Genomic DNA, 111,329 nt, shown 5'->3' with positions numbered 1-111,329 from the left:
TTTGAATGAAAAATTAACACCGAACACCAAAACCCAGTGTTAATAATGAAAAATATAATCATCCCATAACGTAGTTAATTGAGATGCTTTAAAAAGTGTCGAAAAGTATTATCTTTGTTGGTACAAACGAAATATTATAATATGTTTGATATATTGTATGATTTAAAATATTAAACTTACATTATCGTTATCATCGACAATTATAATTTTAAGTAAAACGTTTTTAATATGAATAAATAAAAAAACAAACATAAATAAATTCCATCTGATGCTTTTGTTCAATTGGCTGAAGTAATGGTTTCTATTTCTAGCAAAAGTCAACAGGTCTATTACCTAGAAGATGACAAAAGTGGAAACCTACCAAACCCCCCCAACATTTAAATTATTTAAAAATGCTAACTTAGAAAAATAAATTATAATTTATTTAATTATATAGATGTGACACCGACCTGATCAGACATCTTGGCTGTTCTTTTGGGGAACATAGTACATGCTTTTGGAATTATTAATGTAATTGTGGAGAACATAATGTGTGGGTGTTCTGTTCATGGGACCTAGTGGCACCACAAAATCAACCCCCACCTTACATATTTACAATTATATATATATATATATATATATATATATATATATATATATATATATATATATATATATATATGAGAGAATTTAGAATAAAAATTCGATTCAATTGAGAAAATTTAAATTTTACTCTTGTAAATTTACTCTTTGTTGTTTGGTTATACACGATATCAAGTTGTACACAATTTTAGTTCTTCTTTCAGAAGTGGTAGTGATGTGGCGCAAATGTGAAGATAATATAACAATTGTGTTTATTGTACCACTATTATATCAACAATATCGCTTAAAAATGACTAAAATTGAAAAATATAGAATTAAGAATGAAATTAGAAAGAATAAAAGACCAAAATAACGAAAAAAACAAACATATAAAATTAGATTGCAAATTTCTCAAAATAAATTTTGATAAAACCTTGTTTCAAAATCAAAATATCTATTTCCAACATGTTCAAGAAAAAATATATGCAAAAAATAAAATTTCGTCTAATTTGATTTTTTTTTCCGACCCGAAGATGATATTTGTTATATTTGTTTTCAAAATTGATATATTGGTGTCAAATCAATTACAAGTCATCTATGGTTATCTTTGACATTTAATTTAAAGTAAAATAGAGTTTGGATTTGAAATTAATAATTTGACATTTTAGATATAAAATAGTTGTTGAGAAGTTTTGGAACTTATTAATAAATCTTCAAGGAAAATTATTTATAGAGCATGTCTCTTGTGAGACGTTCTCACGAATCTTTATCTGTGATATCGTCTCACGAATTTTTATCTGTGAGACATGTCAACCCTTCTGATATTCACAATAAAAAGTAATACTCTTAGCATAAAAAATAATATTTTTTCATGGATGATCCAAATAAAAAATCCGTCTCACAAAATACAATCCGTGAGATCGTATCACATAAATTTTTGCTTTATTTATAATGCCAAAACCCGTTAGCCACCACGAAAGCAGTCGGATCACTTCGTTGGGTTGAAAATTCTACACCCAAAATAGTACAAAACCCTAAATATTATAAAATCAAAATCCACAAAAATCCCATCAAATCATGTCTTATTATAAGCACAATCATGGATTCAGAATTTATTTTGTATTGAATATAATTATTTTATAATTTATAAAATAGTTATTTTACCTAACTGATTTTATCTCCTAAAGTATATGGTCTTAGCAATAAATTATTTTTTAAAAAATTTCTATCATTTTTCCTAGAAATACAGACATATAAATTTAAATACATGAAAACTTCTATGATACAGAGTGAGAAATATCTTTAACTCGACTCATTAAATAATATTATTTTCATTATAAATATGGATCAGATAGACTTGTCTTACGAAAATAAATATGTGATACCGTCCTAGTCTTTGTTATCAAGTGCTTGTGTATGAATTAGTAATTGGTTGATTAATTCAACCCGAGTGGCCAAGTTTTGAGACTTGTTTGAATAATTAATTTACTCTAAAAAAATTCAAACTTGGGTAAAATAGGACAAGGTGTGTGTGTTCACATTTGACTTCAGTCAAAGTTCACAAATCAAATAATAATAATTTATAAAAAATGGAGCGAAAAAAGAGAATGTTATCTGTTCTATATAAAATTACACCCATCCTACTTCTTTTATTTATTTTGTTAATTGAATATATATATATAAAGTATCTAAGTGGAATAACAATTATTTGTACCACTATGTTATTTCTTTTTTAAAAAAAATACCCTGAAAGGAAATTTTTTTTTTGACTTTCTTCCCATCTTTTTTTAGTTCTATATTTTGACTTGTTTAAAGTAAAAATGTTGACCCCCCAGGGATAATTTTTACTGATGCACACATGTTGCAAAATTTGCATTAGACATAAACTTCGATCTTAGACATTTTAGTATGCAAAAGGATATTTTAAATTTTAAAATATTTAGAAGTCAAGTCGGGATAATTTACTATATCAATAAACTAAATAGCAAGTCTACATAGAAATCACATTTTCATCACAAAACTTGCATGTTTTTCATTTTTTCATGTCATCGATTAATTCACAATGAGTTGATCTCTTGTGAGACGATCTCAGAATCTTTATCTGTGAGACGAGTCAACCCTAACTACCGATATTCACAATAAAAAGTAATACTCTCACTAGAAGAAAAACACTAAATGACAACGGATTTTATCCGTTGTCGTATGAGTGTTGTTAATTTGTATTTTTCTTGTAGTGTCTTAGTATAAAAAATAATATTTTTTTATGGATGACCTAAATAAAAGATCTGTCTCACAAAACACGACTCGTGAGACCGTCTCACACAAATTTTGTCATTCACAATTTTACTTCTATAGCTTGTATTTTCTTTCAATTTTAGGATTTTTTCATGGGAATGCAAACCTGACAACAGGCACACATCATTTTCTGACGTCGCTTCAGCACTCTGATGAAAATGGATTTATCAAGAGCGTCGATTGACATGCCTCTCTAGGAAATATAATTTTGGCCAATTTCGGTGTTGTCGATTATTTTCCATATATTTTATTAATTACAATTACAATTAAATTTGGTACGTACAAGTGTTAAGCTATTACATTCTTTCATCCATGTGTATGTATAATAATTATATAAATTAATCATGCAAGGAACGTACATAAAGCTGACAAAAGTTGCTAGAATTGACTTGGTAACTCGAATGTTCAATATTTGTCTGAAAGAATTTAGGCGTGAAAAAATTGAACATTTTTAATATATACACACACACATATATGAATGCTACGAACGAACATGCTGTTGAATTCCTAGGACATGTCGAGAAAACGTTGTCGAGTCTGCCAGTTGGTAGGCCAAAAGTGGTCGAAGCCTGGTTCGTAGGACTTTTGTGCGAATTTATCTCTCGATATTATAATTTTTTAACTTAGGACCGAAACCCTATTGGCTGGGTAGGTGGGGCTTCATCCGTGAGGGGAAACTTTACGTGTGTGTGTGTATATGGTTTGGATAATTTTTGTTTGGCAAAAACTTGTGTGAGACGGTCTCACGGGTTGTATTTGTGAAACAGATCTTTTATTTGAGTCACCCATAAAAAAATATTACTTTTTATGCTAAGAGTATTACTTTTTATTGTGAATATGGGTAGAGTTGACTCATCTCACAGATTATGATATGTGAGACAGTCTCACATGATACTCACTCTTTTTGTTTTTGTTTGTATCAAATTATAATTTTTTTATTATTCAGATATTTATTTTGTTTTTGGTTGTATCCAAATTATAGTTTTTTATTATCCAGATATTTATTTTGTTCTGTTATCGTTCGATGGTAGTCCAGATTTTTTTCGGATTTGCATCCTCTACTATGCTGAAAACACAGCACTATGTACTGTGCATGTTTTACAGAAGATGATCACATGATCATCTCGTTTAGTCTGACAATTTTTAAAATTTATCTCATATAGTGTGATGTCCACAAGATGATCACGTGATCATTTCGTGTAAAAAATGCACAACACCAAATGATGTCTTTTCAACGCAGCAGAGGATCTAAATCCAATTTTTTCGCTTTCGATATTTTCTAATTAGAGTGATAACTTGATATCGGATATGTCGAGAATCGTCACACAACATTTTAAGATGACATGTAATCATTTTCCCGTGTCAAGAACTCCGATGAAATATGATTAAAATCGAAAAAGTACAAATTGGTGAGACTAATATAGTACATTAATCAACTAACATGACCAAAATGAAAAAAAAAAAAAAAAAAAAACCAAATTACCGAACAAATGATGTAATTTTCATTTTAAAAATTAATTAAAGCTGAAGCCGGTAAATATATGGTTTGGATATATAATTTTTGTTTTGTACGTAAGGAAATTATGGGTTTGGTTTAAAACATTGTTTAAAATATAAAGAATATCCAGTGCAATGGAAAACTATAGGTTGATGATTTGTATTTTATCTGAAATCAAGATCTCAGATTTGAGATGATAAGTTTTTCGATTCAGAATTCGATTGTAATAAAATCGCCCCCGCCTACTCAAAAACAAAAGAATATTTGTTAATTCCACATCCCAATTAAGTTCGATGAAATATTATAGAAATTTTCGCGAGACTTTATTACGTCTATGATATAGATTTTTGATCTAATTTAAATCATAAAAAATATTAATTTTTATGTCAAAAATATTTCTTTTTGCTGTAAGTATGTATCAGGTAGGGGTGTTCATCGGTCGATCGGTTCGATTTTCGGTTTTTATTTATTTTGTTTTTTCGGTTTTAAAAATATATAATCCAATTTCGAACTATTTTTTTATTCGGTTCGGTTCGGTTTTCTAGCAAAATGATTCGGTTATTTCAGTCGATTATTTCGGTTTTGATACAATTATTTAAATCAATAAAATAAATTTATTGTAAAATATAATATGTTATCTTTTTACATTACTTTTTAGTAAGACATTTAAATATAAAGTCTAAATAAATTACATAAAAAACAATCAACTAAATATTATTCAAAATAATTCATATTTATATCATCTCAAAAAATATATAATAAAAATAAAATTAATAATTTAATGAAATTTCGATTTTTTCAGTCGATTCGGTTTTGACATATATAATTCGAAACCGAACCAAATAAATTTAAGTTTTAACATTTATATCTGAATTATAAAATTCGGTTTTCGGTTTGGATTTTCGGTTTTATCCGAAGTTTGAACACTTCTAGTATCAAGTCGACTTATCTCACGAATATAAATTAATGATATCGTCTAAACAATTGCATGAGATCACTGATCATACAATTATAAGCAAAACCATCCCTACTTTATTGGTTGGACCGAGAATATTACTGCGTTAATGATTTTATAAAAAATAACTAAATTTGAAAATAGATCATAAATTAACCGACAACGATACAAAGTTCAAATCGAACTTGGGTGCATGCAGTTGTGCTCCACATGATTTCTGTTCAATCAAACAATTCAAACGTCGATAAAAGAGTGTATTCTTTTTTAAAAAAATGGAAATTAGTTTTCGGGGATTATATATTGAAAAATATAGCACAAGACCGTATACAATTTGTTTTCTGAACAAGATATTTTTATTGTGTATATTAGAAGATATATACTAGATTAATTTAATATTTTAGTAGTTTTCATTAAGAAATTTAAACTTTAAAATATTTTATTAAAATTATAATTAACTATACTGAGAAAGTGATCAAATATTAATAATAATGAAAAATTTCAAATTTGTTTTGTATGTTTGTTTCTTGACGATTTTGATCTTTTATGTTGTCAAATTTTAGTCTTAGTTATTAGATTTCTTTTTTGGGCAATTTAAGTCATTTCGAAATGACATTAATGTAACACCATTACAGTGCTAATGTGATGTTGACTAGTATAGTGTGATATTTGTATACTGATGAAGAATACCAAAAATTGTTAAAAATAAAAAAAAATACAAGATTGAGATTGATTTTTAATAAAATAGAGAATCAAAATCACTAAGAAGTAAATATACGATACCAAAAATATAATTTTTCCCAAAGATAATTGTTGAGTTAAGCATTCATGAGTGAGATTGGTACTGATATGTGTAACATCCTGGAAAGTTTATGTGCGTCAAACTGCTGACGATGTGTCACGCAAGATCATAACAGATAATATTGTCTCTGCTGGAGACGTGACCGATGGTACGGAAAATGTAAGACTAATCTTTAAGGGATATGAGATAATAACACTAGCAAATAGACACATACCTCATCAGACTCATAGACCTAACAGCCCGGCCTACTAGCAACCAATTATGTGCACTCTGCGATGACTTAAATATAAGGAAATAAAGTTGAATCTTGACTATAATGATAGTTTTGATCTAGTGGTAAGAGTTTGATCTTAACAAAAATATTCAAAGATTTAAAGTGAAAAACACAATTTTTTTTTAAAAAAAAACAAGACAAATGAAGTAAAGTGATAAAGTGAATTAATGTTTGTTTATTTACATTCCCATTATTTTTATTTTTATTTAACATAAAATAGAACGTATTTCGCAATCGTACAAAGTTTTTTGAATATTTTAATGTATTACGGAATTAATTCCAATTCTTATATGCACCAGCTAGCTGCATGCAAACACCAATTTAATTATATGTCACAGCTCATTGATCTCTAGTAGACTTTTATAAAATCAAATAAATAAATTATTCAATTATTGGAAAAGATCGATTTAATTAATTATATTATATAATAAGACATTAATCCTCGAAGACTTTTGTAACATTAAATGATTCAATTATGAAATGTAGCCAACAAATACTGCTAAACCGTCACTTCATACCGCCATAATTTCTTGATAAGTACGTGGAAAAAAAAACAAAAAACAAAACCACTCTGGATATTATAAAATCAGACCCAATATTTCAATAATTAAATCAAGCAATGCATGTGTTGATGTTTTGTTAATCCTCATGATTGGAATTCTTTGTTATAATTAAAGACACATTGTAGTCATGTGAAATCTAATTTTTGTCGCCCGATTCGTGTTGAATTCGTGTAAAAAAATTGTACTCGAATACATCTATATGATCAAGCTTGTCGATTTATTAAAAGTTATAGTAGTAATTGATAACGGTGCAACTCAATTTTTTTAAATCCTATATATAATAACTCAAACACTATGTTTCGATTGTTCTTTCCAACATGAACAATTATTACACCAAACAATATATCTTTCAATAATTGCACTTTTTGCAATCAATAAGAGTCGAACCAGTAATATTGGCTCTGATATCAAAAGTTATAGCGCATGGTAAAAATACAATTTAAGTTTTTTAAATTGCACAGTAGCTCAAACGTCATGTTTCGATTATTCTACCCAGCTGAAATAAATATTGCACCAACATGATCTTTATGATAAAAACACCAAGTTGTAGGAGGAAGAGCCCCAGATTCGGTTTTTACAAAAATATGTGGTAACTCTCTCCTTTTTTTCTTTAATATTGGTGACTGTTTTTTGAGTATTTGTAAGAAAAATTGAAATAAAAAGGGGATTTCTTTTTTTTTTTGGTAATCTCCGATTGCATTATAGTAAAAAAATTTGATAGTGGTAAGTTTACATCAGTCTTATTGAGTATGAACCACTATGATTTATATGTGTTTTTATGCTTTATAATTTTTAAAGTTCAGTGCTCCAATAATTATTTGGACAGATAAAGTGATCGGATCGGAGATATAAGATATAATTTTTCAAGAAAAATGTGGAATTATCAATCTATTAACCCATAAATCGGATTTGGATCTTCTGCTGTAGTTGAAACACAGCATCACACAGCATATGATGCTATGTACTATTTATACAAGATGTTCAGTTGATCATCTAATGGGCCTCACACAGTGCTAGATAAATGTAAAAAATTGTCAGACGACGAAACGATATTATCAGTTGATCATCTCGTTTAAAAATATCACACCGGTGCTGTTTTCAGTCACAGCAGAGGATCCAAATCCCCCATAAATCCAATCAAAATTCAAGTTCATTAAAAAATATAGATGCAATGAATTAATTTGTCGATATTATTGAATTGTGGAACCGGCGCATAATTACATACATATTTAATTAATTAAATAAATTCGTCTAAACTTATTTATAAATTTTTATTGTTCGATATACGACCAACATGCATTTGTAAGTTTCCACTGAATATTAATGGATGTCTCCCTTTCAAATTCTATATTAGATATTTGACCAAGTTCATTTCTCTGTATATATATATCTCATTTATTTTTAATAATTTTTAATAATAATAATAATAACAAGAAAATTTTAAATTCCCATAAATTGACAAATATTTATTTTTGATAATTTAAATTTCAAAATTTGATCTTTGTCCAAAAGATTGGTTTATTTTTATTATTACCTTTGCATTCTATTTTTCTCAGAGTGGTGATATGAAACTATACATATATCAGCAATATATGACATCCGATTAACACATCGTTTGAAGAATCAAAAGTGAAAAAAAAAAAAAAAAAACCCAATTACTTATTGAATTAGCACCAAATTTCGACGATTTATAAGATTTTAACCCAAAAAATAATAATTTTTAAGATGAAATTTGTAATTATGCATATCACGACTATTTTATTTTTTATTTTACGAGGCCATGCCTGCTTCTCCTCGCCCTGCCCTTTCGCGCTTGTTGGGGCCCTTGTTGTCTTGGATTATCTACACACCAACACCCATGAAAGCAAATACGGACAGGAAATAGTGTCGTCTACGTACATACGGGGGCAGGAGTCGGTTCATGTTGTGATGTTCTTGCAGTGTTCGATAAATATTCATATTTTATTTTTAATTTTGCTGAATTTTTTTTGAAGTTAAAGCCAACCTTAAGTCTCCCCATTCCATCCACTCATTTAATGTTTTTTTAATACAGAAATTTATTTAACAATAAAAGACTGTGAAACTGTGAGTTACGTCAGAAGAACTAAAGGGGTTTTGGACAGTATTCTTGGATTGCTCCTAAGTTTTAAAATAATCTGTGTTCTCAAATTTTCATGCAAGCCGAAACCCTAGGATAATATCCATTTACCTCTCATTCACATTTAAAGGTCCAACCCTTCTTTATTTTAACCTTGGTTTACAGCCTACATCTTTGCTTTAGGTCGGTTATATCATTTAAAAGATTAATTTACATATGAATATAAATATAATATAAAGTTTAATTGAATCCAAAATCTTCTTTTTTATGTTTGATAGAGAAATTTATATCCTTTTATGAATGCACCATAGATGTATTAATATTTGTATGAAGATTCGTCATTTCATATTTGTATATTACGTATAGGGGTGAGAAAAAATACCAAATTTTCGGTAGACCGAGAATATCATACAAAAAAATATCGAGTTTATAGAAATTCCGGTATGGTATCGATACTGGAATTTTTGGCATGATAATCATATGAAATTTGAAAATTTTCGGTATGTACAGAGATTTTTGATATACCGAAATTTTCGATAAGGTGTCGATATAAAAATTTTTAATGCCGCGATTTTCGGTATGATATACGGTGTGTTTTTCCAAACTATACGATACGTCGGTATACGTATGTTCAAACTAGAATTTGCATAATTTTTATTGCGTAATAGTTCAATTTGTATTATCTAATATCATGAGCCTGACTCAATAGTGATTTTTTAATCAAACGAAGGATGTTTCTGGTGATCAAATGATGGAACATTTGATAATTTTTTCTATGATTAACTTAATCAGTATTTGTCTTCGTATATGCAATACATCCAATTTAAGGGAAATTGTAAAATTAGTCCTTTAAGTTGGCCTTATTGAAATTTTGGTCAATTAGATGGTAGTCGAATTTCGAACCCTTGTTTACTATTCTTGGTTGTTCTGTAATTTTAATCATTTTTTTTAGACAGTTGATGTGATGTCGAACACGTCAGCTATACTTTCATAAAATAAATATTAATGTTTTGGATCATGCATGTTCTCCAAATTTAAGACAATGACAAGGAAAGAACAAGTTTAAAAATGCATAGAGCAAGAAATTTTCCAAAATTATGAGTACCTCTATACATTAGGATGTGATTAAAGCGTCGGCAAGAATATTGTTATTACTGTTAGGTATTAGTGGCGACCACTAGGAATAAAGGTCGAGTAAGTGGAATAGTAAGACTTTTATTTAGGGTTATTTTTTTGACAAAACAATTCTTTTTATTTTCTTTAATTTAGGTAAATCATTGGTATAATCACTAGGAAAAAGAAAAGGTTGAATAAGACGTTAGTGGTTAAATTTTGTTACTACTCGATATCTAAGTTATAGGACCGAGTGCTTACCGTTTTACTAAAAGCTATAGCTGGTGGTAATGGCGCAACTCAAATCTTTTAAACCGCACATCAGCATAAGCACCATGGTTCGATCGCTCTACCAAACAAAGACAATTATTGCACCCAACATAAGTTCTTATTTTTATGGAAGGAATCATTGTTGGAAAATTTGATGCTTAATGAATGAAAATTAAGCAAATAAATCAATGTGTTTGATTGGAAAAAATTCGAAATGAAAAACGAAACTTAATGAACGAATATTAAGTTCGGTGGTTCTAAATTAAACTCGAAACAAGTTCATCAATTGTTGAACAAACTTAAAACGAGTAGTCGGAACATGTAAGGGACAAAAATCGGGAAAAAAAAAACTCGGCGTGAACAGTAGCCGGCGCGCTCGCGCGGGTCTGCGCGCAGGAGCGCGCACCTGCGCGAGGACCAGCGCGAGTGCGCGCGCCTGCCGAGAGCAACACTCGGCAGGCGCTGCCGAGCGCGCTCGGCAGGGTGCGAGCGGGCGGGCGCCCCTGCGCGCACAGATGCGTCCCTTCGGATTTTTTCGAATTTTTTTATGTTTTTTCATTTCCTTTGGCATTGTTTGATGATTGTGGTCAGTTACAAGGGCCAAGGGACACCCCTATGAATGAAAGATCATGTCTTTTACATGAAAAACATTATATGATTGATTATTTGAAAATCAAAATAACATACATAACATATCATATTTTTGCATCTTCTTCTTCTTCTTCTTTCTTCTTCAAGAGAGAGTTCATCCATTTCTTTGTGAAAGAACTTGAATATTTGAGTGCTCATTATTCAAGTGTTGTAGTTGTATCTTGGTAGAAGATTGCCACAAACTCTAGCACATTGTGAGGACAAATTCTTCTTAAGGACAAAGTGTTCAACACTTGCCTCTCATATTTGAATACCACATACAACAATCATATCTACTCAACCCGTTTATTTATAAACATGTTCATCCCGATCCATATTCTAATCAAAATTAATGTTTTAGATTTGTTCGGCACCGATCGCATATCCTATATAATTTGTAGTTTTTTGAAAATGTAGTCTTGTGTGGATATAGAGGGGAGACAAAACTCATGCAGAGTGGAAGCTCATTCTATATGGGCGGCAAAGGAATCAAGGAAAAGCATAGCTTTCATATGTGCGCTTTTGTTCCTTTATTACAACATTAATGTACAGTTAACATACATGATGTCAGCTTTTGTTCCTTTATTACAACATTAATGTACAGTTAACATACATGTCTGACATCATGTTAACATTCCGATGAAAAACAACTAAAAGTGAAAAAAAATTCCAATTTATTGGTTTAAAAAATAATCTTTGTCGATTTAAATAACCAAATATAAAAAATATGTCAACTTATAGCACATCTTTTGTAATTTTTTCCTGATATATTGTTACGATATATAGTACAGTATGTTGGACAGTTATTCCCAATTTTTTTTAATCTACTCAAAATTGCAAATATATCTTCATTCTCCCAAAATATATCCCTACATAAATGGCGTTTGCAATAAGTTCTTCTGATTAATATAATTCTTTTTAGTCATTAATATTAAATAGACAATTTCTTTTGTTATTTTTTGTGAAAAATCATTATTTTGTCCCTTGTGTTTTTTTCTTTGCGATTTTGGTATTTTATGTTATCAAATCTCATTATTAATATTGTATTTTTTCGTTTTTTAGTAATTTTAATAAATTTTCATTGGAAAAGCTAGCTGATGTGACACTAAACACGTCAGCACCATATTGACGTCACATCAGCACAAAATTGGTACCATATAAACGACACGTTGTGGGAAAAACTAAAATCGCAAAAAAATATATAACAATTAAAAATAAAACTCGAAAAAAATAAAATAAAAGACCATAATCACAAATATACAAATATATAGGACAAAAAATAAAATTTCTCCTAATATTTTTTTTACATATATAATATTCAAAATAAAATTTCCAGAAACATTTTCTCAACAGGCCACAAATGCAATACCAAAATCAAATTTGAGAAATTTCCTTTATTTTAAAAGAGATTACGATTTCAATTTTTTTTTTAATAAAAAAACAGAGAAAGATTATAAATAAAGCTGAAATGCAACGACCAGGACAAGGATAATGTATCTAGATTCTAGATATACAGATTTAGCGTCTATTTAGAAGGAAGGATTTGAAGTTAGAATATTTTAAATACATCACACTTTTTTGGGTATTTTTGAATTTCATGAATTAATTTAGCACCACCAATCACAGAAAACGTAAAATATGTGTACATTGAAGAACTGGTGAATGAATAAATTATCTTGATATCGAGGAACAAATCTTTCTCTTAATTTGGAGAGAAAATTACTATTATGGTATTTTATGTGGACTTCATTGCGATTTTGATAATTTTTTCGTCAAATCTCAGTGTTAGTTCGGTATCTTGGAAAATTTAACTTTTTTTATGAGAGTGTTGATGCGACGTTGCGGTAGCAACAACCATTTTCGCGGGTTTGAGGTGACATCATTCGTTTCTAACATGATGCAAAGTATAGCTAACATGTTCAATATCACATCAACGTCTAAACTCATATAAAAATGCTAGTTTGATCTTATTTTGAATGAAATATACGTGGAAGTATAATAACACTTCAATGTTTGCGGCTCCTCCTCGAACACACATTATCAAATAAAGAATACACACACACACACACACACACACACACACATATATATATATATATAAACAAAATTATATATATATATATATATATATATATATAATTTTGTTTGATAAGATGCTCAATTAATCACTTAAAACGCCTAATTAATAATTTATTATGATTTCAGACATAATAAGGCAATCACATGGAAACATGGACTTCCTAGGAAACATCCAATTGTACTTTAATTTGGTCTGTTTTAACTTCTTATTGGCATTAGTTTAAATTCTAAAGCTGCACAAATTCAGACCATCAATAACACAAAACTAAAGTAAATCTAATTTCACACTTCTTTAATAGGTTAGTCTTTGTAGATCTTTTTCATTTATTTTTTTTTAAATCTAATTATTTGACTTGTTTTTATTCGGGGTCTTCTCTTTTACCACTCATTTAATATTACTAAATTAAAGCTTCTAATTATTAAATCAATAAATTTTCGCAGCATCTTTATGACAAGCTTAAGGGGATCTAACTTTTAATAGGACACGTACCCGAACGTGCACATACACAGATATACATACATGTGTGTGTATGTATAGACATATATACACACACACACACACATATATATATATATATGAGGTCAAAAGAGTCATTTCAGTCCATAACATTCCTCCATGGCCTTTAAATACCCTAGCTAGGCACCCTTGATGTGGACTAGACTTACAAGTTGATATATATCTATCTACTTGCCGTCAATTTTCTCTCGGTTTGTTTACACTTGGTTTATTCATATCAATTAATGGGCGATCAAGGCCAAGATGCTGGAGGCTCGCGGCCGAGCTACGGCGGTGAGGCCGACCAGAGAAACGAGCCGGTGCGGTCGAGGTGGACCCCGAAACCTGAACAAATCTTGTTCCTCGAATCAATCTTCAACAGTGGGATGGTGAATCCACCCAAGGACGAGACGGTGAGAATCCGGAAGATGCTGGAGAAATTCGGGTCGGTGGGAGACGCCAATGTCTTCTACTGGTTCCAGAACCGCCGCTCCCGTTCGAGGCGTCGGCAGAGACAAATCCAGGCGAGCCTCACAGCCGTAGAGCTGCCGCAGGGCCCGGAGCATGGTGGTGTCGGCGCAATTCAGTTCGATCAAATGAATGCTGTCAGTGCTGGTTTCGTTCCAGCTGGTTCCTTGTCTTTCTCGTCGAACATGAGCTCCTGTTTGGTGGGCTCGGGCTCTTCTTCGTCTTCTGGGATTGGTGAAAACACTTGTATTCCTCATAATTCTCATGATTTCTACTCGTTTTCGGGCCATTCGGGCCTGCAAGAACTGGAGCATAACCCCATTTTTTGTCACTCTGATATTGCTTCCCATTTGCATTACCAGCCTGGTGAGTAATCTTGTTTTTTCTTTCAAGATTTCAAACCCTAAATTTTGCGTCGCCCCAATATCAACGGGGTCGGTTAAATCTATCTTTAAAAAAAAATTAAAATTAAATTTCAGTCTCCAAATATTATGAAGTCATCTTCCACAAAAATTAATGGGCTATGGATCAAGAACTTTTTGTATATTTTGAAATATGATTTTTTCCCCCTCAAATCCAATTTCTAAATGAAAATGTAACCTCGCTAAGCTCAAAACTTCGCCCATAAATTTACCACTAAAATTACAAATTCTTGTGGTGATACTGGTTAATTGTAATTAGGTTTCGGGTTCAAATTATTATTATTATTATTATTATTATTATTCAGGTTCAAATTATACTAGATTCTTGTACGGGTAAATTTAGAAAAAAGTGGGGAACAAGATACAAATGAATGGTACAGTAAACCAGACAAGAATCCATTCCGATGTCTATTTTCACCCCTCGGATGTATTTTTTATTTCCAAAATATCATCGTTCACAATATTTTCAATCATTTTGGAAAATATATTTCCATCATTTTCTTTGTTTTGTTAACTAGCCAGCATAATCATTGCGCTGAATTCAACTTATCACCAATCCTCAAAATATGCATAAAATTTTAATCAAGTATACTATATTTTAAAATTAAATAATATTTATGGAATAAAATCTTACATGGTTTTTAACGCTGATGATGAAATTTATACGAAAAAAAAATCTATTAAATATGATTAGCTGATCATCTTAATTATATTTGTGGACGGCATAAAATTCAGGAGTGATAACAGTGTTCATAAATGGAGTAGCAACAGAGATGGCGAGGGGTCCTCTGGATATTAAGGCCATGTTTGGTGGAGATTTTGTGTTATTTCATTCTTCAGGAGTGCCAGTTCAAGTCAATGAGTATGGATTTCTGGTGCAGAGCTTGCAGCATGGTGAAAGCTATTTTCTGGTAATTTTTTTTAAAAAAAATTTGATATATCATTAATTTATATATTTAATATATTATTTTTTGCATTGAAATTTGAGTCCCAGAAAACGTCAGCCCAGATTTTAATTGTTCTCATGTGAATATGCACTGAATTCCATCGTCGACCTCATTAATGATTAAATTAATTAGTTTTATGGCAAAGAATATATATATTTTTTAAATAACTTTTGAGTTCTAAAATATATATGTTTATCTTCAAAAAGGTCTGCAGAAACTTTAATGAAATGCTCGTGCCACTGAATATATATATATATATATATATATATATGGTATTAAAAAAATATTTAACTTTAATATCTGATAATTCAAGTGATAAGAAGTTCCATTATTTCTTTAAAAAAAAATTGAGTTGGAGAAAACTTATATAATCAGGGGTGATATAGTAATTCTTCGATCATATCGCGATGCCCCGAGTAGTTATTCTGCGTCTCTCGCCTATTATAGTACAATATAGTATAACTATCTTTCACGAAAATGCGATAATGGTAACTTTGTCGTAGTTGGATAAAATCGTCGCCGGAATGAAAGATTGAGGTCGGAGGAGCACACATTGTTGTTGTTCCTGATGATTTTCTTGGAATTGTTTCAGGTTCCCAGACATTCATGAATCCAAGTGAAAGACACATGCTTGTGGGAGGTTCCAACGTTATAATAATTTGGGAAATAATGCCAAATTTGTTATTTTTAGAATTATAATAATTATTGTTATATTATATTTAAATTTCCCTTTTTTGTATCTTATTTTTTTGTTTTCATTTGTTTGGTTGTTCTCCGGCTTTGTGGAAATTAGTAATATATATTGCTCCAGTACAATCAAAATTAAATTTTTAGAATTTACATAATTTTGCACTTGGCATGTATTGTGATATAATCCTTGGAAAATTTTAAGCATTCCTACTGTATAAATAAAATGAATTGAATCGAATTATATAACTAATATTCTTTTGAGTCAGCGAGAAATTCGATTTCACTACAAATTGTACTTAATACTCGAATAAAATTATAATTAAAGTTAAATTCTCGGGAGCAACCAACTTTTATTATGTTGGCGAAACGTTTCTATAATTCCAAAAATATCATTTAGCCATTCAGTTTCATGACATTCCAAATTTATTTTTTCATCCTACCTTTTAAATTTTTAAAAATTGTCAACTTTCATTTTATTTTATTTTTTAAAAAAAACTATTACATTCTCTGTTTGGTGTAATAATTATCCTTGCTGGAAGAACGATCGATCCGTGGTGCTTGAGCTACTGTGTGGTTTAAAAGATTTGAATTGCGCCATTAACACCACCTATAACTTCTGTTTAAAACAGTTCTATATATATTCTCCATTTTTTCTGTGGATTATATATATTGTGTCCGCTAGTCGTACATAATTGTAAAACCATGGAAATACATAGTGCTCGAAGATTTTCAATTAAAACATGGAAATACACTAATAGAATTTTTGGTTTTTACTTTGCATATGGTTATTTCGACGATTATTAATTATGAAGTAGTATATACCAATCAACTTCGGTAAAAACACCGGTGAAGTAAAACATTATTTTTTACCTCAAAAAATTTAGAAAACACAGGCTTCGCTTATAATTTTTTGTAACATTTTACTTCGACAGAGTTGTATTGTTGAATAATATGCGAAGTAAATCAAGGAAATTCTATTATTATATACTATGTACAATATGTATATTTTTTGCATTGCATTTATATAATGTGGAACATAATAGTGGAAAAGTTTTAAAGCAAAAAAGGAAAAGTTTCAAGATTGAAATTATTGAATAAAGAAGGCCAATCAACATCTAATTATGAGGCAAAGTGATACCTATATGTTCATTCAAGCTCCAAGTGGTGGATCATGTCTTAGGCAATCGTCGAGTTTATAAGAATCGAATTTAAAAGGTGAAATTATTTTATAAATAGACATGGGAACTATAATACAAAGGAAATATGATGAATTGAACAAATAATTACAACACGAAAAAATGAAATTTAGTTTTAGTTTTTTCGAGAAAATATTTTTTTGGGTCTCTTAATTTGTTTTATTTTGAGTTTTTTGTCATGGTTTTGGTACACTAACTTTTTATTGTCGGTTATCTGGACTAGTCGCTGACGTAATATATCACAGGTCAGCAATTTTCGATATCAATCAACATTTTATGGTCTTATATCAGTATTTTTCGGTGTCATATCAGCATTTTGACCGAAATAGTCAATCAGAACCAAAATTCGAAAACTTAAATCAAAACCTAAAATTCAACATTACAGTGAAAAAAAGTTTTCATTCAACATACATTATAATGGTAACAGTAAGCTAAATAAATGAGAAAGATCCTGCAGCAGCATCATTTACCTTTATGAAATATTATATTCTAATATTTTTCTTTTTCAATTTGATCACTTTACATTTGATAAAACAAATTGATGATTCCCAAAACTTATGCATGCATGTTTCAAGGACTTTAACAATAAATACATTGCAATTCGTCGGAGCCATTATTATTCAGTATTTGTACATCATTACATGACATTATTCTGAACAATGTAATAATTTCATATTATTCCTACGAAGATTATTGGCAGATCCAGTTTGGCCATGATCAAAGGTTTAACTTTCAGTTCTTCGTCAAATGATTTTTTTTTTTCAAATTATCTTGGTTTTTAGGAAGTTTAAAACTAAAATTATTACAACTTGAACTTTATAAATTAATTACATAAATTTTTTTTTTTTACATCGCTATTTTAATTTTACTCTGCGAATGAAAGATCTGGGTTTTTGGTATATAATAGGAACAATCTATATTAGGAAAAAAATAAAATTTTGGTCTTATATATTTGTTTTTATGTTATTTTAGTCATATATATTGTCAAATCACAGTTTTAGTCTACTATATTTTTCTTCTTCCACAATTTTAAATTTTTTCTGACTTGGAATTAATGAAAGCGTTGATGTAACGCAAACTTCATGCCGATGTGTGTAATATCACATAAACATTTCAGGTAAAAAAAAGACTAGAATCACAAAATATTGAAAGATACATGACTAAACCCAAAAAATTGGCAATATAGGAAAGTAAATCACAATGAAGAAAGACATCACATAGGCAATCAGAATTATAATTTTCCATTTATATTATGGTAGGTGAACTATATTAAATATAATAGTATAAAGTAATAGAATATTTGTATTTTTACTCTCAAATTTTAATATGTATTTACATTAATCCAAAGTTTTAAAAGAGGTGTGCAATAATTCAGTTAAACTAAATTAAGAGAATTTACAGTTTTAGTAACGTAACTTATTAATTTTTCATTTTTAATCCAATATATTTTCGAAGTGCAATTTAATGTAGTAGATATGTCCTTGATTTTACTTTTAGTATTTTCACCGAAAAGTTACGAGGTAACGGACAAAAAAAGAGAGACGATTGTTAACACTTGCGATCGAACCGTGGTGCTTCAGTTGCTGTGCGGTTTAAAAGATTTGAGTTGCACTATTACCACCACTCCACCAGCTATAGCTTTTGGTTAAGCGGGTGTTTGTAACAAATATCTCCCCAACTCAAAAAAAAATATCGATATATCTATATATTCTTTTGGAATTGATTATATTCATTCCACACAATCGGAAAACTGGAACTATCAAGTATTTTTTTTAGTATTTACCAAATATGTGATGAGTGAGAGTAGGCGTTTTGTCTGCTGAAACCTGAAAAAAAGTTTAATGAAGAGTCCGGAATTCAATGGAAAGATCTTAATATTTACCTTTTGTATATCCATAGCTCACAATGATCATGTTTATTTATAAAACTTTTTAAGCCATTTTTATTAAATAGGTTAAAGATGTACAAATATAATAATCAAAAGCTATCTTTGGTACTGTGAACTAAAAATTTTAATTGTTTAACCACATATCCATGTATGATAATTGTGAGTGGGAGCACTCATTTCTACCACAATTGAAAAAGTTTTAAATTAGAATTTATAAGAAGATCATGTTATTTAGGCAGTGCTTGCAAAAGATTATGATTCTGTAAAAAAGACTAATTTTATAGATTATGAAAATGTGGTGAAAAATCAATAGTCGGTAGTGCATGAAAGCAGAAGTGGAAATTGGATAAATAAGTGATTATAACATTGATTTTCTATCAGAATCACTTTTGTAGAAGTAGAATTAACGTTCAACCAGTTTTTGGATTTCAATTAAATTAAACAAAAACTAATGCATAACCTGAGTTTAATAAACACACAAAATGATTTTTTAAATTGAAAATGAAAATAATCACTTTTTTTTAGTGATACTAACAGTTATGCTCAAATTTTTTAAATCATGTTCCGATTTATGTAAAAAAAATTGGAGTGTAAATAACATAACTCTTGTGAAAATCGTAAGTTCTGATCACTAAATTTACTGATTTATATTGTTTTATACTAGTCGATCTTCACTCGATCATGAATCTCGAGGCTTGGGGCGAATACATCACCCCCCCTCGTTTCGATGGCAACAGAACCAGATGAGCTACAAGTTATCGTACAAATTATAGTAAGTAGGATAAGAAAACCATTATATATTATAGTAGATAGAACACCCTAATTAGTTGTTGGCTTTAAAGAGATATGGAGATGATGATGCACTTGATAAATAGGAGTATCGAGTAGGCGGAAAGGCGTGTGGGGTTAAAGATCTTTGTTATAAATCCATTTGAGGGAATAGCCGAACCCCTCAAAAAATTAAGGGAATATGTTGGTTGTTGAGACTTACAAACCTTAATAAATTATTGGCACTTTTTTTCCATTTTTGTATCCAATTTTGTCCATAAGATCCATTCATTTTGAAGTTATAATTAAAACGATGAATATTATCGGAATCCCGAATCGAGTAGTTTGTCATGACCAAACTGTTTACGATACTCCTACTTGTACAAACGATGAGTTGAAACAAAAGTAGATTATAGATTTTCAAAACTTAAATTTCTCGAGTTTTTTTTTTTTTTTTTTTGAAGTGTCGAATCTTTTCTCGAATTGAGCTGAAAGATTAATTGATTTGATGAACCAAATATCTCTAATGGAAGAACAACTAAAACATAGTAATTAAGTATTATAAGATCAAGAACTTGTCGTTTCACCAAACTTTGCTTATATATGCCAATAAAGGATTACTAAACTTTTTTGAAACTTTTAACAGTAGATTTAATTTGGGCCTTAAATGGGCTACTGGAAAGGCATTAACATTATATTCGGACATCTTTCGAAGAAAACACTATCACTCTGATTTCTAAATAAAAGGGACAATATTCAGATTATTTGTGTAAGTATGTTTCAAATAAAATTATTATCAGATTTTTATGCATAGTAGAAGTAACTTTTGTGGAAAACTATATCTTCCAACCAACATGGATTTGTTGTTGGGTGTCTTATTGAAGACAACATTCTTCTTGTTCACGAATTAATTGATAATCTCATAATGTAACTTGATGTGACTAGAGATGTAAATTAATCAAACCGAGCCAAAATAGATGAGACTCGAGTTCTACTCGATTAAGATTTATATAGGCTCGAATTTGATTCAAGTTTTTATTATGAGTTTGAGTTCGGCTCGTTTCGAAATTACTAAGCTCGCGAGTAGCTCGACCTCTGTTAGTTAATAGTTCGTTTTATCATGTATAACGAGCCTAGCTCAATATATACTAGTTGAGGGAGCTCGTTTTTGAGCTCATTAAATATATAATAAAGCTCGAGTTCGAGCTGATTCAAGTTTGTTAAAGATATAATCGAACTTAAACATACAACAAAATACATCTCTTAATGATAAAGTAAGACAAAAAAGTGTACAATCATTCATAAATAATCGAACTGAAAAACTTAATAAAAAAAAATATATGATCCATATAAATGAAAATGTTCGCTCATAGAAAGGAGTTTAGCTCGTGCTCGCGGGCCACATAAATGGGCTGAGATCGAACTCGCGAACAGGCTCGCGAGCCTATAAACGTAACTCACGAGCATGTTCGGGAGCTAACGAGCTGAATATATTTCATTTCAAGCTATGCTCGATTATATTAACGAAGGACCTCAAACGAGCTTTTTACCAAGTCGAGCTTCGAAGAGCTAGCAAGCAACCCACGAAGTTAATCCATTACTCTTTTTGCTTTCCCTATGACTAAGTTTTATAGTATTTTGAGATGGGATTTCTTGCATCAATAATGGATGATTGCCTCCTAAATCCAATTATAAATAGTTTTTAAAAATCTAACTATAAATAATAGTATAAATAAACAAGAAATTGTGCAACAACCAACTAAAATAAATTTAAACCAAAAACTATAGCCCACACTTTTAACTATATTTGTGTGTGTGTATATATATATAATATATATATATACATATATATATATATATATATATATATATATACATATATATATATATATATATATATATATATATATATATATATATATATATATATATATATATATATATTATATATATATATATATATATATATATATATAATTATATTATATAGAGATAATAGATAATATATAATATATATAATATAGATATATGATATAATATGATTATATATATATAATATATATATATATATATATATATAAGATATATATATAAAGATAGATATAGATAATATATATATAATATATGATATATAATATATTATATAGATGTATATATTATATATATATATATATTATAATATTTATATAATCTATATTATTATATATTATTCTAGATATATTATATATATATATTATATATATTATATATATATATTATATTATATATATATTATATATATTTTTATATATTATATATTATATATATATATAATATTTATATATTGATATATATCTTTATTATATTATCTTCTTATATATATAGATTATTATATTATTCTTATATATCTATATATATATTATATATATATATATATAATATATAATATTAATATATATATATATATCAGTCCGAGTAAAATTAAAATTGTTGGGGATTTAGCATTACAATCAAACAATTCATTAGAACAATAGGGGTCATTTTGATAGTTCAAAGAGTTGAGGGGTAAAGTGCAAATAAAGATGCAGGAGATTCCTAGTCCTAACATGCAAAACCTAACGTAGGTTTTAAAGCTGCGTTTCTTCCACCCAACATAAATATATTTCTCTTCGCCAAAAATCTACACACGAAATCACTGGTTCAAGTAAAATAAGCGCCACATTCTGTCTCGGGGTAATTTTTTTTTATTGATACTCATATTTTTGGAACAGATTTCTTGCCACAAATCTACTGTAAATTTCACTGGAATTGGATTCCTCGTGATAATTTTGTCGCTGCGGCTAAGAACATGGAATTCTCAATCCAGAGCTACCCTTTTACGTTAATCGATCCAAAGATGGATCTTTTTCTCTCTTCTTGGCTTTCTGGATTTGTGCATTCCTTGTCTGGCGTTTTAGCTTTAGAGTTAGATTATTACTGAATGTTATTGCTTAACTGGTGCAGATTGATTGAGATTTGGGTTCTTTCCAATCTTGTTTGCAATGGGGCTATTGAAGAGTGAATTAATTATTTGCCCCATTGATCAGAAGTGTTCCCAATGGGCGAGAAAATATATGGGTTATTGTATTTGCAGCCCAAGAGATGAGTTTTCATTGGCAGTGGGTTTGATTAGTGTGATGAGTTGGTGTGTGGCTGAAGTACCTCAGATCATCACCAACCACTCGAAAAAATCTGCAAATGGAATCTCTACTGCGTTTCTTTTGACATGGATAATTGGGTAATTCTTGTTTTAAGTTTTCACTGCCACCTTTTTTTTCCTTGTATTGATCATATATCAGTGAAGTAACCTCTCATCTATCAATCACACATGTTTAATTTGTCTCTAAAGAGGCACATAATTGAACTATTTTTCAATTTGATGGAAACCGCTCTCTTGCTATGATCGAATTGATTTCCACAACCTTCTGGTGAACTGCTGGTGCAATGTGTGCAAACATTCTTTTTATTATGGTTGCGGACAGAACCGGGTTACACGTGTTGCTTCTTGTTTCTTTATCTGTATCGGGGATCGTTTCAACATAATAAACATGGTTTCTTGTGTTTAATTATAAGCAAATCTATTGACTGGTTCCCTGTCACTCTCTTCTTTTTGCAGAGATTTATTCAACCTTTTTGGCTGCATCCTAGAACCAGCAACCGTAAGTTGTTTTTCGAGTAATGCTGATGCATCAATAATTTTTAGTACATATCAAAGACGGCCCGTGCTTGCTCTGTCTTAGAAATTTTCTATGACATCCATATGCCAACACAAGATGCTGACATAAATTTCGGACTGCCTCAAACCATGTGACATTATTTTGCATGAATTAATGTTTTCTCTAGTCTGTGTTGTCAAAGACATACAGAGATGAAAATATGTTTGATTTAGAATGCTCCTCAAATTTTTTATTGAGAAAACAAAAGGCCTCTGAGTTATTGCAACCATAGTATTTAGAAACACAGAAATCGTACGGTACCAAGGCTCGGCCCTTGTGCCTCGACTCATGCAAAGGAACAGTCTTTCAACAAAGCGTGCACCTCAACAATGAAGCCCCAGCCTTGGTACACTTTTAGGGCTCAAGATACCTTTTAAGCATATCTTTAAAATAGCATAATAAATCAAAAATGAAATTCAAAACAACATAATTTACCTATGCACATGCATAAATAACTATATGTTTTATGTTGCGATCAATGCAAGTTAGTGAATTTGTTCATATACAGAGTCAACTTTTTTTCATCTCTGAGCAAACATTTTATCAAAGCATTGTTCTATAGCAACCTGTTAGCATCCTTCCTAAGTCTTTACAGCATTGAACTAGTGCTAATTTATCCTCCAGCAACTTATTTATAGGAACAAACCCTTGGCTAGTGCCTCTATATGCATGATATCAACCAAAGTTGATAATTTATTTGATATTCTGAGTATTATTGATTTGCTAGTCTTTTATGTTGAGTTGGTTTTTTCTAATGTAACATTTGCATTCTTGACTACACTTTTATTTGCAGCTTCCAACACAATATTATATGGCCGTGGTAAGACATCATTCTTATATCGAAATTTAAATTTCTACCTTTAAATCAAAGTTGATAATTGACATTTATAGTCATTTGTTGCAGTTATATATGGGGACTACCTTGACACTTGCCACACAAGCGGCATACTATGGGCTTATTTACCCACGCTTAAAATCCAACAAGAGGAGGCATGAGGTTAGAACTTATAAGACGTGTTACAGCTGAACACATTGATCCATAATTTTTTGTGCAATATAATCAAAATATAATTGTACTACAAATACCTGTCGAAATTTTTTTATCTTGCTTATGCGTAATGTTATGCGATGATGGTTTGGGATTTCGTATGCTAATCAAGAAACTGGAAAATGAAGGGAGTTGAATATGGATTGCCAATTTTGGTTTGGTAGGATAGCTTGAATATTTGTGGTTGGGACACACACAAGAGATAGGAACCGCGGGATACTTGTACAAACATGAGAAAGACACTGACAATAAATCATGTTATGCAACGAGTAAAGGAAGAAATATATTAGGATCAACTGGGCCATTGGTATAGTTAATCTTTTGATATGATATTTATATCGTTAACATATTCTTTACAAAATAATGAGATGATTGTTGAGGAGCAACAATCGTGCAAAAGTGGGATATAGCCAGAGTGGGGAAAGGGATAAGAGGTGTAAAAGAGTTGATTCCATCCTACATGTAGGGGCACTACCCCATGATAGAATCAAAAGTCAAAATTTAGCCACACATATATGAGATCCACTAATTTTTCTAAAATCACATATGTGTGTGAATCTTGTCCATCCAAACCATATTATGGGGACTGTGTCCCTACATGTAGCATCGAAGCAACCGTGTAAAAGAATTCGGAATCACAACTTAGATTCTGAACAATACCATGCCATGTGACAGCTATGTTGCAGAATAACTCAATAAAAATTTGCCCTTAAACTACGGAAATTCTTATCACTTTCTAAAAGACTTTGTTGTATTTCTGTGATTTGGTCATCGACATCATTAAATTTTAGTATCAGGGTTGTTTTTGTTGGCTACATGGATCTCTTTTTTGTCCATGATATTCTAAAGACTGTTTTGAAATTTCCTTATGCCCTTGTTAAACATATGCCAGCATACAATCTAAACATCACTCTGCTTTAGGAACAAAATCATAATCCCCAGCATGGCACGCAAGCAAATATCTTTACCAACTATCATTATTACACGTAGTTTATTCTTCATTTTATGATGCAGACATTTTACCGGCATTCGTCCAAGTAAATTTTTTTTTGTCGAGGCACTCAAGCTTCAAATAAATATTTTTTTCCTATTATTTTATAAGGATTCACAAGTAACATATGAAGAACAAAAAAGCGAGTACAATTATGGTGTTAATGCCGAAGAAGTCAACAATGTAGAGAAGTGTAGATTCGCTCCAAGCTCTCCCATTCCTTTTCCAAACAGTTCTCAAAGTAGCTTACATGAAGACAACCGATTTCTTATGTAAGGAATTCCTCTATCGAATTGGAATGCATACTTACTTTCATGGTGAATATTGCATATAATTTCTTGATCTCCATGCATGCAAATTATTTAGACATATCAGACTACAGTATGGTTTATAACTTGTTTATTTGGTTATTTTCTCTTCTCATGTGATTGCTATTTGGAACTAGCTCTTTCTTCAAATTGAGATGTAACTAACTAGGGCAACCAAACTAGATAAAATTTCCGTTCTTCAAACTTTACAAACATCTCCATCTAGTCAAAATACTTGTTGACCTGGTTCTTCACTTACTGCACATGTAAATAAAGGTCCAGATATGCTGTTTACACTTGATATTTATATCATTAACTGTCTCTAGTGCAAGCAATTATATTCACAAGGAGTAATCTTAGTAGTCAAGTTTGCATGCATCTTATAGTTGATTGCCTTTCTCTTTGAGACTTTAATAGTGCTGGATATTTTTCATGTTCGCGGATAAGTTTAGATGCTTAAGAGAGACACTAGTTGGTGTCAGAATGAATTCTATTACTATATTAAACATTAATCACATATCACACTCATAACATTCTTTTTAACATGGTGATGTGGAGTGCTGAAATCTTGTGTTTTGTACTTTTGTTTGATGTTCCTGTTCGTTGAGTTGGATGATCTTTCCCTAAAGTCTGTATATGATGGATTAACTGGCCTGGTACGAGAGTTTGAAGACGGTCGGTTTCTCAAACCGATCACTTGGTGTTTTGATTTCTTTCAGGTCAGCAAGATCTCTTTCAGTTAGTCATACACCTGCAGCAGGATCCTTCCCAGCTCAGAGAACTCCGCCTTCAGATGCTGAACAGCAAGGGCTCAAAGAGCCGTTGCTCAATGAAGTTAAGCCAATGTCATCTTCGCCTTCTCCAAAACCTAAAATCTTATTATGTGTGGTGAGAGCTTTTTACAACTTCCTTTACAGAGTCGGAACAATTAGAATCTGGTTTTTTACATTCACTTACTTCAGGTTTTCTTGGTGACGTTCTTCCTTGGAAGTTTCAACCTGAAATTATCAGGAATCCATCAAAATGATATGAAATTAAAGAGCCCAACTGGAGGAATGGTTTTTCATGTTAGAAGGCAGCTTTTAAAAGCAAAGGTTGAGATTACTTCCAATGAATCATATTCTTTAATTTGTATGTTCAAATACTAGACATTTTTCATATTCGAACTTGGACTAAATTTTTTCTAACAGCTCAAAATTTAAAACATGTCCATTTTGAACTTGACTACATGCAAGTAGGATCAAAATTCGAATTTGTCTAGATTCATTTGGTTAATTCTAACTTAATTATACTAATTTTAGGACTTTAATTTGGGCTCGAGCTTATAAAATATTAACCAAAATGTTAAGAGCTGGCAAGCTGTCAAAAATAGTTTGGGCCTAAAGTCAGCTTGAGAAAAAAGTTCACATGTTTGAGCTTCTATAGTTCGAACTTCGAAAATGTTGAATACATTTAGTATCATATTCAAGTTGACTCCATTCGATTGCATCCCAATCTAGCTTGTTATAAGTTGCCTACTTTGTATTTTTCTTTTCCAATTGCACGAGTAATAATGTGAATGATGTTCTCTCATACGTGTGACAACATTTTATCAATCATTGTAATTGCAGGAAATTAGAATTTTAACACAGGGAACTGTTGCTGCAGAGAGCCATGGAATAGGATCATATCTTGGATGGGGAATGGCAGTTGTTTACCTTGGTGGACGTCTTCCTCAAATTTGCCTAAATGTGAGCATATTTTATGAATTCCCATCATGAACGTATGGTTTCATCCGTCCACGACATTTCATTGCAAACACTAGTTAAAAGTAGAGCTGATAATGGTTTCTTTTGAATCGTGAACCGAAACTGGAACCAGAATTGTCCCAAGAAAACAGAACCAATTCCATTTTTTCAATTCTTGTTCCGAAATCAGAATGGAAACCAAGAACATATGGTTTGATTCTGGTTTCTAAAAATTAGAAAGCAAAACTGTAATTGCCTCTTTTAACTAATTAAGTTTAACTAGTTTCATAATCTTACTAGATGTACCACCGTTTTTTTAACTAATAGTAGTATAAATTGTAGTAAAAAAGCATGGAAAGTTCTAACTTAATGTCTTTCTTCATTTGTGCAGATCAGAAGAGGAAGTGCTGAGGTTAGTATTACTTTTATTTATATGTGTGAGTACCACCATATATTGCAAATGCTTAAATTTGTTTGAGTGCAGTGGAATCATACAAAATGCAATATCTGTTCTTGATCCTGACATTTTATCAAAATTTAATCTATTTATACTTATTTTCGCATCTGTTTCTCTTTATTATTATTATTATTAATTAGAAATTAGAAGTTGATGTTTTATAATTTACTATCCATACATTTTTCCCCGTTTCCATGTAATTTATAAAATATTTTTTTTATCAGCCTTTTGAAATATTAATAAATGCATTATAACTGTTTTTAATTAATTTAAAAAATGAGAAAAGTAAAAAATAAATGCTTCATAATCATATATTTTTCAATCATTACAACAGTAAAAAATTCTCAGACTATTATTTTCAACTCTTGTTTTTGGTTCAATTAAACATTTGAATGATGAGAATAAGTTCTCTTTTTTGTTTCATTTTTACAACGTTCTACTGTGCAGGGGCTTAACCCGCTAATGTTTGTCTTTGCTGTGGTTGGCAATGCTACGTATGTGGCAAGGTGAGTTACTACAGCATCATACTTCTACCATATGTGTAGTTTTAGTTCAACTATAAAGTGTTCACTTGAGCTGACGAGGGAGGGGCAGTAATCCCCCTCAATCAAATTTTTTATACATGATTTTTTTCGAAATTTCAAGTTTCGCCACCTGGTTCCAAATCCTTTGCAATTGAGTTCTGGTTTCTATATTGTTTCTTTCTCAGCATTCTTGTTAAAAGCTTGGACTGGTCGAAAGTAAGACCAAACCTACCATGGCTGGTGGATGCAGGAGGATGCATGCTTCTTGATACTTTTGTATCCTTTAATGCACAACCTCACTACTTAGATTGTTCTTTTGTGCCCCGAGTTTATATATTTATCTATAAAAATCCAGGTCTCTCCTTAATAGATAGCACAGATACTTATTCAGTTCATATACTTTCGCTATCGGTCCACTCGGGAAGAGGAAAAGTGCAGAGATTAAACTGTTATTGGGTTCCTAGGTAGCTGCTATGTGTTCAACAGTTATGGCATCCCAGATCAATTGTTTGTGATATGTTTCACTCTGAATTTTATCAGGCAGAAACTAATATTTCTTTGTTACAGAATATTTGGGAACATGCAGTATTATTTTTGGCCAATTGGCGCATAAATCTTTCTGGACTTTCATGAGGCATGATTTTGATTCTTTTCTTGTTGGCTTGGTCAATATTTATATGTAATTAAAATTTAATGCGCCAATTGGCGCATAAATCCCAGATCCGAGCTAGCATCGCTCCCAATATCATCGTCTATGTTCTTTACACCCACAATCGGACTTCCTAGGTCGAAAAGGGCTCGACCACTCACTGGATTTTTCGGTCCTAAGACCGATGACAGATCAAGAAATGCATGAAAAACTTCCAAAGATTGGCGTGGTGGTGGATCTTCTAGAGGGATAGTATTCGATTTTCTTCCAATATTCTTCATTGCACCCGTATGATTGATCTCATTCACCCGGATAGAAGGGTTTACAATAGGGAACGAGAAACACCTCAATTCGTCGATAAAAAGCCTCCCTTTCGCTGATACAAGCTGTTTGAGTGTTTCTTGTGTGGACTCGAGATTGTTTTCTTCCGAGAGCTTCTTCTGTTGGTGATTTTTTAAGAAGTCAGAAGGCAAATAGTTGTCTACATCATAGATTTCTTACCAGTTTTAATCGAATCCGGCACAGTATTTTCATACTTCAACTCAACCTCCTTAACCTGAACAGCTTTCTACCAATACAGCAGTTACTAGCTCTTTCTATCCAAAAGCCATTTCTTGGCAGCAAATATCCGTTTCTGGCGATCATTTGAAGGAAAACTCTTCAAAGAAACTCTCGTGGGATTCGCCATCAATATCCACTATTCCAACTCGCCTCCGATATTGATGTTGTAGGCGTAGAGTTGAAAGATCTTGTCCATGGAAAATTCAGGCCATATCCATCAACAAAAGAACCAGTGACGGTACTCTTTGATCATCAGTAATCAAATCGTGAGACTTCTCCTGTTTCTGCTGCTGTTTTTCGACCTCTTTCGGATAGTTGCTTCCACTGAAATACATTCGTGCATAAAAAATGCTTAGCTCGGTGTCATCAATGGAGATCAGTCTGGTCTCAATTTTGTGACATTTTTGCAATATCTTTGGGTTTCCATAAATTTCATGCGCATAAACGAACTACGGAGCACTATGCGATTTGCATCTATCCATACATTTTCAGAAATTTTAAAACCTCCTATTCATTCATAATAATGCAAATACATTGTCTTTACATTCATCGAACCAATAACATAAATGAACATGTCTCACAAAACGCAATGGAATAACATATTAAAATTGAACAACATAAATAATATAATATTTTTCACCAGCCCCATAATTGGGCTTGTTCTTCCTCTTCGATCTCTTCTTTGTTCTTGTTTGAGAGGATTTTGCGTAGATGAGTGATATGATCGTTACTCATTAAGCGGGAACTTTTCAGTCTTTAAAATAATTTTTCAACGGAAATCACAATATATATAATAGTAATAACAGTTATTTATAGATTTTTCAGAATCTAATAGATATCAAACTTATGTACTGAACATATTATGAACTTCATGACTAATTGATATCGGTCACCTATATTTTAATCCTCTAAGGGCTGAGGTAGGGATCAATAATATATACTTCTACCATTTATTCATAAATTTCAGTGTTCAAATATACAAATTTTGAGAATCAATTTTTTTAAAAAAAAATTATATGATGGTAGGTTTTAAATCAGAGCACACAAATTAAAACAAAAATCCCACTTACTGTAATATTCTTAACAAAGTTTCGGTTGCTATTTGAAAATATTTTGTCCTCGTTACTGAAATGATGCTCGAAAATAAGGCTGCAACTTATTTAGAGTGATGTGTTTTGAATTTTTAGTGACAATGATTCAAAAATTCGAGTGGCATTTATAGAACAAAAATTTGAATGTTAATATCCAATTTATTGCTATTATCGACCATTATCTTCAGTAACTTCAAGTTAATTATTCTATTACACGATTTGAATGTTTGCTTACTGTTGAAATGGTATGCTGAAACATGGTTGTTGAAAATGGCCGGTTTGCCAAAATTTCTGTTTTGAAATTGTATATCGAAATTAATAACTATGCTGAAATCGTTAATTTTGCTAAAATTTGGTGTGCTGAAATCTAGGTTTGCACGCTGTAAAATAACGCTATTGAAGTAAAACACACATAACAAATCTTACGCAGAATGCTCGTTCGAACAAATATCAGTAGGAAGGTTTGAATCACAAACCATTGACTAAACGCCCAACGTCCTCCACCGACTCCGACTCCGACTCGACACATAAGAGCACAATATCTTTTCTGGTTATGGGAATGTGTTGATAGAAATGAAGGTGAGATCGATAATATACAACCAACCAAGTTTTACTAGCTATGAACATCGATCGAGACATTCAACAATAACAACTAATTTTGCTTCCGTTATTTTTTTTAAAAATCTCAGACATGTATTTTGTTTCATGATGTAAGACGGTCTCACGTATCTTTATCTGTGAGACATGTCAACCCTACCGATATTCACAATAAAAAATAATACTCTTAACATAAAAAGTAATATTTTTTATGGATGACCCAAATAAAAGATCCGTCTCACAAAATACGACTCGTGAGACCGTCTCACACAAATTTTTGCCATAAAATTATTGAAAAACTAGGTTTTACAAAAAATTATTTTTATTTACTGAATGTCTGAGTAATAAAAGAAATTAAATAAAATTAAATTAGTAAAATAAAATATTATCTTTCTTTTGCCTTCAATTTCCATTTGTTTATTATTTTGACCTTCGTTCACCTCTTTCGTCTGACCCCTGCCCGGCTCTTGTTCTCAAGGGTTTTTCCATATCTGCAATCCCAAAAGCCCTGTACGCAATCCATATTGCGGAGAAATACAAATCCACTCGTATTCCTACATCAAATTTATCATTCTTTTTGTTTTGTGTTCATTTCAGATTTGTTTTTCTTTTGGAAAAAATATGCTATAATGGAAGTGATTCAACATTCAGGTATTCCATCTTTCCTAATTTGGTGTGAAATTCAAGTTTTTTACTTAAATATCTCGCAGTATTGTTTTGCGGTGACAGTGGCAGAGGGAGAGGGGGTCTGTCGGGGCAGCCTTTGGCCATCTGTCTTAGATTTTTCGGTGGTCTTATGTATTTTTTATGCGCAAGCAAATGAATATTAGCATATTACCCAATCCTTTTAACTTTTGGAGGTTTGATTTCAAGGACTTCGGGCTCGGTCCAATTGGTTGATATGAGCTGGTAATTGTTTGTTCTTTTTGGCCCCAAGATTTGTTTTTTAATGTTTTTTTCTCAACCGAGTTCTCTGGGTAATTGGGTTGGCCGTTAAAGGGTGAACTCGAGGTAAACATGTTCTTAGAACTATACGTGTTTGATGTATATGTTGGTATCTTTTTTTTTTATGCTGTTATTTTTTTTATGTTGGTATCTATTTTTTTTATGCTGTTATATGTTGTACATGCATGAACATGTGTAGTTATGTGAATGTATATTATGGACACTAGCATGTGAATTGTCTGAAAATTAGAGTATATTTATGAAGCCCATAAATTCTTCTCCATTTTTGGTGGGATTGAGAATCCATGCAAATTAGAGAAATTTTTGTTCTCAAGTGAGAATTCATATAATTTGAAATTTCAAGTAAAGTTGGATGCCTTAAGATTTCAACGTTTGACATTTTGTCTTTTTTAATTGAGTTTCAGTTGTTGCCATGAATAATGCCATCATATTTTATATGTGTGATGTGGAGTGCTAGAAAAGCTGAACTAGTTATCATTCTATTTTCCTGTTTGATTTCTTGTAGTAATCAAACTCAAATAAAATTTTCTTTAGTGTATGAATCACAATTTATGCAAAACATATTCATTCACTTCAAAAATACACAACTCTAATGGAGGAAGTTTTAGGTTTTTAGTATCAATTCCCATTAATTATTTTTTTAGATTCACTACTGAGGGAATACAACCTATCGACTCAAGACTATAGGTTAAAAAATGGCCGGTGGTAATAATAATTGTCCTAGTACGTGTGCACTAATTTAAATGTTCAAGTTTTTATCACAAATAATTAATTTGATAGCTTCTTTCTATAACATAAAACTATAGCATCAAATATTGTTTTAATAGGGATGCCTGGTGGTCATTTGTCTTAATCCAATTCAGTTGCTTGTGGATTTCTCTTTTATTTTTGAAAGTTACATCTTGGCCTTGATAGACTGCATATTTTTGAGGATGTTTGAAATGATAACTGATTTTATGCTGGTAATATGTTGATCATCTGTTGAGAAAACCAGTATTTGTGCATGGTAGGTGGTATGTTGTGAACGTGTAGATATGCTTTTTTTATTTTTATACTTGTAGATATTTATACTTGTGTCTTTTGAAGGTTAAAGTTATAAATTGAAATTGATTGCACGTGTTCATTTAAGACAGGGCATAACGTTTCTGGTGAAAAACACTTTTAAATAAAACGTGCTAGCAAAGTTTTGATTTACTTTCTTGAAGACTTTGGGCTTGCTTGATATTGTTTTAGGAGTTTTGTGTGAAAAGTTCTGGGGAAATATTTTGAGAAAGTAAATTTAATTTTGGTTCTTTTTTTGAGTAAATAAAATTGTTATTGTAAATGAAAACTAATGAATGATATTTAAAAAATAATTGGAAAAATATTCGACTAAAAAGAATGAAAATGAGATAGTGGTGTTTGATTTTATTTTTTATGATGTGGGACGTCTTTGGAGAAATGATTCTAAACTAGGGTTATTCTTTCTCACTTTATTTTTGCCTCCACCCCAATTCACCTGCAGAAACCTTTGTCTTAAGCAAGCCGCATCATCGCTGCTGCTATACTAATATCCCAAAATTGTATCCCAAATAGTGGTAAAAAAATATTTTTCTTTATTTCATTCTTTTGCTATTCGGTCATTAAATAATTATTTTCATTGTAGAGTGCTGTGTAGCTGAGTCCAAATAGATCCAGAAAAGCAGTCAAGTGCTAGGAATTTGATTTTAGCCCTAATTTGGTCCTTACTATCAACAAGAAGGCAAAATAGGTTACATTTTTTTATTATATTTCTGATGATTGGTTCTCTGATGCTATACTAATATCCCAAAATTGTATCCCAAATAGTGGTAAAAAAATATTTTTCTTTATTTCATTCTTTTGCTATTGGTCATTAAATAATTATTTACATTGTCGGAGTGCTGTGTCAATGAGTCCAAATAGATCCAGAAAAGCAGTCAAGTGCTAGGTGATTTAGCCCTAATTTGGTCCTTACTATCAACAAGAAGGCAAAATAGGTTACAGTTTTTTATTATTTCTGATGATTGGTTCTCTGATGTGGATTGCAGATAAGCAATTTAGATCGTGCATTCTCCCAGATTTCTGATTAGTCTGTCGTCATTAACTCCTAAATCTTCGACGTGTTTCATGTCAATAAATATTGGGCGCAATCAAATCTAAATGCAGAATCTATAACACTAATGAAATGGGCTTTCTATAACTTTTATTACTGTTTATATCCTCATATGTGCACCGATGTATATTTTTAAGAATTGAAAGATATTTATAATCACATGATTTTCTTTACGTGATTTTTACCATTTATAAGTCAAGTCTTGGTGACAGAACAAGATTATTAGCAATGTTCGGAGAATTTCCATCGCAAACTAGTAATAGAGTCCACATGTGGTGCGCTTAAAGTACACTTCTCATGAAATATTTAAGATTAGAGGCATGAGTCGATATAGCGCCCTTACCCGAGCCACTACTAAACAGACTAATAAACATGCAACATTAAACATAATACCAACAGTTAGACAGCGGAAACCAAATACTTAATCATCTTACAACCCAAATGAAAACAAAACAATAACGACAGTCTTAAACATTAATACAACCATAACAAATACATGATTCTGAACGAGAAAACTATAAACCACAGAAAACCTCCACTGGATCACCACCGAAAACCCAACTGCTCTAGACACTGCCCTGGTCGTCCGAACCGTCCAACCTAAGACCTGCCCCGTGGAATGGGGTGCCCAAGATGAAAACAAGGACGTGAGCGACAATCGCCCAATACGAGAATGTACGAGTATACAAACTGATATGATGCATGCAAAATGCAATATGCTCGGATATCAAGGATCAAGTCAAGAATCTCATGCTCAGTCTAGAGGCGCCTGAGTGTGTAGTCTCTGATCTGCCCTAGGCATGTTTTGGCTCCCACACTCATCATCAAGACGTGGACCTGCAATGTCCAGGTCATCAGAGCCCGCGGGTCCCGTCGGACACTGTAGCTCTCGATGCCCCATCGTCCACAATACAGAATAGGGCTGAGCGGCCCCAACAAACGAGGTATATCTCAAAAGATATCAGGCTCAACATGATATGTCATGCATAATATGCCAAAGCAGTAAAACATGTATCATGCAACAGATAAATATGCAGCATATAAGTGTGTATACTACGCTTGGATATCTCAGTCAGTACATCACGTACCTCACTAAAACAATCTGACAGAAAGCTCTGAACCTAAACAATACCAACATAAAGAAATCACTAACAAACCAGAACAAACATGCTACAAGTTCTCCCTAATGATCCTTAAATCACTATCTAAGGATTTAAGATTATACCTGCGTCCGTCGTCAGCCCGCTGATGTTGTCTCGATCTCAGTACACCGACCTTCCTCGAGTCGACACTAGCTCCGAAACTTCCCGACACCAAAGTGCCCTAGAAACTGGCTAGAAAAACTAAGGTACAACTAGAACTCTCTCTGAAGAATGCGGTGAAGGAAACAAAAGAATCGGCTTCCATTTATAGGCTGCATCCGCACTATTTCAGAAAATCCGAACCAATCTTATCTGCCACGTGTCAGAATCTCATTGGTCTAGTTGGATTTCTCGAGATAATGTAATCCGAAGTAGGTCGGGTTATCCATTTAAAATTCGGTGGATACCAACACCTTAAACCCGAATTATCAATTCCTTAATAATATTAAATTAACAACTCATTAATTATGTCTTAATTAATACTTCATTCAAAATAGGAATTCGGGTCATTACAGTCGAGGTGTCAAATACGAGGGTTAGATTGGATTTGATTTAAACCAGGTTGGTATGAAAACAATGATTGGCATGTCAGATACAGTGGGATCTACGTCTACCAATGTGTGCAACATTTTTTTCTCATCTTTCTCGACCCACTTATGGTATTAAGCTGCTGGGAAAAAATCAATCATGTCGTTTTATCACTTGAATTTTCCACCGATAAGAACTAACCGGTGACATGAAAATATGGACCATCTCTTTAGTCCATTGTTTTCTCTTCGGCCTTTTGTATGCAAGTTACCCTTACCTTTGACTCCCTACGCAGCTGTGTTGTTGGTCCTTGGATATGTCTTCCTTAGCCAGCGATACCGACTACCGAGCCTTTGTCTTTTGTTAGCATTCTGTGTTTGGCTTCAATTTAGGTTTTTGGGCACTTGACATGGAAGGCAACTGAAAGCTTCCTATTTTTCCTGCCATTATTTGTCCTATGCCTCTTCGAGTGATCCATTGGAATCCCACAAACTTGTCATGACTCATGCCGACCCATCAACTACCTACACCTAACTGGAGTCTTGTCGATGAAACTATCCACCTCTATTTTATGGTACCCTTGTGACATGAACTTCTTTCATTGGCACAGGACATCAAACTCATTGGTGCTGTAAAAGATAACGCCAGTTTGGCTAGCAGTCTGGGTTGTCCAATTGAATTCAGCTAGTTAGTACACTGGAAATATGGCCCATTGCTGGGAAACTTAGGAGGCGATTAATCCATTTCTGTAAATGTCAAAATAAATTGTCTGGGTGTACAAGCATTTTCAAATGCTCTTATGCATTGGTTCTATTCGCTAAAGGAAAATCCACGAGATGAAAAATATGACGTCACTATTCCTATAGAATGTAAATTTTATAGCCTTACAAAGTTGACATTGGTTCTTGGGTTAGTAAACTGTTCGGATTAATATTTTTAAGCTTGGATTTTCTGTAAATGATTATTGTCTGTGTGGAACTATATATTGCTTTAAATTTAAGTTGTTTATCTTGTGGTACATTTTCGGCTTCTTCTTCTGACTGTTTCATCAGAAGAAAGCTTTAATCTTCCTCCTAACCTCACTCCTGAATCCTTCCTCTTTATTTTATTTTCCTACGTGGTTTAAATTCATTTGCACTATTGCAGGCATTTGTAGGGGTAAGTAAATTCAGCAAACAGAAGGATGGCTGATGAAATTTTCGATGGGAAGTCATTGTCGGAGAAACTGTCTAAACTAAATAGTTCTAAACAAAGCATAGAATGTATCCTTTCTTTAGGAGGCAGTAGCCATACATTTACTTTTTAGTTTGGAAGTTGAGCGTCACATGCCATATTTGACTTTACTATTCTGCAGAGGATTGTATAATCATGCATGCTATTTTTCTTGTCGCTTGAGTGATGTGGAGTTCTTTCATTTCATGCATGCACATGAGTCTTCTTCTTCAGGGAATATTAACCCATTTTTCTACTCCTATTTTAATACATTTACCTCTGTTGGTTGGAATTTGACGTGTTGAAGGGGTTTAAAGGTGGGTGTGTGAGGGTTTATGTGTTGGGTGTATATATTCATATCAATCTTAGGTTTTGAACAGTATATGCCACAACCGATAGAAGGATTGAATCTTACAATCCCTTCTTTTCTTGAGACATGTTTCTGTTGTGTTATTTAATAATCTGTATAAAAAGTAATTGTTATATTTGGCTTATGAAATTCGAAATAGTATTACTTTTAAAAGAAACTGGATATAATAGTGCGTGAGGAAAGCGGATGAAAGTGAAATGCTTTTCTTTTTTATGTCCAACAGTGATGTGAAGTATATATACATTATTGGGTTATATTGGTAATTTTGTATAGTGGTCATACCAAAAGCACCAAGTTAGTTATTATAATAGGTAGATTATTTATAAAATAGTTATATATTTACTGATTGGACAAGTTATTTGGTGCTACGAGGATGCTAACTGATTCCATGAAGGCTTCACTAATACAGTTTTACTTATGAGGAAATCAATAGTTTTGAAAACAATCTTAGTTTCTCAAGTGACCAAGTGATAATTGCTATATCTTAGACCTTCTGATTTCTTTACATAGATCTTTTGACAGCCTCCACAGTTTCTGTTCTTTCTTGGGATGCTTTGTTTTTTGTTATACCGTGTCTTTTGTAGGTTATCATCAAAAGTTGGGTACAGTTTGAGATTGTGCACCGCAGCACCTCAGCAGTTGGAGGAAAAAAATACAAAAAAATTTCGTTCCGAAATTCAATATTAGTTGATGGAGTTACTTGTCGAATGATTAGAGGTCATGCACCTTATGCAGTTCTTGCATCTCTGGTTTTAATTCTGGAATTTACTTTCATTGTTAATAAAGATGCATGTTAGAAATACAAGGTAGTAAACATGAAAGTACATCTCTGTCAATGTTGAGTTTTTCTCCTTTGTCTGTTTTTTCGTTGTGTGGTCGATGGCTCTGGATTAGATGGAAATAGGAGGGATTTCTTGTTAGGTGGTTTTCATTTCACTTGGATTTTTGCACTGCATTGTTTTGCTTTAGTTACCCAACCCAATCAAGTTGCTGATTAACAATTTTTTTTATATGTAAGTTTCTTATATATATTTTATATGTAAGTTGCTCAAGTTTTTCTTGTGGTGTCCCTAACATAGTAGATGTTGCCAGAAAAAACACTTTTGTCTTCTTCATTTTGTATAATTTTGGTTGATATCGACAACACAGTCCCTCAGAAATGAGTGTGATTTATGGTGCATCTCTTGATTTGTATTTTGTGATTGGAGATATTTTTTTATTTATGGCATGAGATATTATAGGAGTATTTCATAATGATCGGCAGATTATTATCTTTGATGTTTAATTTTCTCAATATGCTCAGTTTTTCTTTACTTTCCCTTATAGGTCAAGTCATTGAGAAATTCCATTCATTCAATGAACTAAGTTTTCTGTATACTGTACATACTTTCTGATGATTTTTGAGGAATGCAGTACTTCCATTGCAGATACATGATGGTGTAAACTGAAAAACAATTTACTCGTTTATGCTCGTGAGATATTTCAGCGATTATAATGTGAAAGTTGAATGTGTATCTGAAGATATTTTGTCGCTTATGATCATTCTAAAAATTCAGAGTACAATGCAGTTTCTTTGACATCCAATCAGCTTTGTCTCGGTGGTGCATTTCTCACCGGAAAAAGGCCAAGCAAGTTGTTGAAACATGGGATAGGTTATTTCAATCTGTACAGCAGGATCAACGGGTATCTTTCTTGTACTTGGCTAATGACATCCTGCAAAATAGCAGGCGTAAGGGTATTGAATTTGTGAATGAATTTTGGAAGATCCTGCCATCAGCTCTCAGGGGTGTTAATGATAGTGGTGATGAAAATTGCAGAAAAGCTGCCTCTCGGCTGGTATTTCATCAACGACCTTTCTTCTTCCTGCTGAACCTTTCTTTCCTTCTGAGCATGAAAAGTAATTGCATAACCTCCTAAGTCCTACCGGAGCATGGATAGCCAACCAGTGCCCTTTTCCATTGCACGTCTTCTTGTTCTCTGCCTATGCTTGTGTATGTGTGGCTTGTGTTGGGTTGATACTATGTAATATGCTCTTTCCATTAGTTTCATGGCAATGTTTAAACTTCTCCCTCCTTTTTAATTTTTCTGAAGGAGTGGATTATTGTCTTACATTCTCTCTGTAAATACTAGAGGAGTGAGACTTGTCTTTGGATCCTCATGGATATAATTTGTTTGCTTCTTTGTTGAACTTCTTGTGCATGTTTTTGGACTCTAATTTTGTTCTTAAAATTTTCTAAAGTACAGGCATGATAGATGACGAAAAACTTAAATTATATTGTTTGCTATGGGCATTCTGAGGATGGAAGAGTATCTCTTTTATCTAGTCAGATTTGACCTGCATATTAGTGGAAGAATTTTTATCAAATTATCTCGCCAAGTTACATTTAATTTGAATTTGACTGCTGCCAAAAAATTTCGACTGTTATTTTTTTTTTTCATGTCTTCTCTGTATAGGCATCTATCTATCTGGTTGATGATAAAAGGATATTTTTCAGTTTATGTTTGATAATTTTTTCTGGGAGGCAACAGTTTACCACATTACTTGTCAAACATCAGGACTGCTGTTTTTTTTTTGCTGCTTTGAGATTACAATTCTGACCCAGTTATCTTTATCTCCTGGTGTTCCAGAACAATATTTTAATTGCACTCTTTGGTGCAGCTTTATGCCACGTGTATACGGTTTTTTTCTTATAATCACTCCCACCATTACACCACTTGGTTGGTTGACTGCAAGGGCCAAATTTCTGTAGGCTTTATGGATATTGCTTTTGGTCCTATTATTATTTCTCTTTTATTTGTTCTCACCTTCTTAATTTCTAATATTTTGTATTCTCTTTCCTCCCCAATTTTTTGGGGGATGCTCTTTATATCAGGTTGACATTTGGGAGGAAAGAAAAGTATTTGGATCTAGGGGTCAGAATCTAAAAAATGAACTGCTAGGAAAGAGTCCTCCACCCAACACTGGAAAGAATCCTTCTCTAATCAGCAGCGGCAAGAATTCGAATCCTATCAAAGTTGTGAAGAGAGATGCCCACTCTTTGAGAATTGTAAGTACAGACTTTGTTTTGGATTTTAATTGTAATTTGTTGTTAGGTTTATTCTTATTATATTTTCTTTTTTTGTTGATTCCAGAAATTGACTGTTGGAGGCATGCCGGAGAAAATCTTAACCTCATTTCATTTGATACATGATGAGGTTGCCAATGAAGATGCTGCCTTAAACAAATGCCGAAGTGCTATTTCTAGTGTACAAGAAATCGAGATCGATGCTGTGAATGCTTCTTCTCAAGGTTTGATCATAATTAGTTTTCTCTAAACTTGCTTGCTGTTGGTAATGATTATGCCTTGGTTGTGGCTTTCTATTGTGGATACTCCATGAGTGCATCAAGCGTGCTATAAACTTGCTAGGAGTGTTTTATATTCCTTTTCTGATTCTATGATGATGTATGAATGGTGTTAATATTATCCATGTTTATAGATGCTTGCTGCAGTTAGTTTATAAACTTTCTGATGTACTTTAATTTTGTCTTCAGGAGACGTTCACGGTTCTGTTGTTATAGATAACATAGAGAAACAGGAGAACATGCTTCACCAATGCGTTAGCCAGCTTGAAAAATGTGAAACAATCAGAGTTGCTTTGGTTTCCCAGCTTAGAGGAGCTCTGCAGGATCAAGTATGCTTTTGCTTTGGGAGAAATCCTTTCTCTGCAGTTTATGTTGTTTTAGTTGATTTATGTGTCCTAATGTTCGGTGCTAATCAACAACCTATTAATTTTATGCATGGATATGGAAAATGTTAAATTTTTTTAAGATGGTATCTGAATTTAGAGATGTCTAGTAGGATAGAATGAGTTGAACAATAAACTGAAATCTTCGAAAATAATTATACGATGAACTAATGTCTGTATATGTTATTGGATTGTATGACTATTGTGGCAACTTAGAAAATTCCCAATTCTCACATAAATTCCAATCTGATCTTAGGAGACTGAGAATGCATGGTATTTCATTTTGACTCCGTACTTTCATGTCCTGACACATCATAACTTTCCAGGAGTCGAAGCTGGAGCTGATTCAGACCGAATTACAAGTAGGGTCAATCTCTATCACTCTCCCTCTCTACACAGTCACACATAGTCTTTTCTTTGCTCTGGTGTAGACGTTCACAACACTGGTTTTTACCATGAATATTAATGTATGAATGTTTCTACATAAGCTGGTTTCCAAAATGATAAACCACATATAGGATGCCCATCTTTGTTGAAAAAAATATATGAGAATTTACTAATTTTTTGTATTTTTGTCCACAACATATAACAGGGGTGTACACACATAAAAAAGAGAGTTAAAACATTCTTACAAGGAAACTGAGATGAAAGTAAAAAATCTAAGCTAAATAAATATTGAAACAATCTAATCAAACCCTCTGAGGAAAACAAATCAAATTTAGCTATTGAAACAATCTAATCAAACTCTCTGAGGAAAACAAATCACTGGTATAATATTTTCACATGAATGTGAATAATTCAACATTGATTCCCGCTCCTCGAGATGGCTTAAGAGTGGTGTTTGGATGGAGAAGTTCTCCATGTCCAAGATGTTTGGATCGAGATTTCTTTTGAAAAAAAGCTTAAAAAATAAAAAAATCAGAAGCTAGAGTGATGGTGGGATGGGGAAGAGTGAAAGGTCTCGTTGGTGTAGGTAGTAATCTCGTACCCAGTAATGATATTCACAAGACAAATATGGCTGATCCCAAAGATCAGCAACCACAAGACGACGAAGGATTTACTGGGCATGATCAGAAATGTGGCTGATTTTAAGAAAGTTGCTATTGAATCAGTGAATAATAAAGCGATGGAAGTTGTACATTGTCCCAATCAAGAGGAGGAGAGGAGGATGAATGGATGGAAGTTCGAAATTGTTTATAATAGGAAAGAGGTCAAGGAACATGGTGGTACAGTTTCTTCAAAAGAGGGAGAAGCTCCAAAGAATACATCCTTCACGGAAGGATTAGAGATGCTGGATGGAGATGACGATAATTGGGAGGATCAACTAACCAAGGATCTGATGGATGATGTGTTAGATAGGATTAGGTTGATTGAAGGGTAGATGATAGCAAAGTGTAGAGTGGGGATTCTTATGGTCTTTTCACAATCAAATCCTTCTTTGAGTCATTTTTTCGCGAAAGTAGCTTTCTCGTTTTTCCATTTTTCCATGTTATATAGAAGGTTCAAGTTCCAACAAAAATCCATGTATTCTCCTGGACAACGATTCTGGGTAAGTTGCCGACCTCGGAGATGATGCAAAAGAAGTGGCCCTCAATTGCTATGTGCCCCAATTGATGTGTGTTGTGTAGGAATGAAATGGAAACACACGATCATATGCTCATTCATTGTGCATTCACGAGCGGGCTGTGGGCTAGAGCTTTGAAAGTACTGGACTGGGTTGGGTGGTGCCGAAGACGATGAATGATTTATTTGCCATGGATCTAGGACAGCTAATTGGCAAGAGGGGAAGAATTTTTTGGCAAGTGGTGGTTCATGGCATATGTTGGTCAATGTGGCTAGAGAGAAATTGAAGAATTTTTTAGAATACGGAAACAAAAGTGACGAGTACTGGGATAAAATAAAAATCAAAGTTGTTATGTAGATTGGTACTCATGAAGAATTTAAGAACGTGTCGATCTAAGATGTACTGAGGGATTGAGCTTATGTGTATCATTGATAGAGCATCAATCTTATGTAGCATTTGCTAACAGTAGACTAGTACTGATTGTAATTAACATCTATTAAGTTATTAATAAAATATCGTTTCTTATAAAAAAAATGTAACTCCCTAGTGTTGCGGCCTGTTGACACGTCTCTGTCATGGATTTTGGTTGTAGGTTGGCTTCTGTGGTAAATGAAAAAATGTAACCTAGGTATATGTATATAGATATAACCCTTAAAATAGGCCAAAACCAAATAAAATTATAAAATATTGCCTATACCTAGAATAAAAAATATTAGGTTAGATCAAGGCGTGTGCCTGGTCACTGCCTAGGGCCTGCTCCATGGCATGAGCCTGCATATGTACTTATTTGTAACATGCTTTTTGAGAAGATGGAAATCTTTATATTTGAGGAGTATAAGCACAAACACTTTGATAAGATACGCCATCACTAGTAGATAATATGATTAATATCTTAGTTCAGGTGTAGCAAGCTATCTTCTGTTATCAATGCAGAGCATGTGAATAAATGGTCGAAACACTTTTGTGACTATTTGTGAAATTTTTGAAGCAGAGTTGTCTTAAATTTTTGTTTTAACAAGTATACCCTATATACATGATTAAGATCAATAAAAGTTATGGACTAACTAGATCCTGATTGTTTTGAAACTCTAGTAGGGACTAGGGCCTCGTATATCACCATGAATGCACCGTATTCACTTGGAAAGATAGAAGAAACATTACTCACATGACTTTGGATGAATTGCTTTAGAAATTGAAAATTGGGTGACCTGAATGATTGTGCTGGAGAATGTTATCCCATCAAATGGTTTACAAATTAGCAGGTGACAAAAAGTTTGGGGGAGATCCAGTGGTATACTGTCATGGACCATTTTGTTCCTCATCTTCCCCTAACTCTAGAGTTCTTTTACGGGCTAGTAGGATCTAAGTTGTCATGTGTTGCATTGGAGCCTTTATGATTAATTTTTGTGGGAACCTAAAGATATAGAATGGTTGTACCAGAATGATGATATCTATGATGCCTACATCATCAGTTTGTACCGGAAGATATCACAAATGATGCTTTTTCTTTAAACACGTATGTACTACAAGATTCCAAAAAATTGATTTGCCTTATATGATGCCTACATCATCTGTTTAAACACGGTATATACTACAAGATTCCAACAAATTGATTTACCCGATTTGCCTGCGTTTACATCCATGATTAATTTGCATGCCACTCCTTTGTCATCAAGCTTTTTGCAGGTTATGCATTTCTTTTTCAACATATTGTATTCTAGGTTTTGATGACCGATGCACCGCCCTCTAGCTTAATCTGTTATGACACTATGGGAGTGTTTGCAATCACAAAAAAATGATTCTTAGCTATCGGCTTAAAATAAATCTGTTTTACGTGTTTCTTAAACCCACGTTTTTGTTAATTTTTACTTAATTTAATTGAACTCTAAAACTGGTAGGATGATAATTCTGCTTTGGTAAAATGTTGGTAGGATGATAATTCTGCTTTGGTAAAATGTAAGATGTTAATATTAAAATCACTTATTTGTCAAACACTACTCACTTTTGACTTTTCAGCTTTTCACTTTTGTTTTTATACATGTTCTGATTTTTCTCTGAGTTCTGATTTTTCTCCACTTCATAATCTATAAATTTAATCACTCCTAGAAAATAATAATCTGTTGCAACCATTTCCTTAGTTTCATGAAAGCAATTTGATTCAGGTTTTGGAAGCTGATCACTGCTTCTCCCAACTCTAGACTTCAAGCATTCATTTTCGTACGAGATTGTGAACTATCTAGTTTCTGTACTTCGCTTTTATATATTGGTGCATGATGTCATGATGTGTTACAATGGATGAACTCTTTATTAAACATGCAGGCTGCTCGGGTTCAGATTGAGAAAGCAGCCAACATAAAACTGCAGCTTGCATCAGCCTCCTCGGCACCACCTGTGAACCAACCAATATTTTCTCCCAGCCTGTCAATAAACAATTTCCCCACCCCTCCACCTTCCAATCCCTTTACTTCTTTTGTGAACTCCATCGACAAAGAGGAGTCGCAGAAGTTGACGGCAGATGCCGTTGCTGCAAAACTTACCGCTTCCTCATCTTCTGCCCTGATGTTTACATCTGTTCTGTCCTCTTTCGTAGCAGAAGAGGCAGCATCAAAAAGCAGCGGGTTGAAAAGGCCCAAGTTGGATACACCCTTTTCTTTTTCAGGTTTCATGAACCCGGAGGGAAATAATTCAGCCTATTTTCCTTCTACGCAGCAAGCGTCAACTAATATGCCATCTGTTCAGTCGTTAGGCGCTCAGTCTGTGTCTGAGTTGAACCCATTACAAGCTCCATTCCTTCCACCACCTCCAGCTCCACCACCACTCGCAACTCCTGCTAATGTATCCGGGAATCCATTAATCCAATCTACAATAATGGGGCAGCCATTTAACTACGGTGCCAGCAACATACTTTCTGCAGAATTGTCTTCAAATGCTGCCGCTGTGTACATCAGGCCAGGCCCTCCACCACAGCAAGCACATCCACAGCTGCAGAATCAGCAAGCACAGTCACAGCAGCAGCAGCAGCCTACAAATGGTGGATACTTCAGGACACCAGCTGTCGGGTTCTATGCTCATAGCCATCAGCCAACGACCTCACCCATACACAAGCAGTGAGTAGGTAATGGTAAGGTAAGGACTTCCCTCCACCCTTGTCATTTTTGTACATTTATAGAAGTCATTAATGGCATAGGAAGTATAATGTTTCTTTCGATATCGGGTAGTTCACAATGTTTTGTCAAGACCGGGATGTTCTTGACCAGGAAATGTGGTACTTTTGGCAAATGTAAACTACATTATCAGGAGGTGCGAGTGGTGGCGGAGTCAAAGGAACTCCTCTCTCTCCACATATTATTATTGCTTTATGGACTGAGTTTTTTTTTTTAGAAATTAATTTTGGTATTTTTAGATATTTGGACAAAATACTCCTTCACTTTTTAAATAAAATGTGATGGTAAAAACTTTAATTTAGGTATTTTTATCATGATCAACAAAGAACTTTGTTAAATTTGAAGAGGACAAAACTAGAATTTTTATCATGCATCAACTACAACAAAGTTTAAAGTCTAATTCCAAACATCTTTTACGATAGCTGGAGTTATCCAAATCTTACTTGTCTTCTTCATCTGAAGATTTCATGTACCATTTTTTGAGACGAGCTGAAGTTCAAGACTCCTGCCAATAAATCATCATGGACTTTAATAAACAAGTTAATTACCATTATTTTGATTAAAAAGTAATAATAAAATTAAAATTACCATTTCATCCCGATCAGTTTTCCATGTCATGAAGCCAAGTGCCAACGTTTGAGTTACTATTTGGTTCATCATTCCAACCCATACTCCTGAACAATTTTTGTAAACATAACAACAACCTGGCAAACAATATAAGCCTACACATTCATACTGTTTATAATATTTCTGTAACTAATCTGGAGAAAGAAAGCAGCAAATCATCCAACCGCAGGCAATTTTAGCCAGGGATGCTAAGATTATAGAGGGACGAAAGATATTTTTAGTAGAAAATCTAGACATGAAATTTAAACCATTTCATTTTATGAGTTAGAAAAACACACGAATTTCGAAACCAAACGAGTTCACTACCCTTGTGGCCAAGTTTTATCCAGCATTGAGATAGGCAATAAAACAATAAATGAAAAATAAATGTATAATTCATATTTATTAAGCTTGTTTAGGTTCGATAAAAGCTTGAATAAGCTCGTGAGCCATTAATATATTTGTTCAATAAAGCTCGAGCTCGGCTCGATTATAAACGAATCAAGCTCAAACATTCAAGAGTTCGGCTCGGCTCGACTCGATTACATCTCTATTGGTATTCGCCTCAAATCCAACGTGCTCACGAGTTTTTTGAATTGACTTGAATCATATTTGAAATTATTGTATTTGAGTTCAGAATTATTTTCGAGTTGAACTCGATGTTAAATTATTTTGTTCAATAGTTCGCGAACTTTAATAATTTATATATATTATATACATTTATTTTGAGTATTTTGAATAATAGATCGAATAACTCGCGAACATATTTGAATCTATCAAGCAAAACTCAGGCTAGAGCTTTAATTCTAACCAAATCCGAGTAATTTTTTTAAAACTTTTCGAATTTTAAATTGAACTTGAGCTCAAATATACTTATTCAAGTCTTAATTTTTTCTTAGTATTCGACTCGATTCTCTTCATTTACACCCAAATTGAGATATTGTTTTATCATATAGTTGTATTATCTTATAGATGTAATATTCATTTTTTTTATCTTTTTTGATAAATATAATTATTATTTTTATATAATCTAAATAAATAAACCCGGATCATACGTTATACTAATCTTTTATTATAAACTTAAACTATTAAAATGCATAATACTTGTTTTCAAAATATCTTTTTTCAACGTAATTTAAAAATATTTAAATAATGATACGAAATTAATAAATAAATTATATGTTTTTCAACAATTAGATGTAATATATGTAGTTTTATATATATATATATATATATATATATATATATATATATATATATATATATATATATATATATAAAACTATATTACATGAAAAAAATTTAATTAAACTAGATAAAAATTAAATTAATTTATGAAAATGTAAAATACACAATATAAATTAATATGCTTATAGAATGTATTTTATCACTACCAAATTATATATATTAATCCAAACTTTTGTTGTTTCTTTCGTTAATTTAAACAAAAAAGCATTTATGCATAAAACTTAGGATTTCGGACATGGAACACATGCAGTGATGACTGAAATTGGAGCACTATGGTAACCGGTAGGTGCAGAAAAACATGCTATAAAATGCTAAAATCAACTACTTATGAGAATAATACAATATATAGTCTCAAATGTCATATTATGCATCATTTTGGGTTATATTTTCCTTCCAGTTCCAGATGCTAACAGATAGTGTAAAAGAAGCCAAAGTCTGAGAGCACTCAAGGATAGAAGAACAAAAGGAGCATGATCAGTCAAATGTATTCAACTTTTATAGCTGAAAGGGAAAATTGAAAATCAGAACTATCATGTATCATCTGTCTATGACTATGGTTTGTACAAAAGATGGTACCTAAGCTATGCCTCCTGCCAGGCAGAGTGAGTAAAGTTTATACCGGCGGGGGAAAACGCAAGGGTATTGTGTGCTATGTCAAGAAAGCTTCATCTGCTCAGTTTTTTGCTCCTTGGCTGTCATCATTTTCATTTTTGCTGTGGATGTTCAAACCTGCCATTTGATCAAGATTTTCCAACTCAGATGATGCTTCATTGTTATATGGTAATGGATCGTCTTCATCAGACGCTTCCGAACCAATGTCTGACAACAAATCCGACTGCTGTGATTCTGATGTGATGCTTATTTGATCAGATGGTGATGCATCATCAAGACTCTTGGCATCAGATTTCTGCTTCTCTTCGTCGTTCATGCGCTTGGCATAAGCTTCGAAGTTGAAATTATCCGTGCTATCCCCACCAAAGGCCGACTCCAGTTTTTTCTTGTCGAATAGTGTTTCCATTATCTTCATACTCTGGGGTTGGTCCGAGTACACAAACTTTACTTTCTTGTATGTCTTATGCTCGAGAAATGGTTTCACCATCTGCAATTTGAATTTTAAAAAAAAATGAGTCCGTATAATGAAGTGTGTTTCACAGTTTCCCAAACAATGTAACTGACTTGATAAGATACACAGGATACAGAAAAAACTGTCGTGTGAACACAAAACACGGTGAGAATATTGGAACTTACCATCCAAAAGGATTCAAATACTTTTGGGGGATTGTAGAGAATGGCAACGCCAAGCCTTTCAGGATAACGGTCCTGCAATATACGTGCTGTTTCTCGAGTTACCTTCACTGATATGCTACTAATGTTCCACTGTTGAAAGTCTATCAGCCATACCATCTGCTCTTCGCCTCCATTAATGCTCAATATGGCATTTTCCATGCAATAAACTAAGTACTTGATTTGCTCTTCTACAGAGTTTGTATTCTAATATAGGGATATATCATGGCAAAAGAAGAAGATAAGCAGACATTTATAGAAGAAGAATAAAACCTACACCACAGTAGTTTTTAACATAATTATTTACCTCAAATCCAGGTCTCATGACAAGTACAGTCCTTCCAAAGTTATCAAGATAGTTGGCTCGGTAAAGTTTCCCTGTCTCAGCTTCACGAGCAACATCCTCCTGAACCAACAAAAATGATTCCGAATGCAAACATGAACAATAAGATTTGTGAATGGAACCTTAAATATTATTTCACTAAATGATACACAGACAAGAAAACAAGCAAAAACAAATTTCTCGCAGATAACATTAATGCAAAAATATCAGTATAACCAAACATCTTGCAGAGATTTTGATACAACATAATGTTAAGATTGGAACTTGGACCTAACTCAACCCCAAAAGCTAGCTCAAGGGGGGAGGATTGTCCAAGCCAATATATGCCACTCAAAGGTTAATTATCTAACCGATGTGGGACATTTAACACACCCCTCTCACGCCCAGGAATGAACATCTGGAGCGTGGAGTTTACAAATGACCCAATTGTGGGCAGAACGGGTGGCCTAATTATAGGCAGTCCAACACATAACGGTGAAACCCGGGCTCTGATACCATGTTAAGATTGAAACTTGGACCTAACTCAACCCCAAGAGCTAGCTTTTGGGGTTGAGTTAGGTCCAAGTTCCAATCTTAACATGTTAAACAGATAACCTGGCTCTGATACCATGTTAAGATTGGAACTTGGACCTAACTCAACCCCAAAAGCTAGCTCAAGGGGGGAGGATTGTCCAAGCCAATATATGCCACTCAAAGGTTAATTATCTAACCGATGTGGGACATTTAACACATAATATTTTTGTTTTCAATAATGTGACCTCCTCTGAAACGTTATTAATCCATATTTGGAATGGAAGCTTTCTAAGGATAATTGAACCAAAAAATAAACCGTGAACAAGTAAGCAGCAGCAGTACCCATCGGATCTTCTCAGGCTTGTACTCCATACGCCACTTCAGGGTTTCTTTCAACATCTTGCTAGCTCTCTTTGTATTCCAGTTCCTTGCTTCAAGAAACCTTAATATTGATGCATCAGAACATTGCATCGGAATTTTGCTTGCAATAGGGCCATTTAATTTCCTAATCTCGTTGATCTGCATTCAAAGTAGCAATCAATCGATCCACTCCAGGTAACTTCTGAGCATGAATGAACCTCAAAGCATTTCACAATCAAATTTTCAATAAAGACCAAATCCCAACTTTTATAAAGCTTTGTAAAATGAAAACTGTAGAAATGAACAACAGAATAAGCCTTTTCAGTTTCCAACTTCGTAAGATAGTACACAGTATCAAACACGTCGGTTGACTATGACACATAAATAAAGTTTCATTAATCTTTAGACTTTAGAGAACCCTCACCATCTTGATCCAGCCTCAATTTTTACAGATCTCATTCATATTGAATTCATTATCAAGTTCTTTACTAAGAATATCTGCATGCTTAAACTTCTCTTGAATGAAAACTAAACTCAAAAGGTGTGTATCCGTGAACTCCATTCAATCAAAGAAATAAAAGTACAATGGGATTCAAATATCATCGCACATTTTTGTCCTCTTAACCAAAAGCGTTTCAATGCAAGATATTGTTGATTTTCACGACGAGTTATTACTCAAGATAGCAACCTTTTATATCCACTAAACCATTGGTGCAAAAAAACCAAGAATCATTAGATTTCTGAAGAAAACCAGCCACGTACACTATAACATGTAAAAGAATCACTTACCTTATATTGTTCCTCTTCATGTGACAGAGTCTTTTCAGAACCACTCGCTCGCAGCTTCTTCAACGACATTTTTCTTCAACTTTCAGCAAAAATTATCTGAAGAATGCATAAATCTTTAACGTATTAAAAGATAACTAACTCAAAGCAGTGGACATTTAAAACTAACCATGCATTACAGAATTTCAGTTGGAAAAAATATATTACATAAAACATTCTTCTACACTTCTTCCAAAAACTAGGCATAATTCGAATCTCCAAACGGAAAAATCAAAATAAACTTTCAGTAACTACTGAATGTGTGCGTCTGCGAGTGATTTTACGTGAAAACCATTCCAAATATCGAATCCACCCTCGGAACCCACCAAGAACCCACATTCACACACACGGAAGCATGATCGAACGTGTTCTTCTGCGCGCTACTTCAAGCCGAAATGCATCATTTTACGATGAAACTCAAAAGAATGCATGCGATCGTAGTAAAAATCCAGAGAAGGGATATCACAATCGATCAAATATTTGAAGGAACAAAGGGAAAGATTCGTACCCAAATGCAGAAAAAACCTCAAGTAAGATGAAAATTTCTGACTGTGATCGCGAAAAATGAGAGGAAAAGGGAGAAAGGAATTTGGAAATGGAGTGTTTGCGTTACCATTAGACAGTTTTGTTGTTGCAGCAGTTAGGCTGACGTGTGGCAGCTGGCCACTCTATTTATCAAAATTGCACTTTGGTCCCAAATTTGTCTTTGATTCCGTATCTGCCTCAATTTAACTGAGACTTACAAAGAAAAGTAATGATCACCCTCATTCACCCCACAATCGAACGACACTCTCTTTTTTTTCCCAATATTTATTACAAGAAACTGAGATTCACGGCATTCAGCCTGCGGACCTCAAACTGCAGCTGTCCGATACTTTTGTGATCAGATTCATCTTTAATCCAATGACTCGGATTCAACAACACATCACTGCCATTACCATTATTTAAGATTTGGAAAAAGTCATTAATTATTTATTACAAAAGTGATCACCAATTTGAATGAGAGACCGAAATGAAAATTTGACAGGAAAAAAGTAAGATCCCAGCTCTCCTTTTTCAGATTCCCCCTTTCACGCCTACCCCTCATTCCTTTATACATTTTGATGTCGTGAGTACAGATTTACAAAACTCTTGATCGATCAGCAGAGGGAGGAAAAGAGAGTAAATTCAAAACCAAGAAAATACTGATACGCGTTGTTGCTTTTTTTTTCCCCCTCTTTCTGTTCTGCAAGATTGATCTTTGTTTCAATCTTTGGTATAGTTGGGTCTTCGCTCGTTTCCCTTTTCCGGGATTTTATATCTTTATTTGTTTTGGGTTTCTCTAGTACTGGTTAAATATATCCGGCTCCTCTTAATTCTCATCCCATGTTTATGAAAGGCAAATTCTTGACCACTATGGTTACTATTTTAGATTATATGGCTTGATCTAATGATAATTATTATTGGGGTGTCATTGATATTTTTGATATGAGAGATTTACTAGGAAATATTACTTTTTGAGAGATAGGATCGAAGATATTGGTATGGAATTATTGGAGATTGGAGTTAAAATGAGGAAAGGGGCGTTCTTTGTGATCAGAAGGTGTTTTAGATCAGTTTGTGATCATCCATTTCTTGTGGGTGTCTTGTGTTTCTTGATTTTTCTATACAGATCATCTCCTTTTATTTTTTCATTGTTGGTGTCTGCATCTCCAGTGCTTGTGTGCACTGCTGTTTTACTTGGAACACTATTAAGTTTTGGGCAATCGAATATACCTGAAATGGAAAGGGAAGAGAAAACAACTCATGGGGTTGTTTCGGTGAAAATGGGTATTTCTAGAGATGCTGCTGTTATTGATAAAAATGAGAGTTATTATGGTGAAAAGAAAAGGGACGAAGGGGAACAGGTAAGGGAGCTTGGTGACGTTCATAGAGAGGATAGCTTGGACGATACTGCACCATTGATTGATGAACGATCGACGGAAATACAAAGAGAAAATGGTGAAATATGGGAAGCAAACAGAGAGTTGGGTGTTAATGAAGAGAGACTTAGTGATGAGGAAGCTGTGGAGAATCAGTATGCTTCGATTCCAAAGATGAAGAATGATGAACATCTCCAATCGGATTATGAGAAATCAGAAGCAGAATCATTTGATTCAGAGAGGGTAAATGTAGATTCCTTGGATTCTCCTCCTCGCTCGCCTTGGAAACGAGTAGATGACCTGGATGAAGAAGAGGACGAAGAAGAGGACGAAAATGACGCATTAGAATCTGGGTCTGATAAGGCTGAGAGTTCCTCTCCAGATGCTTCTATGGCTGACATAATACCAATGCTTGATGAGCTCCACCCTCTTCTTGATGAAGACACTCCACAACCTGATCATATGTCCCATGAAGGTTCTGATGCAGGATCCGAATCGTCTCCAAAATCTAGTATGAGCAGTAATGAGTCCGATGAAGGGGCTGAAAATAATAAGGACTTGGAAGTTGCTGATGAGGATAATGAAGATGGCGAAGATGAAGATGATGTGCAAGGGGACGAGCAGATAAAATCTGCCATTATGTGGACGGAAGAGGACCAAAAGAATCTCATGGATCTTGGGAGTTCGGAGATTGAAAGGAACCAGCGTTTGGAAAATTTAATTTTGAGGAGGAGAGCAAGAAAGAACACAAGTATGGTGACTGAAAGGAATTTGATAGACTTGGAAAGTTTTGATATTGGATTCAATATTGCTCCCATTTCAACGGCAAGAAAGAACCCGTTCGACCTTCCTCGTGATTCTTATGATAATATGGGGCTACCTCCAATTCCTGGTTCAGCTCCTTCAATTTTATTAGCAAGGCGGAACCCTTTCGACATTCCTTATGACTCAAGTGAAGAGAAGCCCAATCTTATGGGTGATGGATTTCAAGAGGAATTTATCACAGTTCAATCCAGAGAACCATTCTTTCGGAGACATGAGAGCTTTAGTGCGGGACCATCGATCTTTGCACCACCCAAGCAAGAGAGGCAAAATGCCAAATTGAGGCCTTACTTTGTGCCTGAGCAGATGGCTTCAGAAGAGTCCGGCTACTCACCGTTTCAGCGGCAATCAAGTGAACTAAGTGACTCAAAAGTGAGTTCAGTACCTGAAACTGAGTCGATTGGTTCAGTTGAGGATTTGGTAGAGAGGGGACTCTCAGAAGAAGACAATCCACCAGAACCAGAGGCAATTATTGGGACAAAAGAAGCCACTAAAGAGAGCTCTTCAGGAGACCCAGAACCGATTTCCAAGAGAGAAGACATCCCTGAAGCAGATACACCTGGGGAACCGGAGTTGATCTCAACCATGGAGCATGTTTCTGAGCATGTTGGACATGGAAGCCAATCTTCAGAAGAAGACGAGCCACTAGAATTTGGCCGAATTGAGAAGAGAGATGTTGAACAAGATGAGCACAAATTTCAATCAGAGGATGCTGAAGATCATTATGAAGAAAGAGGTGTGGCTAAATCTTTGGAAGTCCAGGTTACTGGACATCATCCAAATTCTGAAACTGAACAGGTAGACAGTAGGGGTTCAAGCTCTTCATCGTTCTCAGAAGTTAGTGAAAGGGTGTTCAGTGAAACAGAAGGTGAACTGTCAATGTTGGAGGGAAGAAGTGATGGCTTTGCTGAAGATCCGGGAATTTCAACCCAGACTTCTGTGGGAAGTAATTTGAGTGTCACATTAGTTGAAGGCATGCCACTCAGGGATCCCATTTATGATTCGAGTCCACCAGCAGACAGGAAGAATTCCCCATCCTCTATGTGTTCTGATGTGCATATAGAGTCTGATCTTGGTTTACCACCTGCGTTGGTCAAGCAGATTGTGTATTTCGCTGAGAGAGAATCTGAAGGGAGCAGTGTGGAAATGGATGTTCCCAGTAACATTGAGATGTCACCTAAATCATCAAAGCCTCATTATGTAATTGAACATGGATCAGGGCAGATAGATATGGTTGAGATAAGAGAGCATGGTAATGTAATCTTTGATTCCCCCAGAGTTGAGCAAAGATCGAGTTCATCTGTTAAAGCTTCTGTGGAGGAAAATCTCAAGGATGATCACATAAAAGGCCAAATCCCATGTTCAACTTCTGATAAAAATATTCAAGGTGTGGTATATTCCGAAGATAAAGGTCAACTAGAGGAGGAAAGGCATTTGCCAGTTTCTGAAATACGTACAGTTGAAATAAGTGCACCACTTATGGAGGGTCGGTTGACAGCAGATCTTTCCACTGCTGAATCACCAGCAGTCAGGAAGAATTTCTCATCCTTAATGTCTTCTGATGTGCATATAGATTCTGATCTTTTGCCACCTGAATTGGTCAAGAAGATGGTATCTTTCACTGAGACGGAATCTGAAGGGAGCAGTCTGGAAATGAATGTTCCCGGTAACTTTGAAATATCACCCAAATCAGCTGCATCTCATTCTGTAATTGAACATGAATTAGGACAGATAGATGTAGTTGAGATAAGGAAGCAAGATGATGAAATCTTTGATTCCTGTAGAGTTGAGCAGAGACTGAGTTCATCTGTAGAAGCTTCTGTGGTGGAAAATCTTAAGGATCATCATACACAAGGTCAAGTCCCTACTTCAAGCTCTTGTGAGAATACTAATGGTGCGGTCAAAGATGAAGGTCTACTAGAGGAGGAAAAACATTTGGTGGTTCCTGAAAAACATACAGTGAAAATCCATATGCCACTTATGGAGGGTCGGTTGACAGCAAATCATTCAATCTCCGAGGAAGGAACTGCTCAATCACCAAATTCTGATGGTGATGTTTACCATGAAGCGAATGAGAAGTTGATATCTACACCTTCTGCTGAAGGAAATGTGTCTTTCTTGGATGGTAGTACAATACACGAAAGGACCTTTGAGCATGTCAACGAAGTGCAGGTAAGTGAAATTTGTATGAACATTCTTTTTTTCTTTCTTGTTTATTATAATTGAGCCTACTGATATAAAATCCAATGAACTAAAATTTGTATGATTTGCTTTTAAGGATCCTCAATAATTGCTTTACATGTTAGGTTGATTTCTATAATAAATTTTTCATTACTCGGAGTTGTTAGTTCTATGCATTCTTAAGACGGAAATCCAGTAAGCATGTTTCAGATCAAACTCCTTGTATTAGTTCATTTATGACTAAAAAGTGGATTATTGACCATGAGTTGAATCTAGAATGCAAAAGTAGATGAAATTCGCAGATATTCAATTCATGAGAAGGAAAAATTATTTAGTCGCCTTCTTGCATTATTATTTGAGTGAGGAAAATGTTTTTCAACATGTTTATATTGAGGATGGGTAGTTTTTTTTTTCTCGGAAGGATGGGCAGTTAAATGTGCTTATCTCAGGTAATTAGGATATTACGGATTGTGAGATTCATTTATTTCCAGAAGATGTAGTAGAAAGATAAATTAGGAAAAGAAACATTTCATAGTTCTGCTGCAAACATGTAATTATATTCCTTCAGACATGAATACGCTAACATGTCTTGGTGGATTACATTTTTTGTTCACTTGGTTAGACTTCCACCTTTTCTTGGTCATCAGGTGATAATATTTTGTCTATACTTTAGCTATTTCCTGATCTTGCTTTTGGTAGAATATGTTGACACCATTGTAGCTGATGATTTTGTGAGATTAAGTGTGACAAGAAATATGCGTAACGTATGTCGACTTTGCTTTTGGTGTAGAACAGCATTGTAATGTCTTGATGTTAGTTTTATTTTAGGTTTAGAAGGTACCAAACTACCAATCGTTATTCGGTTTATTTTTGGTTCCAAGAAGAAAAAATGTTTTCCTGAATTGTTGACATGGCCTTTTTTCAAAGTAATCATTTAGTATAGTCATAGGAAATGTCTTTTCTCGGCATTATGATGTTCTTTGCATGCTTACGGTTATTATTTTTCGATACATTTACATGGATATGCTCGTCTGTAAAAACTGATTATCTTTTTTGACACAATGCAGGTACCAAATACACCTGTTGGGTCATTTGAGGAAAGGCAGAGAATACAGATTCTGAATATCGATGAGCTTGATCAAAAGATTTCAGAGAATCTCAACTCTCCATTAAGTCCCGATTTCGTTTCCATACCATCCATGTCTTCTGGGGCAGCTAGTCCTCATGTTGAAATGCAGACGATAATGGAAGAGGATGATGAAATCAAGGACATTGATGAAGAATTATTGTCGGAATTAGATAGTATCGGGGACTTTACTGTTAAAAAATGGGGACCTGCCTCAGATGAATTCGAGAAACATGAAATCGTGGCTTCTGCACATCGTGATGAAACAAGCACCTCGAGAGTTGTCGAGGTTAACCCTTTTGAAACGAGTAAAATAGAAAATGCAATTCATTCTAATTCGAAGGAAGAGATTGATGTACATGAGGACCTAGATTGTATTTCAGAGCTACAAACACGGGATACTGGTGTAGCTGAAAGTCTTGATGTCTCAAATGAAGAGTTCGTTGAAAGAGATGACCATGACTCGCCTGATAAAAAAATGACCGAAGAAAATACAATATTTTCCGAGGGATATGAAGATACGAGTTTTGGGATTTCTCGAGTTGACACAGAAATCATCAAGGACGCCGATCTTCTAGCCAAGAAGGATGAATTGGCATCTCTGGAGACTGAAGCCAGAGATGGGCCTCCCGAGGCATCCCCTCACGTTGATATACATACAACGTCTGTAATGCCTGAAACTGAAGCTCGAACTACTGAAGATGTCGGTTTGATGTCTAAGAAACCAGATGACAAGGAGATCGAGAAATCTGTTGTTTCGGATCAATCTCTTTCTGAGCTGGTAACTGGAGAAACCATAGGTGGTGAGCAAGGGACACTGCAAGTTAAGATGGGCTTCACTCATGAGATGCCAGTGATTGATATCAGACTGTTTGAGGATGCTACTTTGGATCACAAGCAAGTTAATTGTGTCACCATAGACAATCGTGTCCTTCCTGAATATGAAGATCACCGTCTGCACGTGATTGGTGTGAGAGAAACACACGAAATCTCTTCAGATTCGCATGTTGCACAAGCCATTTCTCCAGAAGGTACTAGTTTACCTCAAAAGCTAGTGCTAGATGGTAACATCGAGGAACAGCTGAAGCCAAAAACAGATGATGGACCAGTAGAAGTCAAGGCAGATAACGCAAATATGTGTCTCAATAACGAGCCTACTGTAGAAGACATAAGATCTGCTGATACCAAAAAGTCAGACCATGATGTTGAAGTTTGTGAAGACATGCATTCAATTGAATCTATCAAAGGTAAGGTTAAGATTTCTAAAAGCCGAAGCTCAAGTTCAAGCTCTAGTTCTGAATCAAGTTCAAGTGATTCCGATAGGGAATGAAATTCGAGATCACCTTCATGCTTTTCATTGATCCCATTTGCAATTTCATTACTACTATATGATTTTTTTTGAAAGATTTTTGCTTTCTTCAAGAATGAGTTTTCATTGATTTTCTTGAAGGTTCGAGGTTTGGTGAGGTTTCATCTTTCTGAGTTTGCAGTTTTTGAGCTCTGGTGAGTGAAAACAGTGTGGACCTATGATCAACCACTGTGGGTTCTGTAAAATATGTTCACCTATCCTGAATTTATTCATCCATCTAGGCGAATTTGTTTCTGTGCCCCAACGTATGGGAAGAAACTGGTTCTTTTGAAAGTTTGGCATTGTATGCTGTATTTTTTTTTCTAATCTATGTTTACAAATTGAGTGCAGTTTTTATGTTTACAAACTGGATCCAGTTAGCACTTTGGTGGGGGTGACAGCGAAGAAAAAACTTGTCAACATAGGCAAATAAAATATAAAATAGCAATCCAATTAGGTAGTAGGACAGTGTTATAGATTTCAACATATTTCGTAGTTGACTACACAGGTAACTACAAGAAGCTTGCAGCGTCAAATACATCAAAACGGGCAGAAACACCAACTTTAACATAGCAGGACTATTTAAGGAGAGAAGGCACAATTTGAAAGAACAAATTAGTAATAAAGTTCCCACTTCTTTACGAGCAGTTTGTGTCATAGCTTGCAAGTCCCAACAGCTCTGGACCTTCCAGACGAGGGTTGTTCTCAAAGCTGCAATGGCAAATGACAAGTAACAAAAACCAAAGTAAGGTCACGGGAAAACAATGGAAGAGAAGGGTACCAAATGTTTCAACTGAAAAGTTGAGAGGAATTTACGAATCCAACAGAACCAGATACAAGTACGCGGAAACAAGAATGAAAATGCATATCTAAGCAATGTTACCAACGAAATATCTCACTTGTTTAAAGGAATGTGCTCAAATGGTCCAGTTGTAGGTATTGTACCACACAAGTTATTATTTGATACGTCCCTGAAATATATCAAAATACTTAGAAACCATATTTCATAATATAACATGCCATGGATGTAAGCAGCAATACAATCAGAAGAACTTACACAACTTTCAAGCTAGATATGTTAGTGAGTGCCCTTGTGATTGGACCGGTTAGCTGATTATCATTAAGACGCCTGTTGAAGTATACCAAAGTTTATTCATTGGTCATAAAGAATTAAAGTAGTTTGCATATTCATGCCGGATATGCAAGTACACACAAGGCGGGACTGGCAGAGAGGGATGAATTTAGTAGCCATCGGAACATTGATTTTTGATGCTACTGAACATCACTCAAATCAGAAATGTATAAGAAGCTCAAAAGAAGCCAACTTTATCCGTGCCACTCCCCACCACCAAATCCATCAAGAACCCTCTGGATAGAAAAAATGTCATGAGGTGAGCTCAAACTTACAGAAAGACGAGGGATTTCAAATTTCCCAATGATGGAGGTATTGTTCCTGAGATATTGTTGTTGTAAAGATCCAAACTTATTAAACTCTTCAAGTTACCAATCTCAGATGGAATTGTCCCTTGAATGTTATTTTTGTAAAGTTCCCTACAATTCAAAAAGTCTGTTAAAGGGATGCTAATGAGTATCAACATGAGAACAAAACAAAAGATCTTTTAACAACAAACGATTTTCTGAACAGAAGCAAAAATATATGCATGCTGCAAGCAAGCAAAGATCATGGACAAACATTTCATGGAAAAAATTAAGCAATGTTCACACAAGTGCATCTGCCAGTAAGCAACAGAATGAAAGAGTTGTATGATACTTACAAATACTGGAGATGTTCAAGTTTCCCAAGCTCAGGCACCAGGTGACCAGACAAATTCGAGTTGCCAAGGTCCCTATACATGTAATAACCATATTGTAATTTTCAACAGAACATAAATCATGTAAGAAAAGCCCCAAATCCAATTAAACAGGGACATCGAAAAGTGGGAACACACATCATAAGAATATGATTTTCTCCGCTATTCCATTTAGTAACACCATTTTTAACAATTTTTATCTTTCTGTCTTCCCCACTTGAGGGTCTCCATACAACTGTCTTTGTTGTATGATGACTTACTCAAATGTCATGCTCCGAACCCCATGGTGTCCAGATCGGTGAGAACTTTATGGTATTTTAATTTTTTTGGTGGTAACTCCAATTTTTTGCTATTCAACATACATATGCATGTCATGACATCAATATTTCACATAGATGGAGATTTTGAGATTATTATAGTTCATAAAAAATGGGTCTTGTACTTGCTAGCATGATAAAATGCACTTTTTTAGTAACCACACTCTGAATTTCTTCCTACTCAATGAGGATCTAGCAAAAGGATCTTGAATTGCTTGCTAGAGGTAAACATTTGTATTGTATCATTACTGCTTTTCAACGACACTGATGCAAAGACATATGTATAAATCATAGGTGCTCATAGAATGAGTTCTCTGAATAACGCACAACCTAAATTCTCTAGGTTTGCACTTGGATATAATGATTTGATTTGGATGAATGAATTCGATTGAGCTTTCAATAATGGATTTGAAATGACACTCATCTTGGGTGTATTTCAAATTCATCACAAACATTACAACTAAACAAATTAATAGATGATTGAATTTGAAATTCACCAAACATAAGTTCATCCAAGCAATGAAATGAATTTAAAATATATGGATTCAAATCACTCAATCCAAACATAACCTATGTGGTTACCACTTGTTGAATAGAGAAATTATGACTATAGTTCTCCACCATGAATTCACAGGATCCAAGATAACATTGTAGATGCTTTTGGTTGGTGGACCAAATTTTGGCAGATCTTGAGATTCGGAAACTTATGCAGTTTCAATCTACTACAGCACAAGACAAACGATCCATCTACATTAGACGTCATGAGGTATATTTAATATTCTTTTCATGTTAGGTTCTATGTGCGTTTCAAAAAGCATTATTGTCAATTTTGTTTTTGCTCTGGTTTCATGAAAATGCCTGCACACTTTAGGTCACATAACTAAAAAACACTCAATAAATACATGTAAACTACTTTATGATCAGAATGAGACACTTGCAGTAAACAAAACAATCTTTCCTAGGATAACTTTCTGAAGGCATGATCATTTGAATCCACGGCCACCATATTCACCTCTCTTCCAGAGTACACTTTAAAGGAAAACAACCATTCACCGGGACCTATTACTGCCTAAATGAATTCACAAAATCTCAAGCACGGCTAACCAATTTGCTAAAGTGGTTAGCTTTAGAACAAATAGCAGTATCCATTTCCTTTTTCCTTTTGCACTTCATTTATTCATTAATTTCTAACAACAAATTGAATCAACACCAAAGAAAAAACAAAAGTTACCAGGCAATCAAAACCACTAAGCTTCACTTTGAAATTCAGAACAAAAATCCACCTAAAAATTCCGAAAACGTTAAATAAATAAAAACTTAAAGAAACTTAACAGGTACTTACAACCGAGTGACGCGGTTATCTTGGTTGCAAGTGACGTGGAAGTAGGTACAAGGGTTCACGAGGTTCGGATCCCAGCTCTGGAGCACGTTATCAGGATCGGACAAGCTCCGGCGTAGTGCGTGCAGCGCGTCGCCCTCCGAATTCCCAAGTGCTTCCTGTACGATTACTGATGATGAAAACACCATAGTTAGGGCTACAAACAACAAAAATTCCCTCCCTTCAGCCATTGATCCCCTGATTTGAGCTCTGATCGCTCGGAAGGGATTGATTTTGCCTGTGAAGATTAGTTGCAGAGTTAGTGTGAATGATGGATGTGTGAAAGCAAATTGTTAATGGAGAGAAAGTTGGGTTTGTGTTATTTCCATAATGGAAATATATATATATATATATAATAATTTAAAAATTAACGAGAATAAATGTAAAAAAATATTTAAGAAAAAAAGTAAAAAAAAAATTAATATATAAATAAAATCAATTACAATAAATTGATTGTTAAAAACCAAATAATTTTTTTTTACAGCTGAAAAATTATGCATTTATAAAATAAATTTTAATTCATTTTGATTTGTAATTTTTTTTTTCAATCTAAACTTTGAATCCAACCAAGATTTTTTTAACTATTTTTAAAATGATCAACTAAAACTATCCAAAATAACGTATTGGTTTTGTTCACCGGAACAGTTTCTGCTCAACTATAGAGAATATTTAATAGAATTGTTCGTTTTGAATATGTTCCGAAATGCATATAAAGTTCGGGAATCAAATCAAAAGGCAAAAACTTGTGTAGAACGATCTCACGGGTCGTATTTTATGAGACAGTCTTAATTGGGTCATTCATGAAAAATTATTACTTTTTATGCTAAAAATATTATTTTTTATTGTGAGTATCGGTAGGGTTGATCCGTCTCACATATAAAGATTCGTGAGACCGTCCCTACTCAAATCAAAATAGTTTAGATAAGGAAAGTTCTCATTTTCATTATATTTTTTTTGTGCTAAGTATATTTGCAAAATTAGCTTTTATAAAAAGACTATTATTTGTCTACATCGTTATTATATATACTATATACTATTATATTAAGTGTGAAGGCCTTAGAATAACTATCTTTGAGGACACCAAAATATTTAAATCCATAATTACTTTTCTTACCATACTTAAAATATTTTCAAGTCACTCTATATTTTAAATAGAAAAAAAAAATCAAAATAAAACTTCTTTTTTAAATCGAACTTTTCTAAATCGAAAATAATTTCGTGTTAATTATTTAATATTATTTGATCAAATTAAAAATAATAATAACACATATAATGTATGTGTATATTTTAGAAGTATGAATTTATAGTAGACTACGCTATTGACTTGGACTATAAAATTCCTTTTTGGATTGGATGTTTGGAGGAATTAAACTTGCCCCGTCAAGAAGGTAGTTGCTTTCTACCAATCTTCCACGATTTTTATAGGATTTTTCCATACAAATAAAATATTATTAGATAAAATTTGAATTTTATGAAATATTTTATCATTAAATACAACAAATAAACAATTTGATTGTCAATGAAAATGTCGATCATAAACTAATATTTAATTTAATTCATACCAAAACATGTCTCGTAAACAGAGCAAATGTGTTAAAATCCAAAATAAGAACTAAAATTTCTGCAAACAAGAGTCGAGTGACACATTACACGAGATAAAGGAAGATTCCACTAGTAGTAGGGATGAGAACATCACTTGGCCATCATAATTTTCACGAATTCTTCATAATTAATTTGGCCATCGCCATCGACATCTGCCTCCCGGATCATCTCATCGACCTCCTCATCGGTCAGCTTCTCACCGAGGTTCGTCATCACATGACGGAGCTCAGCAGCAGAGATGAAACCATTCTGATCCTTGTCAAAAACACGGAACGCTTCTTTAAGCTCCTCCTCAGAATCAGTGTCCTTCATCTTCCTAGCCATGAGATTCAAGAACTCTGGGAAGTCGATGGTTCCGTTGCCGTCAGCATCCACCTCGTTTATCATGTCTTGAAGCTCAGCCTCCGTAGGATTCTGGCCCAGGGATCTCATCACGGTACCAAGCTCCTTTGTCGTGATGCAACCTATACAACAAAAACACAGACACTTGCAATGCTGAAGGCAGTAACAACATTCTTACTACCATATACTATGGAACCGATTGCACATTAAATCCACATTACCTAAATCCAGTTATTACAAGAAAGAAAATCCAGTTATGGATAATGGATATATTAAATTCCAGGATATGGTCCCAAGTGTAAATGGAGGATAGATGAAAACTCCAATAACAATGAAATAAGGCTATCATTCCAGGTACTAGTAAAAGTGGCAACAAACAAACCCGTGTCATTTCGTGTCGGATATTTGATGAACATATACCAAATACTTTTACAGGCTTATGTAAACATATCCATCAGCAAGTGAAAAAATGGTACTAGTACATTTTTGCAGAAACTAGAAGTTAAACATGCACAACCATTTAATCTTCCTACATCTCTTCATTTCTTCTATAAATATCAGATCCCAACCAAAACCTATCATTCTGAACCAAAGGCGAGGACACCCATTCTCCTATAAAGTCTAAAGCTACTTCCAAAGAGAGTAAACACGAGCTTCGAGCAATTTTAATTTCAAGTTTTTTGTTCTGTATAGAACTGTGTATACTGTAGCTAAGCATAATAGTTTTCTAAGTCACGGTATCCCAGCGGTTTGCCATTCATCCCCAAATCTTTGCTTGCGTATCGGCTGGTAAATTTGGATGCAGCAGCCATGTTTAGTTTGACCTGAGCTCAACCTATTTCAGAAGTCCACACTCACTCACAAAGTATTAGAGTTTGATGCTATGCTCAGGCTGCTTCAATAAACACCACAGAATTCCACATATAAAAGCATCAATCATACCACATGTCTAAAAGTCTCAAAAAAAAAAAAAAAGAAAGGAAAAGAATAGAGTACAAGCTTCAATTCCTTGGGGTTCGATAAAGTCGCAATATAATATATCACAGATTAATCTCAAAGTAAGAAAGTTCTCATTCGAGTATTCGGGACACTAACCGATTCCACCAATTGCATATAATATACTAGAAAACCTTCCTAAAAGCGTCGAAAAAATTGTCACTCCCGAAATTTAAGCAATTGACACAAATCTGCGGAAATATTAAAACATGGCACATCAAAATTTACAAAAAATAAATAAAACAAAAATTAATGAGATCTGAAACTGAAACAGAAACAGAACAAAAGAATAAACTCAGGACACGAACAGCTCGCAGGAAAAAAAAGAAGAGAAAAACAAGTGCTCGAATACACGAAATCACACGCGCAATAAAAAAAAATGATAGAAATAGAAAGACCGAACCATCGCCATCCTTGTCGAAAAGGCTGAAAGCCTCCTTGAACTCGGAGATCTGTTCATCCGTCAACTGATCCGCCATCTTTTCTGCACGCAATCTCTTGAATAAATTCAACAGATTTGTAGGATTGCAATCGAAGAAATGAGAGATGATGCTTCTCGAAAAGAGGACAACGGGCAGTGTGTGAAGTTATTTTTAGTAAAAAGTCAGCGTTGTTTATCAGCTAAACTTGTATGAAGGTTATTACATTTTGCCCCTCTATCTCTGAAGTTATATAATTGAGGGAAATTTTGCCATTTGAGTACGATTGAGGGGCATATAGTAATTTGTCTTAAAATAAATGTACACAGAAAGAACACGTCTCACGTAGATGACTTTTACATTGTCTTGGTCTTTAATTTGCGTGTCCAAATTACCTAATGAAACGACAAGCTTCGGACAATTAATTAAATTATTAAAATTAAAATTATTCAAATAAAGTTAAAATATTTTAAAATTGTATTTTAATTACAAATAAATATATAATATGGGTGATTTGTCTATAAAATACATATATATATATACTCACATGTTTATAGATTTTTTTAATGTTGTTAATTATTTTTTTAAGAAAATTATTTTCTTGAAAAATAATTGACTAAGATTAATTTACAAATTTCTCCTAAATTTATATTAGCATAATGCACTTGCGCTTGCACAAGATCCCATGAACAATGTAAAACAACTCTTATCTGAATTAACACCTAATTTGTCACTGATTTGATGAACTCATCTAGCAGATAAATAAATAATAAATAAAAGAAAAAGTGTAATTTGATATAGTTTTATGAATTTATATTCTTGAGATAGATCGATTAGATCTATTCTTACGGAGAAAATTAATATTTTTTATTTAAAAATTAATATTTTTTTATGAATTGGATCGGTAGAAGATATATCTCATAAAAATGACTAATGAGATAGTCTCGTGAAAATGTTCACGTGAATGAAAAGAGATAATAGAATTTACTCATCGAACAAAACTATTTTTAAAAATTTACAAGTCCATTTCATTATTATGTGGATTTTGATGGATTCTTGAGATGCAATCAATATAAAAAATAATAATAAATCCAAGTGTTCATACAATCCTTCTAAGAATTGTTAAGCAGTTTGTTAATGTTGTGTTTGAATTGACGAATTTAAAATGATGAATTTTATAAATATTTTGATTTCAAATTCTTTGATTTGACTGGATGAACATGATTGAAACATATTTCAAATAACTCTCGTATGAATTATACAATTTCGATAATAAATATCATAATCGTTCAAATTATCCATCGCAGTATCAAATTCATCTATCTAAATGACATTTTGATGAGTGCAACTCAATATTTCGATACACAGATAATACAAATTATATAATTTATATACACATTATATAATTTATATATAACGAGTACATTACTTTTTGGAATAGTAATTTAAAAAAATGGAAAAAAGAAAGTCGATACTTTGTTGGTACTTGGTATCGTGGAAGAAGCCTATGACCACATGGAATAAAAGTAAGTTAAATAATGAATGCATAGGGGAATTAGTAAAGTTTAATGTGAGTATCTACTTTTAAAAGAAATTTGTTTACAACTACATGTAGCTGGTAGGAGAAAAGGTTATTGATGTGAGGTGGATCTAGAAACGATTAGTGTATATATATATATATATATATATATATATATATATTTCGTAATATGAATCTGGTCGGGTATAACATGCTAAATCTCGGAAGACAATGCAGACATATGTGTTGTCTCGATCGTACAAGCTTAAGGATGGTCAGAGATGAAAAATCAAGCTCATTCTAATGCTTGAAGAAGTTCAATGAAACATTCTATGAAGACTTATCGTGCAAAGAAGTATTTGAATGTGAAATGACTTCGGAATGCAGTCAGGACGCACCCCAACATGTCAAACAATGCGCCTTAGCACGCAAGGGCATGGGACATCGTGCCTCTTGCGCAGGATTTGCGACATCAACACGTCCTAGCGGACAAAAATTTTCGTCATTTTTCGAAACATATGATCGATTTTCATGTGAAACATATTCGTTCTGAAATATTATAAAATATAATCTAAATATGACTATTTGATGTCCTATTTCTTCAATCTCTATCTACTCATTCACATCTTTTATTTTACTTTTCCGTCTGAATCAAAAGAACTCTGACTATTTACCATTATAAACCTTTTAAAAGATTTTAAATAATGAGTATTTAATAAATAGATAACAAACGGCTATTTTTTAATTCATTTTTTTAGCAGCAGTGATCTCTCTCAATCGGCAGCTAATCTTCTCCCAAGAAAATTCCTCACAGCACGTACGCCCTGACTATGATGCTGAAGAGACGGGAGAATTCACTCTCTTCGTCCCGCCGCCTCGCCGCAGACCCACCATTACAGGAAACTCGCCATGCGAAACCCATCGGCTGCATGTCGGGCATTTTTCAGCTCTTCTCCAAATACCAGAAATCCAGCAAACGCCTCACTTTTGGTTAGAAATTCTGACTTTCTCCAAACAATCATATGCTCCCTGTCCCCTGAGTTCTTTAATTTATTTAGAAGTTTATTTGAAATGGAAGCACATTTTCAGGCAGGAAACGAGAAAAATGCGAGCCATCTTCTCCAGCAAAAGACAAAGACAAGCCAAAAAAGGATTCTCTTTCATCGGGTAGAGAAGACAAAAACGGAAGTCAGGATTTTGGATTGTCGATCGAAATTAACGTGCCGAGAAGTCCATCGATCCCGCCTGAGATCCGGCTGTCTAACGCAGTGAAATCGCCTGAAAATCCTAGAACTCCGTCCTCATTGGTGGCAAGGTTAATGGGATTGGAGGATATGAACACTTCCGTGAAAAGGCCGGCATTGGAGGAAACCGGTACTATTTCGGAGAAGAGACATCAGCTGATACGAGCTTTGGAAAAATGTAATAACGATCTGGAAGGGTTGAGGCGGATCATCCAGGCGGTGCAAACAAATGACGTGCGTCTTGCGAAGAGAGATCTTTCAGGCAGAGAAAACGAAGACTCCTCGGGTGGCGAACTCTTGCACGGAAAAGCGCGCCGCCGTCGGGGCTTGGGCACCTACTAGTGGCTTCCCCGAAACGCAGAATACTGGTATGTCTCTCTATCTTTTTGGCGTCTCTTTTCTGATTTCCATTTCCCTTTTTATTTGCAAATTTGTGCTAAACACATAAAATAACCAGACGTGATTTCATCTGTATAATCACAAATTAAAATTGTACCAATCCAAGCTAAAAAAAATTAAATTTTATTATAAAATATTATAAGAGTGGGTCTCATTTGAGACATCTCACGGATCTTAATATGTGAGACGGATCAACCATACCATATTTACAATAAAAAGTAATACTCGTAGCATAAAAAATAATAATTTTTCATAGATGACCCAAATAAGAGATTCGTCTTACAACTACGACCCGTGAGACCGTCTCACACAAATTTTTACCATATTATAAACACATTCATTTTCTGAGTTAGAGAGTAATTAACCATAATGTGAAAATAGAAAAACTTTTTGGCATAACTAAGCTAACTGATTTGGCAAAAATTAACGAGTCCAGCAAATGCGATAATATTTTTCATTCACGAATTTATTTTCGTGATATCATCTCAAAAGACATACTCTTTTCATTTTGTTTTTTTTTATTATTAAGTTTTAAAAAATAATTAATAAATTTACTAGTCGATATGTCTAAGTAGCCCGCAAGCTACTCGATCACTCACTAACGTAACTGTGTTCGATATCGGTTCTAGTTTATTTGAACAAGAATTGAACTACAAGTTTTTTTCGAATGTAAACCATAAGTAGAATCATCTTTCAAAAATATGAATCATATATATGGTTCCTAACAATAAAAAATCAGAAACCAAGATCGATAGAAAATGCAACCTTGTGAAAAGCAACAGTAAGCCCAGCACTGGAGTGGTGTCATAAATTGTTGGAGAAGATGATTGCTTGACAAATAATTTGGAGTTCAATTCTACTAACCAACAATTTATCATGTGCGTTTGTCGCACATGATTTGCACAATACGATTTATCTGACTACCGTGACCTGCAAACTACCGCGTTAACCCGAAAGTTATGTCGTCATAAAAAAAAACAGTAGGCCTAAATTAATTTTCACCTTGGTGATGCTCATGATGATGAGTCAAAGAAGATCAAAAGTTGAAAAAGGAAAAAAGTAAAGGGGTAAAAGAAAGAAGAAGAATGCTGGTGTGGTCGCCTGCGTGACTACCAAAAGGCAAAGCATCATTGTTTATTATTGCTTTTGATGAATTATTTCAACCTTTTCTGCTTTTTGGTCCATCATCCCTATAACCACGATACTTTTTTACTTCAACCATTTTAATCAAATTCATCGGTCCATTCTAATTTTTTCTACAACTGTTTTTTGATTAATTACACAACTTTAATCAATTTTTAGTATTAAAAAATTCAAAGCATTTACACCATGTGTTTTTTTAAAAAAAATTAAGATTTAAAACCTTTTTAGAGGGATAAATATATCTGAGTTTTAAAACATAGGGGAACTGAGTTTGATTTTTTTAAAAATAAAAGATGTATTAGCTTATTAATATTTTTTAGAGGGTTTTATGTCTTATAGACTTTCCGCAGAGAGCTGATGCAATTAGCTATAAAGAGAGACAAACGAGCAATCCCCATCAATTTAATATAAAAAAATTAAGGAATCGAGCGACCTGCCCTGCATGTGTAATATTTTTACGTTCATTTTTTCGTTTTCTTCTTTTGTAAGGAATTTACTAGAAGATTTTAGGGTTGCCTTTACTTTTAGTGACATGATTATGTATTGATAAATTATATTGTGATTATTGAAGTAATATGATACATAGATAAGTGGAATAGTGACTGATAAAAATATAGCATGTTTGGTCTAATCCTCTTCAATTCGTGCAGTCTGCCCAACTCCCAAAACACCAGCATGTCTCCTACATCACCGCAAGCCTCCTACAGCATCCAAGAAACCAGGAGAGGACGATGCCGAACTAATGGCAGTGTTTTTAACAAGATCGTGTCGTCGCTCACCGCCTATCGCCACCTCGACCACCCGACTTAGCACCAGCTCGTCGCCAAAGGCTCGGACATTAGAAGAAGTGTGCAAAGACGTGGCTTGGGGTGAGCAGAGAGAAATGGGGAGAATATTGGTGGTGTTGCAAGATTACATATGCAGAGACTTGGTCGAGGAGGTTGTCAAAGAACTGAAATCTTGTCGGGTTCATTATTCGTTACCTCTGGACGGATGTAAGAGGAGGCTTAGTTTCTAGTTGAGTGGTCATGGGTTTAGTTGTTTCTTGAAATCATGTGTGTATTTAGTACATTTTGACGGGTCGTATATATATTCGAGGTCAAGGTCATTCTCTTTTTTTTGCATGTCTTTCGAGTATGTAGGAGAATCATTCGAAGATTGGCCGATTGGATGTGTCTGAATGCTGTTAAACTTTGATTAATGTCTTAGAGGTTTATTTGAATCACTTAAGAGTACCAAGGCTTTAGTTCCATACTAGCACGGGCGGAGCCATGTGTTACCCGGGCGACTTTTTTTTCCGATATCTTTTATACATAAAATTTTGTCTAATTTTCCGATAGGCCGAGTCTCTATTTGTCAATTAAATTTGCTTTCAACTATTGTTTAAAAAATTATAGTCCGAGTAGAAATAAAAATCTGACTCGTCTCGTATGTCTGAATGATGTTAAATTTTGATTAATGTCTTAGAGGTGGATTTGAATCACTTAAAGAGTACCCAAGGCTTTTTGACCCATACAGTAAAGAGAATTATAAATATCAGTAGTTTGTAGGGAGTAGTAAATAACTTTTTGACCCAATTTTGGTTTTGAATCCTCACATGTGTATCCATTTATTTATTCAGATAACTATATATATATATAATTATGATGAATTAATTTATTTATTCAGATAACTATATATATATATATAATTATGATGAATTAGCAATTTATTAATATTTTTTTAAATATTAAAGTTACACTTACAATATTCCTATATATGTATGCATAATTCAATTGGGCAGGGCGAAAATTCTCGATTCGAAATTTCACTCATGAAATATCTATTTAATTAACCAATGTTTTTTTTTTAAATATTTAATTTTAAAATTTGAAGAAAGGGACAGAAATAGAGGGTGGTGGGATGTGTGAGTGTGTTAAAATCCAACGTTGGAGAAATCGTCGGAGAGCACCCGTGCGTGCCTCCTCGGAAATAGTTACTATATATATACATACATACATATATATATATATATTAAGTTTGAAATATTTAGAATACGTACCAAAAATTTGTTGAATAAATTAAATACATATCGATTTAAAAAGTCGTATATTTTATAAATAGGTAGAAAATATAACTTTATAATAAAATTCACATTTCTGTAATTTATTTTATATATTTTGCGAGAAATTTTTAAGACTGGAGGCAATTAAATTGGGATGATAATAATAATAATAATAATAATAATAATAATAATAATAATAATAATAATAATAATAATAATAATAATAATAATAATAATAATAATCAATCTCTTTGATTTCGATGCGAGATCAAGAGTCCCGCCAGCTTGAAGACCGCATGTATAGCATGCATGCACGCAGCTACTTGGGATTCAAACTTTGACTTGGAGCACCTTAGCTGGATGTCCCCCAGGGATCATTCAACTATAACCAGGGGCGAAGGTACAGCTCTTTGTACTCGGGCTTTAGCCCGGGTGGTAAACCCGGGTGGTCCAAATTTTTTTACAAAAATTTATATGTAAATTTTTGTATAATTTTGAATAAATTTGATGTTAACCCGGGTAGATCAATTTAAAATATTAAAGGATGTTAAAGTTTAAAATTCTAGTTCGGTAATGCCAGATTCCTGGCTCCGCCTCTGACTATAACCTAGATCATTTACAAGAACTCGAGCTCGCTCGCTCGCGCACGCACTGGGATCGAAGTTACTAAACCAAGACTAAACGTTGAATACTTTAATAGCCCAAAACCTAAAATATATATATCGAGTTAGTTGACCAAAAAAATTATTTTTCTATTTATCCATAAAGAAAAAAATCAATGAGAAGCATTATTAATTTTTTTAAGAGTGCAGTACTGTCCAAATTACTCTAAGTAAAATCAAATTTCAAATCTAATAATTATTTCAAAAAATTTCTTTCGCTAGGTTCTTCATATATTCTTTGTAAATTTTGAACTTATTAATTACATGCATAGATACTAGGATAATTTTTCCAAGATTACACAGATTGGCTTTGTCGATCGACGTCGTTCAAAGAAGAGATTGGACAAAAGGATACATCATTCTATATGATTCTATCTGGGCTGATTATTTGAAATATATATTACTTGGGTATTGATATTTACACTCCACCTCATATTAAACACTCCACTTTTACTAAAAAAGTGGAGTGTTTAATATTTACACTCTCAATTCTCTATCTTTTATTTTAAAAAAAATATTTAAAACAATTTTTGAGATTCATTCAATGATAAAACCAAAAAGAAAAGGAAGTGTTTTTTTCTCTGAACTATTTGGTTAGGCGCCAAATTAAGCGAAAGATCCGTTTTGGCTTAGTGTAATGTGGCTTTCTTGATTAATATTATTTGACTTATTTGCAAAATACATATTTTTTTATTTGTAGTTCTCTTGTGTTAAATTTTAATATTGTTTTGATTTTTATCATCAAAAATACATAAAAGTTTTATTTGTTTTAGATTTGGTTTAATAGTTTTATTTGTTACTACATTTGGTTGAACGATATTGATAGGCTCATAGTTAGTATTTTTATTTTCATATTTTCCATTATTCCAACTTCTGATATATTTAATTGATACATTTTTGTGTAATTTTATTGTAGGAAGAACTTTCGCGATCTTGGAGCAAATTTGAGTTAAAACGGTGATGTTTATCCTATTTGAAGTTTCCAAGATAGAGTTTGAAAGTGAATGACCAAGCCAGAAGAGGTCCTGGAATAAGGCATGGCCACGCCTTGTGGTTATGTTTCAGCTGCCTAAAATTGCAGGAAGTGAAAAATCTGATTTTATGAAGATTATGCAAGATTTGAAAGAATTAATTATGGATTTTTAGCTAGTTTTTCCAATAAATTAATTAGTAGCTAGATAATAGAAGATTATTGAAGGAAAAATGACAAAACCAAGGCATCGGAACACTTCTCCTTTATTCAGGAACATTAAGAGTAGCTACATGCAAGCATTCATACATTATTAAACACAAAAACACACCGGAGAAGAACTCATTGCATGCTGCAGCTGATTACAAGCAAGTTACAGTGGAACTAGGACAAACAAACCTATGACGGTTTCGGCAACCAACCCGACAGTGCCAGTAATGACGTTTCCTAGGAAATTCACCGGAGCTCGAAGGATTCCGGTGGGTGGCAAGAGTGTGCATTTTGCAATGGGAAGCTTAACAGTCACAAAACAAGGCAACGAAGTGTTGTCAAACAAAAGCCCATCGGCAAGATTGAGAACGGTATTGAAAAACCCGCTAGCATCCGTGAGCACGCTACCAACACTAGTGGTGGCTCCATTGCAAGTGATGGTGACATTCACCCCCTCAATGCCGCTGCAAGTGGGGCAAGGATTGCCGGTGGCTGAGCAGAATAGGCGGCCGGCGACCTTGACACCCTTTATGGTGATAAGCTCTGCATGCGAGGGAAGCACCGAGGCCGCAGAAAGGAGGAAGAGGAGAAAGATGGTGATGGAGGAAGGGATTGCCATTGGATGGATATGATGAAATAAAACTTGACAGATTGTGTTGGTGTGTTCATTGGCTTGAAGGGAACATCTATTTATAGGGTGTTTTTTTTTTTTATCTAGTTTTCACCTTTTTTGTGTTTTTATTTCTATTATCAGTGGGTCAACTTTATAAGTGAGTAGGGCTATCAACCCTCAGGAAGAAAATATTATATAAAATTGGTGATGCAAGTATGAAATTCCGAATATTATCAATTTAACAGTTCTTCTTTCAAAAAAAAAAAAGTTCTACTTTTTTCTGATTGAGGTCCATACCAACTAAAACATTTTGGTTCTACATTTTTTTTTTTTGCGATCTTGATCCTATAAATTTTTAAATTTCAATATTAGTCTGTTATTTATAAGTTTTGTTTTTATTTTAGTCATTTTCCGATATACCATCGATGTGGTGTCAATGTGGTATTGATATAAGATCGACATACCACCAATGGATCGGATGTGGTGGTACATCTATATATCCACGGTGAGAAGACTAAAATTGAAAAAACAAAAAAACAAAATAAACAAATCAAACCATACAAGATTAAGAAGAAATTTCGACAATAGTAGAAAAATATCAGTCATTGAAATTTTTTGCACTAGGAAATTCAGTTAATTAATATTGTTGTTCACTATTTGCATTAGTTAGCTTTTATTTTATATAAATAAGCACACGATAAAAATAAATTTCTACTTAGTCAAACAAAGAGATAAAAAAATGTTTCTAATTTAGGTAAATCGTTTATTTCATAATGAAATATAGTGTAATATATACATAGGTTATTTTATTGTATAGGCAGTTGACCTTATAATAAGGTAGCTATATATATATATATATTGCAGATATCAGTTATTTAATACTACTCCGACTCAATTATATAGGATTCATTTCTTTTTTCATTTATTTCAAAGAGTATCTCTCTTTGAGACGGTCTCACGAATCTTTATCTGTGAGAGGGGTCAATCCTACCAATATTCACGATAAAAGTAATACTCTTAGCATAAAAAATAATATTTTTTTCATGGATGGCCCAAATAAGAGATCCGCCTAACAAAATACGACTAGTGAGACCGTCTTACACAAGTTTTTGTCTATTTCAGATATATAGTTCAATTTCTATATTTAGTTGCATATTAGAGGTATATTTGGACCACTCATTTGCACTATTGTTTCGATTTTAGCCTTTATTTATCGAAATGTATATGCAAGTTAGTAGATTAAAACCGTAAATTGAATGATCGCAAGTTATTGGACCAAAAATATAACTTCAGGTGTATGATTAATTCATTAAATTTTTTAAAAGATTTAGATATTCTTTAAATTCTTGTTTTGTTGTTTGAGACTCGCTTACTACCCCTAGTCCCAAGATAAGCAGAAAATATAACAGAAGCTCTTCAGTTATTTAGATGCTACGTACATGCATCATACATGGAGGATTACATGAGACAACTTGTAAGCAGTCTAGCTACACCAGAACAAATAAACCGGTGACAACTTCGGCCACCAATCCAATGGCGCTCTGGACGACTGTCCCGATAAAAGTCACTGGAGCTCGGAGGATTCCGGTGGGAGGTAACAGTACACACTTGGCGATCGGAAGCTTAACGGTCACGAAACAAGGCGACGAAGAGCTGTCGAATACAAGTCCATCAGCGAAACTGAGAACAGCGTTGAAAAATCCACTGGAATCCGTAAGGACGCTGGCAATTCTAGTGGTGGCTCCATTGCAAGTGATGTTGACGTTCACCCCGGCAAGGCCCCGGCAAGTTGTGCACAGTGGTGTGAGGTTACCCGTGACGGAGCACACCAGGAGGCCTCGCACCCGAACAGCCTTGACGGAGATCAGGGCCGCGTGAGATGGAAGGACCGCAGTTGTGATGAGGAAGAAGAGGAGAAGTAGGGCAGCGGATGAAGGGTTTGCCATTTTGTTGATGGTTATGATTGTATGAAAGATGGTGCCGATTTGTTGTTACAACTCGAAGAGACCACCTGTCTATTTATAGGTTCTTTTAGTTCTATGAATACGTCTCTTGTTAGACGATCTTACGAATTTTTATCTGTGAGACGGGTCAACCCTACCGATATTCACAATAAAAAATAATACTCTTAGCGTAAAAAGTAATATTTTTTCATGGATGATCCAAATAAGATATCTGTCTCACAAATAAGATCCGTGAGACCGTCTCACATAAATTTTTACCCTAAATTTTTTCTACTCACGTCTCACAAAATTATCTCGTCGGACTTTCTCATATATGTTTTTGTAATTTATAATTATGTCAGTCGTAATAGAACAAATTTCAAGTGTTTTCATTGGGGGAAAAAAACCGATTTTACCCCCTTTTTTTAAGCGAAATCGATTTAGTGGTATGTACTCTAAAATGAATGTTCATCACTCTAGTTGTTTATTCTATGTAACTGAAAGAGAAAGACTAAATATATTTTTTAAGAATATGTCCATAAGAGAAGTTGGACTCATATGATTTTTGTGAAATTGATATACTTATAGTATAAACTAATATTTTTTATATAAAAATTAATATTTTTCATAGATCGAATATCCGTCTCACAAAATTGAATCATAGGATGGTCTCATAGGAGTTTTTTGTGAATATGTTCTGCATTCTTCCGAATACATAATTGGAATAGCACTCGAAGAAATGAACCAAATTTTAAATATGAATCTTTACATTTTTTGGTAATGTTATTAACCGTTTTAGTATTTTAATTTGTATTTATTTTTAAATTTTGATTTTTTTTAATTGAAGTGTTGACGTGGTATCGGAAATCAATAATGTTCTGCGACACCAGCAATTTTCGATGACACATAATCGTTTTCAATTTCACGCCATGATTTTCTAGCGTCACGTCAACATGCCGATAAAAAAATTCATTAGAATTCGAAAAAAAATAAATTGCAAATCAATAAACTAAATCATGAATCGACTTATGATAAAACAAAGAACATAAAAAAATAGGCAAAAATTTGTATGAGACGGTATCACGGGTCGTATTTTATGAGACAGATCTCTTATTTGGGTCATCCATGAAAAAGTATTACTTTTTATGCTAAGAATATTATTTTTATTGTGAATATCGGAGGGTTGACCCGTCTCACAGATAAAGATTCGTGAAACCATCTCACAAGAGACCTACTCTAAAAAATAGAAAATATTCACTATGAGCCAACTTCAATAGTTAGATTATCCACTAGATCAGTATATCCCATACGATTTTCCGCTAGCTACTTCTTATCTTGTAGAATAAAATAATTCACTTGGCCAAAATCGGTGGAAGTCAATTGATGTATTTGAGAGTTCTTGGACAGTTTTTTGAAACCCATAAAAATAGATTTGTACATTCTATTTTTAGAATTATATTGGAAAACACCAAGCATATATATTTAACAGTTTGAATAATAAATTAAAAAAATTAGCAATAAAAAATGTGGGGTTTTTTTTATAATTAGTTTAAATATAAAAAAATAATTCAAAAAAATTTATTTTGCAAAATTACTTTAATTTGTGCTTCGTAATTACGGATGCTTCACCTTATAAGTATATTATTATTATTATTATTATTATTATTATAAACATCCATGTTTACAAAGTACGGATTAAAGTAATTTTGTAAAATAATTTTTTTTGGAATTATTTTTAAATTTTTTTAATTTTTAAATTAATTATAAAAAAAAACCCCAAAAATGTGATAAATTGTCGTTTTAGTAAATATTACATAATAATTTTAGAATTTAAAAGTACGGTGCAATTTCGGAAAATGGAAATGCTGCCGAACCAAGAGCGCACCCGCGGTGCATCAAGGACCGCACCCGCGGTGTGACGTGCAGTGCAAAGAGCTATGCCACGTCTCATGTTATTGCATGGATATATATATATATGTTGAGCCATTCGTTTCCTTCATATTTTAGCAGCAAGGAATCGAGAAAAGGGCTCTGGAAAAGAGTTGAAAATCCTTACACCTTTTGTGAGAAATCCGTCCGTCTGATTTTGAATCCGACTTCGGTATTGAGTTCCTGGCAACGTAGGCTACAACTGGACGTAAGTTTTACTACGTTTTGACATGTTTTAGAATTATGATATTGTCAGAATTGAATGGAATTCATATATGTTGTTCTTGACATGTTAGACATCATAGAATCGAAGTCAGATTAAGAAACGGACTGATTATGGAATTGTTATGAATTGTTAGGGTATATTGATTTATACCAGACAGATTTGAATTGTGATTGAATTACGGATTGTATGGAATATGGGTTATGGATTGTAACTGTTATCTGGTGATAGGGTATTGACGGGGATACTGAGTTTGTACCGTTATGCCGTTGATTTTGAATTAAATCAAGATTGATCAGATTGATATTGATTTGAAAGGTATATTGACATGAGATTATTGATATTGTCATTGCCAGACAGACTGTGAATTCAGGACTTCGACTGAGCCAGAAACCGACGAAAGAAAGGTATAAGTCAATGTGGTATTGGGAGATCGACTTGAGTCGGTTAGACTTGAGTTTCCCTAAATCACATACTTTACTTTATTGCATTGATATTACATTGATTTGATTGATATACTTGTTCTCTTGATTATAGATAGCATGTATTAGACGAGTAGTCTTATGACAGAAGTGCCTGATAGTGGTGGGATCACCACGGGCACATTGCACGATGTCATGAGATATTGTATTGGCGGAAGTGCCATAGTCTGCTACTGGATAATTGGCTATCGATGTGGATAGAATTATAGCTCATTCTATTACTGATGATCAGTATTGTATCGATGTGGATAGAATTATAACTTCTTCTATTACTGTTGATCGATGTTATATCGATGTGGATAGAATCGGAGTTTCTTCTATTACTGGTGATCGATACTATACTGATGTGGATAGAAACATAGTTTCTTCTATTACTGGTGATCGATACTATATCGACGTGGATAGAACTGGAGTCTTTTCTATTACTGTTGGTCGATATGGAATGCCAATGTCTGGAAACCGGGATCCCTAGACTAGGATTGAGTCTAGTCTGAGTCGTGGAGTCACGAGCATTGTCGACAGTTTGATATTGATTATGTTTCAGATTTTGATACATATATCTGTTACCTGATTACATGCTTTATATTTGTTTATATGATTGCATGTTTCGTTGATTTATACTGGGATTATATTCTCACCGGAATTATCCGGCTGTTGTCTTGTCTGTATGTGTACTTGACAACAGGTGGGACAGGTTCAGGGTCGAGGAGATGAGGAGAGATCGAGTTAGAGTGGAGACTTCGGACTTTGATCTGAGATAGGGTTTGGACACTTGATATTAGTTGTTAAACTCTAGTTTGAATAAATGTTTATGATACAGGACTTGTATTTTATATACTGATATGTATATATGTCTTGATTTCACTACGTTCCGCATTTTAAAAAGAAAAATTTTTAGACCCTGTTTTATAATCGATTAATTAGTCCCAATGATGATTAAGAACTTGATTAGCGTTCGGGTCCCCACAGGTATTTTGTATTAAAATGTAATATGATAATTACAAATACTTTTTGAATAATGACAAGTTGAGTGCAGTATTTTTAGGGCCATAGCTGGAATTATAAATGTTTAAATGTCATCAATTAAATAAATCATAAATTAATGTGGTTTAATTTAGAATAAGAATAGACTTGAAGACTTAATTGTCATGATATTATTGTGTGGATACTGATTGTGATATTTTTAGTTTGTTGACTGCCCAAACTAGAACATAATCAATTATAGTCTTTTGTAGAGATATATAATTTATTAACATAATCCCACACAATTGAATTTCTTATGTTAATTTAGGCCCTAGAGTATGTTAAGTTGTCCGAACACGTTCCCGAGCTAACTTATATAATACAAAACTTCTGCAAAACCGCGTCACAAATCAATTTATAAGACTTATCTCATATTCGACTCAGTCGATAAAAAAATATTACTTCTAATTATAAAAATATTATTTTTTATTTTAAATATAGATATGATCGACTCATCTCACGAAAATAAATTTATAAAACCGTCCCACAAAAACATCTTCCTTGTATAAGAATTTCTCTCCATTCTCGGTTGCGCCTATTTAGTATGTGCTTGAGTGTATGATGAAAACAGAAAATGGTAGCCTTTCACATGATGAAATACTCTACGACGGAAACATATTGATTATATTATCAACAGAAGCCGATCAAAATTCACAATTCCAAGCAAATATAAATTCACAAATCATACACACGTACGACAATCGTGGCATTATTTTTAAGACAACGTAAGAAACATATACACGCACTTCAAACAACTTACATCAAGAGAGAGATGAAATTCCGAATCACGGCGAAAATGGAACTACTGTTTAGTAACCTCAGCCTGAAGAAGACCGTCCCGAATCTGTGTTGCGATGTCTTTAACAGCCCCAGGACCGTGTGGAATAAACACAGCAGATGATTTGGATGATGCTCCAATTTCCTTCATTGTGTCGAAATATTGTGTGACAAGAACCATGTCCATTACATCCTTGGCTGATGTTCCGGGCACGCTTTCTGAGAAGGCAAGCACACTGTCTCTTAGCCCGTCTACAATGGCCTGACGCTGACGCGCGATCCCGAGCCCAGATAAGTATTTGGATTCGGCCTCTCCCTCGGCTTTCTTGATTTGCAAGATTTTCTCAGCTTCAGCCTTCTCATTTGCGGCAACCCTCATACGAGCAGCTGTTGTGGCATTGAAAGATTATCAGAGTTCAGATATATTATTCTCGATCAAATGGCATCTCTTTGAAAGCAAACCCGACATATGCCATGTGGGATCATGGAGCAATGGTAGAACTGGCCCAAGTTCCATTTATATTTTGTTTAAAGTCAAACAAGAAAATTTCACTTAAACTCCAGACTCCAATGGTGATGCATGAACATCGGAAACATTTCTCGCTTAGACCAAACAAGAAAAAATCAATTAAGATACAAATAGAGTATTACAGCCATGCACTAACGTGAGACTTGAAGCATTGTGCTTCGGTTCTAGAGAGAGTTGACAATTTCGAAACTAACCCGAATTTATTTCATTCATGGCTCTCTTAACTTGAGCATCTGGTTCAATGTCGACGATTAGCGTCTGGACTATCTCAAACCCATAGGCAGACATCGCCTAAAACGCCAAATATACAAGTTCAGAAGTTAGATACACATTGCAAATATATCAACCTCTGTTATCAATATAGCACACATTACCTTTTCAAGTTCATTCTCCACAGCCTTAGCTATGTCATTCTTCTGCTCGAAAACAGAATCCAATTCCAATTTTGGTACACTTGCCCTTATGACTAGCAATGCATACAGTACAGTTCATAAATATTACCGTAACATTTTCCAAGATGGGGAAAAAAGAACCCTAAGGATAGCTATTTTAAACTAATCTTCTCTACATCACATAGACAGTATAACCGTAATACATTAAAGAAAAAATTTCTACAATCAAAGGAATAACTCGTCAAGCTAAAACAGTCTCCTTCGTTGATAGAACTGACAACAAACTAATATAGTAATCTTAAAAAGAGCATCCCATGATTGCAAGAAGAGTAAACGCAAGTACTTCCAAAATAGAGTAGAATGAGACATCAAACACCACATAAAAGGAATATAATGAAAAAAATTGCTAAGTTGCATGTCTTGAATTTGCAAAACAATGAAGAATGTTCAACAAAAAAAGCGAGCAAGAGTTCAAGACATTGAGAACAACCAAACCTACTTTGATTAAGCAAAAATAGTAATAATTGATGAAAAATAGAAAGAAATAAATGCTAAAAGCCACAAGTCATCAAAACCATACCGTCAAAAACATATGCTTGGATCTGTTCTTTCGTGTTAGTTAGCTTGTAAAATGCATCTGCTGCTTTCTCAGCCAATGCTCGATATTGAATTGAGGCAACCACCGTTACAAACACATTGTCCTGAAACGCAAGCATTTCCTACACTTTATATAGTGTTCAAAATATTGCAGAAAAACAATGTTGTGTGCAATTTCCTGCTGCAAGCTTTCGTTTTTCCTCGTTCATTTCGACAGAAAATTTGAGTCTAAGAATAAGGCCATCCATAAATTTTTTTTCAATAATTCCTACTAAATATAAGTAGCGTGGACAACATAAATTGGTTTGTTCATCATACATATCCACATTTTTTAATTGGAGCTACTGTGAGGTTATCATCATACAAAACGTGCAATAGGATATAACAATGCTATGCAAGATTTAAGACCCGATTATACCAATTACAAAGAGAATAAGTATAACTCTAGATAAAATGGCGTAACACCTTAGTTTTTGTTTCACAACGGACATCAAGCTGCTGCACGCGCAAGGTCAGTGTACCAGCCATCTGGTAACCTAGACACCAAGGCAGGCAATGGCACCCAGGCTCAAGCACGTTGTCATACTTGCCAAACTGTTCCTTCACAACAACAGTAGACTGATCCACTTGAATGCAACCAAGCACTTGACCCATTTTTCCAAACTATAATCGCTATAGACAACAAGTGCAGAAAGAAATTTCAGACAAAATCAGTCAAGAAAAGATGATAACATGGTGTGTCCCTGCATTTTTTTAGCGGGAACTAGAACACGATGTTAACTTCATGAGCCTCATAAGAATACCAAGACGCAACGGGCCTGACAAGCAGGTTTTTCAACCTGAGTTCAGCCTATTCTAATCACACAAACTTAAAATAAAATAAGAGAAGATGCTAAAAAAGTTCATGGTTTATTTTTAACTTTAGTATGATACCCTTTGGACTTTAAGTCGAAGCCTACAGAATAGGAACATAAAATGAAGAAATTGGCTTAAAAACAAGTTATCAAGCAGAGTTCTTGAACAATCATGAGCTCCTACATACTGAAACTTCAATAAAGATTTAAACATCATTCTCTTCTATCGTTTCCTACACTCCAATGATACTCCAGCCTTCAATTTTTACAATGAATTAGCAATAGCAAGAGAAAATAAAATCAAAAAGTTAGTCTGGTGGTGACCTAAACTTAGATCAGAAATTGAACTTTTTTCCTCCCCACTAGTTCATTCCTTATAAACCATGACCATACATTTTTTATAATGGTCTCGGACAGGTTCTTTGGATTAAAACAGAGAAATCTCATCAAAATTTCTACCGAAATATCTGAATCCAAATCTAAATCCAATCATCAAAATTTCTACCGAAATATCTGAATCCAATCCAATCCAATCTCAGTCCCAAGTTACCAAACAGTGGCAGAGCCCTGAGGAACCGGCAGGGCTGATGGCTACCCTTCATTTCTTTAAAATTTTCTATACATTTATATATTTTTATTTTAATAATTGTAATTTCACCCCCTAAATTTTTCACCCATTACAACGTTAGTTTCGCATCCTCTGCAAAAATCTTGGCTTCGCCTTCACAAAGCTTCATCCAACGAGGGCCTTCACTCAGACACGTAAAGAATTTTAACTTTCTTCGCAACAAAGGAAAGCAAACATGGCGTTCACCCACTAAACCCAAAAACCCATCAAATTATTACCCAAAAAAAATCAGAATTTAGAGAATAAACCCCACAAAGAAAACTATACCAGTCACCAAACAAATAAAATTCAAGAACAAGTCATCAAATATCACTAAATTGCAACACAAATTAGCCCTTCAATCGACATCTCATTCAAAGTAACATTTCGACAAAGAAAATTTATTGCGAAACGCGGAAGAAATCTTACCAGAATATATGGGAGAAATGGTGGTTTGTGTTGTGGCTGGAATGAGGAACAGCAGGGTGGAGCTTTCTATATATTTAAAGAAGACTGGTCAGCGTGTATCAGTAGATTTGACATGTTTCACATAATATAAGGATTCGTGAGAATGTCTCACAATATTTCTATTTTTGTTTTTTAATTAATGGTTTTCATTTTTTATATTATTTAAACTTTGTAATTATGAGTATTTAATTATATTTCAGCCTCGATCTTGTGAGTTTTAAGAGAGAACATCAAATGTTACAATACTTTCGCTCCATCTTTTATTTTTTTTGTTCTAATATTTTATTTTATAAAACCTAAGCAAACTTGTCGTCAACTACAAAGTTTCTCCTCATTTACAAAAGCTTCTATTTATAGTGACTCTTATATGAAATGGACAAAAACTTATGTGAAACGGTCTCACGGATCGTAGCTGTGAGACGGATCTCTTATTTGGGTCATCCATGAAAAAGTATCACTTTTTATGTTAAGAGTATTACTTTTTATTGTGAATATGAGTAGGGTTGACCCGTCTCACAGATTAAGATCCGTGAGACGGTCTCATATGAGACTCACTCTAGGAAATATTACTTTTAAATAGACGAAAAATATATTTAATTTAGTTATTTGACATGTCTTGTGGTCGATTTTTCGAGCAATGTTTTATGTTAAAAATAAATATTCAATTATTGCGATTAGCAATAATGGTTTATGGAAGATAGAAATTCAAGATATTTAGTATTTCATATTGTAAACTTTCTTGTTTATTTTGTGTCCTTGTATTATTATTATTTTGAATCCAATACGTTATTTATTACAATTTTTTTCGTAAGGAAATAAAATATATAAAAACAAGAATTAAACGTAATTTTTTATTGAAAAAACTAAATAGTCCATCCAATATAAATGGATTTTTCATAAACATTTTATTTTAAATTGTAATATTTATATATCCGTATGATGTGTAAATTATTTTTTCTTTTCATTTTTTATAACGAAGAGTCGAATTTGCCTTAAATGATGCTTTAAAATTTCAGGAAACGGGAAAACATTTTTGAAATTTTTGGGATAATAAATTATGAAGTTAAATCGATTGGTCGTAATTAATATTGTGTAATTATTGTTTAAAATGAAACGAAAAATCGTTTTTTTTTTTTAACAATTTGAGAAGCCAAGTGAATCGTGGATTTTCACAGAGTGAAAATACTTATAAAATTGCATGACATATTCAGTCTTTTAAGTCTGAATTCGAAAACATTAACCTATTTCAAAGTATTTCTTTTCTATTATCTAATAAAATTTAATATTTGTTTGAAAGAGCTCGTTTTCTTTGTTAGAAATAGCTGATGCATGATGCTTGAGTTGTTGTATAAATTAAAAAAAAAATGGTTATATTATTATCAATAACTATAGATTATTTTGATGAAATAACAAATATTCGATCATATAATTGATATGAGCCCGAATCATGCATATTTCAACATTTCGTGAAAAAGTATTTAAATTTTTGGTGAGTGTTTGTATTATATATTATTATATATTCTATTTTATTAAAGTTGAGAGCATGATAGTAACGACTTAGGAAGGATATCAACTTTTTTCTTCCAATTTTACCTTTATATGATACTAATATTATAATTTTGTTATTTTTTTTAAATTTCAACACACACTTTTATTTTTATTTTTTTTTATTTCTACAATTCAAATATCAATTTAATTCCTCCATAATTGTCAAATTTCACTTTAGTCTATCGACAATAATAAAAAATACTATACACACACATCGCATATACAGAATAACTTGTTATTGGCACAAGGAAAAATAATCACGATTCATGGGTTTTATCCAATAGGATCGGTCAATGTAAAGGAGTCAACAAGTTTTTTTTTTTATTATTATTTTAAAATTGTCTTTAGCTTTATCTTTTGAACATCATAATTGTGTTTAACATAATATTGGTCCCTATTTATTTTTAAATTTCAGCTTACTACAATACAAGATATATTAAATAATTTTGTTTTTATTATGAGTTTAATCTATAATTTTTTTTAAAAAAAATCAAAATAAAATATTGTTGAGTGCAATAATTGTCTGTGGTAGAAAGAACAATCGAAAATATGATGTTTGTCTTGTTGTGTCATGTGTGGTCTAAATATTTGAGTTGTATCGTTACCACCAGCTGTATTTTTTGGTATAGTGGCAAGAGTTCGGAATTACAACTTGTATACATTTTAATTGATGACAAAGAATGTAATTATTGAGAGAGATTCTTAAATGCAATAATTATTTATGTTGAGTAGAACGATCGATACGTATTTTGAGTTGCATTGTTACCTTCAACTATAACTTTTGATAAAGCAACGAATACTCGATCTTAGAAATACAACAGATTTTTATGAATTGAAATAAATTTTAAAGATAAATCAACTCGATTTTTATTCAAAATGTGTGTGCGTGTGTGTGTGTGTTAATTATCTAGTCTCGGTCTTTGGCTGAATATTCCTGTCATAATCACAGATGTGAATGAGAGAAGAAAATTCCAAACCAGAGGAAATATCGGGATTCTTAATAAATGCTGAAAATGAATATTAATTAAATAAATAAAGTACAATTTAATAATCATCAAAAGAGATGTTTGGCAATGAAAGTATGCTACCTTAAAAATATTTTAATCTTTAAAATCCAAGTTAGGAAAATAAAAGTCAAATAATTATATTACATACACGGCAAGCTCTACAATTTGCAAGAATATTTATTACAAGGTACCGTGGGAATATATACATATATATATATGTATATATATAAAATTGTCGTCGTTAGCGGGATAACGAGTTCAACCCGAGGATTTATCCCGTGTACACTTACGGATAGTGGCTATAGATTATCCCGTTACAATATATTATCCCGTGTACACTTACGGATAGCGGTTATGAGTTATCCCGTTACAATATATATATAATCATATTATATGAATTTGTGTACGTAGTAAAAAATATAGTATGATTTCATAAAGCAGAGGGTTCTATTATTTAACTTTCATTGTATCGCAAGTAAATATAAGTATTTCAATTATATTTATGTGTAAAAATTTATGTGACAAATTAGTTAATTTCTTTTTGGTGAACACCGGAAGGAGTAAAGAAAACTTGGAATATGGCCAAATTAATTTATGTAATTTGATTTATCGATTAAAAAGAAATGGAAGCAAATTTCCATGAAATAAACCAAGAAATTACAAACTTATGGAAGCAACATCCTCGACTAAATTTAAAATACTTTTTTTCCCAACAAATAGTCAATTCACGTCATTGCGTACGTGCCAAATAAACTAATCATTAGTTTCAGTACACAACAATTTTTTTCAAAAAAGCATTTTTTTCAATTTTATAAGAAATTTTTTTATTTAATTTGATCTATGAAAAATATCATTTATAAGTCAAAAAAAATTGTTTTTCAATTTTCATTCTAAATATAGACCGCTTCGATCCATACCATGGGTATAAACATGTGAGTTACCATAGACATATCAATTGTAGGAACGAGCACTTACCGCTTTACCAAAAGCTATAGCTAGTAGTAATGGTGCAACTCAAATCTTTTAAACCGCACAGCAGCACAAGCACCATGGTTCGATCGCTCTACCAAACAAGGACAATTATTGCACCCAACAATGAGAATAGAAATAATATTTTATTTAAATAAGATAGTAAAGAAATAACGTATTTTTAATAAGTAAATTTTCAAAATATAAATTAGAGAAAACTCACGTCATGTCCTATGTGTTAATCCCTCTGATGCGTTCTCAAAATCGATTCAATGGGCCTGATTTATTACTTGTTAATTATTTTTAACACCGCCAAAATATTGTTAAATAATAGTTCAAATAATCAATTAAATCAATCATTAATTTCTAAAATTCAGTTTTTCAAAAATTTAAGAGATTAATTAATATGAAGTGTAAATTAAAGTTTTGATTAATCATTTACGCTATTATAGTGCATATAGCTATGTATTACAATAATTAAATATTGTTCCCTCTATTAAGAAATTTTTTTATAATTGAATCTCGAATTCAAGATTTCATCACAAACTAAATATCATAATATCGAATGGACTACAAGACATCGACCTCCTCCATTTCATGTTACCATGGATGAGATTAATCTATCTACTAACCATGAATTAAAAAATTCAATCTATGATAAAGCAATCACAAAAACTTTCGTGAGACGTCTCGTTGATCAATTTTGTAATACAAATATTCTATATAGATTATTTATGAAAAATTATTATTTTTATGTCAAAAAATGTTCATTTTTATTATAAATATTAATAGAGTTGACATGTGATCTCACGAATAAAAATCTGTGAGACCGTCTTACAAGAGACATGCTCACTGAAACAATTATTAGTTTCTAATTTACAAGTTTTATAATTTTTATCTTAGAAATTTGATCAAATCAATTAAATTCTAAAATCTAATAATTAATTTAAATTTTTTAATTTATTTTACTATATTTACTTCTCAGACTTGTACGAGACATATTTATCAATAAAAATGAAACCAATTGTTTCGCATAATTTCTTGAATCGGAATTTGCATCGAACAATAATTCCAAGGAAAAATTAAAATCACAGGAAGAACGAGTGGGTGAAAACTGAAAACAACACAGAAAAATCACTATAAATTGGCCTATCTACACTGACTAATCTCAGTGTTGCAAGAAAATTAAGATTGATCATCATATATTATTTCTCAACAAAGGGATCTTATAGAAGTTCAAATATTTCTGCTGCAAGCTTGGAACTGCAATGAATCTTGGACAAACGAAAATCGCCTCGGTCATGAATCTGAATTATCATCGAAAACAAACGATCATATGGCTATCTCACGGAGCGACACTGGAAATAAAAACACCATATATGTACGTCGTTAAATATATGTGTGCGTTCAACTGCTAAAGAACATATCGTGAGCGCCATATTACTCACTCCATGATCTTAAAAATGCTCGACATGTTGATTGAAATCACACATTCGGAACAATGTTTAAAGTTAACTAATGCTTGACTGACATGCATTACCAGTTTTCGAGTGTAACAAGGAAGGTTACTTGTATTCTACAGTTGAACTGATGCTTACCTTTGTTCAGATAGTTACATCTTGCCTTTTCTCGTCTACATTGTCCTCAACTTCTATAGTGAAATTGTTTGTGGGATCGTTCAATTCTTGTTCGATAGGAGCGATGAGCCGGCCAGAATCAGTTCTTTCACTTGCTTCCCTTGGTTTCACGACTGTATCATCACATGACAGATTATTCAAAATCTCAGGAAGCGTTGAGTAGTGTTCCTCATCGAGCTTTGATGATCCCATTTCAAGGTCGATTTTTTCTTTGGAGCTTTTCATACCTCCCATGACCATGAAATCATGATCCGTCGGTTCCAGAACCACACTTTCTTCTTCGCGAAAAAATGCTCGAAAATCATTCATTGAAGGTGGGATCTTAGAGAAAAAGACTTCTTTGAGGTTCTTGATCATCCCTCTGTTATACTGGATTCTCCTTTTTATCGTATCGATACCTGAAGTTCTCATATGTAGTCTGCATATGTAAACATTTAAAATTTAGGCATAAACGGACTGTTGTTTACAGTTTCTGAATTTGAAAGGTGATTACTTTGCATAATTTTGAAAGAAAACTCACCTGATTCGTGCTAATCAGATAGAAGTGGAAAACTGATAGGCCACCAACAAACCAAACAGCAATGAAGCAGTAAACGATGAGTACAACCGATAAAACATCACTTGACATGACTTTGAATACTTTGCCTTTAGGTTGGACGATGTTGATCCAAGAGACGACAAAAACATAAATGCATAAAATCGTCGATGTTGATACAAACATGAAGAAGAACCTATAGTTCCGCTGCATAAATACACAACAAAAGATGACACTGTCACTTACACTGCATGATGTGTTTTATAATGACGAAATTAGTTGAAAATAGCAATTCTGGAAAGCATAAAACAAGACTTTTTCTCAAGATTTAGTGTAGAGCCATATGTCAATTGTTTCATGAAAGGTTACAGCTGATATTAACGATTCAACCCAAATCTTTTTTACGGTACACAACTGAAACAACAAATTTCGATTGTTGTGCATAGAAACAATCACATAGAAATAGCAGGGGCAGCTGCTGCTCCACCACAATGAGTGAATAATCGGATTTGAGTTTGAAAAAATGGGAACATTAAGATGCATAAAACACGCCAAGACATGCAAAGTTTAACTGAGATCTATACTAAATGATTATACTTTAGCCATCAAAATTTGTTTTAGAACGTCAGAATACTCACTATACCAATGCATTGACCAACCCATGGACAGTGGTGATCGAATCTCTGAACACAGTTGTTGCAGATGGAGCAATGAGATGCACGAGGTGGACGGTAGAGTAAACATGTGTCACAAAATTTCACTTTGACAGTGTGCCCATTTACGACGACGTCTTTCGTGCGAGGAAGTTTCAGATGAGGAGTTCTACCATTGACCCACTCCATTGAAGGAGTGTCTATTTCAAATGTTTCGTCAGATTCTGGAGGTTTTGTGTTTCTAGGAACGATTCCTGGATCTCTGCTTGAGGTATGGAAGAGGAAGAATACATCCTGCAAAAACACATAGGCATCAAGGTTCAATCCTTCTCAATGAATATTTTGTATTAGATTGTGATATATATGTGTTAAATATGACGAAGAAATGAAGTAAAACAATCAATATGCGACGATATATAAAACACTTCTTCAAGTAGAGCACCTCGATTCTCATAATAGTTCGATCTTCATGGCACGAGTATAAAATCCAAATTTAGCAATGGTGATCTACACAAAATTGTAAACCGCTTGAAAATCAGTCCACTTACCAACAACGTTAGCACTATAGCCACAATAAGTACTGGATACCAAGGATTGGCATTCTTGCCTTCTTTGATGTTGTGTTTAATGAGCAACAGAATCTTTATACAAAACGCGAGGGCCGGACCAACAATTAAAAACGCGGTCAAGAACAAAGAAGACACATCGGGTCCGAAGATCAATCTCCCCCCTAACAAGAATTTCTGTAACAAGTGAAACAACAAACAATATAAATTAATGAACAAGCCAAATCTCAAACCATCATAAATGTAAACTTATACTAATATATAGACACCGGACCTCCAATCGACAAATATCAGTATGATCAATACTTGCTCCATTACAACTTACAGTACTAGGAATGAAGTAATGAGGAAAATTTTTACAAGAAATACACACTAGCATGCATACAATAGGAACAGATTTACATCTGAATCTACTATATAAAAAATGAAAATTCAAATCAAACAGGGAATTTCAAATCCACAATTGAAAAGATCAAAAGGGCTCTTCCAGTAAAGTCCAAAGCATCAAATGATAACTCCAGTAATGATCCTAACATAAGCAGTTTATAACTTTGATTTTAGTTCCCAGAGTTGTTCCCACCTCCCATTAAAAGGAAAAATTTGATGGGGAAAAAAAACCATTTTTTTAATCGAGAAACATCACGCATCAGATTCAAGAATACCCGACAAACTATCGATTAGAAGAACCATAAAGAAGAAGAGATTACATTGCTTCCCCTCCAAACTTGATAAAGCCTCCTCGGATGGGGCCTTCCGAGGTCCATACAGATTCAATGCAAGAAGCTGACAACCCGAAGCTAAATTTAGATTGTCGTTGATTTCCAACCACAAGAAGCTCCTATTTTCCCTCTTCGCTCTGTTTCTTGGCAATAGCCCACATGGAGAAACACATCCAAAATCTCAAAGCTCGCGTCTTTTCATCATTATCAATCATTCATCAAGTGTTTCACGAGTTTTCGTCTGGATTTCAAGAAAATGCAGAGAGGGTTATGGCTGCGAGACAGAGAGAGAATGTTGGAGACGGGATGATCAAGAAACAGCTTCCATCTGCTCTCTTTGTGTCTGAAGAAGACGGATTTTCTTATGAAGAATATTTTCTTCCTGTCTTTAAATTATTTTGCATTTCGAAACTTTTTTTTTTAAACTCATTTCCTGTTCTTTTCGAATTATCTGCTGAATGCTAAAATCTTAATTTAAAATATATAAAAATCATATATTATATATATAAACAAATGATTTCAGTTACATTCTTTCTCTAATGTCTCACCTAACTCGCTGTTTCTCTCTCTTTCTGGCAGATTGCGCTTCCGAGGCGGGGCGGAGGTTCCAACCTCTGACCTTTTTTCCCGGGTAAGAAATGGAAATATGCTGTTATTCGTAATATCAAGATTTTAATTTTGTCTTTTATAAAATTATATAAATCTTATATTTTTGTTTTTAATAATAAAAATAACCTATCATATTATTTTTCCTTTTTTTCGGACAAAATATTTTTCACTATTCATTTTTCATATACTACAGGAAATTGGTTTTATATTATATTGAAAAGTTCCACTTACAAAAATTGGTAAAACAAGATGGAAATGGAAATTATGTTCTAAAAATGTAATCCACCAAGTATTACATCCCATTTTACATATAGTTGGCAATCATTAAAAAAAAGGATTTTTTTTGCTTTAAAAATCAGTTTTATTTGTTTTTAAAATTCAAATTATATATAAGCTTTTGCTCGGTTTTATGAATCTTTATCTGTGAGACAGGTCAACCCTTCCTATATTCACAATAAAAAGTAATACTTTTTCATGGATGACCCAAATAGGATATTTGTCTCACAAAATACGACCCCTGAAACCGTCTCACATAAGTTTTCGCAATTATAATAAAAAAAATTTGTATTATAATTGCGTATTTATTAAAATACTATCAACATCTGATTTGTAAATTTTCACGTTCATTTTCAAACACTGCATACTTTTGATTTCTCCATATAATTCAAATGCAATTAACTCTTAAAGATCGTTTCAAACGTAACACGATTTAAAAAGAAAAAAAAAATTAGGTGGACGCATGTCTTGTGTTTTGCCAAAATTTAAAAATTGTAAAAAAAAATTAAGAAGACAACGGCGGATCACATTTGGGCACAATACGACATTGGTCAACTTGTATAGATTATCACCTCATCTTTGACAACTATATATATATATAAATTTAACACAAATTTATGTCAGACGATCTCATATATCAATTTTATGAGACGACTATTCTATTTAAATCATTCACAAAAAATATTATTTTTTATTGTAAATACAAATAACGTCAACTCGTCTAACCAATAAAAATCCATGAAACCATCTCAAAAAAACCTGCTCCGAATTTAATCCCTTATAGCATCTCTAAAATAATAATAATAAAAAAATATCATTCAATATAATTTATACTACAGAGATGGTTAGTTGTTGGTGTTTACCAAACGTGCGGGCACATTATCAATGTGCTTAAGTCTATCTCGAAAAGAGAACCCTTTTGCTAGATTTTATTGTCAGTGAAGCTCCATTTTTATTATTTTTAAAAAAATAATGAGATAATATATATATATATATATATATAGTTTTGATATGCTGCACATTTATCGTGCACACCTATGTGAACACCGATGAAGTGTCACTTGCTCATTGGATGTGATGAAATATAAAAAATTTGTGCATCCAATGAACGAATAACATCTCATCGATGTTCACATAGGTATGCACGATAGATGTATAACATATCAAAACTCATATATATATATATATATATATATATATATATATATATATATATATCCTATTGTTTATTCAAAATATCCTAACATTTACCTTGAATTATTTATTTAGAATCGTGAGTGACACGTCCGTTGTATGAGTTGAATATCTAAAATCTTTTATTCGAAATAATAGATTTTCTCCATACATATAAAAAATGGAAATGGTTTAAGATAAATACAAAATTGCAATATTGCGAAAGTTCCATTAATCTATTCACATGCATGTACATGCATAGTTTTTGAAATACATCTCCTGAACAATGTACACTCTCAACAAAATTTGGTACATATTTGATTCTTTACGAAGTCATCTTTGATTTTTTGTGTTGATTTTTTTTTTTTCAATTTTACTCATTTTCCGTCGTATCGTCCAGAAAGAAACAAGACTAAAAAAAATTTGACAACATAAAATAACAAACGACATTTTGCTCGAAACAAAATACAGGATAGCTAAAAAATTAATGAAGAATCTGAAATCCATGAGCACTACCTCACCAAGTTTAAGCTAAAACAGGAACATAATTGTACAGAACAAACTAGATGGATCCTAACTATGAGTCCTTTACATTCCTACTACTACTCGAAGGCATGCTCCTTCCTACTTTCGACCCCACTTGAAGCAAAAGAAAACGAGAAATAGGCCGCTACACAAAAAACTTACCTGCCATACAATGAGGAAGTTCTTCTCATCAGGTTGTCGACGTCTCGCCTGCAAAATGAAACTGATACGTTAATTTTAGTCCAAAATTTTTTGGCTGATGTATTATGAACTGCAAGTTTGTTAAACATATTCCATATTATGTTATTATGGTCCCACACCGGCTTCGTAATAATTTGTAGAGTGGTCGATAAATTTAGGAAGCTTTTTTACCAACAAGACTAGTCATTTAGGCTTGGACAGTGCTCCCAGACCTATGGTCAAAAACATGCCATTAAGGCGACAGTATCGGAGTAACTTTCTAGATGAGCTATCACAGAAATATTGACGTCATTAAGCAAATGTGGTATCAGATGAAGAGATACTTTCCGGTATCAACGAACCTTTAATTATGATATGAATTCATGAATACTGGATAGACCAGGCTTAAATATTTTCAAGCATGGGAAATTCGGGGTGTGTGGGGGTGGAGGGGATTATGCTGTGCGCGAGGAACGGGAATGTTGTCGCGCTACACACTCAATTCCATCCCTTGAAAGAGAAGGAATTTTACGGAAAGTGTGAAGCAACAACTCACCTTCCCTCTTGCTAAAGAGAGAAACTAAAATGGGCACACTACAAGATAACTAGCATAGATACTGCATCTTAAGTTTCAGTGTCTAAGAAAGGACTAAAAAGTAACAAAGTATTCAACTCTGAAAAGGCTATTATAACAAGTCTTCAGACATTCATTCCAAAATATCCCGATTCCAAGTAAAAAAAACAATAGCACGCTTAGTGCATTCTGTCTCTAAAATAACCAATGACCAAAGTGCTTTCCGAGTCCCCTATGGTTTTTATTAACAATGGATTGTTTCAAGAACTTCAAATTTATAGAGTTTCTCATATAAGAAAACCATATATCTCTATGGTTCGATGCATTGAATACAACAATAAGATCAAAAACTTTTCTTCCAAACTCACAAAAGGAGCATTTAACAACAAGGCGCACTTAAAAATTACGAAAAACTAATCAGGAATACCCAAAGTCTATGTTTTCACATTATGAGTTCTGTAAATGCCCCAAAAGTGTATAGAAACATATGACACCATTATGGAGAGCATAAAAATGATAAAATAGCAAAGATAATATTCGGTATTTAAAAGGTGTCAAAAAAGAAAAATAAACAAATAACCTTTTCTTCCCAAAGCTTTGAGCACCAAATCCTTTTGTTGTACCATCGTCAATAGAAGTACCCTTGGCATTTCACAGATCCACATAAGCACTTTTTCTTTCCTTTTTCTTCTTTCTCGGTCCGAACCGTCCCATAATCATATGTCAGCTCTTGCATGGGCGGAATATGTCCGATGGAAAAGAAAGCAATATGGAGATACGACTCATTATTACTTTCACGTAAAACTGGCTGCCAGAATACATTTGGCGAACAACTATGGTCCATAAAACGGGCTACATTTCCATTGTTCTTTGCACTTATCACAAGAGGAAACGGGGCTTTCTTAGAACCTGTGGAATCATCATGGACAGCTTCTAATGGCTCATAATAACGGGTTGCATCAAAAATATAATTATTGTCACTTTCATTCCCAAAATTACCACTGGCGTCATTAATAACATCCCCTGCATATTCACAAATAAAAGCTCCCGCACGTATGGGATCCCACGACCTAAGCCCCCAGCCTCTGTTCTTTGTTTTGAAAACCTCAAGACGGACTTTAATTCCTGCTTGAGACGTACGGTTCCGACAATTCGGAGGACATGCGCAGGTCTGCCCACACTCATATATCAAGGGTTTGCTAGTCAGAAGAACCCCAATTGACGAATAGGGGAGAAGGCCATCATTTTTCTGATTGCACGGACAATGGGTGTCCCCAGGCTGACATCCACCCATGCAATGACAACCGGAAGAAGGTTTAGACGCCGGAAAAGGCTTCGAGTATCTGAGGCTCGAAATGTACAAGAAATGACCCGGTCCCTTTTCACCATCAACGTCATTCACAAGAGTCACAGGCTGACTTTCTGAACCCGAAGTTAAATCTGGAAGTATAACGCCCGTCTGAGTAGCTGTTCCGTCTCTCCACTGCTGAATTGATTTCCACAGGGTATAAGCCTGTGGTTGTCCCGGAACCCTGACCAACTTATACTTAAAAACATTGCATCCCGACTTTTTTTCTGCCCATGATTCTTGAATTCTATACAAGCCATCATAAACATAGATCTTACCAGTTGAAAGAGGATCCTTAATGCCCCTTATGACTCTCACGTCATTGGCTCGATGTAGACTTTTCTCTAGAGCGAGATTTCCCCTTTCGAGCTTCTGGTCAATCATTTGTCCATCTCTCCTCTGCACTCCACCCTGGCCAGTATAAATTAACATGTCTCCGCCATCCCCCTCGTCATCATATCCTCCAGATGAAACTATGCTGACAGCTACCGGTTCCTCATCTGTTGCAATTTTAACACTCATATAATCTATTCCAGCCATACTCGGGGCGTGTAACCCAACTATGCAAAGTTCCATTCTGACAAAGAAAATATCACCGACTTCAATTCCCGGAACATGCCCAATCCGCTTTGTCGCATTTGTCCGGATTCCTTTAGTCATCAAAAGCGTACCAGCTTTCAGGTCAGGACGTCTAGCAATACCATTAGTCAAGTCATTTGCTTCATCAAGTTGAGTGAGTCTTCTCCTAAGTAAACTAAAAACCAAGAGTATAGTTCCAACGGTTTCCTTGTCCCCACTAGCCCTTGTAAGGTCATCAAATCCATTAAGCTTAAAGAGAGCCAAGAAGCTGTTAACTAGAGATTCTACATCAATTTCATCACCATCTCCAGGCCTTCTCTTCCTTGGACGGCCCCTTCGCCTCACCGATTTATTGGAAGCCTCTGCATCAGTGGTATGCAAGCCAAACTCATTCACATATTGGTCATTCTGCGAGTCGCTATATTCATCATCCTCCATAGCAAGAGGTTTGGATGGATTGACATTCTTCCTAGGCCGACCACGGCGGCCATGTGGTTTAGATGCCGGGGTCCTAAATGAATTCAATGGAACAGGAGCTGGTATAGTGCTACCATGACCAAAATTACCTTGCTGGTTTTGAGAACCATAACCAGTGCGCTGAGGTTCATTGGGAACCAGAAAAGGGTAAAACGGTTGAACTCCTTGCGGAAAAGGACCACCAGGCGGAACACAAGCAAAGGGGGCGGCATGGGGAGTTGGAACATTAGGCATGCCCGGTGGGTTCGGGAATAGTGGAATAAGACATCTCAAAGGCCTCACATCCATTACCTTAGACTTATCAATTGACCCAGGCTGATGATTTGACTGTGGATTCAAACCGTGCTCCATCTAACCACAATGCACCACTCCACTAACCACTAACGAGTTCTACTCGCTTAAAAATATTTATATAATCGCATACAAAATCCCCAGAAACTACTCAATGATCTTATGTCACACGCACAGCAGTAAAAAAAAAACTAATCTTTTTCGACCAACATGCTATACAGCATCAAATCTTGTCAATTAAACCAAAACACAAAAATAATCAAATTGTATGTCTCTAAACAAACCAGAGCTCAAAAGGTCAATGGTACAAACTCGAAGAAACTTTTGCAAGAATCAGCTTCCTGAAACATGAAAAAAGATATAGTTAGTTACTAGACTGCAAAATTCGACAAAGAAAAAATAAAACTTAGCAAAAAGAATGAACAGTAAATACAAAAATTAGTGGAAACTTTCAAACACCCACAAGAAATTTAATCAGAAAAAATAAGGCCAATGCACAAAACAGATGCAACACCACAAAATTTCAAAACCCAGTTCAGAAATTGATAAAAACATAATTTTTTTGCTTCGACACACGTATAAGGTATACGAAACCCCTGAGACGGTGACCAACTACTGCAGACACTATGCATCTATATCTATAATATATAAATGTAAAATTAAAATAATATTAAAGTTATACAGCACGGATTGCAGACTTCATTTGAAAAGATTTGGAGACAGATCTTGAAATTGAAAAAAAATACCTAAACAATTAAGAGAGAGGGAGGGATCTGGTTAGCGAGTGAACATCGATTGCACTTTGTACTGTTTCTTTTTCTTTTTTTTTCCCATTTACTTCGAAGATGTAGAAATTTCGAAAATTCGCATTTAGGTCCCTAAATATTTTTTTTTTATCAAGAAGGTTTTTGTTTTTTGGTATTAATAATAAACTCTGACTTGAATTTTTCCAAATGTAAACGGGTAAAATATACTTGTAAAAAAATTATTTAGAAAATTACCTTTTGATTAAAAAAGGCATGTTATCCATTAAAAAAAATAGAATCAATTTTTGAATTGAAATGATAGAATATAAAATATACGATGTAAATAGATTTGTTTCGCGTATTTCAAGAAAACTCGAAACTATATCATGAGTAAAAATTTGTGTGAGACAGTCTCACGGATCATATTTTGTTAGACAGATCTCTTATTTGGGTAATCCATAAAAAAATATTACTTTTTATGCTAAGAGTATTACTTTTTATTGTGAATATCAGTAGGATTGACTCGTTTAACAGATAAAGAATATATCATATTTTTTTATATTTCATAAAATATGTTTTTGTAATTAAAATGATTTTAGTTTAGATTTGTTATTTTGTATCAAGTTTTTACCTACATCAAAGGGAAAAAACTAAATAAAGAAATAAGAAAATGGTTATTTTTTTATTAAACTTGTTCTTACTTTATTATAAATAATAATTAAACCTTAATAATACAATATACATACTTTTAAAAAGTCATAAATATAGTCCAGTCCAAGTTTGTGCCCACGGCCCACCTACTCAAAGATAATATTGTTAATTAAGGTTGGAAAACAAGAAAATACTTTATAGCTAAACTAGATAAGTTCTATGGCGCACCATTTTGAGAAATTTTAAAATATATATATAAAAAATTGTGAAACGGTCTCACGAGTCAATTTTGTGAGATATATATCTTATTTGGTCAACTATGAAAAAATATTACTTATTGTTATAAATATGGACATGACTGATCTGTCTCACGAATAAAAATCTGCAAGACCGTCTTACAAAAAATCTACTAAAAAATAAGAGAAATTTGATTCTGATGGTGAAATCAAAAATAATTTTTTTATAGTATCATTACATTTAATACAATAACAAAAACTATAAAGAGATAAATGAATACACGTCCTTTTAGAGTTTAAATCTTAATCAATTCTTCTCGGAGTAGGTATTTATGAGAGAGTTTTATACATTTATGATCTGATTCGGACCTAAAGTCAAAATTAATAATTTTGACTTTAAATGTAATATTTTTAGTGAGTCGGGTTGGATATGAAATATGTCCAAAAAATTGATATATGAGACATATTATATGAGTTTTTGATGTGTTTTTAATCTTTAAATGTTGAACCAATGTACATTTTTTCGAATAGTTCATCTCCCTTGTATGTTAATGTATAAGGGAATATATCTTGAACGGATTAAACTTTTCGTGAATTTTTTACTCTTCAAGCAATGGCTGCTATCATCAGCACAGTGAATGACATTACAAATACTCCGCAGCTTCCGACAAATGGTATGGATGATTATGGAAAATTGGAGTCCGAAAAAAGGAAAAAAGGAAGGAGAAAATTGGACTAAAAAAGGGTTACTAATTTAAAAAAAAAAAGGAAAAAAAGAAGAAACTTCAAAGCAAGAATTTGTTTAACCAACCTGCTGCGTGCAAGCCATGGCTAAATATCTGCTTACTTTAAAGCAAAGTACAGGTCAAAATCGAGGCTTTTCGTTTTTTCTGGGCCTCACCCTTCCAGCAATATAAGATTCACACAGTAAAACACACCCACTGAGAGTGTTTTGCATCAAATTTTCTCATAAATGATAATAAAATCCAACAAACTGTATTGTATTCTACCCATTAGCCATCAGGTCACGTTTTCCAGCAAGCAGTGAAGTCCGTCACTCCCTTCTCTCTCACACACAGTCGCGCACGGATATACAAAGCATCAATTGGAGATTTTTTTGGGTTTGACAGATTTACAGGTAAAAGTTCTTTATTTGGGATGCATAAGGGAATAAAGTTTTAATCTTTGCGGGATTATTACTCAGGAAATAAAAGCCACGAGTTGTGTGCTTTAATGGCTTGTTTCTGGTGTTCTTGTTTAGAAAATAACTAGTTTTTGTATTTAGATAAATAGAGAAATTTATTCAAGTATTGTCTGAGCAAGAGTTATAACATGAATCCAAGCCTAGAAACCGCATTTAGTTTTGGAAGAATGTTTTTTAAGCGACTTTATAAAATAATTCTGTTCATCCTACGTTAATTTTTTTTAAAAGAAAATGATTTTTTAGGAAAACACTTTTGAAAAGCTTCTGTATCTGCGCTGGAAGTGATTGCAATTTCTGAAATGATGGAATCATCTAAAAATAGAAAAATCTTTACATGATGCTCAACTGCCTAAAAGATGACAGAGGATGAAGTGGGCTGATTGTATTCAAAACAATTTTCCATGTTCCTTAATTCCCAAATAGGAAGAATTGATTGATCATTAACTTACAGAAGAGTATTCAAATTGAATTAAAATGCATTATGGATCGTGTCTTTAAGTGTTGATTAGGCCTACTTGAATGGCTCATAGTTTATCATTCAGTAGTTACTGGCAAATTCCATCTTTTTTTTTCTGTGACACAAAGTTTTTCTGAAAAAAAGATACAGAGAACATTTTCATAAAATCAAATTAAATCTTCTGTGTAGAAATAAGGAATGAAAGAGACGTTGATTCAATCGAATATTTGACTAGTTACTGTTAGAAAAGAATGTTTCGATCGTAAATTGTAACATTTAAAATTATTTTGGTTGCTCTCCTTTTATATGCACGCGCAAGTTATACATGCACCAATAAAGTTCTTGAATAATAACCATTTGAAAGTAACTTAGTAAAAGAAGAAATGCAGACATTTTTGGATTTATTCAAGTTTGACTAGTTCACCATCCAGGCGAAATGCTTTCTAGCGTTCAATAAGACGAAGTTTGTTGTAAAGATAAGCTCTTTGTTTATTATTTGTACTTTTCTTCTATCAACTGGCTCACTTTGTTCCCTGTCATTGATAAGGATAACTGAGAAAGCATTGCAGTTAGTTTATAAATAGGTAGCACAAGCTTTGGATGCATTCAGGAAGAAATGGAGGCAAATATCCTCTTGAGCAGTATTCTTCTTTTGCTTTTCATTTTGCTGAGTGCTATATGTCAATCTTCCGCATCGGGAATTGAAGCAAACCAGACTGTTGCACTATTTATAAATGCCTCAGAAGCATCAGCAAAGGAGATACCAAAGACAATGTTTGGTATATTTTTCGAGGTTAGATTAATCAGCCACGAAGAAAATATTAATCGATGTTGTCTTTGTTATTTTGCTTGTGATGGCAGCGGAAACATCATTGTTTTTTTTATCTTGAAAAGCAGATGCATTATATGTGCTTATTTGAAATGAATGTTGATTGGCACATCTCTTGTCATGTTGTTAGTCAATAGGTCATTAATATTGATCATTTTGCTGGAGCTACATACAAGCTAGAGCAGTTATCCTCCCTAGTTTAGAATTTATTTTCTTAATTTTTTAGAAGACTTTTCTCAGTTTTAGCCTGACATTATGTTGTTGCACCCCCTCAAAAACTATAAAATGATAATTATATGTTATGCTCCATTAATCTCGGAATGTTGGCTCTGCCTCTTATATATGCGAATGAGACGTGTTCTTTAAGTTTGTGTTATTTTATGAGACATTTGTCCAGAAAACGATATTTAGCCTTGCTGTTTCTGCTTATGTTGCTGATCCTTTGGGGATGCTTGAACGGAAAACTGATTGTTCCAGTTCTGAAATCGAGGATATTAGGAGCTGGATTTTCCTATACCTCTTATATTGGTTGCAATGTTTTTTTGAAACACCGTTTACCAAATGTTAGGCTGAATCCCAGTCAGAATATAAGCCAGAAGATATGTGGCCTGTAACACTGCTTATGTAAACTGAAACGTCTAACACTTGTCCTTTCCAAACCTTCTGTAAGCAATGGTTTCGTCAGCTCTAATGTATTGAGGCTGCAGCATGTTACTCCTTGATATTCCTGCAGGAGATTAATCATGCTGGAGCTGGAGGACTTTGGGCCGAACTTGTCTGCAACAGAGGTCAGCAAGAATTTCCTTGCGTTTTTCATGCGTCAAACCAACCGTACTCACCATCTTATTGTATTAGTTTATATGACAATAACTCTTTAAGCTACTTTTACTTTCTTTTCTAGTTTTCCACTGTTGGGTCTGATGATTTGAAGAAATAGTCACTGTGATTTAAAAGGGGATTCTTTTAGATTGTAGTATAGCTTAAGACAGGTAATGTGACGTAATTTAACTGCAGGATTTGAAGCTGGAGGTTCCAACACTCCTTCAAATATTAATCCTTGGTCTATTATTGGGAATGACTCATCTTTAATAGTGTCAACTGAACGTTCATCATGCTTTGATCGGAACAAAATTGCACTCCGAATGGAAGTGCTTTGCAACCATGATGGCCCCAAAACGTGTCCAGCCGGAGGAGTTGGTATTTTCAATCCTGGCTTCTGGGGAATGGTAAGAGTTGATCTCTGACATATATAATTGAAAAAGTTCTTGTGTTCTGATCACTAATGGTCTAAATGATCCTCGTCTCTGTACTGAACTTTATTTATTTTTTTATTTTCCTTCAAAACTGTGGGAATTTTGAATATGTAATTCATCTTATTCTTATGTAATTCATTCATCCTTTCAGTGTTTTAGATGGCGAATATTTTTTTTTGAACAAACAGTTTTTTGTTCGGTCTTCGACAGTATTTGTCTGTCTGTCTATTCACAAAAGTTGAAGTTTAGTTGAATTATGAAATTTTAGAAGCAAGGAAAAAAGCCAAAATCATGAAATAAAAAATATTACTTTTCACGGCTTTTGCTTGAACTTCTCTCGAAAAAATAAAAAAAGAAATGATTTTCAATTAACATATTTAAACATAAAATTAATTTTTTTTATATATCAGTCTAAAAAGCTTAGCTTAATAAATTGCTTTTTTAGTCTAATCTTATGATCTTCCCTGTGGATATGTGTGGTGCATTCTTGATTTAACTCATGTTTGTTTTCTTTGTATCATTCCAATTTTACGGTTTCAGTCTTTCTAATTTAATTTAAGGTGCTCGACATTGAGTGTTATTGTTAATTTGATGTTGCTCCATGATTATTGATCTTACAATGGAGCTGTCCCTGCAGCTGATGCTAGGAAAATAAATGCATTTTTATTAATTTTTCTACGAACGATCAATTCCGTTCTCACATTTCACTGATTGTTTGCTAACTATGCCGTGATCTCTGTTGCAGAATATTGAACTAGGGAAGACGTATAAGTTGGTTCTTTATGTTCGTGCATCGCAGTCAATTAACGTTTCTGCGTCATTGGTTGGGTCAATTGGACTGAAAACACTGGCTACTGCTAACATTATGTGAGAATTGATGGCTCACCACTTATAGCCTCTCAATGTATAGTCTTCCATTTATTGAAGCCTCATTTGGAAAAAAAATTTGTGCCATCTATGGTCTTGCAGAGCTTCTGATGTTTCAAATTGGACAAAGATGGAGGTGTTGATGCAAGCAGAAGGAACAGATGCAAGCTCGAGACTTCAACTGACTACAACCAGGAAAGGCATCATATGGTTTGATCAAGTATCATTGATGCCTGTAGATACATATAAGGTAAATGTACTTAAAGTTCTATTCTGAGTTAATTGAATACTTTTACTTGAATTATGAACACTCTTTTTGAGCATAATAATGTCAATTATCATTCATTTCTATTGTCCATGATTTTGAAAGTTCATAATTCAGTGAAACTATTTAAAAAGGCCGTGGTGATGTAAGCAATACACATTGATAAACTGCTCAATCTAGAGATTTGGACTTCATTTGAAACAAAAACGTGGTCTTGGTCTTTTAGAGCTGTTAAGACAAGACGAGGAGCTTTTGATATCTGGAGTAAATGTTCTTATATGCTCTCAAAGCAACTAAACAAATACATTTTTTTATTCAGTTTTTCTGATGTTCCCCTCGTAAAATCAAAGTAAAAATCTCATAGAGCATTTTGTGGTATTTTATTTATATCACCAAGGGTATATGTTCAATGCTGTTTTTAGCGATTTTCTCTGGATACAGGGGCATGGTTTTCGCAATGATCTTTTTAAGATGCTGAAAGATTTAAGCCCTGGATTTATAAGGTTTCCAGGTATTGCTATAATGCCTTAAGTCTATGTACTAATTTTTATGTTTTCAAGTTTAGACATTGTATTGTATATTATCAAGCGCTATACCTTCTCGTGCCTTCTGCTCCGATCGAGTTAAGAAAGCAGTACAAATTAAGAAGATTAAAAAGTGTAAGAAATAAATAACAAAGATAACGTATGAGGATCGTAGCACGGTCAGGCAAGAGCATCTTCAAGAAGGAGATGGGCATAATACTACTATATCTTCTGTTTTGCATATGATACTCGTTCAAGATTTCTTTCTGAAAATTTTCATATATTTATCTCACAGTTTTTTGTGCTGATGTGTGTGACTGCTTCAATGTAGATCTAACGTTCTTGATATCCACATGTTAGGTGGTTGCTTTGTTGAAGGTGAATGGTTAAGAAATGCATTCCGCTGGAAAGAAACAATTGGGCCGTGGGAGGAGAGGCCCGGTCATTTTGGTGATGTCTGGCATTACTGGACCGATGAGGGCCTTGGTCACTTTGAATTTCTACAGGTGTATATCAGCACTTTTCCTCACATTTTATAAGAACATATCCTAGTTTCCATGAAAATCTTAATTTGTCATTTTTGTCATCATTCCCCCCTTTTCACCACTTTTATGCAGCTTGCTGAGGACTTAGGTGCATTACCTATATGGGTGTTCAACAATGGTACGTTTTGTGCTACATTTAATTCTCCCTTGGAACACGCTCTATTGATTTTTGACTCCTACCCAATTCACCCTAAGGATTTACTTTATTGATTTTTTACTACCCTTTTTTCTTCTTGTCATGTCTAATGATTTCAGGAATTAGTCACAATGACCATGTTGACCCTTCTGCCATCCTACCTTTCGTACAAGTATGACTTCTGGGTTTGCTTTAGATATATACGGTACTTATTATTAAGCGCTTTTCAAGAATGTGGAAAATTAAACCGATCCTGGGTGGCTCTCTTTTATTTCACTTGCTGATATGCAATTGATAACAAGCACATCTAACTTATGCCTAACGCTTTAAGTCATGTCCTGGGTCTGGGGCTCGATCTCCCCCAAATGAGACTCCACACAATTAACTCTCATAGTAATTACTTTGTAGTTGTATTTGTTCTTGTTTTACGAATATGATTATATCAAGTTATCAGAAGAGTTATATTTTTTTATATATCTATTCACGCCCCTCCGGCAACCAGATGTGGGATAGGTTATAACACTTCTGCGCCATTGTTACGCATGCAGGAAAGAAGAAAGTTTTGTTATCTAGAGATTTCCTATTTAACGAGCCTCACTTGCACTTAAACCTCAGCCCCACCAAACTGTATTACCCTACTAAAAGTTTCGCTTAAAATGCAGGAGATCCTGGATGGAATTGAGTTTGCGAGGGGTAGTCCTCAGTCTAAATGGGGTTCTGTTCGAGCATCAATGGGACACCCTGAACCCTTCGATCTGAGATATGTTGCAGTGGGGAACGAGGACTGTGATAGGCAAGATTACAGAGGTAGGAATTATTTATGATATAATACTCGTGTTATGTAATCTGCGTTTTAGTAAAGCAATACTTTTACATAAATTTTCTTATTTTCTAATGATGTAGGTAGCTACCTCAAGTTCTATGACGCTATTAGCCATGCATATCCTGACATCAAAATAATCTCTAACTGTGATGGCTCTTCTAAACAATTGGATCACCCAGCTCATTATTATGACTATCATGTAAAAATATCAACTCTCTTTTCAAGCACTTGAGATATACTTCGGTTTTCCACAATGCAATAATTATTTATTTATTCTTTATCATATATTTTATGCTACCAGATTTATAGCAATGCAGACAATGTGTTTGGAGCAGCTAGAAAATTTGATAAAGCACCACGAGGAGGTCCAAAGGTTTGAAACACTTTGCTATGCCTATAAGATTTGATAGGTTTAGTAAATAATGATTCTTTAAATTGCGTTGTAAATGGTGCAGGCTTTTGTGAGTGAATATGCTGTGACCGGAAATGATGCTGGCAAGGGTAGTCTCTTAGCTGCTCTGGCTGAAGCCGGATTTCTTATTGGGCTTGAAAGGAACTGGTATTTTCACGCTTAAAATACATGATTACCTTGCTTGCTTTTCGGGCTTTTTCTTTTTCCCTTCAACTCCATACTGCATTTCCAAACCCGGATTTCCCCGGAGGATAAATTTCATAAACCTCAGCTTTTGTTTGGAGAATATACTGTTTTATAAGAACATCATCATCTTGAATACTTTGTACCAACAAAGTTATTCTGATTTTATGGTGTATAATAAATATCCTTAAAACTAACTTGTCCACATGCTAGTTGACTTCAAAAACTGCATGATCTATTGTTAAACTCTTGCAAGTCTAATGATATTACATCATCTTTTTTACCCTTTTGGCAGTAAGACAGTTCTTACGAGCCGGTTGATATTATGTTTCTGCTATATATATGTGTGTGTACTAAATATTGATGAAGACTTAACATTCGCTTCTACGATGCAGTGACGTAGTAGAGATGGCAAGCTATGCACCATTGTTTGTAAATAAAAATGACAGAACGTAAGTTTGTTTTGTTCCCCTAATTTTTTTGTTTCTTTATTATCTCTCTCGTGATCTGTTTCTAAGCCGGAAACATTTCGCTTTCGTTTAGGTGGAGTCCTGATGCTATCGTTTTCGACTCATCGAAGATGTATGGAACTCCTAGTTATTGGATGCAACATTTCTTCAAGGAATCAAACGGTGCAACTCTTCTTAATGCTACCCTTCAAGCTGGCGTGGAGAGTTCTCTCATTGCTTCCGCGGTTATGTGGAAGAATACAGAGGACAACAACAAATATCTGAGAGTAAAAGTATAATACGATAATTTAATTATCAACTTTTAATATATTTATATTCTTTCAAAAGTATTTAAAGGGTACTGGAAAAAATTTAAAATATATATATATATACACACACGCACACACTGAGATACTACTGATTAATCTTTGGTAGTCTAATTCTAAGGGGGTGCTTTAACACTGCAGGTGGTTAATTCTGGGAGCAACAGTGTGACTCTTCAAATTTCTATAGATGGATTGGAGCTGAACTCGATACAGTCACAAGGGTCGATCAAGACCGAATTGACATCCACAAATTATATGGATGAGAATTCTTTCGAACATCCTGATAAGGTACTCGAACGCCCCTTTCTAACAATATGCAAATCCTGGGAAAATCGTTGGCTCCGTTCGTGAGATGCTAGTAACTGTAATCGAAGAAGTTAATGGTTCTTTCATGTATAAATTTTTTGCCTCCGTTATGACATGAATGCTGATCTCTAGTTCTTGTATTGTCTTTGTGCAGATTGTTCCTGTCAGAACTTTGCTAGAAGATGTTGCGGAGGAGATGGATATCTTGCTTTCTCCGCGATCATTAACATCCATTGATTTGCCAATAAACCCAAATAATATCAGGATTGTGGGGTCTGATTCTGTTCTGAGATCCTCGCACTAATGATGATATGCTGTTCAATGTTTATCTATAATAAAAACAGCAACTCAAATATGATGGTGTTAACTAATTTTATATATACTGAGATCACTCCTTATTTATTTTGAGATCAAGAGGAGATTTTAGGAAATTTAATAAAAATTAATATAAATTAATATATATATATATATATATATATATATATATATATATATATATTTTAAAATTATATCTAAAAACACAAAACTTTTATGAGATCGATTAACTGATCAATTTTGTGAGATTAATCTTTTATTTGATCTGACTCATAAAAAAATATTAATTTTTTAGAAACATTCTTTAATCATCTTAGAGTTCAATTTTGTATAACAAATTTTATATCCGACCTTGAAAAGTTAAAGTATTATGTTTAAGATAATGGTAAGGATTGTGTGTATCAGATAAGTGTTGTCTTGAATATTGTGACATTTTGTGACAATATGTATTGAAATAATGTAAGATACAAATAATTAAAATAACATAGAGATATTTATGTGCATGTGAACATATTTGTGCGATGTCTAATGGTAAAATAATCACTAGAAAATAAGTCGAGTTTATAAAATAAATACTAGTGAAGGAACGAAAAAACTATCATCTTTAACAAGTCAATGAAGTAAATTGAACCCTAAAATCTCAATAACAAAAATAACCGAAGCAAAAGAATACAAATCTGTGTAGTCGAAATTCAGAGCAACAAAACAATTCTCGAATCAACACTTATACAAATGTTGTCTTCAGATGTCTCCAATATATCACAGTAACACAGTAAAAGTGCGATGCATTGTCTTTGCAAGTTCTTCATAAAATTCTCTCGTAATCACTTGTCTGGCTTCTTTAGCACTTTCGTCAATTGTGCAATAGTTATTCTTTAATATATATAGACTTGTGTTGACCTTGATAAGTTTGAATAGATTCCTAACAAATAAAGAAATTAATATTTCATTATGAAACAAATTTTTTCAAATAATAACGATGAAATCTATAGTTTAAAAAACTCAATAGTCTAGAAAGACAAAAAAATTTCACTCTAGATATGGATCGGGCCGACCAGTCTAACCAAATTTTAAATGCTAATGTTAAATCTATAAAGTCATCTTAATTAAGGCAAAAATTTGTGTGAGACGGTCTCACGGGTCATATTTTGTAAGACAGATCTCTTATTTGGGTCATCCATAAAAAATATCACTTTTTATGCTAAGAGTATTACTTTTTATTATGAATATCGGTATGATTGACCTGTCTTACAGATAAAGTGTAGGACCGAGCACTTGCCGCTTTACCAAAAGTTATAGCTATTAGTAATGGTACAACTCAAATCTTTTAAACCTTACAACAGCTCAAGCACCACGGTTCGATCGCTCTACCAAGCAGGGACAATTATTGCACCCAACAATCTCTCTCTCAATAATTGCACTCCTTGCAATAAATGAGAATCGAACCCGTGACATTGGCTCTGATACCAATTATAGGATCGAGCATTTGTCGCTTTACCAAAAGCTATAACTAGTAGTAATGATACAACTCAAATCTTTTTAACCGCACAACAACTCAAGCACCACGGTTCGATCGCTCTACCAAGCGGGGACAATTATTGCACTTAACATAAAGATTCGTGAGACCATCTCACAAGACACATACTCCTTAATTAATCACATTGGTTGTTCATCTAATTTTTTTATATTAAATATTTTATACTTTTATTTTGATTTCATGATTGAGTTTGAATTTAATTTTTTTTTTAATAAAGAGTTGGAATTAATATTTGAAAATAAATAATTTTCATCGGCTCGAATTTTAACTCATCTATGTATGAAGAGATGTTTGATTTGTTTTTTCTTTTATGATAACATACTATTGAAATTTTTTTGTTTGAATATTTAATTATAAATAAAAATATATTTATATATAAATTATATATAATAACAAATCCTTCGCCGCCAGAGACGGGGGGAGTGGATTTCTAATATGACAAAAACTTGTGTGAGACGGTCTCACGGGTCATATTTGTGAGACGGATCTCTTATTTGGATTATCCATTAAAAAGTATTATTTTTTATGCTAAGAGTATCACTTTTTAGTGTGAATATGGATAGGGTTAACCCGTCTCACAGATTATGATCCGTGAGACGGTCTCACATGAGACCCACTCTTCTAATATTCTTTCATTCTCACTATCTTGCCTCTTATATTTAAAAATTTTAATTTTTTTTGCCAGCCTATACTTTTTTTTCATTTAATTTTCATAATAATTTGATAAATTATGAGAAAAACACAATTTTTTGATAAAAATATTTCAAAAAAAAACATCATACCATCAGCATATCACCAAAATAAATTACGAACTATTTTTTTGTCTTTTAATTTATTTAACTGCTACTAAAGTCGCAGTTTGCTTTTGTATTCTTTTCGTGGTTATTATATATAAATTAAACCACGCAATTATATATTTTTTTAAAAAAATTAGCTTACGTTTTAAATTAATTTAAATTTAAAAGTAACTTTATTTATAACAAGATATTTATGCAAATTATGATTATGTTGAGATTATCTATATAGTTCAATGTTTCGACCCATTATTAACCTTGTATTATTTTATG

The 111,329-nt window shown here is 33.4% G+C and overlaps 13 protein-coding genes across 19 annotated transcripts; 6 read left to right on the top strand and 7 right to left on the bottom strand.

Moving 5' to 3' along the window:
- Positions 1-13,822: 13,822 nt before the first annotated feature.
- Positions 13,823-16,255, top strand: LOC140818523 (WUSCHEL-related homeobox 12-like). The gene is made up of 3 exons (XM_073178510.1): positions 13,823-14,465; positions 15,257-15,432; positions 16,061-16,255. Exons 1-3 carry the CDS (start codon positions 13,877-13,879, stop codon positions 16,076-16,078), a joined length of 783 nt encoding a protein of 260 aa, XP_073034611.1. The 5' UTR covers positions 13,823-13,876; the 3' UTR covers positions 16,079-16,255.
- Positions 16,256-22,630: 6,375 nt separating this feature from the next.
- On the top strand, positions 22,631-29,430 carry LOC140818453 (vacuolar lysine transporter YPQ1). Its single transcript, XM_073178405.1, has 13 exons — positions 22,631-22,722; positions 22,993-23,266; positions 23,645-23,687; positions 24,538-24,564; positions 24,649-24,741; positions 25,895-26,055; positions 26,811-26,979; positions 27,054-27,185; positions 27,702-27,821; positions 28,210-28,230; positions 28,723-28,781; positions 28,985-29,075; positions 29,179-29,430. Exons 2-13 carry the CDS (start codon positions 23,031-23,033, stop codon positions 29,242-29,244), a joined length of 1,218 nt encoding a protein of 405 aa, XP_073034506.1. The 5' UTR covers positions 22,631-22,722; positions 22,993-23,030; the 3' UTR covers positions 29,245-29,430.
- A 2,652-nt stretch (positions 29,431-32,082) lies between these two features.
- Positions 32,083-46,683, top strand: LOC140818702 (uncharacterized; the record flags this gene model as incomplete). Its single annotated transcript, XM_073178748.1, has 8 exons — positions 32,083-32,207; positions 32,295-32,348; positions 39,597-39,864; positions 40,902-41,075; positions 41,161-41,317; positions 41,561-41,700; positions 42,081-42,116; positions 45,638-46,683. Coding segments are annotated over 8 exons (1,746 nt in total), but the record flags the coding sequence as incomplete, so codon positions are not given.
- Positions 46,684-48,750: 2,067 nt separating this feature from the next.
- Positions 48,751-52,244, bottom strand: LOC140818468 (uncharacterized). The gene is made up of 6 exons (XM_073178427.1): positions 52,170-52,244; positions 51,626-51,721; positions 50,819-50,995; positions 49,928-50,026; positions 49,585-49,827; positions 48,751-49,435 (listed from the first exon to the last, which is right to left on the bottom strand). The coding sequence occupies exons 2-6, from the start codon at positions 51,692-51,694 to the stop codon at positions 49,010-49,012; spliced, it is 1,014 nt and encodes a 337-aa protein (XP_073034528.1). The 5' UTR covers positions 51,695-51,721; positions 52,170-52,244; the 3' UTR covers positions 48,751-49,009.
- A 259-nt stretch (positions 52,245-52,503) lies between these two features.
- Positions 52,504-59,404, top strand: LOC140818173 (uncharacterized). Its single transcript, XM_073178061.1, has 2 exons — positions 52,504-56,556; positions 57,633-59,404. The coding sequence occupies exons 1-2, from the start codon at positions 53,185-53,187 to the stop codon at positions 59,019-59,021; spliced, it is 4,761 nt and encodes a 1,586-aa protein (XP_073034162.1). The 5' UTR covers positions 52,504-53,184; the 3' UTR covers positions 59,022-59,404.
- A 65-nt stretch (positions 59,405-59,469) lies between these two features.
- On the bottom strand, positions 59,470-62,867 carry LOC140818577 (leucine-rich repeat protein 1-like). Its single transcript, XM_073178579.1, has 6 exons — positions 62,510-62,867; positions 60,815-60,886; positions 60,447-60,590; positions 60,097-60,168; positions 59,939-60,010; positions 59,470-59,750 (listed from the first exon to the last, which is right to left on the bottom strand). The coding sequence occupies exons 1-6, from the start codon at positions 62,734-62,736 to the stop codon at positions 59,678-59,680; spliced, it is 660 nt and encodes a 219-aa protein (XP_073034680.1). The 5' UTR covers positions 62,737-62,867; the 3' UTR covers positions 59,470-59,677.
- A 1,204-nt stretch (positions 62,868-64,071) lies between these two features.
- On the bottom strand, positions 64,072-66,135 carry LOC140818578 (calmodulin). The gene is made up of 2 exons (XM_073178580.1): positions 65,889-66,135; positions 64,072-64,611 (listed from the first exon to the last, which is right to left on the bottom strand). The coding sequence occupies exons 1-2, from the start codon at positions 65,962-65,964 to the stop codon at positions 64,238-64,240; spliced, it is 450 nt and encodes a 149-aa protein (XP_073034681.1). The 5' UTR covers positions 65,965-66,135; the 3' UTR covers positions 64,072-64,237.
- Positions 66,136-68,113: 1,978 nt separating this feature from the next.
- On the top strand, positions 68,114-71,457 carry LOC140818818 (uncharacterized). 2 transcript variants are annotated; one of them, XM_073178877.1, is made up of 3 exons: positions 68,117-68,413; positions 68,513-69,035; positions 70,860-71,457. In XM_073178877.1, exons 1-2 carry the CDS (start codon positions 68,254-68,256, stop codon positions 69,007-69,009), a joined length of 657 nt encoding a protein of 218 aa, XP_073034978.1. In that variant the 5' UTR covers positions 68,117-68,253; the 3' UTR covers positions 69,010-69,035; positions 70,860-71,457. The 2 variants fall into 2 exon arrangements, with proteins under 2 accessions (XP_073034979.1, XP_073034978.1); XM_073178878.1 differs by lacking the exon at positions 70,860-71,457 and having other exon boundaries at positions 68,114-68,413; positions 68,513-69,188.
- A 2,694-nt stretch (positions 71,458-74,151) lies between these two features.
- Positions 74,152-74,714, bottom strand: LOC140818700 (uncharacterized). The gene is made up of 2 exons (XM_073178746.1): positions 74,285-74,714; positions 74,152-74,174 (listed from the first exon to the last, which is right to left on the bottom strand). Exons 1-2 carry the CDS (start codon positions 74,712-74,714, stop codon positions 74,152-74,154), a joined length of 453 nt encoding a protein of 150 aa, XP_073034847.1.
- A 6,192-nt stretch (positions 74,715-80,906) lies between these two features.
- On the bottom strand, positions 80,907-84,590 carry LOC140818085 (hypersensitive-induced response protein 1). Its single transcript, XM_073177921.1, has 6 exons — positions 84,494-84,590; positions 83,069-83,266; positions 82,587-82,707; positions 81,989-82,080; positions 81,809-81,905; positions 80,907-81,472 (listed from the first exon to the last, which is right to left on the bottom strand). Exons 2-6 carry the CDS (start codon positions 83,255-83,257, stop codon positions 81,111-81,113), a joined length of 861 nt encoding a protein of 286 aa, XP_073034022.1. The 5' UTR covers positions 83,258-83,266; positions 84,494-84,590; the 3' UTR covers positions 80,907-81,110.
- A 4,489-nt stretch (positions 84,591-89,079) lies between these two features.
- On the bottom strand, positions 89,080-92,784 carry LOC140818584 (probable protein S-acyltransferase 4). The gene is given in 7 exon segments (XM_073178591.1): positions 89,080-89,414; positions 89,655-90,062; positions 90,064-90,111; positions 90,214-90,435; positions 90,867-91,175; positions 91,430-91,624; positions 92,155-92,784. Coding segments are annotated over 6 exon segments (1,233 nt in total). The 5' UTR covers positions 92,212-92,784; the 3' UTR covers positions 89,080-89,414; positions 89,655-89,660.
- Positions 92,785-94,638: 1,854 nt separating this feature from the next.
- Positions 94,639-99,036, bottom strand: LOC140818583 (histone-lysine N-methyltransferase, H3 lysine-9 specific SUVH1-like). 4 transcript variants are annotated; one of them, XM_073178590.1, is made up of 3 exons: positions 98,945-99,036; positions 96,084-98,539; positions 94,639-94,972 (listed from the first exon to the last, which is right to left on the bottom strand). In XM_073178590.1, exon 2 carries the CDS (start codon positions 98,256-98,258, stop codon positions 96,132-96,134), a length of 2,127 nt encoding a protein of 708 aa, XP_073034691.1. In that variant the 5' UTR covers positions 98,259-98,539; positions 98,945-99,036; the 3' UTR covers positions 94,639-94,972; positions 96,084-96,131. The 4 variants fall into 4 exon arrangements, with proteins under 4 accessions (XP_073034691.1, XP_073034688.1, XP_073034690.1 ...); XM_073178587.1 differs by having other exon boundaries at positions 94,639-94,959; XM_073178589.1 differs by having other exon boundaries at positions 94,639-94,959; positions 98,881-98,967.
- A 1,567-nt stretch (positions 99,037-100,603) lies between these two features.
- LOC140817717 (alpha-L-arabinofuranosidase 1-like) lies at positions 100,604-108,818 on the top strand. 3 transcript variants are annotated; one of them, XM_073177459.1, is made up of 18 exons: positions 100,604-100,969; positions 102,077-102,285; positions 103,055-103,109; positions 103,336-103,547; positions 104,320-104,441; positions 104,544-104,691; positions 105,148-105,217; positions 105,591-105,736; positions 105,848-105,893; positions 106,031-106,083; positions 106,574-106,718; positions 106,815-106,933; positions 107,036-107,107; positions 107,190-107,293; positions 107,725-107,781; positions 107,873-108,071; positions 108,246-108,392; positions 108,565-108,818. In XM_073177459.1, exons 2-18 carry the CDS (start codon positions 102,109-102,111, stop codon positions 108,712-108,714), a joined length of 2,022 nt encoding a protein of 673 aa, XP_073033560.1. In that variant the 5' UTR covers positions 100,604-100,969; positions 102,077-102,108; the 3' UTR covers positions 108,715-108,818. The 3 variants fall into 3 exon arrangements, with proteins under 3 accessions (XP_073033560.1, XP_073033559.1, XP_073033558.1); XM_073177458.1 differs by having other exon boundaries at positions 102,062-102,285; XM_073177457.1 differs by having other exon boundaries at positions 102,040-102,285.
- Positions 108,819-111,329: the final 2,511 nt, after the last annotated feature.

The sequence above is a fragment of the Primulina eburnea genome, chromosome 17, assembly GCF_022965805.1.
Source record: "Primulina eburnea isolate SZY01 chromosome 17, ASM2296580v1, whole genome shotgun sequence".
Taxonomy (NCBI): domain Eukaryota; kingdom Viridiplantae; phylum Streptophyta; class Magnoliopsida; order Lamiales; family Gesneriaceae; genus Primulina; species Primulina eburnea.
Note: the sequence above shows the minus strand (reverse complement) of the source record. Positions and strands in the feature narration are given on the sequence as shown.

Excerpts from the sequence above, each read along its gene's own strand:
- LOC140818523 (XM_073178510.1), top strand. The coding sequence starts at position 13,877 with ATGGGCGATCAAGGCCAAGATGCTGGAGGCTCGCGGCCGAGCTACGGC. Across the intron at positions 14,466-15,256 it reads CCATTTGCATTACCAGCCTG|GAGTGATAACAGTGTTCATA; the intron begins GTGAGTAATCTT and ends CATAAAATTCAG.
- LOC140818453 (XM_073178405.1), top strand. The coding sequence starts at position 23,031 with ATGGGGCTATTGAAGAGTGAATTAATTATTTGCCCCATTGATCAGAAG. Across the intron at positions 24,565-24,648 it reads CACAATATTATATGGCCGTG|TTATATATGGGGACTACCTT; the intron begins GTAAGACATCAT and ends CATTTGTTGCAG. Across the intron at positions 26,056-26,810 it reads GAAGACAACCGATTTCTTAT|GTCAGCAAGATCTCTTTCAG; the intron begins GTAAGGAATTCC and ends GATTTCTTTCAG.
- LOC140818578 (XM_073178580.1), bottom strand. The coding sequence starts at position 65,964 with ATGGCGGATCAGTTGACGGATGAACAGATCTCCGAGTTCAAGGAGGCT. Across the intron at positions 64,612-65,888 it reads TTTCGACAAGGATGGCGATG|GTTGCATCACGACAAAGGAG; the intron begins GTTCGGTCTTTC and ends TTTGTTGTATAG.
- LOC140818577 (XM_073178579.1), bottom strand. The coding sequence starts at position 62,736 with ATGGCTGAAGGGAGGGAATTTTTGTTGTTTGTAGCCCTAACTATGGTG. Across the intron at positions 60,169-60,446 it reads TTGAAATCCCTCGTCTTTCT|GCGTCTTAATGATAATCAGC; the intron begins GTAAGTTTGAGC and ends ATACTTCAACAG. Across the intron at positions 60,011-60,096 it reads ATATCTAGCTTGAAAGTTGT|GGACGTATCAAATAATAACT; the intron begins GTAAGTTCTTCT and ends GATATATTTCAG.
- LOC140818173 (XM_073178061.1), top strand. The coding sequence starts at position 53,185 with ATGGAATTATTGGAGATTGGAGTTAAAATGAGGAAAGGGGCGTTCTTT. Across the intron at positions 56,557-57,632 it reads AGCATGTCAACGAAGTGCAG|GTACCAAATACACCTGTTGG; the intron begins GTAAGTGAAATT and ends GACACAATGCAG.
- LOC140818818 (XM_073178877.1), top strand. The coding sequence starts at position 68,254 with ATGATGCTGAAGAGACGGGAGAATTCACTCTCTTCGTCCCGCCGCCTC. Across the intron at positions 68,414-68,512 it reads CAGCAAACGCCTCACTTTTG|GCAGGAAACGAGAAAAATGC; the intron begins GTTAGAAATTCT and ends GCACATTTTCAG.
- LOC140818583 (XM_073178590.1), bottom strand. The coding sequence starts at position 98,258 with ATGGAGCACGGTTTGAATCCACAGTCAAATCATCAGCCTGGGTCAATT.
- LOC140818085 (XM_073177921.1), bottom strand. The coding sequence starts at position 83,257 with ATGGGTCAAGTGCTTGGTTGCATTCAAGTGGATCAGTCTACTGTTGTT. Across the intron at positions 82,708-83,068 it reads GTTGTGAAACAAAAACTAAG|GACAATGTGTTTGTAACGGT; the intron begins GTGTTACGCCAT and ends CTTGCGTTTCAG. Across the intron at positions 82,081-82,586 it reads CCAAGCATATGTTTTTGACG|TCATAAGGGCAAGTGTACCA; the intron begins GTATGGTTTTGA and ends ATGCATTGCTAG.
- LOC140817717 (XM_073177459.1), top strand. The coding sequence starts at position 102,109 with ATGGAGGCAAATATCCTCTTGAGCAGTATTCTTCTTTTGCTTTTCATT. Across the intron at positions 105,894-106,030 it reads TATATGGGTGTTCAACAATG|GAATTAGTCACAATGACCAT; the intron begins GTACGTTTTGTG and ends TAATGATTTCAG. Across the intron at positions 108,072-108,245 it reads ACAAATATCTGAGAGTAAAA|GTGGTTAATTCTGGGAGCAA; the intron begins GTATAATACGAT and ends TTAACACTGCAG.
- LOC140818468 (XM_073178427.1), bottom strand. The coding sequence starts at position 51,694 with ATGTCGTTGAAGAAGCTGCGAGCGAGTGGTTCTGAAAAGACTCTGTCA. Across the intron at positions 50,996-51,625 it reads ATGAAGAGGAACAATATAAG|ATCAACGAGATTAGGAAATT; the intron begins GTAAGTGATTCT and ends CTTTGAATGCAG. Across the intron at positions 49,436-49,584 it reads TATTTGAATCCTTTTGGATG|ATGGTGAAACCATTTCTCGA; the intron begins GTAAGTTCCAAT and ends TTCAAATTGCAG.
- LOC140818700 (XM_073178746.1), bottom strand. The coding sequence starts at position 74,714 with ATGGCAATCCCTTCCTCCATCACCATCTTTCTCCTCTTCCTCCTTTCT. Across the intron at positions 74,175-74,284 it reads GGTTGCCGAAACCGTCATAG|CTACTCTTAATGTTCCTGAA; the intron begins GTTTGTTTGTCC and ends GCTTGCATGTAG.